At 47.1% G+C, this 106,644-nt stretch overlaps 2 protein-coding genes across 3 annotated transcripts; one reads left to right on the top strand and one right to left on the bottom strand.

Moving 5' to 3' along the window:
* Positions 1-35,416: 35,416 nt before the first annotated feature.
* Positions 35,417-65,824, top strand: LOC139046927 (uncharacterized). Of its 2 annotated transcripts, XM_070520858.1 has the most exons (6): positions 35,417-35,709; positions 43,953-44,087; positions 56,741-56,846; positions 57,789-57,922; positions 60,860-60,971; positions 65,038-65,824. In XM_070520858.1, exons 2-6 carry the CDS (start codon positions 44,006-44,008, stop codon positions 65,246-65,248), a joined length of 645 nt encoding a protein of 214 aa, XP_070376959.1. In that variant the 5' UTR covers positions 35,417-35,709; positions 43,953-44,005; the 3' UTR covers positions 65,249-65,824. The 2 variants fall into 2 exon arrangements, with proteins under 2 accessions (XP_070376959.1, XP_070376958.1); XM_070520857.1 differs by lacking the exons at positions 35,417-35,709; positions 43,953-44,087 and adding an exon at positions 46,346-46,497.
* Positions 65,825-81,631: 15,807 nt separating this feature from the next.
* LOC139061227 (uncharacterized) lies at positions 81,632-106,430 on the bottom strand. The gene is made up of 5 exons (XM_070540914.1): positions 106,040-106,430; positions 97,975-98,107; positions 88,131-88,264; positions 86,696-86,813; positions 81,632-83,725 (listed from the first exon to the last, which is right to left on the bottom strand). The coding sequence occupies exons 1-5, from the start codon at positions 106,146-106,148 to the stop codon at positions 83,503-83,505; spliced, it is 717 nt and encodes a 238-aa protein (XP_070397015.1). The 5' UTR covers positions 106,149-106,430; the 3' UTR covers positions 81,632-83,502.
* Between the last annotated feature and the right edge of the window lie 214 nt (positions 106,431-106,644).

Genomic DNA, 106,644 nt, shown 5'->3' with positions numbered 1-106,644 from the left:
GGCATGCCGTAGGGGAGGGCTCCGGAAATTTTGACCACCTGGGGTTCTTTAGCGTGCACCTAAATCTAAGTACACGGGTGTTTTCGCATTTCGCCCCCATCGAAATCCCGTTATATTTATACCTGCAGAAGTAGAAGAGTAGAGGACAGAGTTGCATTGAAGTAAATCTAGGCAGGTAGGCATAATATATATTCTAATCGCACACATGCCCTTTTGAGATAGACTAAATTAACAGTAATATTCAAACACTGCGATATTTTCAGTATTGTATAGTGCTTTCACATCTATCCTATAGTGACAGTGCCCATTTTTTCCAGCAGTCCGAAGGACCCCTAATTTTCTTGCGGAAGCAGTTACAGTGTCAAAGCTGAATTTGCCACATCCATCCATCTCGACCAGAATTAGAGGCGCCGTGATCTCCACCATCACTTAAAATGGTTTCCTTTCAAACAATCCCGTTATCACGGCCTGTACAAATAAAATACTGGAACCCAGCAAAACAATATGTTGCTCTTTTTGTCTAGCTCCACACTTACGTGCAAGGAACACATTAGGAGCTCCAGAAGAAAGCGTGATACACATTACACAGTAGTTATTATTATCATGTTCCATTTTTAAACATGCGCTTTCTCCGAACGCACATATTAAGTACTTGTTATTTAAGCTTCTTCTTGTGTATTATAAGCTATAAGTTGTGCGTTGTTACGACGGGTGGACACTCCTTCCTCGCGGCTTGCCTTCCGGCGTTACCAAATGGTAGGTGTCCGAGCTTGACATGCCAATGGCATTAGGAGACCAGCCTACCGGGCAGAAATGACGACGCAGCGTTTCAAAACTTGAACGATTTAGTTAGAAGATGGTGAAGGATTAAAATGAGAAGAGAGAGTAAAGTACACAGCGGGACCGCTTAAGTAGCCCTTGGTTCCCTAGCGGGAATGGGAGAGGGCAATGGCGTAGCTAGGTCGTCTGGCACTCGGGGCCCATAGGTCTTCTGTCACCCCCCCCCCCTTACTAGCCCCTTGCACCCGGGGCCCACGGCCCCCCGGGCCCCCTGTTGCTACGCCACTAGGGGAGGGGAGTCATGACCCAAAGTCAAGTGACAGAACGGGTGACTTTCTAATGTGACACGTGACAGACGATCTGTCTTTCGCAAGTCGCGGTGCATGGTATTCTCGACAAGGTAATAATTTACATGTCATATATGTGTTTTTCTTTCTTTTTTTTTGACAAAAGCCGATGTCGCCGCTTTGGTGACCTGCAGCATTTTATCATTCTCATTTCCGCATATGCGGTTTCCTTTGTAATATGGTTTTTGCCGTAATGACTTGTCACGCCACGCAAGACTATGCGGTTAAGTTTGCACATCCATTGGTGATACCGCCAAATTGCTCACTTCTGTGCAACAACAAGGATGAAGAGTGCTCTGCAGTGAAGTCATAAGGCTAAAATGGAGATGTTCAAATTGAACGAAATTTCCTTTCTTATATTGTTTGTTTGTTTGTTTGTTTGTTTGTTTGTTTGCTTGCTTGCTTGTTTGTTTGTTTGTTTGTTTGTTTGTTCGTTTGTTCGTTTGTTTGTTCGTTCGTTCGTTCGTTCGTTCGTTCGTTCGTTCGTTCGTTCGTTCGTTCGTTCGTTCGTTCGTTCGTTCGTTCGTTCGTTTGTTTGTTTGTTTGTTTGTTTGTTTGTTTGTTTGTTTGTTTGTTTGTTTGTTTGTTTGTTTGTTTGTCACATATAACACAGACAACCAAATAATGGCTTTACAGTGTGTATGTGTGCTTGGGAGGAGGAGAAATGAGGAAGTTTGACAAAACGTACAAATCAAAGTTATGAACAAAATTCAATAAAACAATGACATCAGTACACAGTAGCAAATAAATACATTGCAGCATTTCCAATTCATTTGCAACACAGGCGAGAAAAATATATACATTTTGAAAAATAAGAACATGCGAAAGTCCCAGAAATGTGTGCCAGCTGTCGTTCCGATAGCACTTTCGCATTCTAGTTTTCATTCATGCTCCCCTCGTTTTCTTTCATGACATTCATCATTTGCATAGTTTTTCAGTTTTTCGTTCACTTTGACATAAACTTGTACTCCACGCCACCCACAGCCTCTGTTTTGCGCGTGGCCCTTAAAGGCCAACTCCAAAAAAATTTTCGTTCTGGCTAATTTTCTTATAGGTTTGTCACATACACCACTAAAGGCGAACTTGGCAAAGCGTCAGAGCTGGTAATTGCGTAGTTTTCTTGCTAGCATGCACCTAAGTGGACGACGCGCGCGCCTGGTTGCTGTCGCTATGACGCAAATCACAGCAGGCCACCTCCGAGACTTTGCGCGCCGCGGGCGCCGCCTGATCTCGGAGGCCATGCCGAAGAGCCGTGCGCTCTAGGTCATGCGTCACTTGCGGCGAGCGGTTGGATGGATGGATGGATGCGAAACTTTAATAAGGTCCTGAGGTACGCGACTCAGCGCGCTGCGGGCCGCTTCCACGTTGGGACAGTCAGGCCTTGCCCGACCGCCGCATCGTGGGCCCTCTGGACAGCCCATAGTTGCACCCCGGCATCAGGGCTCTTGATAGCGGAGAGCCACTTGTCTTCATTGATTTCTTCTGTGCCTCGTAACGAGGGGCAACGCCAGAGCATATGATCTAGGCTAGCGATGTCATTGCAATGCCTGCAAGAACTAGTGGCATAGGTGTCGGGATAAATTTTGTGGAATAAAGCCGGGCTGGGATATGAGCCTGTTTGCAGTAATCTGAGGGTCAATGCCTGCGCTCTATTTAACTTCTTGTGTGGAAGGGGGAACTCTCTCCTGCCGAAATAAAAGTGCTGCGCAATTTCGTTATATGTGGTCGGTTGATATCTATTCTCCACCGCTGCGGGCCGTCGTTGGAGTTCTCCATGGTCGCGGAAAGTGAGACCTCGCGCCTTGGAGTGGGCCAGCTCGTTGAGGTTTGTGGGGCCTCCCGTGATGGATCCCATGTGAGCGGGGAACCACGTGAGAGTGTGGGTGGTGATGCTTTTGCCGTCGAGGATGCGGCGAGCGGTACTTTTTTTTTTTTTTAGCGTCGGTATTCGTTCTTTTCCCGCTATCGCACTGTGCGCATCCAAAATTACCAACTAGCCCGGTCCGACACTTTGTTTCGGTATCAAAAACCACCATCCGTGCGCGACATTTTCGTGACGCTTCCACTAGAGTTTCAAACGTCAAATTTTGCATGAAGATACCGTTATATCTGCCCTATCATAAACTAGCCTTTCTCATGTGGTCCGAACTTCCATTACAATTGGTCTTTAAGAGGAAGCTTTAGCATCTGATGCCGCCTTTTTGACTACAGGTAAAACGCAGAAATACTTTATTGAGAGAACCGCAGGACTGAGTTGAGTTAAGCTTAATGTATTCGAGAGATAAAGCTAAATTATATATTGACAAAGGGAAACAATGCTTTATTTAGGGGATCAAATGTTTTACGAAATTTCCCGAAAATTGGTATGTTCCCGAAAAATTTAAGCAGGAAGGTTACAAATGCGTAACTCTGCATTATAAATAGATGTAGTTCTGGGAACAGAAACTGTTAGACAGATAGAGCGGCCAAGTTTGCTATGATAATTTAAACAGGGTGTCTACCAAGTTGACATTTCCAAATTCCCTGAGTTTTCCAGGTTTTCCCTTGAGTGATGAAGAAATATGTTTTATGTCAAGACGGGCTGAAAACATGTCGCCTGATGCTGTCACTCCCTAGTAGGCACATGAAAAAAAATTAAAAAAGCGACTTAATCCAATTTTAATACTAACGAGTAGTGTTTATGTTATTCAAAAAGAAAATGGAAGGCAGTGGTTAGTAAAATGCACAGCAAATAAAGTGTCTTCGAAAAACATTGCAATGGAGTCAGACATTCTCAAATAGGAATAAAAAGGAGATGCATATAGAAGCAAATATTTTCGAATATGAGCTATTTCTATCAACTGATCGCAAGCTCAGTGGTATGAGGCCCGAACTTTGTCACAATTGAGATTCTCTCTCAAAAGCTCGTAAGTCAACCTCACCTGTTCTGACATACTCTCAACCCGCGCACGACGCCCGAGTGTTGTGTTTCACTGCTTTAAAGAGTTTATTTTGGTTTGGATGACGGACACCTGCATCTCGGCATCAGCCAAAACTTTATTTTTTGAGCTCAAGCTCCTTCAAAACGGCGGCAGCAAGCTTCCTTTCCCGTTTATTCCTCAATGCGTAGTTCATTTCTGTTCTTGTCCTTCTTGCGCCACTCGTTCGCCCCAAGGACCATTGAAGCATCTTGGTCAGTTGCACAGTCCCTAGGGGCCGCGAAAACATCCGAAAAATTGGCCAGTTGCAAAAAAATAAATGCGTATCATTTACTGCCCTTAGGGACTCAAACCGCCACAGGCACGTTCGAAAACGCTCTGAAGGCTTGTCGCTACACATATTAGACATATCGGTGCTCGTAATGTGACAGGAAATACCGGCTGCACGCGTGTATAATTAAGGAATACATACTGTGTTCCGTGGCAATAGCCCCTTCCCACACTTGTTATGCTTCACTGCAATACTTTTGTGTGCGCTTCACCAAGTAACATTTCTTAACAGAGGCGAAGCTGACTTCCAGGAACCGGCATTTTCTATGTCATCGCGAGGATCACAAAGGCGGAGTCTATGCCATTGCTGACAGCAGCTAATTCTTTCAATAAAAAACTCGGCACCCAACGGCAAGAAGTTTCATAGCGAACGTCGAAGCAGCTAGGCCTAGCGTCGCCGCAGTGGTGGCAACGGCTGCCAGCGGATCTGCGTTCGAGAGCGCCGGTTCGAGGTGGCGAAGTAATCAAAACGGCAGCCGTGGTGCCTTTGATTATTGCCGTTTCGGACCTGCCATCACGGGAAAACGTCCGGAAAATCGGACGGCGAAGAGTTCTTGCGTCGGAACATTCACACGTTCTGATACGTTGACTTTATGGGGTACGTGACGGTGCCGCGAAGCCGTCCAAATTATCGGGAATCCGGAAAGTCGCTCCTTGACTGTACACTGGCAACTCCTCCTGCCAACGACAGGGCGTCAAAGACGATTCATTACGATTTCTGTCTGTTACTCGAGCCAGCATTACTGCGAATTCCGACCCTTTCAGTAAAATTGCCGCCAATTTTCCCTGATAGAGGCCCAAATTCCCTGAGTTTTCCCTGACTTTTTCCAGACTACTAAAAATCCCTGAGAATTCCCGGTTTTCCCGGTTGGTAGATACCCTGTTAAAGCTTACGTTAAATTGTTACAATGTTTATGAGGGTATTGCAAAATTCCTGCTCAAGCATTCGTGCTATATTCCCGCGTCGCGCATAACACATCAATCTTTGCTCACTTTAGAAGTAAGTGTTACTGCAGATGCAGCTTACAGAATTGTGATATCGTTTTTCATTGCCTACTTAAGGAGTTGGAAAATTTCTAGATTTCTAGAAATTTTGCAATTTCTAACAATTTCTTAAGAAAGCTGAAGGTCTAAATGAACAATCCGCTTCTGACAGTCGGTAGATGTTAAGCTTTTCTTTCTTCAAATACAACATATCTCATCAAAGTAGCTACCGTGGTTGCCGAGGGAACGGCTTCTCCTTTGCTATTTATTTATATAGGAGCTCCCGAGCTAAACCTTCCTTTTAATAAGGACGACACATTTCGCTTCACGAAGCTCACCACAGCGTCAAGCGGAAACCATTCAATAGAATGGTGACTGGCGTCAGCGGTAACATATGAAAGCGAAGCTTACTTTGCCGCTTCCCCGATGTTTGGCGTTCCTCACCACCTCCTCGCCTAGTAAACGGTAACATTAGGTACATATTATGGGCCTCTAGGCACGTCCCACTGGGTGCGCACCCGAATAGACAACTTTGTGACCAATCCCTCCTAAAGAGCATGTGACAGTGCGGCGTAACGGTTCTATAATGCTTATGCAGGGTGTCCCAGCTACCTTTAGCCAGGGTTGGAAAATGTGCGAATGTCATGTAGCTTGACAGAACCAAGTGTCCCATTGCTTGGAGATACGCATCTTTTTTCGTTCCGCCTAATTGCATAATTAGTCCTAATTAATTAATCAACATCTCATATATTATAGCTAGATGAAAAGTGGCAACGAGAAAATTCTATAGAAACAAAACCTCCTGTTACAGCTTTCTGTTGCTCAATACGTGCTACATAAATGTGTTTCTCTGAGCGTGAAAGAAGCCCGTGAAGGCACGCAAAGTGCCTCGGGCGGCCGGTCGCGCGGCAATCTTGCGTGCAAGCAGCTATACAGGCGTCGAGGCCGTGCTCGCGTCAACCGCTACTGCGGCTGCCAGGCCAACTCAAACGAGCGCCACGTCATCCGACATTGCGTTGGTCCTGCGGTTTTCGCTGAAGTCACCTTTCGGCCTAGCTCGACTGACAACGCTCGAACTTCCGTCACGGAATCTCCGGGAGCGCAGCCACAAATCAAACGAACGCCTCCCCCGACGGTTGAAGTCAGCGCAACTGTTCCCGTGTTTCGTAAATAAATTAAAAAAAAAGACGGAAGGGTGTGCGTTTCTCGGCGGTCTTTATCTAAAGCGTCGGAGAGCGGTTCCGCAAAGTTGGGCCGTGCGACTAACGCCGACGCACACAGCACGGCGCCTGCTACTCAGTTTCTCTTCTCCTCCTCTTCCTCTCAAACAACCTTCCCTCGCAGCTCCTCAGCCGAGTCGAGTCACAACTGCCAGGACGAACCGTGGTGCCAGGCAACCGCCAGGCAGTGGTACGATGGCTAGGGAGACTTTTCTCCTTGCTCGCATTCGCCACCACAATGTGGTTCGTCACATGTGAAAGGTATACAAGCCCATGAAAGAAAGGTATAGGGAGAGAGAAAAAATAAGCAAGAGGTAAATGGCGGAGAGGTTATGCAGATTAAGTGTCCGGTTGGCTACTCTGCACAGGGGAACGGGGCAAGGGCAGAAAAGATGAGAAAGCGAGAGAACATAAAAATGAAGAACGCATCAGTTCGCACGGATTATTGTTTTTCGAACAGACCCGTTTTTTTTAAAAAGCACGCTAGGCCCGCTGTTTTATAGCGATGCCTTATGCCTTATTCCATGCTATTCTTATCATCCACCACACACGGCCGCCTGATCCCGTTGATAATGTGGGCAGACCGTCGCTCTGACCACTGGCCAAGCGTGAAAAGGCTCAAAAAGCATATATATATATAGAATCAGAAAAGTCATCGCTACCAAATACCGGCGTAGCTCTTTTAGAGCAGTTCGGGCCGACGTCGGCTGGGGCCAGGGTCCAAAAACTCTGGCTTCCGTGAGAGGACGGTTGTCAGCCTTGTCGAGCGTGGTGCTGAGCACTTTTCTTTGTGCACTGAAACGACGACAAGCACGCGAAACGCCCGCTATCGTCTCTTTGCGCCCGCAGACTTCACATTTTAGACTTTGTGGCCATTACGACGAGTTAGGCACACGCATTAGTAGAGGCTACACCAAGCCGTAGACGACACATGGGAGTTACCTGCCGTCGTGGATGGTCACGTGGAAGGCGGAGCTTCAGATCAGGATCCAGGGATCAAAGGCTCAAAGGATCAAAGTTTTTATAGAAGTCTGCCAAATTCTATTGGGCCAATGTAAGCTGGCGACCAAGCGCACAGCGCTTTCTCGCTGCGTCTGTTAGTGACAGCGGGATAGCCACGCAAGTCGCATCTGTCATGTGAAGATCAAGCGGCTGCGTCTGCTTGCTCGTTTCCAAGGATACCACAATGACTTGGCAACCATTTGAATACGATGTCATGTCCTTTCTCAAATGTCTGATGGTAAATTTCCCGTGTGTTCGCGACAATTTAGTCGTTGGTGAGGTCCACGGCGTAATGCAGAGAGCACAATTCTAGAAGGCAGCCTTGGAATCGCAGAAGATGGACCATTTCTGTGGCGTTTCCCGATTGATCACTCGAGTTGCTGCACGCAGAGCTGCAAGTTCAACTGCCATCTTTGATGTCAAGTGCGATGTTCTGAATTTTATCATTGTAAATTTATCTGGGACAAATACTGCAGCTGTTGAACTGGAGTGCATGACCGACCCATCGGTGTAAACATATGGGCGGCCACCGTGGACTTCATATAGTAGCAACAACGCTGTCTGCTTCAATGCTGCTGACGGCCTTTGCGCGTTCTTTTTGACGCCTGTAATGGTAAAGCATATTTAAGGTATGTGTTCATTTAGGTAAACTCCTGATAAATATCTGAATAATTTTAGTTGTGAGTACGAATCGGGAATGGCACTAATCTGATTAGTTATATCATCATCATCCCCGTGAGCCCATTTTATGTCCACTGCAGGACGAAGGCCTCTCCCTGCGATCTCCAATTACCCCTGTCCTGCGCCAACCGATTCCAACTAGCACCCGCGAATTTCCTCATTTCATCGCCCCACCTAGTCTTCTGCCTTCCTCTACTGCACTTCCCTTCTCTTAGTACCCGTTCTCCAGCCCTAATGGTCCAACGGATATCTAACCTGCGCATTACATGACGTGCCCAGCGCGATTTTTTCCTCTTAATTTCACTTAGAATATCGGCTATACCCGTTTGCTCTCTGATCCAAACCACTCTCTTTCCGTCCCGCAAGGTTATCGCTAACATTCTTCGTTCCATCGCTCTTTTTGAGGTCCTTAACTAGTTCTCAAGCTTCTTTGTCAGTCTCCAAGTCTCTGCCCCATATGTCAGCACCGGTAAAATGCACTGGTTATACATTTTCCTTTTTAATGTAAATGGTAAGCTTCCAGTTAGGGGCTGACAATGTCTGCTGTATGCGATCCAACCCATGTTTGTTCTTCTATGAATTTCCTTCTCATGATAGGGGTGCCCTGTAATTAGTTGACCTAGGTAAGCGTACTCCTTCACAGAGCCCAGAAACTGACTAGCGATCTTGAACTCTTGTTCCCTTGCCCGGCTATTCACCATTATCGTTGTGTTCTGCATATTAATCTTCAACCCCACTTTTACACTCTCTCTGTTAAGGTCCTCAATCATTTGTTGTGAGTCGTCTGCATTTTCGCTGAATAGAACAATGTCATCAGCAAACCGAAGGTTGCTGAGATATTAGCTGTCGATCCTTACTCCTAAGCCTTCCCAGTTTAATAGCTTGAATAATTCTTCTGAGCACGCAGTGAATAGCATTGGAAAGATGGCGCCTCCTTGTCTGACCCTTTTCTTTATAGGTATCTTTCTACTTGTGGAGAACTAAGGTAGCTGCGGAATCTCTATGGATATTTTCCGGGATATTTATGCAAGCTGTCTGTACTACTTGATTGCATAATGCCTCTATGACTGCTGGTATCTCCACTGAATCAAATGCCTTTTCTTAATCTATGAAAGCCATATATAGAGGCTGATTATACTCTGCGGATTTCGCGATTACCTGATTGTTGGCAAGGATGTGATCCATAGTAGAGTATCCCTTCCTGAAACCTGCCTGTTCCTTTGGTTGACTAAAGTCCAGTGTTGCCCTTACTCTATTGGGGATTATCTTGGTGAATATTTTATATAATACTGGGAGTAAGCTAATGGGCCTATAGTTTTTTCAATTCTTTAACGTCTTCCTTTTTTTGTGGATTAGTATAATGTTTGCATTCTTCCAGTTTTCTGGGACCCTTGCAGTCGATAGACACTTCGCATAGAGAGTGGTCAGTTTTCTAAGCATTATGTCTCCTCCATCTTTGATTAAATTGACTGTTATTCCATCTTCTCCTGCCGCTCTTCCTCGTTTCATGTCTTGCAAGGCCCTTCTGGCCTCATCGCTAGTTGTTGGAGGGGTTTCTGTATCCTGTTCATTACTGTTTCGAATGAAGTTGTCCTGAGTCTTCTGGGCACTGTACAGGTCAGTACAAAATTTTTCCGCTGCTTTTACTATACCTTCGAGGTTGCTGATGATATTACCCTGCTTATCTTTCAGTGCCGACATCTTAGTTTGTCCTGTGCCAAGTTTCCTTCCCACTGATTTCAGGCTGCATCCATTTCTTTCGACTTCTTCAGTCTTTCTCACGTTATAATTTCAACTATCACTTATTTTCGCCTTGTTTATTGGTCTTACCGCTCCGCGAATTCCATCGTATCTCTTGAGTTGGAAACTTTCATTCTTTGTCGTTTCTTTATTAGGTCCTTTGTTACTTGGGAGAGCTTGCCTACTGGTTGCCTTGATGCCTTGCCTCCCACTTCAATTGCTGCCTCAGCTTCAATTGCTGCCTCAGATTATTTATATATGTACTCCGTTATCATGGGTTCGAATTTCTTTTTGAATTAAGGATGTACGGACTGCATGCGTTATATACTTCATCACTTTGTGTACGGAGCTCCTATAAACAACTTATTTTCCGCTGGCACTGTTTCTTTTGATTGACTTTGTACTTTCGTCAATTTGATCCTTAGGGATAATATATTTTAAAGGTGTACGTTGTTTCCCCTGCAGATGCGATGTTTCTGTTTCACTGGAACTAATAACTATACTTCCCACTTGCACTCAATTGCGTTATTACTTTTTTTTATCTTGACCAATTTCCTGATGTGCCACTTGCTTTATCCAAGAGAGGGAGAGGACAGTGAACCTCTCTCTGCAGCATTTCTTTTTCTTCCATTTCGTCGATGATGGGGATAGAGTAAGCATTCTGCATGCGTCATGTTCTTCGATGAAACACTGAGTTATGTAATTCGATCCCGCAAAACACAGCGTAATGATTGCATGTAAATCGTCACAGATCTGAACCCGTTTACTGTACCGAATGAGCGGAGCGCCACACAGCGGCCACAACGCGCAGCTTGCGCTCGCGACCAAAATGCAGTACGTTGCGCACTGGAAGCACAACTGTGCACAAGTAATACTTGATTCAAAGTAACCTCACGTCCCCAAGTGGTGGTTGCAATATATGAAACAGTTACTTCTTACAAGGCGTCGCAGATACAAAAGCAACTGCATTGCGAAAGGCGCGGAGTGATACCGTTATGCTCGCACTACTTGCGCAGCTTCGGCGGCGTTACCTGCTTTGTGTGACGCGGTGTTCAGCTTACCCTTTATTGTCTGCCAGCCTGGCTCGCGCAGAGTGTCCCAAACAAAAAAAAAATTCTGCCACCATAAAGCGAGTTTCTTGAAAGGTGATGTGGCCCTATATATGGGAAGGCTGGGACAGGGATTGTTCGACTTCTTATATTAAAGCGTCTTAACCTGGAATATACTAGTGTTGGCGCAAATACCGCTTTCTTGGATGCACGTCGTCATAACATGTCCCTACTATCCCGTAATTATCTTGCGTTTTATGTTTATCCCGTTTATAGCGTGACACGCATCTAAGCAAAGACGGCGAAAAATTATTGAACCCGGGGTGCAATGAAAGCGCGTCTCCTAACCTTAATTCCCTCCAAATTTTAACAACCGCCGGCTGTATACTGTTCGATGTACCTGAGCATTCGATGTACCTGAACCAGAAGTTGTAGCTTTTAACAACGCAGTATTATGGAGTAAAACGGTTAATGACGTCATTTCACAGCCCGTCCCATACTACAGGGCGAACCATTTCGAGAGGGGAGACACTGGTCGCATTTGCACGCCATGCAGAAAATTCAGACTTCTTGCTTCTGCGCGCAGCTCGGCCTCCGAACCTGTAGGGCGTAGGCGCGTGCATTCACACGCGCTATAAGTTGGTGTCCGCAAGATGGTGACCGTCAACATCCTTTAAACCAACGGCACGAAATTGAGAGTGCAGTACATCACCATGAGTACTAAAAGAGGCAAAGCCCGTAGCCAATCCCCCTCTGACCATGGTGCTGCTATGGCTAGAGGTGGATTGGGCTGCAAAGAGCAGTTCTGGGCTATACCCACGGGTGCAGACACAACGCACCCACCCCTCTTGTTTTGACCTCACTTTTTGCATCCACAGCAAGAATGTCAATTACAGTCATCCTGGTGTTAACAGCGCAAAACGTAGACGGGACACGGGTTAACATTTATTTATAAGTTACGGGTTAACATTTATTTATAAGTTTATTTGTTTTCCCGGTTAACACCGGGAAAACAAATAAACGTTTTTGAAAGTCAGCGCTTGTGGTGTCGTCTTCGCGTCTCGTGTCCCGCCTACGTTTTGCGCTGTTAACACCAGGATGGAAAACCAACAAGCCCAAGCTGCTATTCTAGTGAAATACAAGTCTAGTCAAAACTTTATTTTTTTTCAACCGCAGACGTCGGGCTCCCACAGGCGAAAAGCGGTCATAGACCCCATGATACTGCCTGGGGGTCCAAAGAGAGAGGCAGAAGCTACGTCAAATTACATGTTTGCAGCTCACTAACGCAGCTGAACACCGCGACAGAGGCTAAACTGACATAAAATGCTGACACCCTACATTAAAAAGCTATGCTATAACAAACAAAGGGAGACAAAGTAGTATACTGATGACAAAATAGCATGGTGGTAACAAAATACAAGACTAAACTCTTTGACCACAACAGATGTGGGCTGATTAAACAAGTAAATAACTATTAAACAGCAAAAAAAGGAGAACTGAAAAGGGTGCTGTACTGTTAACAGGGAAGACGTGAGAAAGTGAAGCATTGTTTCTAGTTGAGGATGTTGGTCGGACATATGAGTACGCCTTAAACAAGAAAGAATGGGCACCTGTTATGTTTAGAAATATCCAGTGTTACGGTTGCTCACGACAGTACATCGCCTTGAGCACTAAAAGAGGCAAAGCCCGTAGCCAATCCCCCTCTGACCATGGCGCTGCTATGGCTAGAGGTGGATTGGGCTGCAAAGAGCTTGAGAAGCTCATAAAAAACACTCGAGTATTTCAATTATCACGAGACTCTTTAGCGAATCCCCCATCTCTGGTATACGCCACTGCAAATCGAATCAAATCTAGCGAAAACATGAGGGAGCGAATCGCTGAGACCACAGCAGATTTGGTCTTGCCCTGCGCCGCCTAAATGCGAGTGCCGAAATACCGTAACCGTAAGGCACTTGTGTGTGGGGAAGAAGAAAGGAAGGCTGGAATTAAGGAGCGAAGCAAAGATTTTAGGAAGGAAATTATAAAGCAAGGAAGAAATGAATGAAGGAATAAATTAGAAATGGATTAACGAAGAAACAAGTAAATTAATCAAGAAATCAATGAAATATGGGATAAATGAAATAACGAAGTAAGGAAGTACCAAACAAATGGATCAACTAAGGAAGGAAGTAGCGAATCGGTGTCATAATAACTACTGCTTCGTAAACTATTCCTACCGGTATCGTTTTGGTAAGGCGCGACAGTATAATGTGTGTGTGTGTACATATATATATATATATATATATATATATATATATATATATATATATATATATATATATATATTTCAGTGCTATTTGGCATGAGACAGCTGCTCGCGTCCTTGAGGAACGAGCAGTCGCCGGGAAAAGCCAAGCGGGGGAAGGGAACCGCCCCGCCTTTGCACAACGAGACTCGCAAGCGCGCGCTGTGAAAGCAAACACGGGCAGAAGCGCATACGCAAAGGCTCCGCTGGCCGCTTCACCACAGACGAACGGGCGGTAGGCGCTTCAGAGGAGCATCCACTGCCGACGGATAGCTTAAAGGAGGCACGAAAACAGCTCCTGCCTTCCATCTTGTCAAGGTTACCCCAAAAATACGCAACGAACCTGCCCCTACGAAGAGGGCGCCGAACGCTCGGCAGCGGGGTATGCGTCACGTGCTCAAACACGGCACGTCACCCAATACTGACGTAACACTATCGACTTTTCGTTTTCTTGCGCTAAATTTAAGGTACTGGACTTTTAAACCCTAGAAGAAGAAAGAAACACAGGCAAGCTCCAGAACGCTCTAAACGAAGCTTTTCTACAACCAGTCTTGGTTTCGTTCTCCGGGAGGTTTATGTTTTGTGACGTCATGGCGCAGAAGGATGGTGCTATCGTGAAAGAAGGACGTACTACGTCGCAACGTTTTGCCCACTCACAACGTTTTGCCCACCCCATGATCGGTGACAATTCCCTATGCGCACTGTTAGCATAATGCGGAAAGTAACGCAAATTAACGAGGTCGATCCATTGTCCCAGCATCTCCTTCGTGAGCGCAGGAAAACATTTGTGTGATCTGTTCGAAATATTTGATATTTAAGTGATCGATAACAAACGTCGGCGTTGGTTTTATCACTGGTGTTGTCATAGTAGGGCAGCTAACGCCGCATTGCGAACGCTCGGTATCAGCACGATGATGCTTACAAAATTCAACCTATTCTGCGGTCAAAGGTATGTTCAGGTGTCACTGGAGGAATTTTACGCTCTATCTTCAAGTCACCCTCACCAAGGCGCCGTTAAAAGACCAATTTTATGTATCGCAATCTTGGCGTCTGCAGTGGGACTTGCGCTTGCAGCAAGAAAATAAATGCTGCTGGCGAGAGCGCGCGGCACGCATAGTCCTTGTATTTATTGTGGAATAAACCGTGGATAAAGACGCAGTGCTCTGAGCTTCATTCCTGTGTAATGACCTTCACTTTTCATTCTATTCTATTCATCCATTCCATTAAGAGGCACGTGTGCTTTAAGAGATAGCTATAAGACAAGAATATACGGAAAGGTCCAGTGCCGTGATGTATTGCCTTTTTTTTAAGGCTGAGTAGAGGTGCTCCTCTGGCACTACTTCGTAGGTCAGTACAGTGCCCGACCCACGATAGCAAGACTCATAGGACGAATCACAAAGAAAGGGAGAGGCCTATACGAAAACGAAACGATACGACTCGTTCAAGCTTTTGTCATCAGCCGGATAACATATGCAGTGGCGTAGCCAGAAATTCTGTTCGGGGGGGGCTACGCCACTGGCCCCATGTATATATATACGTATATATATATATATATATATATATATATATATATATATATATATATATATATATATATATATATATATATATATATATACGGGGCCAGTGGCGTAGCCAGAAATTTTGTTCGGGGAAGCTTTAGCTCGGTTGCTCCTATTTAAATACATGTAGAAGGGGAATTCGTGTTTCTCTGCAACCACGTCACCGAATTTGAGGAGGTTTGTTGCATTTAAAAGAAAAAGTTTAATTCTAGTGACTACTGGTTTCGAATTTTTCATTTAGGTGGTCAATTATATATTAAAAATTGGCCAAATCGAAAATTTTCAGAAAACGAAACTATAAAGTTTAAAACTCCGTGACTCAACAATGAAAAATGATATCACAATTGTGTGAATTGCATCTAATAGTAAATCTACAGTGGACAAAATGGATATGTTACATATGAGTATAAAAAAAATTTAGTATTGTGGAAATACGGCTTGTGCAGAACCCTTGTACACAACGTAACCAATTCACGTAAGCTACAAACTGACATAGCAAACTTGTCCGCTTTGACTGTTATAATAGATGCCGTTTACAGAACCACAATGTATGTTCTTCATGCATAGCTATTAGTTTGTAAACGTTGTGCTTCTATTTTTTCAAACTTCCGAATTTTTCAAAATATTTTAAACAAAATTCAGGCCCTAAATCGAAGTTGTGTTTCCAACAGAACTAGGATTTAACTTTCTCTCTCAAATACAACGAATTTCAACAAAAGCGATTAGCAGGATTATCTAAGAAAAGCGTTTCTGCATTTTACAAGTATTTGAATAGGCCGCGTCGGATTGGGCCCGAGCTAAAGCTTCCTTTTAAACAATTTGTCAAGGGATCAAATCCATGAATAATAACTGCATTGTCATTGCCAAAGATGCCGCAAACGAATTCTTGAACGCTACGCACAGTCAAAACAATAAATTATGTATTTTTCATAAAAGAATATACTCGTATGTGCCAAAAATTTTGCCCAAAATAACTGGTATCAATGCTTCCATATTTTTGTCTATTTAAGTAAAGAAAATATCACACGAACTTTAGAACTATATCAGTTCGAAACCAGGATAGCAGTGCATGCCACTGATATGAAAAATTAAAAGGCAATGAACTGAACAAGTTGAGGACAAATATGTTAACGAAACTTTGTCATTCAAGAACCGTGCTTACATTCTTGTATATATGCAATGGCCAGTGAAAAATCTCAATGACGCTGTAATTTGTTTTAATGTATTACGCAGGAGCAGCTGCCACCGGTAGTGCATCGTGAGTAATTGCACCGAAATCATAGTCGCAACAGAGGGCACGTATAAAAAGCAGGAATTCTGCAAGATATACGAGGGCAAGTCGAATGAATGTGAGCCAACAACGGGGTACTTTTTTTAAAGTAGTCTTCATGAGAATTTAGACATTTGTCCCATTGACTAACGAGTCGCGTGATTCCCGTCTTATAAAACTCCTTGGGTTGCGGCTTCAAAAAGTCTGTATCTGGTTCCCTTGAGCTGTTTTTTCGGTTGCTCCAAAATGTAGAAGTCGCAAGGTCAAAGGTCTGACCTGTATGGCGCATGCTGCAGCGTTTCCCACTTGAATTTTGCCAGTTTTGTATTAACCACATAAGCGACGTGGGGACAGGCATTGTCGTGGAGCAAGATGACCCCATTCGTCAATTTTCCACGTTGTTCGTTCTGGATTGCGACACACTGCCGTTCTGGCGTTTCACAATGTCGGAAAAATATTGATAGCCTCTCAAGATTTAGCAAATTATATCAGTAATGGACCCTGACGACCGAAAAAAAAGTCAACAACACCTTCCCAGCGGAAATGATGGCCCGTATCCAGCTTTTCTGGACACAAGGGTTTAGTTCGCGTGAATGCCACCACGTGGCGTACTCACCTTAAACTTTTCAAACTTCCCGCGGTGACGCGTGATGACGTCAACCAAACAAAAATAAAAAAAAGTAAAAGCTATCCCTGCGCATTGAACTTCGCCACAATGCTTGTCCCGCCAGCGTTATCAGTGTTCTTGATCAAGCCTATTCGCTCGTCGCCTGGAAATTGCTCGTCATCCAGCGTTTACTCGCGACGAGCAATCGTTGATTCTGGGCTTTTGATTCGGTTCCTTTTTTTTTCTTCTCTTTTCCTTTTCTTTTTCTTTTTTTTTCATTCTACGGAGTGAAGAAGCTAGCCTAACCGTCAGAAGCACTTCGGGGCAGCCTTTCTTCAATCGGCATACATTGTTAACGTCCGAACATCGCACCGCGTCTACTAGAGACGCCGTCGTGGATGGATTTTGATTTTCCCTTATCGAATTTGTTAAGGTGCACACAATTATTTCACTAGCGACTTTGCAATGCGCACTCATGGGCTATCGCCGAAGCTGCAAATCTAGATGTGCTTAAGTATTAAGACATATACATGGATATGTTGGTTTTTCACCTTGATACAAAAGTCACGAAACAAGAGTTGAGCAAACTGTCCCTGTGTCGTCACAGGGTGTGAGAGGGGGCTAGTTGGTATTCCATGCTAAAGTGACTAGCGCAAGAGTGGACACGGGACACTAAAGAGGCGACAAGGATAAGCGCAAACTTCCAACTGGGCGCTTGTCCTTGTAGCGTCTTTAGTGTCTCCTGTCCACTCTTGCGCTAGTCACTTCATGTCGTCATCCGTTAGCATGCTATGGCCGAAGCTGCTCGCAATATTACGTCACATTTACTGGCCACCAGGCCAGGTACACCCTTGGGTACGACATATACAGTACTTGCAGTTAGCTTCCAAAGTAGTCTCCTATGGCGGTTATCCACGTGCGTGAAGCAAGAACGCTATTTAAAATTATTGTGCAGTAATATATGCAGGATTTGTATGTTCTCCACATTCGCTACCATGTTGCCGTTCCGCCTTTATTATATAACTGCAATGTAGACTAGCAGCTATCGAACGCCATAAAGGCTATCCACATATTCAACCCTTAATGACCATTGGTTATCTTCCCTCCTCATTACATGTCCAGCCCATGCCAATTTCTTTTTCGTGATTTCAACTAAGATGTAATTAACTCGCGTTTGGTCCCTCACCCAATCTGCTCTTTTCTTATCCTTTAACGTTACACCCATCATTCTTCTTTCAATAGCTCGTTGCCTCGTCCATAATTTAAGTAGAATCCTTTTCGTAAGCCTCCAAGTTTCTACCCGTAGGTGAGTACTGGTAAGACACAGCTATTATACATGGACTGGATTCCAAGGGAAGGGAAGCGTAGCAGGGGGCGGCAGAAAGTTAGGTGGGCGGATGAGATTAAGAAGTTTGCAGGGACGACAGGGCCACAATTAGTAGATGACCGGGGTTGTTGGAGAAGTATGGGATAGGTCTTTGCCCTGCAGTGGGCGTAACCAGGCTGATGATGATGATGATGATGATGATGATGATGATGATGATGATGATGATGACGACATTTCCAAAGAGCTCGCGCGCAACTCCTGACACTTAATTGTATTCAAGAGTTGTGCGACTGCCCAGGACATCCTTAACGAATGTTACATAACGCATTATGAGGATTTACTTGCCAAAACCCCGATTTCATTATGAGGCACGCCGTAGTGGACGATTCGGGAATAATTTAGACCACTTGGGATTTTTAACGTGCGCCTAACCCTAGGTATGCGGGTTTTCGCATTTCACACCCATTGAAATACGGCTGCCGTGGTTGGGATTCGATCCTGAGACTTCGTGATTATAGCAGCCGAACCCAATAAAAGCTAAGCAACTACGGAGGGAAAGGAATGTTGGCAGTAGGAGGAAGGTGACAGCCGGCGCGTGATACAATTTGTTCCCATCCTCATTGCAAAAGAATGGGTACCATCTGTTCAAGAATGCACTGTATTCAATGTGATGGAGTCTGCGTCCAATATTTCAGACCCGAATCATACTGTAATTACTGACGACCAGGCATCTCGCTAATACGTGCAGTCGTTTGACAGCTGCCGAGCGCTGGCGTCGGCCACAGGACCTACTTGACCTTTCTTCAACACTTGCCGACATTCTCGCCTTATTTCGCACCATTGCGTTTCAGCTGAACTGCTTCAACAGCCGATTTATTTGTGCCAGAATTTGGCCGCCCTGTCAACGTTATGGTTTCTTATTTTTAAGTCGTATTTTATATTTAGGCTAAGGCTGTCGTGAAATTTCCAGCGGTTTCACCGTTCCCAAAATTCGCGCATTTTTGTCGACCTCTGTTAATATTTTGGAGGATTTTTAATAGACGTGGAAACCATTGCATGGCCCCCTGACCAAGCTGCTCAAAAAGTCATTTTATATCCCTGAGGTCTTGTGCAAGCTTCCGCCTTCTTGCCGTTCATCAACCTCCTGATTTCCCTGTCACCTGTATTCAATTTTGACGACTCCATTCCCAAGAAAGTTGGCGACGATATGTCCATGGGATTAAAGCCATTTAGATCAATTCTACTGTGGATACGACAGCCGCTTTTGCTCACTGTGGATGGAAATGTTGGGCTAATGAGCGCCATTCTGAAGCCTTTAAATTGATAGTCACAAAATTATGCGTATCCTACTTATGTGCGAATCTATGTAAGCAAAGCTTTCTCTGTTTGTTGTCATTGTTAAACGTAATCTCCACAGAGTAGTCAGGCACCCTCTAATGAAATGCTGTCAATGTTTGCCTGATTATGCCCGCCATTGTGATGCAAATAAACGTAACTCCAACTCATTTTCTCAGAAATAAACGCTGAATGAAACGCTGACGTCATCCTGAACAAGATCAACAAGCGCCCTAGTGCTCGATCTTACGATGCCCCTATTTGTAAGCATATATTCGTGATTTAGTTATTTAGTTAAATGGGGGGGGGGGGCGAAGGCGATCTGTTCTTATACCGTAGAAACATCCCCCGGATATCTTTGATGTGCTCGTTTTTATTCTCAAGTACCCAATGAAAACTTTCATCGCTGCAACTTCATGGTGTTCTGGTGGCAGGCCACCATGGAATGTCGCGCAAGTATGACCACGCTGATTCATTTGGATTGGCATATACTATTTGGTGCGTCATACTTCTCCACATTCATTTTTCAAGCCATACCAGAGCTTGAAAAGGGCGGCCAACTCACTACGTCCCTTTCCTCTGTTTACTTCCGCAAAGATTGTGTCTATCGCTGTGGTTACCGAATACGCCCAGCGGTATGGTACCACTCAAGCCTTTCTGTCGGCTGAGCCACTGAAGTCGCAGGCTTTCTTCAACACGGCGTCGACGTTCAATATGGCTATCCTCAATTACTTTTCGCGGACTTCGCTCACCGCCTTCTCTCCAATGTCATCTCCTATACTACTCGCTCCTGCAAGACACAACACAAACACGCAACGACCTTAATGAAGTATCAATAGCACGCTAGTTGAAATGCTGTCGATGTATATTTCCGCTGAGCACCGGGATTGGAGCATGGTCCTGTCTATGGTGACATTATCGGTCTACAGCGTCGCTCAACAGCACCGCTCGTTACTCATCACTTTTTTTTTGCCGACAAGAATATAGCGTATCTCCTCTGAATGTACTTTCGGCTTTAAGTGGGACCTTGCACGCCCGCTTATTCTGGTACGTTGACGGCGACCGTTGTCGTCAGGCTGCCGCCTAATTCTGAGCGTCGCAGTCACCAGAGTGCACAGAAAGCTGTCGTCCCAAACAAACCACCGGGATTCGAGCCCATCTCCCAAATGCAGCATCTTGCGTTTGGATGCAGAACGGATGCAGAAACGAGAAGAAAAGTAAAGATTGCTTGAGCCGCCAGTGACGCATGACTTTAACTTAGGCAGGTTACCCTCATTGGAGCGCATGTAGGCTTTCGGCTTCGTGCAGATGGCGGGTCGCCTTAGCTTTATTGTAAATTTGCTTTCACCAACTCTTTTCAGCTAGAACTGAAACGCCGGACAAAAATGAGACCTACCGTTGAATATTTTTCTTGTTTTCTAGGTTTAAATCAAAAACGCTCATTAACACAAATAGTGATTTTTTAAGAAATAGCATAAGGATACTATATTTCAAGGTCATGTTTTGCCAATACCGCCCGGCACCACGTATCGACGAAAGGGCATCACAGTGCCGATGCACGCGGCAGGTTACTGAGTGAAGAAAACAGGAAACGACTGTTTTTCAGTTCTCGCAACATATTGTACACAGAACACAAGGCACCCACCACCATGACATTCTTTTTTTTTTACAACAGCGATACACAATGCCGGACTGATATACTTCCTAAAGGGGTCTCATTTCATTTTTCATCGCAGAATCGCAAGCACAGTTGCGTCGCGCGTGCTTGCAGCCACGTACTGTCACCGTGCTCCTTTTCCTCTAACAATATGGCCGCCGGCGGCTTCAAGCGCTCCCGTAGTTGGCGGATTGGACTGTCACTCCAGAAGTTTAAATACATAACCTCTTTGCATAGAAGCGACGGCATGATTGTTAACGTCATTGCTCTCCAGCCTGATCTTGATGAGCCAACTCATTGGTGCGGTAGGGCAGATGGTAATTAACGCAGACACAACTATACATCTGAAGTTTCCTTCCGCTGCTAAGGCGATTCCTAATGCCCACACATTTAATAATACTATCATTGAAACTTCAGCGTCGGTAAAATACCGCGGTGTAAATTTTAGCTCGTATTTATCCTGGAGCACTCATATTGAACTGATTACTACCAAACACCTAAAAAACTTGGTCTTCTTAGACGCCGACTACACCAAGCCAACCAGGACACAAAACTACACGCATTCAACATGCTAATCAGGCTTGTGATAGAATACGCATCCGTGATCTGAAACCGTCATTATACCTATCTTGTTAACATGTTGAAATCTATACAAAACAAGGCTGCTCGATTCATCCGTTTCCGTTACTCTCGGTATCAAACTGTAACAATACTGAAAATATCACTCCGTCTCCCGCCTCTGGTCATGCGCAGAAAACACAGCCTTTTATCTTTTTTCCATACTCTCTACCACAGCAACACACCATCCGCAAGTTCGCATCTTCTCCCGTTGCCGCACGCACCGGCTTGTGTAGATCACATGAAGACTAACCCATTTTCGCTCGGACAGAACGATACAAATACTCACTTTTGGTCCTGGCTATTGAAGAGTGGAATTCGCTTCCTTCTAGCATTGCGGCTATCGCTGGAACATCATCATTTCAAACAGCTCTTTGGTCATGCTTAGAAAATTCCACTATAGAATGATACGCGGTTTTTTTCGTTTTTTTTTTCATTGTGTGCGTGTGGGCCGTAACGTTTCGTGGAATATTAGATGACATGTTTTGTAACTTCTGAAGGTGCGATTTTTGTTTTGTTTTGTGGGCTTTGCTACATGTGCATTATTTCAGTACCTGTTCCTAGCCATTCTTTCCCCTGTCAACTTGTACCTGGCTTATTAACTTGTTTATTCCTGTCTTCAGCCGTTCATATTCTGTGTTGTATATTGTTAAGTTTTCTTTGATGAATCCCCCCCTACGTAACGCCCGCATTGGGCCTTTAGGTTATTGAAATAAAATAAATATTGTTGGCTTGGATTTGTTTGGCACGAGGCCCAAGTCGGTACCCTGTCTTCTAACGCGTTCTTTTGTTTTCGTCTCTGTCTTGAAGGGACGCGCACCGTAACATACTTCAATGGTGCTTGCGTTGAGCGTATGTAAGGTGAGAAACGGGGTTCTAAAATGTCTGTTCACTAACTTGTGCAGTAAACCCATGTTTATAGTATTCGCGCAATAGTAAGAGTCATGAGCATGGCAACCGTAACCGCAAGCGTCACGTTATAGCCGTAACTTGTCGCGACAGCGTAGTTGAAATCCACTGACCCTAGCTGCCACTAAGAAATACGTGGCGAGGTATGGCTGATGAATAATTAATTGCGAAGATTGGTTTTCAGTAAACGTTTGTTACCAAGAACGGCGGGTGCTTATACTACCGTAAATGACGGATGCTTGGCGGTGACTCCAATCATTTACTCGCCACATCACAGATCTACACTAGAATTCAACTGGTTTCGCCAACTCTTGCTTATATTCTCTCGCCCCTAAACTGCGACCTTGCCTGCCACCCGACCTCCAGCTTTTCCTCTTTGTCCTCCGCTTCTTTGCCAATTTGCTGAGACGTGCTTCCACTGATGCTTGCTCTTCTTTTTTCTCAATAAATGAAGGCATTCATTCATGCATTCCTATGTTACTGCAGAAAATAGCGTGTCTTTATCTACATAACCACCTTCTCTCTCACCTGGACACTCCAATCGCAAAACAAAGTTGCGGTGTTGCAAATGGCAGGGCGTCACATATACAATTTTCTACGAATGGCCAGTAGCACGGCAGGCAATTTTCGGTGGGTGAGGAGACAGTATATAGAACACCTCTGCAATATCCACACTCAGTGCTCTGCTTCGTGAGCTACTATTAGCCGCTACTACGAAGTACGAAATGAAAGAAACCTAGCTGGGCTGGTCACGGACAGCTCTTTTTCGATTCGTGATGCGTCGATATAAGATATATATGTTTCTTATATAAGCCTAAATGACAGCGATATAAGCGAGGTGAGTTACGCTAGTTCGTTGGTTTTGACTAACGACGCTCTTCACGCAGCACTTTCGTCTTATGCGTGTTTGCGAACGGGAATGAAAGACAGGAGGGTAACAGGCCTTCCTGAAATTAAACATTCGGAATAACTCTTTGTTTGACGGTTAGACATATGTTGAGGGCCCCCGATACGAACCACCTGCAAGTCTGTATCAGCTTGCAAAGAGGAACTCAGATTAAACGTTGTCAAGAGGATAGGCTTTTAATTATCATAAAGATATCTTTATTGAAATTCCTTACCATGAGGTGAAAGCCGACTAATAAGCATTTATATTTTCTGTGTTATTAAACCGTCCTGTTAATAAAAGGTTGCTGTGCTTTACAGTCTCCTAAATTAGGTTATAAAAAATAAATTGATCCGGTAAGTGTGTAAACGCAGACGCAAGAAAAGGCCTAGTCCGTTTCCAAGTATTCACTCAATGAAGATGGAGCGCCTCTATACTCTCACATTGTAGGGATGTCAAGAACAAAACACTTCCAAAGAGTGAGTCACGAATATATCTCCTTATAAGGTGAGCTTGCGCTGCAAAAGAAAACGCTCAAAGCGCAACGATGGCTGCGCGCAAAGTGCTTCCTCTGATTCCGATCTACGGATCAAGGCATCAGTTCGTCAGACTGAAGTGCTCCTACATTGCAGCGCAATCTCGGGTCCTCAAATGTGACGGCGAATGTAGGCCAGTATTCGCTTCTCGCGCGCAATCTGATAAGATAACGCTCTTTCGCTATTGAATCCGTGACAACATACTGGATATTAGAAACACATGCTGGCGCATCTTGAGCTAACTGATAACTTTGGAACTGTGGTTAGACGCTAAAAAAGAAAAAGCTCCCCCCCCCCCGCCCTAAAAAAGGAATACGGTTGCTTTCAATATTAGCTGAAAAATAGCGCTTGTCGTTTAAAAAGGGCCTCCAACACTGCACAGCGGCGCCGACATACAGGAAATTCAAGCGCGAACTATCAAACCAGCGTATCGTGGTTCAATGTATCCCAATAGTCCAGGGGCCAGTTCCACCACAGCTACTGTGTCGGAGCTCATATTTCATGTCAGCATTATTTGTCACAAAATCACAGTATTTTTTCTTTAGATCTTATCATTAGACAGCTAAAATACATCCAGCGAAAGCCTCATCTTAATATTTCAGTACTTTTCGTTCTAACGTGCACATCCGTGCTGATCCATATGTTACAAAGTACTGAAAATGTACCAAATGCTTTCCTCCAGGCAGCAGTTTTTATTCCTTATGATGCCAGGAAACCGAGCCTGATGCTACCAACGCTCAGGCACTTAATCGGGAGCGCACACAATGTTCTCGCACACCTTGTGGGATCTACCGTAGCGCTGAGGTGCTTCTTGTATAATATATAAGAATCGGTTGTAAAGGCAGTCGTGCAAGGTTGGGCACGTGTGCTTAAGCTCATGAAGTTGATTTGTGCCAAGATAACCTGTCCAAGCTTTCACACTTACTTTATAAGAAGTCTACAACACCATCAATATGCCGGCTGCTTTTAACTGCACGAAACAAAACTATTGAAATGATACAAACAATGTTAACATCATTTTATCATTCGAGTGTTCAGATTGGTAATCTCTAGATGCAGAGTAAGTTGAGAAGTTGTTTGCGTAATTAACAAAGCTGCGTTAATTAAATTTCCAGTAATGGTTCTTACGTGGCTAAAGAAAATGAGAAGTTTGGAGCCCGTCCTCGAGATTATGCAGCCAATCGAAAAACTTCCGACCGAACATGCTTCTGTAAGAGCCATGCAAACAAAAATTTTCCAAGTAAACACTCTTGGAAGGCGTAACTGACGCAGAAAAGGAACATCTGTAAAGCCACAGAAAGAACAGCAGTTCACGACGGGACACAAAGGAGGAACCACACACAAACTGCGCTAACAACTTCAAGCGCTGTTTATGTGATAATGAAGCAGCTAGACCGTCAGTCATTCCTTCCAAACCTGTAAAGCCAACCTGACCACATCTAGCCTTTCGGGATGCTGTCATCAATAGCATGGCCCCGCGAACATATTCCACGTGGCCTTATAGTCGCCTTCCAATTTTATTCATGCTGTTTTCTCGAAAGCAAGCAGTTTAAAGTTTTGGTGTCAATGCGACAGTGTACGTGTGCCGCCGAAAGCTTGCTTGGTCGCAGAAGCGATGCATGACGGAATGATGGTGCAGATTTAGCGCGCCGCTGGCATCAAGACAATGTGCGGCCGCCGAGGGAAGGAAGATAACGAAAGTGAACAGCTTGGTAGCTGCTCACGGAGCCGTGCCGATGGGGACGGTGCCGTCATGACGAAATCTGAGCCGGCGATATTGATGGATGCAGCGTTTTTGTTTTCTTTTATTCTTTTTTTTACAGCGATGTCGTTAAGAGGAAGCTTTAACACAGGCCCTACTCCGACTCGGCCTATTGAAATAGATGTAAAACGCCGAAACGCTTTTCTTAGATAACCCCTGGACCGATTTTAATGATATTTGTTGGATTCGGGAGAGAAAGGTAAATTCTAGTGACTATTGGAAGCGGAATTTCTATTTAGGGCCTGAATTTTGGTAAAAGATATTCAACAATTCGAGAGTGCGAAGAGTACACAAGCAAGAAGTTTCCAAATTATTAACTCCAGATCAAGAACTGATATCGCGGTTCTGTAAACAGCATCCATTAGACGATTCCAATATGCCGATTTATATCTTACGTGAAGTCGTTACGTTGTGAACAAGGGTTGTGGAAAAGCTGTATTTCCATATTACTAAATTTTCTAAGATTCATGCGTAATATATCAATTTTGTGTACTTTAGATGTTCTGTTAGATGCAATGTACATAATATTGATATCAGTTTTCTTTGCCGAAAGAGAGTTGTAAACTTGATTGTTTCGTTTTCTTAAAATTTGCCATTTTGGACAATTTTGAATAAACAAATGATGACCTAATTCAAGAATTCGAAACCAACAGACACTAGATTTTAAGTTCTTGTTTTAAATGTAACAAACCTTGTCAAATTAGATGAAGTGGCTGTCGAGAAAAACGAATTCTCCTTTTACATTTATTTAGATAGGACCACCAGAGCTAAAGCTTCCTCTTAAGGGCTACTTTCTCCACTATCGCGTCCGCGTGTAGAGCCAAATCCTGAAGGTAGCGTAATACCGGCCCGACCCGCAGCGGTGGTGAAGCATGCGTTCAGCGCTCCCCATATGTGGGCTGATCCCGAATGTAACGCCATGCCAGGGAGACCCGCGGTGGAGGTGAAGCAGGCGTTAAGCACTCCCCATACGTGAGCCGATCCCGAAGACAGTGCAATGCGGGGCCGACATACGGTGGAGGTGCAGTTCACCATTAAGGGACCCACATACACAGCTTTGCAGGTCATGTTTCTTAACAAAGTGGAAGGGCCCTGAGATTTTTTAGTTACCCGCGTTTATCCTGCATGCGTCTGCGACGAAAACAAGAAGCAGGTATGCCTGGAAAATCTAAGGTGCTGGAAGCAGGTGGTAGCGGAGAGGTTAGCATACTCAGCCCCTGCACGTACTTATATCTGCATTGACATGGGTTCGTGGTAGTGATAGCGACCAAAGCTCTACTTTTTCTGCGTACTCTAGTCATTGTGAAACTAAGGATGTGCTTAGCATGCCCAGTCACTGAATGCTAATTGCAGCAGTTACGACTGGTGGAATCCCGCTGGGGCTGATTGTGAAGAAAGCTACCTTTCTCTGTCCACTCTCGCGATGGTGAAGCTAAAAATGAGGAGGAGGCCTGACGGACACAATGTTGATCGTCACCATAACAGAATGGATGGACGACCTGCGGAAAGGACAAGGCACACCAAGTTTTCAGCACTTAATTTGTCCTACAGTAAAGCGCTACAATGGCTAGTATGCCCTCATGGGAATGGTAGACCGAACTGCTTCTCACTGCTAACACTGGACTGGTACTAAGAAAATACTCCGTCCGCAGGCACCACGCTACACTGAAATTAGCAAAACAATGTCAGTTTATAAACTGATGTTGCCAATTATCTGGTGTCCTTCTTGTGTGTGTGGAGGGCATAAAGGTCCTGGCAATGAAATGGTAGTATTTTCGTTTTCGCTGCAGTTGCACACAAACAAAATTCTTTGAAGTAATGCGACAGCGATCTGCCGGCGGAGAAGACCAATCCACATATTAAAAGTAATTGCTGGTTTCAGATCTTCCAATTTACTTTGCGCTTAGCTACCATCTGTTATATTTTTCTTTTTGTGCTCTTATAAAGAAGAAAACTCCACATTACTACAATATAAACAACCGTACACAAAATAGACTGGCTTCGAAGCTGTGACCACGCACCGCACTTTTCTACATTTAGCACATGTAGTATTGGGCAACACGTTTGAGCAATGTGATTAGGTTTTCGGTCAAAGCACTGTGACAGTCGGGAAAAACTCGTTGTCATGCCCGGTCGAAACAATACCATCTGAAATCTTATTTACTTATATTCATTTTTGAAAAATCACTATAACCGTTTATACATTTGCTTCGTATGAGTTATATACTAGATTTCCTCGTCAATCTCAAAAATCTATTCTCTTTTCGGGAGACGGCCTTCGTGAAAAACGACGCAACATGACAGTAAAACATCCAGCAAGGCTCTATCCAATGATTGGCGAAATAGTGCGCTGAGAGCGTGTCGACTAGCGTGCGAGTGAAAGTTGAATTATGATAGTTGTCAGTTTGTGTTGCCTCTAGCACGAGCGAGTAGTGTTAGCAATGACATTGGTGTGAAAATGGTCAGCTCAGTCTGCGATTTGTTCATGTGATCTCCGCATTGAACGTCGCAGTTGTCACGATGAGAGTACTTCTGTGACATTATCAGCCCAGTGGGCTGGGAAGGCTCGAGTGGTAGCTCACCTTGAGGAGTATTAGGTAACAATTATTAATATACATACTTTGCGAAGATGAAAAAGATGCAGAAACACCACTGGTGTTGTCTAACTATTCGTAAACAGGCCCCCCAAATTTCAATTGGCCGACCCCAAACATTAGATAGGCCCACCCCCAAATTTCAAGTTGGCACACCCTCAAATTAAAATTGGCCCACCCCCCAATTTTAAGTCCGCCACGCCCGATTTTTTTTTCACCCGGCCTTAAACTTGGAGTTGGCCCATCCCCAATTTCAATTGGGCCACCCCTAATTTTCAAGTTGGTCCACCCACGAATTTCCATAAATCGTCCCCCAAAATTCCAGTCGACGCACCCCAAAATTTAGCTTGGCCCACCCCCATATCACCCCCAAGTTCAGATTGACCGACCCCGAGATTGCCCCCACATTTAGGTAGGACCAACCCCATATCATCCCCAAATACAGATTGGCCCGCCTCCACAACACCGCCAAATATATATTGGCCCACTCCAACACCACCTGCAAATCGAGGTTGACCCACCCCCATATCAGCCCCAAACTAATGCTGGCCCACCCCTCGATCACCTCAAATTTAGGATGCCCCACCGCAAATCATACCCCAATATAGGTTAGTCCACCCATCACCTCCCCCCCCCCCCCCCAATTCAGCTTGGCCCAGCCAAACATCACCCCCATGGTTAGGTTAGCGCGTCCCCATTTTACCTTCAAATTTAGGTTCGCCAACCCCCATATCATCCTCAAATCCAGGTTGGCCCACCCCCCTATCAGCCACAAACTTAGCCTGGCCCACCCGTCTATCACCTCAAATTTAGGATGGCCCACCGCAAATCACTCCCAAATTTAGGTTAGCCCCCCTACCCCCCCCCTCCATTCAGCTTGGCCCAGCCCCATATCACGCCCATGGTTAGGGTGGCCCACACCCCATATCACCCCCAAATTTAGGTTCTCCCACCCCCATATCATTCCCAAATCCAGGCTGACCCACCTCCATATTCCCCCAAACTTAGGCTTACCCACCCCTATATCACCTCAAACTTAGGTTGGGCCACCCCCATATCAGCCCCAAATTCAGCTTGGCTTATTACCATTTCACCCCAAATTTAGGTAGGGCCACTCCGATATCACTGCTAAATTCACCTTGGCCCAAATTTATGCTGATGCCACTTCCAATTTCAAGTTGGTCACCCCAACACTTTTTATGAAGACCTATATATTTATATGGGAAATGCGTCAAGCTTTTGGCGTTACAGGCACGATATTGCACGATTTTGCTACCAAATTGCAGGGGTACTCGACAAAGAATGCTGCCCATTAAAAGCAAATGCACCGAACGAAGGACATTTACTCAAATGGTTTTTTACGGCCACACCTACGGATTGATACCACTTGGCTGTAGGGAACACATTGACAGTAGCTACTAATCCAGACGCTGCACATCTCCTAGTTGGCGCATTTCTTATTTGGATGAATATTTAGAAATAATTAACGTTCGGGCAGCGACTCAGCCTAGCAGACCCTTTGTTCCACACGAATGTTGCATAGGAATGGCACTGGCGACCAGGTAACATTGTGGCACAGCTGGACGTCATTCGCTCGGAGTGTGTGCCATTAAGGACAGCCGAAAGTCGAAGAAAACGGACCTTCCAGAAGAACGCAATAAGAATAGCCATCTTGTTCTTGCAGGTTCCACGCTACAAAGCACGAAAGTTTTTTTTTTCGTAACACAAAGCCATGCGCAAGCTTCTAGTTATGTTGACCAATGAATAAAACCTTCATAAAAGCGATGACTTAACAAATGAACACGATACTGCTACGTTTTATGAAGGAAAAACAGAAAGCATAATATTTCAAGAGCACCACTGGAAAACCAGAACCGAAAGCAATTCTTGAGTTTTGTGTTTATGCCATTTGGTAGGAGACTATAAGCCCTATGCGGCTTTCAAAAAATGCGCTGCTGAGAAACCAAAACCGAAAGCAAATCTTGGGTTTTGTGATTCTGCCATCTAGTGAGAGACTACAAAACTAGGTCCTATGCTGCTTAAAAAAAAAAACCGCTGTGAAGGGGGAATCGAACCGCGGCCGCCGTGATGCGGGACGAAAGGTGCTCGGTATTCTACCACTCGGCCACGGCTACCGAGGCTTCGCCGAGGGGTACGCTCATGTTGTTATAGATACCACGGCAATTTTCACGACAGTGTTGCAAAAATCGCTTTCGGGAACAGTCTTACGCCATATGTGGAGAGTCGAGAGAGGCATCAATCGAAAGCTGAGTCTCCGGACTACTTACGCTCCTCTGCGTTTTACGATAGACTGGATAGTTTTATTACAGTCATCATTCTTGCCTCAAAAATCGAGCACAAATTTTCGTCGTTTCCATAGGCTTCCATTGCTAAAACTTTAACTGCTGTGGGAACAAAATTTTTACGTGCCATAGAGTGATCACTGCATTTGGCTCGTGTGGACTGTCTTCCAGACCACGTTTGTCACCTGCGTTTTTCAATAATCGGCCTGCAGCTTTTGTTATTCGCGAAAAACCCGCTCGTTCCATTGAAAACGCGCTAGCTTCGTGCCGGGCCCGCTTGGGGCGCTAGTTGGTACGTGTCCAGAAAAGCTGGATATGCTTTGCGTTCTTTGGGCGTGGTAAATTCGAATGTTTCCACTGTAAGCTTTGCCGTCATGTTTCAGGCTCGTAGTAGTGGCATCAAGGTTCGTCCCCGATCACAAATGCAAACAAGAAGTCGTCATCCTCATTGTGATACCCGATCAGATGAGTCAAGGCAGCGCGAAACTTCTCCGTCTTCTCGCGATGGATCAAAATCTTGGGGATCCATTGCGCACCAAAGAGCCGATAACCGAGAAACTCATGAATTATGGCGTGAACCGAACCATGACTGATGTTCAGACGGTCTGCCAGGACATCGATGCTTATGCTCCCTTCTTGTTTCATCAGCTCATAAATCTTTGAAATTGTGTGGGGGGTGATTGCACGATGGTTTTGTCCCGGTCTTGGAATGTCTTTACAACGTCCTTTAAACCGTTTGCTCCAACGCTTCACAGTGGTCAATGAAATGCCGTGTTCAACGTAAACGGCAGCCATACGGCGATTAATTTCTGTTTTGGAAACACCTTTAGCTGTCAAAAACTTCGCGACACCGAGCTGTTCAACTTTTGAAGTGTCCATTATACGACGCAACCATATTCAACCCAGTGTATGAAAGCATTAAAGAACAGTTATCTTCACACCTGCGTGTCACTTTTGTAAATGAGACATGCCGTTCTCCTACGCGCATGCCTCGCAGATAATGAACCGAACTATTATTGCGCGGTTAGGGTAGGCGCACTTTCATTTGACTCGCCCTCGTACATTAAAAATGCAAAGATACAATGGGATATACAAATTTATTTTAGCAAATTCGAAAATACGGCTTGATAAAAGACAAAAAGTGTCACTGGAAACAAAGTTCACTGCATGTATACACAAAACCTCGCAACAAGATATTTAAGTATACGTATAAGTCTCCAATGAGTCTATGTATGTAAGAAAAAGTAACTGTATGTAATGTGTCAAACAAGGCAAATAAACATGTTGCACATCATAGATTCACAGAATCCTAGATTCCGCCCCCATTCCATCCACTCCCCCCGATGTATTGCGCGCGACGGAATGCGGCGCGTTTGCTCCCCGCTTTTCTCCTCTGCGCACACAAGACTGAGCCACCATCGTCGGCTCACCCATTCCACCTCCCCTCCTACGCTTTCACTCGCACATACAGCATGCAGCGCGTGGTCACGATTTTATCACCCTTGGACTTTATACGAAACATGAGGGCGACGGCAGGAATGCGCCTGGAGTGTCCATATAATTGCTTTCGCAATAATATAATAAACGTATCCGGCAACTGAAGCGTCCCGTCGCCCATTACTTTCCGCAAAAGAAGTATCAAAATCGAACTTTCACCATGCGACAATTCGCTGCGCCGCAACAACGTATTTTTTTCTGTGGGGCGGAGGCACCGAAATGAAAAAATGAAATCATAGGAAAGTATGTTGGCCAGAATTGAATGCCTACATCGGGCACCTAATGGGGCTACGGAATTAATACCGAAGAAAACATGAGACGATTGGCCCACTGAGAACCATACGCATACTTCTCAGTATCCTACACCGGCGAAACAAGACTTTCCGGAAAGGTTCCGCTCAAGGAACGCGGTGCAATCCTTCGAGTCCCCGCAGTGATGGCGGCGAGCGACCATTGTTTTTTTTTTCTCGTCTGCTAGCCAGAAATCTTCCAAAACTCTGTCAGGTGGAAATCCACTCGGCCAGAGCAAACCGAACGCCTACTGAAGTGTACCGCGCGGCAGTCGGGGCCATACGAGAAAAACATATGCGCTCTGGCTCGCTCTGGCAGCCCGCAGGTAGGGTAGCGAGAACAAAAAAATATTGAAGAGGCTCAATGTGTCCTCGGCGAATAAAAGTCAAAGTAGAAAAAATAATTAAGAACGTAGTTACTTTGGCTGGCTTTAGTGTCTTGACATGGGTGTTCTGGCGTAGGTTAAAAAAAATGTTGATATTTTTTATGTGACATGACGGCACAAATGAACCACCCCAACGCATCGTCTCATTGGACCTCGCTGCGTCCTTTGTCAACTGGTCTGCTAGTGTGTTGATTTGGCTTGCCTCGTTGTATGTTCCGATGTAAGACTTTAGAAAAGTCAGTGGACCTTTGGAGTCAAATATTTATAACAACATTAAACCCACAAAGTTCCGCAATTGAAAATTTAAAGCACAACTTTGGAAATGTCAATGCACGTTTCACATCAAGAGCTTATGAGATTTATACCCATAAAGTTTCGCAATTGATATCCATGCGCTCCATAGATTCCGTGGCCTCAGTGAGATGCCGCGGCGAGCCCGCTCACCATCAAGCGCCCTTGAAACTTTGTGCTCGGATGGGACTGCTTGGCGTTATATGACTGCCGGTGTATGGGCGTTGCCACGAAATCCAGCCCGAGTTCGCAATCTTCACGGTTAAATGTCTTTTCGAGAGTCAAAATGATGTTCTAGACGACATCCAGAGTGATTTCCGGCGCCGGGGGTCGCTTTGGTCGGTGGTGCATGGACACCACGAAAAAATTTCGGGGGGGGCTGAAGCCCCATAAGCCCCCCCCCCCCCCCCCTGGCTACGCCCCTGAACATATGCTCTTCCCTATCAGAACTTAAATCGCACAGAAATCAAGATGGTGGACCAGATCATACGGTGCGCGTACAAGGTGGCGCTAGGATTACCGGTGAACACCGCAAATGAAAGACTACATGACACAGGAGTTTACAACACCTTTGAAGAGCTCAAGGCAGCGGTTATGATAAATCAGACAGAGCGCCTGTGTCTCACACAAGCCGGACAACAACTACTGACTGAACTAAGATATTCGGTGAAACCGCAATATTGCAGTGACCAAATCCATCAGATACCAGGCCCCATCAGGAAGCAAATACAAGCCACACCGATACCAAAGAACATGAATCCCGAATACCACAAAGGCCGAAGACAAGCCAGAGCCAAGCAACTCATCAAAAGCTTTGGGAATAATCAAGAAGTGCAATACACGGACGCCGCTCGGACTGCTAGAGGACACGTCATTGTAGCAGTTCGCAACACCCAGCGGAAAAGAGCCGAAATAACGGCCTCAATAAATACAACATGCCCAGCCACTGCTGAAGCTTCAGCAATCGCGATGGCAATCAAACACAGCGACAGCACCGGGCACTCGGCACTGGTTATCTCCGACTCTCAAGCAGCATGCAGAATGTACGTGCAAGGCAGATTGCCACGAATCGCGCTGAGGATTTTAGGCGACGCGCTCCAAGAAGAGCATTCAATCATATGGTGTCCAGGACACGAGGGCATCCCAGGCAATGAGAGGGCACACTCCCTAGCTCGAGAACTCACAAACCGAGCGGGGAACCACAGCCCTTTCCAAGACTGTACACTTACAGCCCGAGACATCCTCGAACACCAACGTCGCACGAGAGAGCGCCTTGCCCCCCCGCATCGGCAACTGGGGGTACAAGAAGCCCGCGCATACAGACGAATACAGACGCACACCTATCCCCACTTGGGAAGAGCACACCACATAAATCCCACACTACATGCCAGCGCTTGTCCATGGTGCGGTGCGTGGCCGTCGCTGCCACATGTGACGTGGGAATGTACAGAAAGACCACGAGAAGCGAACTCGCCTGAGATGCTTGCCTACAATAGGGAGCCGTGGGAGATCCTCCTCGCCCGGCCGGGGCTGGGGGCCCAAAGGGGCCTCTTGGACCAGGCGGAGAGAGTAGCCAGGATCACTGGTGTCCTGGAATAGGGACCCACCCAACCGCTTCCCTCCCACCCTACCCTTTTCCTTACTCCCCTCTTCCCTCTCAATAATTAATGAAGTTTTTCCACCACCACCACCACCAAGAACGTAACAGATCGATCCCACTAATACTTCCTACATGAATATTGCGGTACAAATTGAACAGTTCGCAATGACTGTGAATTTCCGCATAAACCTGTTGCGTTCGTGCCTTTAGAAAAAAAATTAATCGAGATTGCTCGAAAATTTTGAACGACGAAGCGCAGTAAATAACACGACAGCGTCCGAAATCCCGAGGGAGAATACAAGCCCAAATTCACGCACTACCCAACACGTTACAATTATTACCTTTCTATTACTTGACGATCACATCGCGATACGATTCCCTCTAGTAAATTATTTTTTAGGCAACTCTGTGGCCGAAACCGAACTGTGCCGTGCCCTCTTCTCATGTGCACCGATTCTCAAGGTCGCGTGGTGGGAGGGAGTTCCGGAACGAGGTACACGCGCGTGCAAGTTGCAGCAGCAGTTGCAGCGCATGCGCTCTCTCTTTTCCTTTCTCTCTCTCTCTCTCTTTCTCTCTCTGCGCAGTGCAACAGTTGCGGAGGAGAGAGAGCGCGCGCGGCTACAGGGGTTGCAGGAAGAGTGTCTGGGATCGATACCACCCGTACGAGAGGGTGGGGTAGTTGCGCGCGCTTTTTACGAGCGCGCCGAGTCGGCGTCGAGGGCTCAGTTGACGTCGAACACGTGTCCGCCCGGTGCTCAGCTGAGACAGCGCGGGGCTGCCGTTGGGGTGCTCGCAGGCGCTGCTCTTTTCGCCTCGGTCGTCGTGAAGAGTTTCCTTTTTCCGCCCGAATTGACGTGGCAGAGAGCGTCGAAAGCGAAGAAATTTTGCGCCGCAGCGTGGGCGTGTGTGAGTGCGTACTGGACAGCGAAAGGACAACGTAAGGGGTAAGTCAGCTGGACAACTTTCGGCTTTCGTGACGCCGGAGAAATGGGCCAGTAGGGCACCGTTCACGGCAAAATAGCTGTGCTGGCGTAAAAAGGAAGAAAGAAAAAGAAAAATTTGCATTAACTCTCAGCTAAACAAATTCCTGATGTTACAGGGATGAGTGCGTGTGATTATTAAACGTAGGCATCTTGGCGACAAAATTAAGTTTGCTCGATGAGATTTTTGCGATATTTATTTATTGATTTACTTGTGTACCCTCAATGTCACGTGCGGGCATAGCGCCCTTTCGGCTTCTATCGAGATATTGCAGATAACCATGTTGAGTAATCACATTTATTTGATAAATTGAGGGAGCATACATTGCAATGATGTCTTTTTGTGATATATGACCAGCATAGTTCTAACTTCTACTATACATATTTGCCACATGCTGGAGGCCACATGTTGGTAGCAGAATTGAAGTCAGCTAGTACGTAGAGCAACGCAATTTACTATATACGCTCCGTCGAGCACTTGTTTAGACATATGAGTCAATGTGCCAGATAAAATGCTCTCTTGCTCTAGTTAACAATTTCCTACTTTGTAAAAAAATGCCGTACGGAAAATTGTTAGCTCGGACGATAATGCATCTTATTGTGCAACTTGAGTCCGTATTTCCCAGATTAAGGACGCACTACTTACCAATGATTGTGCTTCGCGTACTGGCTGACTTCAATAATGCAAGTACAACATCCACTTTAATGTTATTTCCTTTAGAAGTTTATTATAAAACTTAGTTTGTTATGACTGCACATGCGATAGTAGCATCAGTTCTGATGCGAATCACATAAATCCGGGCCAGCAAAAATTATCATTTCACGTAGACTCGCCTCGCCTCAATAATCAGAGAGAGTCTTCGCTGAAAAGCCTTGTATAAGAAATAACAACGCTGAAGTTTCAAGCAAGAACATTAGTAGCGCAATTGGACATCAAGCTAATGCTTATTTTGTTCCCAGTGCCAAGAATTACATCTTTACTACAAAAATCTTAATTGAAAATCTGTGTTTTTTTTAATCTTGTCGTCGCTTGTAAGAGTTATCCCGTTCATGAGGGGCCAATTCTCTAGTACATAGTTCTTTTTTTCTTTTGCTGCATTTCGAGCCACCCATTGGTATATATTAAGACTGATTTGTAGCTACTGCTGCACTACTGCGTCTAAAACATATAGACTTGAAAAAGAATGCACGATAACTATGAACGAGCCGTTTCTAAACCCCGCGACGCAAAATGAGTGCACTGGGCTAGCGGCGTGGTCGCCCAGAAAATGTGACGTTGAGCGATTTCACTGAAGAAACAACGGACACAATTTTAATCGTGTACTCTCCCATAGGCTGTAGCTCAGCTCTCAATTTGATTAAGTTAATGGTAACTCAGTGACTGGGAACGCAATAACAAAAGAAAAACTATACAACTATGTGGGTTAGGGAACATATTGATACGGTAGAGTATACTGCAGCCTTTTGATTGGCTGTTTACTCCTTAATTGTTGGTTACCGCCACGCACGTGCGCACATTCTGCGACTTTCCGCGCGCGTTCAGTGAAATTAACGCTGTACATTCTGCTGGAGAATTTCGGGAGCTCTAGAGCGCTTTATGCGGAGCGGTTTGCATTGGGCTGGTCAAAACAGAGTTCTCGGAACACGCGTTCACCTGACTCACTCAGAGCACCACGATCCAGTTCAGAGCGCTTGTATAGGCGCTCTCACTGTGTGAAGTCTCTCGAGGAAGTCATTCCGCAAGCCGACTACTGATAGATCTTATACCTAGTCGCTCTATTGTGCCTATGTAAGTACTCTTCTTTACCACATCATTTTTGCAATCTCCTCCCCTAGTTGAAGCTACGTTCACTCTTTACCTTTAAAGCGAAATTTTCTTTGCCTCTTCCCTCCACTTTTCCACATCTGCCGCCGCCACTGAGAACTTGTATAATGTACGTGGTAGGGACGCGTAAGAGTCATTTGTGAGCCCTGTCCAGCGAGAACTTCGAATCCTCTCGCGCTTTCTGGTCATTGCCACAATGCCGTCTAGGACTTCCTGGCAATCGACACTATGTCCTGTGGACGGCTATAATGACGCGTTATCATCCCGCAAAAGCAGTGCAGGAGCTGCAGCGCTTGCTTTTGTACTCGCGTGCGACATCCCAGAGGAGAGAGAGCATGGTAGAAAGAGGAGACCAGAGAATGCGTAAAGCCAGCGCACTGACGAAATGGGTCAATAATAACCACTCTTGGCTCATGGCAGCTTGCATACATGGGATGATCGCGGGAGAAGGGAAATGCGCAGTCAGATAGCGTGCTTCGTTTCGGGTCTTCAGTTTAAAAAAAAACCTATTCTACTAGAGCTGGCAACACCTTGCAGACAAGCTGCGAAAAAGTTTAATTCAACGTTTTTATATGGCATGTTTCTGCTATTTCTAAAAAAATAAATACTGCGCAAGTTTGTACATGCTGGCAACTGCAGCAGGGCGTGCCGACGCAGAGCCGCACAATATAAAGCACCGCAGCGCCATGACGACAACGCGTAAGCAGCTGTCCAGCAAACCAACACTGCAGTCACGATGCGATGCGCCAGTGGGAGGGAATGACAATGCTAACTTTCGCGCGGCCTACGACCATTTGCGCACAACAACGCCTCGAGCAAACACGTCTCGCTGTGTGTTCTGTATACTACGTAGGTAAACACGAGGGGCATGCACGCAAAGTAACGTTTCACATAATCACGACTGTCGTAGGCCACCAACATCACTGCTGTTGAAAGTCGCAAGCGAGCACCATACATTGTTGCACCCGTGGTTGGGGGACCGACGACACAAGAGAGAGAGGGGGCCACCGAACGGGCGAGGGGCGCCCCACTGCACCACGTACCGGCCGGTGCATTACTGACAAGCTGATCCGTGCCACCGGCTTTTCGGCGAACCGCCTACTCAGTACGAGGCGCGGGCGCCCCCGACAAGGACGAAGGCCTCGGTGCGGCCAAAAGTTAACGTGCACTTTGTGTAACTTCTCTCTTTCCCTTCTCCTTTCTTCGATCTATCTTTTGTAAATAAACTAGTCTCGAAACGGATCCCAACGAGTGAAGTTCCTTCCTTCGAGGCTCCTGCGTGCACGGCCGACGCCGTCCACCTTAGTTAACACGCAGCAAAAGTTAGCGGAGTCGTCCATGAGCGACAGCGATTAGAGTCAGCCCAAAGGCGCGAGCATTCATTTACAACTGCCAAATATCGTCAATGAACACAAACAGCACAGGAAGCTGCCCATATACATCGATTCACACAGTGCGTGGGCTCTGCATGATTCTTTCCTTCCTTTTTTTTTCTTTTTGCTTTGGGGACACAAGTCGAAATTCAGTAAGCGCAATCACAAGACGTTTTGCTTCTCCCGTGGTCGAAGTTCAATAGCATAAGTACGTGTTTTTACAGTGAAGCTGTCTATGGCTAGGATCTCGGAAAGGAAATGTGTCCGAGATGGTGGCAAAAACAAATAATAATCTGGGCTAATCCTGGTGATAGTGCATAAAGGGTCCAAGCTCAATGGCACATACCCATGTGTGCTCACCGCACATAATGCCCGGGTGGCATGAGCCCGGGCTGGTAGCCTCGCAGGTCCTTTTCTCATTAAAGTTTTTTTCCGCCCGTCCGGGCACTTCAACTACCCTTGCCACACGTGGGACCCAAAAAGGTCCCTGGCGCAAGGGTAAGGACAGATAATTTTGAAAAAAAAAAATTACCGACGATTACGTTACTTCCTAATGCGAAATTTGAGCGCAGCAAATGCGAGCCTTTGTTTGCGTTTGGCCTCGGCCTCGGCCGCGCGAACGGTAGAGTCTTCTCTGCGACGGCGATGAGCTTCTGCTTCAGCCTCGTTGCTCTCGACGGCGGCGATGAGCCTCCGCTTCGGCGGCGCGAACGGCAGGGTCTTCTCGGCGGCCGCGCTTAGCCTCTGCTTCGGCGACGCGTACTCCTGGATCATCTCGACGGCGGCGACGGTAAGCTTCTGCTTCGGCGGCACGCACCTCTGGATTCTGACGGCGACGGCGCTGGGCCTCTGCTCTGGCAGCTCGTTTAGCAGCAGCAGCAGCAGCAGCAGCAGCAGCAGACGGAGGACTTCCATCGGTCGTCTCGCTCATGGCTCAGAAAGAACTGGCAGATAATTTCGCAGTGGCGAACGGCAGCGGCAATTTCGGCTCGGGCGGTGCACATATACAGATCCGCCGCCACCGATCTGGCTCTCTGATTGCCACCGCACAGGGCGAACGGCAGCGGCAATTTCGGCTCGGGCGGTGCACATATACAGATCCGCCGCCACCGATCTGGCTCTCTGATTGCCACCGCACAGGGGTTGCATTGGAGGAGGAGCGAAGAAAGGAATTAAGTTCGAGCCGGCGCTTTGACAACCGGAGACTCGCAGGAAGAGGGGGGAGGGGGGCGGCGTGTACACCCAGCGGCAAACGATGGGGGCAGAAGCGCGCGCAGCAAGCGGACAACACGATAAAGGGAGGAGGCAAGAGATAGCAGCGACTGACTGATGCCGCTGACGCCGATAGTGAGTCAACCCCAGCTGCGGAGTTGGTTTCAGGGACAACGCCGCCGATGCCGACACAAACAATATGATACCCTCGCTTCCGCAGCGCTAAGAACCAGGTCTAGCCGTGGGAAGGTGGTCACGTATTCGTCGACGTGCCGGGGCCTACGTGCCGGCGCGTTGGCAACTGAAGAGCACCCTATCCGCCACACAAGAACAGGGGGGGGGGGACCCTTTTCTCCTCTTTCTGCATGGCGGCGACGGTGTTCTCACGTTATCTTGACTCTCTAGCGGCGTCAGCGGCATCCAGCGGTATCAGTCGGTCGCTGCTAGCGCTGGGGGGATGAAAGGGGGGCGGAGCTGGTTACGAGGCCGACGACAACGCCGACGACGACGCGAAACCCAGGAACGGACGCCAAAGAGCTGCGCTCTAAAAAGTGTTTGTACAACTTTTTCAAACCCGCCGTGTTTGCTTAGTGGCTATGGCGTTGGGCTGCTAAGCACGAGGTCGCGGGATCGAATCCCGGCCACGGCGGCCGCATCTCGATGGGGGCGAAATGCGAAAACACCCGTGTACTTAGTTTTAGGTGCACGTTAAAGAACCCCAGGGGGTCCAGATTTCCGGAGTCCCCAACTACGGCGTGCCTCATAATCAGAAAGTGGCTTTGGCACGTAAAACCCCATAATTGAATTTTGTTTAACTTTTTGAAAAATGACAAAAAAAATCGTGAACCTTTCCCCTACGGGAATATGGGGGTAAGCGAAGCTTGTTCTGCGTACACTTGACCTTCGTCGCGGTTTCCACAGGTAGCGGTGCCGGATCGCTTCTGGCTCCCGCTGACTCAGCTCGGGATCTTCTCGTTGCTGTCGGATTGTCTCGGCTAGGGCGGCTCTAACGGCTGGATCGGCGCGCCGACGGCGAGTCCTTTCACGAGCGAGTTCTCGCCGACACTCGTCGAACGCTGCCCTTTCCACGGGAGAGCGAACGACGCGTGGCCGTCCCATCCGTTTTCCGAGACTGAACTGAACCAGGGCTGTGGCAATACGCAAATCCAGAATTTCCCTACAGGACGGCTGAAATTTCTCTACATCTATCGAAATTTCCCTCGCTTCCTAAATAATTATATAATACTAAATATTCATTTTTTGTTAATCGCTTCCATTTTTACTATGAGAGATATTATTACATAGTCTTTACACCTCGCGTAGATTTCGCAAAAGTTAGTTCTGCGGGCGAAAAACCGTGGCGAAAGCAAATTCCCGAGGTGAAGTGTTACCGCAATATTGAAACTGATAAATACAACCCCATCTTTGGCGTAGCTGTAATGCATCTCATCAGAACATAGTACATTTTTCATAATTTCATTTTGCAAACTTTTGCACAAAAAAGTTCCTCGAGTGCTCCAGTGTTGCCAGATGATCGCACAACAAACGGCCGCTTCTAGTATTGTGCGATGCCGCTGTATTTTTAGAAGTATTAGACAGTTTTAGTACTGCGTCATGACGATACGTACGCAGCACGCAAGGGCTTTGCGGAACGTAGGAGCGCGTCTCGCGTTGGGGCTTTTAGTACTGCGAAATGCCTACGTACGTAAGAGGGCGACGCCGGGCGCGTCGGAGCGCATTGGCCGTGTCCACCAGTACGTCGAACCGTCGGCCAAACTAGACGCTGTTGATCTGACTAACTAGATGTAACGTGTGGGCGCGTTCCCGCTTCGTCGAACTATATTTAGGCCTTTAAGAGACTCTACTTTTAATGCGGATGAAATGCACGAATCACATAGAGAAAAATAAAGACCAAACACTTGCTTTCTGGGGCTGGCACGGTCATTTCCGATCAACTGCGCCAAGAGTAGGTCGAGCCTTTCGCGCAAACAGCGCACGCTGAAGACTTTCGTAAAAGCAAAATTCATATTTTTGGTTAAACATTCCCACTTTGCAGGATCCTGGAAAAGGTTCTGCGCGTTTACTTCGCGCAGCAAAGCCAAGTCGTACGCCACGGAAAAGAACAGCCTTCCGCTGGTCGCCTTCGACACCGCCATTTTTCGAAACTCTTGACTCGCGCTCTCCCGAACGAACGAGAACCACGAGAGCAGCACGCAAGGCTCCCTACGTACGCACGCAAGAATCGGATGCGTGCGTACGCAGCGGCCGCGTACGCATCTCGTAGCGTTTGTTTTGCGTTCTGCACATGCGCAGTTTGCAGAACGCAGCGATCTTACGTACGCAACGCCGTTGCGTACGCTACGTACGCAGTACTAAAACTGTCTATTATCTAAAAAGACATAAATTTCATATGAAATTCCAGCTATATACGGAGCCCAATATTTCCCTCATATTAGCAAGATTTCCCTTATTCCCACATAGACCTGCCATTTACCTTAATGTGGGAAACTTCCCTAGAGTTGGCAGCCTTGGACTCAACGGAAACGAAGCCGGCGCAGTGCGCACGAAACCCTTTCCTGCCCTTTCCCTCCCCGACAGAATCGAAACGGCTCCACTTGGTTGCGCGTGTGGCGTGAGCGCGCGCCTATGCAGCTGGAATCCTTGCTAATGACTCACGTTCCGGCGCCGGCGCAGCTGTAAACTCATCAAACCGCCCTTTCCAGCAGCTGCTCTGCTCTGGGAGCAACTGTTTTTTTTTTTGCGTGACCACGACAACGCCACTTGTGAGCCAATACGAATTTCGCTTGAAAAATTATTAACGTCCCTAATTATAATTAATTAGAGACGTTAATTAATTAATTAACGTCCCTAAGATTTTTCTTTTTCACTTCAACTAATGCAAGCTATATCGCACTCCTTAGGTGAAGCACTTCTATACTGGTTATATGACATTTACGCTCACGATTGTATCGTGAACATTGTGACTGGCTAGGCGTGTTCCAATTGCGAGCGAATTTGCTGTCGGCCAGGCGTTCAGTGGTCGCGCTATTTTTCTCGTGTTTCTTCTTTTTAGCCAAATGTCAGAACTAAAGCATGGTTCACACTATCATTCATGGTTTGTTGGACTGCTAAGCACGAGGTCGCGGGATCGAATCCCGGCCACGGCGGCCGCATTCCAATGGGGGCGAAATGCGGAAACACCCGTGCACTTAGATTTAAGTGCGCGTCAAGGAATCCCAGGAGGTCGAAATTAATTCGGAGTCTCCCACTGCGACGTGCCTCATAGGATCAGATCGTCAGACTTGTCTTCGCCACGCCGAGAATTCTTTCTCTGCGCTGAGGCTTTTCTCGTTCCTCCGCTGTTGATGCATACGTCAATGTACCAAGAATCAATCGATTTTTATTACGAATTAAACAAATAGTGATACATACGCGTATGGAGGTCCCGAGGTTACAAACCGCACGAGCGCCCTCGTGGATCAACAGAGGATGTGAAATCTCGCGTGCACTCAGCGTTTTTTTTTGTTTCTTGCTTTTCTTTTCTTTTTTTTCCTGTACTTATGTTGAACACACTGTTAGGATCGGCTACATACAAACAGGGTATTTCGCTCGTTCTTTAAGGCTGTTCAGTAGCTTTTCTCGTATCGTGCACAACGCGCTGGAACACCCCTATCTATGTTTCTTTAATTTTTTTTTTAGTTTAGGGACCTGTGACTTTGCAATACTGATTTTTAAAACACAGATTGGTCAACCCCCCACACTGATTTCTTACGCTGATTCAATCTTCCTGATGGCAGGAACCTGAAGAGTGGCTTGCCTCAACTCGGCTGGGGCTACTGCAGAAAAGGACATGTCGACACGCCAGTTCTCAACCGCGGTGGTTCTGGGGGCATTCCTGCTCGGCTCCTTGCACCTAGTTTCATCCCAGCAACGTGAGTGGGCCTGAGAGCCAACTGTGCAGGATGCTTTGATTTGCAGGATTGCTTTGCAGGATTCTGCGAACTATATGCTATACATGCACACACAAGCGCACACACGCACATATATATATATATATATATATATATATATATATATATATATATATATATATATATATATATATATATATATATATATATATATATATATATATATATCCACTCTCTGGAAGCTAGAGAAACTTGCCGAACTTACCAACTTGCTGACATCTCGAAGACAGCGCGAAACACAATTTTCAAGCATACTCGAACTTGAGCCATAGATAACCCAGCAGGTTTCTTCCGCTCTCAATATCTTTTCTTTTTTTCTTCCTCTGAGCTCGCCTATTGAACTTCACCAGCAGTACTTGAGCCCTCACGCGTACTTTGGGAATAAGTTTCAGCGAAAAAAAAAGTCATTTCTCTGTATTAACTCATAGAGAGTTACACGAGAGAGCGATAGAAAACCTTGTCATAACTACAGTCATAGAGAGCCTTGCAATGAGCGTCAAATATATATATATATATATATATATATATATATATATATATATATATATATATATATATATATATATATATATATATATATATATATATATATATATATATATATATATATATATATATAGGCTAGGTTTATTTGGGAATGAAGGCTAGGAGTTGGAAGTACGTCGATCCCGTTACTTCATTTCCTAATTTCACTAAGGGCTAAGAGGCCATACGAATGATGTAAATTACTTTAAAGATTTACTGATCAGCGAAGACGTTTGTAGTCCTGACCTTGTTCGAAAGTTTAGTGTCGCTGAGGCATCGACGACTGAAAGGCCGTTTTCCTTATTAAAAAAACACATTCTGTTTTATGTCTACAAGTCGCCTTCCGACATTTAGATGAAAATTATTTGCCCTTTTGCGTTGTTCACGGAACACATAAGGGGTGTTGCAGAGCTCTCCTGCACAAGCGCGCGACAATTAACGATCGGTGTTTGAACCGCTGCGAATGCTCATTAGCTCTAGCGTTCTGCTGCTGGACTCCTGGTCGCGGGTGCGACTCCCGCCTGTGGTGGCCGCATTATGACGGAGGCGGGGTGCAAAAAGGCGCGTGCCCAGCGCTCGCTTATATGGGACGCACATTAAAGAACGCTGGGTAGTCTAAAATTTTTATTTATTGATTCAGCATTGATTTAGACACAGTGAAGGTCTTGGATGGCAAGGCTAAAGGCAGTACGTTGTCTGCCTGACTAAGGCCCTCTCACCCATACATTGCTCAACAGTGCGGTAGCATATAACGTACAGATAGTATACACACATATCAATAGCATGGATTAGACGTACATAGCATACATTGCAAACATATGTGCATTAATTACAACAATCACTGTACAACTTTCTAAGTAGAAGCAGTTTAGGATCAACAGAGTAATATGAACACGAAAAAAAACTTTATATATATATATATATATATATATATATATATATATATATATATATATATATATATATATATATATATATATATATACACAAGCACAAAATGAAACGCACTTAAAATAATTGTACATAAAACACACAAAAAACCAATTCGCACAATGTCAATCCGAAAGGGAAAGCAAATATTTTTTCATGGCACTTTTAAAGCAGTTTAATGATCTGAAGTTTTGCGCGATAGTGATCGTGTTAGGATGTGCATTTATGAAGGATGGGACTAAGTATGCTAGTTGTTTTTTACCGTAGTTCGTCCTTCACTGTGTCTAAATCAATGCTGAATAAATAAATAAATAAATAAAAATAATACAGGAGCCCTACAACACGGTGTCCCTCATAACCACTGCGCTCATTTGTTTTTGCTTTGTTTCTTTGCAACAAGAAACGTTACAGGGAAGTTTCGCAATACTGAACGCCATAATTTGAAGCCCAGGCGGTTCGAAGCGAACGCGTCTCTCCCGCCTCCACCCGTACTTACCACTTCGGCATCTTATAACCAGAGACTGTGGTCATTGGGCGCAAAACAACAATTCGCGCCTAAGTGTACCCGCGTTTGATCGGAAGTGCCCGATAAACGCACGTCGCGGTGGGCATGGCAACGCACGAACGAAGCCGCGGAGAACCTCCGCCATAGGCGGGCCGCACCCCTCGCGATGCTGCGCAGTTTCCGAGCCTACGTAACGTCCAGATAAGCTATCAACGATAACGTCCTCCTGCGGCGCGCGTTAATTATCAGTCGCGCTTGCTAATTTGACGAGGTGCTTCGTGCCCAACCGAGCGGCGGCGACGGAACGTGCGGCTGTGCGAATGCGAAGTGCAATGGCGCTGTTTCTTCGTCGCCTAGCGCTGCTCCTCGTCCTCATCTTGCTCCTGGAAGACGCCTCGGCGTCGGGTGAAGGTGCGTTCGCTTCGATCCCGTCGCTCCTTGTCGCGCTTTCGCTTCGCGTCGGCGACTCTCGACGGTCTTGTCCCCCGCCCGCCTGCGCTGCCGAGAAACACCGATTTCCCGCCGTCGGCTTCGGTATTTCTCGAACTGCGCTCGACATTTCATGCGCTTCCGGCAGCTCGAGCTTCGACGCGATGCGAAGGCAGTGGGGGCTGTTACTTGTCAGCTTAACGGGACTCGACTCGTATAGCGTGTGTAGTGTTCCTACTGTGTGCGCAACGTTACGCGTCCCGGTGTTCCTTCCTCTCTGCTCGTTCTCGTTTTGATTCTCTACGCGGGTGGGCGGATTTTCCCTTAGAGATTTGCTTACATGCTTCTCTTTGTTTTTGTGTATACTTTGGTTTTATATATATGCTTTGGTTTTATATATATTTGGTTTCACATCAGTTTTTCATAAAGTGTCCCCTGTTTGTAACCCTTTGCTTGCGGTTCGGAATTTCCCACCTATGGATCCCATGGTAATAGATTGGGATGGTGTAACCAATCTAATTAACGGCTTAAAAATATCTTCATCTGCAGGACCCGATGAAATCACGTCGAAAATTCTAAAATGTATACTGCCGTGTATTCATCTATTATTCTCTCCAAAATTTTTGAACGGTCCTTACAGTGCTCAATTCTACCCGACGATTGGAAAGATGGGAAGCTGGTTCCTGTTCACAAGTCAGGTACTACGCATTCACCCAAGAACTATCGCCCTATCTCGTTAACCAGCATTCCTTGCAAAATTCTAGAACATGTCATATATTCACACCTAGTTAATTTCCTGGAAACCAATTCATTTTTTAACCCTTGTCGGCACGGCTTTAGGAAGCACTTTTCATGTGAATTTGACCTATTATCATTTACCAATGACCTGTTCTTCTTTAATGCTGGCCTAGGTTTTGATACTGACTGCATTTTCCTCGATTTTGCCAAGGCATTTCATACGGTCCCACATAATTTACTAATCCTTAAGCTCAGCAAACTTAACATTTATCCTAACGTCTTATCTTGGATTATAGACTTCTGACTAACAGAACACAGTATGTAACAGCTAATGATTGCTCTTCTCCTTCCTCTGCTGTAACATGGGGAGTGCCGCAAGGATCGGTGCTGGATCCATTGATTTTGCTCGTTTATATAAACGACCTCCCTGACTGTATTACTTCTTCCTCTATGAAGCCCTTCGCTGACGACTGTGTACTTTACCACAAAATTACTAATCCAGCAGATGCAAGCAAACATCAAAACGATTTGAATAATGTGTCACTCTGGTGCAGTAAATGGCTAATGGCTAACGTAATGGCTAACGTAACCAAATGTAAAGCTATGCAAATTTCCCGCCGTTCAAAATGCAGTGACACGCGCCTATAATTTCTTAGTAGTAATCAGCTAACACCTGTTGCCTCATCTCGGTCTTCATATCACAAATAACCTCTCATGGCACACTCACATTGAGCACGTCTGTAATAATGCTAACCGCATGCGTGGATACCTGCGTCGTAATTTTTCATCTGCGCCTTCATCTCTTAAAGTAATTCTTTACCGAACATTGGTACGGTCAAAGCTCGAATACGCATGCGCCATATGGGATCCCGCTGAAGCCACTCTAACACTTGCCCTCAAATCAATCCAAAACCGCGCAGCTAGATTCATTTTATCAAATTACTCGCGTCATTCCAGCGTTACAGCAATGAAAAATGCCCTAAACTTACCCAATCTTTCATCCCGCAGAAAATGCGCTCGCCTTTCGCTACTTCATACAATTTTCCGCTTTAACCCTGCATTAAAAGAGCAGCTTCTCACATAGCCGTTTTATGTTTCATCTCGATCAGACCATTGCTTTAAGGTAGGTGTGCCGTCATGTAAGACTAAAGTTTACAGTGATTATTTCATTCCTCGAACAAGCACGGAATGGAACCATCTTCCCCCTGCCATTGCCGCCATCACAAACACTACTAAATTCAAGAACGCCATTCAACGTTCCTTTGCTTAAATCCAATGTTCTTTGCAGAAATTGTTTGTTATGTTTACCCCACCCTTTCTACATGTATACTATAGTGCCACCGGACCCTGAAAGTAAATAAATAAATAAATAAATAAATAAATAAATAAATAAATAAATATATGTTTATGTATGAATAATGGTAATAATAATAATAACAGTAATAATTATGCAGAAATCATTCACGATGATTCTCAGTGCAATCGACTAACATCAGACTGCGAGCAATCAATTGTCCACGATAAGTCCGACACGACACTTAATTGCGCTGTTTCTCGATGAAAAAAAAAAGCCTGCTTGCGCTTATTTAAGTGTGCATATATACTACGCTGTCTCAAAAGTCAGTGGGAAAACGGAAAGAACGGAAACATCGCTGTCGCTCGTTCAACTTTTCTGGCGTACGATAGCTCCGTATTCATCATATATACATAGTTTAGTGGATCTTCAAAAAGCGTGACACCTCAGCCTAGTCCCCCATCTTGTCTACGGGCGTTCCTCTAGCGCGTTACGTAATTTCACCCGAAACTCTCCGCTTTATTACTTTTGGGGGGGGGGGCAAGGGGGGGAAGGGGGGGCACCCACGCGACAAAAAAAAAGCGTTGGCTCAGTGTTCGTTTGAAGTATTAAGAGGTGCCTCTTACGTTTACTTTTTATCGATATGTCCTTGCCCGTTAACCGAAACGAGGGTTTCGACGGTTTCAAATCGCGCTTCGACGGCCGGTTATACACCCACCCTGGTTTCTTAGTGGCCTTGGTGTTGCGCTGCTAAGCACGAGGTCGCGGGATCGAATCGCGGGATCTAATCGCGGGATCGGCTACATTTAGATGGGGGCGAGATGCACAGCTCACTGCTGTGCTTGGTAGATTTAGGTGCGCGTTAAAGAACCCCGGGTGGTCGAAATTAATCAGGAATACCCCCCCGTCACTACGGCGTGCCTTATAATCAGATTCTTGTTTTGGCACGTAAAACCCCACAATTTTTACGGTCGGCCATGAACAATGGCTAGGCGCCAAACCCGCCCCCTTTATTTTTGCGGTGCTGCTTGCGTGCATGCGTCGTATGTTATCAGCTTATCCGCACACTCAGGACCCATCGGAGAGAGCGAGTTATCACTGTACAGCCGGTAAAAGTCCGGCTCCCTGAGCGACGTTTGCCTCCTCCACTACGCATGTTCTCGTGTTTTATGCCCATGTACTATGCGCGCGGATGTGTAATTTATTGTACTTTGGCCCAGATTTTATGTTTCATTGCGCACATTCGACGTTTTGAATCGTTCGGAAAATATTCGGAAGAAATTTGTATTTACGAATATAGAATATTCGATTCGAAGATCGCGTCGAACAGGGCACTACTCGATTCGTTATTCTTATTCGAAAGTTCTGTATATTGGGACACTCCCACTTCCTGTGCGCGCGTCTTTTTTTCTTTTCCTTCTTTTTCTTCTTTCTTTTTGTTCTTCCGCTAATTCCTCTTGTCAGCCGAAAAAAGTTCGTGTAAAGGCGGCCTCGGAGAGCTCTGTCATCCTGGCTTCTAACTAACCTTGCATCTTTCAGGAGGTCGCCTTCGTGGGATTCGTGTTTCTATAAATTACGCAGGTCCAACCCAAGTGTTGATATATCCATGTAAAGCGAAGCTTTCGAAAACCGGTTAATAAACGCTATAAGCGAAAACAAAAAGCGATTGCGACCTAATGGCTAGGGCATTGGAGCTGCTGTACTGGGAGCCCATTACACGCCCATCATAGGGCGCGTAATTCTTTCTTTAATAATATGAACCATACAACAATACAGTGGCAGCAGCCAGGGTAAGGACACTCGGCGAGGGCTCACGAAGAAAGCGTCGTTGTAAAATAACGTTTAGGGCGCGAGCTTGTGACAGACGCCGCGTTGATAACTAGGGACACTGTGAAATTCAACAGGCCACAGTTGCTCCATGTCTGACCACGGTCGGATCTCCCGACCACAGTCGGAAACGATGCCGTGTTGCTTGACAATCCTTTTGACGAGTGCTTTACGCGAAACGCACAGTCTTGGTAACTACAACAGTCGCATTCCGTTTATTCGACCCTTGCGGGACCACCAGTTTTTGTCGAATTATCCGATAGGTCGATTTAACAAGCGGTGGCAACATGGACTGATTCAAATAATTTTTTTATTGCTTGAAGTGGACTGACCTCATCCCCACACTACCTAAGAAGGGTAATACAATAAATACATGTCATCGTCAGCCACTGGCCGACTGACCTCAACACTGTCGCTGGCCCTGGCAAAATCCTCAAGAGAGACATAACTCAGGACCCGGTGCCAGTCGTCATTATCGCTTCAAAACAGTTTGGTGTCGTTACTGTCTTCAATTAGCGAAGTGGTGGCGCTGTATGCTGAAGGTCTTATATTTTCCCGTTTTCTTTTCGTTTTTTTTTTTTTTTGTAACCACGGCGTACATGAGTTGGTGAGGGTCGGGGTCGTTGGGGGTAGAATTAACGGAAGCGGCATGCTCTCGAGCAAGAACTAAAGGAGTTTTCCTTCCGTAGCGCTGTTTCGTTTCTCTGCGGTAGTTTCCTATGTTTTTGAATCAAGCGAGAAGTCGAATTAACCAATATCAAATTAACGGGCGTCGACCGCATATGGAATCAACAGACAATGAATTCAAGGAAAGCATGAAGAAATTTAAGTATTTATTTTTAAGGCGAATTGGTTTCTTTGACTCTTTCGGCCGTTTTCGTGGTTGGTTGGATATTGGCGGTAGGTCGCTGTTTGGACTAGGCAAGAAAAACGTTCGTTCTCTCGCTCACTCGTTCGTTCAAGCTATTCGCTTACATCACAGCGATAGAACTATCTAAAACAGCGAAAGTTGCAATCAAATGTAAAGTATTGTAACTTAGAGGGTGGTGCACTACTGTTGGAATCCATATTGATACAAGATCGATTGCTATGTTTAGAACTTCTTGGGCAAGAGACACCGCCTAGCTAGCCCCTCAAAGCTTTTGTCTGGCGCCAATTTCTCGAATCTAACATGAAATTCGCATTCTTCTTTGAATGTGTTTTATCGTCATATGTCTTTTTTCTGAGAGCCCACTGAGTGTGCGACATTGCTTGTAACCAGGGGCGTAGCCGGGGGGGGGGGGGGGCTTATGGGGCTTCAGCCCCCCCCCCCCCCCGAAATTTTTTTGTGCTGTCCATGCACCGCCGACCAAAGCAAACCCCGGCGCCGGAAATCATTCTGGATTTTGTCTAGAATGTCTTTTTCACGCTTGAAATGCCATTTTACCGGAAAAATTGCGAACTCCGGCTGGATTTCGCAGCAACGCCCATGCACCGGGAGCCACATAGCGCAAGCAGCCCCATCCGAGCACAAAGTTTCAAGGACGTTTTGATGGCGAACGGGCTCGCCGGGGCATCTCGCAGAGGCCGCGGAATCTACACTCTATCATGGAATCTACGGAGCGCGTGGATGTAAATTCCGAAACTTTATGGGTATAAAGTTCTCATAAGCTTTTGATGTGGAAGGTGCATTGACATTTCCAAACGTGTTCTTTAGATTTTGAATTGAGGAACTTTGTAAGTTTAATGTTCCCATAAATATTTGAAGCCAAAGGTTCATTAACTTTTCCAAAGTCGTACATCGGGCCATACAACGAGACAAGCCAAATCAACACACTATCAGACAAGTTGACAAAGCCCGCAGCGAGGCCCGATGAGACGAAGCGTTGTGGTGGTTCATTCGTGCCGTCATGTCACATAAAAAAATATTAACATTTTTTTCCACCAGCGCCAAAACATCCAGTGAAGACACTAAAGCCAGCCAAGGTAACCACGTTCTCATTCATTTTTTCTACTTTGATTTTTAATCGCGAGGACACATTGAGCCTCTTCAATTTTTTTCTTCTCGGTCCCCTACCCGCGGGCTGCCAGAGCCAGCCAGAGCGCATGCGTTTTTCTCGTGTTGCCCCGACCACCGCGCGGCGCACTTCGGTGCGCGTTCGGTTTTCTCTGGCCGCGTGCATTCTCGCCTGGCAGAATTTCGGACGCTTTCTAGCTAGCAGACGAGAAAAAGAAACAATGGTCGCTCGCCGCCATCACTGTGGGCACTCGATGGATTGCACCGCTTTCGCCTGAGTGCAACCTCTCGAGAAAGTCTTGTCTAGCCTGTGTAGGATACCGAGCAGTATGCGTATGGTTCTCGGTGGACCAAACGTCTCACGATTTCTTCGATATTCTTTCGGTAGCCAAATTAGGTGTCCAAAGTAGGCATTCGATTGTGGAGATACTTTCCTTTGCCTTTTTGCATGTCGGTGCCCCCGCCCCACAAAAGAAAAAAAAAGGACATTGTTGTGGCCCAGCAAATTGTCGCATGGTGAAAGTTCGATTTTTTTGCTTCTTGTTTTGCGGAAAGTAATGGGCCATGGGACGCTTCAGCTGCCGGATACTCTTATTATATTATTGCGATAGCAATTATATGGACACTCTAGGCCCATTCCTGCCGTCGCCGTCGCCCTCATGTTCCGCATAAAGTCCAAGGGCGATAACATCATAACCGCGCACCGCATGCTGTATGTGCGATTCACGTAGGGAGGGGGATGGGGGGCTGGAATGGGTGAGACGACGATGGTGGCTCAGTCTTGTGTGCGCAAGGGAGAAAAGTGAGGAGCAAGCGCGCCGCTTTCCGTCGCGCGCGATACATCAGGGGGAGTGGATGGAATGGGGGAGGGATCTAGGATTCTGTGAATCTGTGATTGCGCAACATGCTTATTTGCCTTGTTTGACCCATTATATTACCGTTACTTTTTCTTAGGTACGTAGATTTATTCGAGACTTATACGTACGTTTAGATATCTTGTTGCAATGTTTTATGCATTCGTGCAGTGAACTTTGTTTCCAGTGGCACTTTTTTGCCCTTTATCAAGCTGTATCTTGGAATTTGTATATTCCATTGTATCTTCGCGTTTCTAATGCACGAAGGCGAGTGAAATGAAAGTGAGCCCACCCATCCTGCGCAATTATGGTTCTGTTAATTATCTGCAAGGCCTGCGCGTCACACAGGCATCTCTCATTTACAAAAGTGACAAGCAGGTGTGAGGATAAATGTTCTTTAATGTACACATACACTAGGTTGAACATGGTTGCGAGACGTAATGGACGCTCCAGAAGTTCAGCAGCGTGATGCCGTGAGGTTTTTTACAGCTGAAGATGTTTCCCAAAAAGAAATTAGTGACCGTATGGCTGCAGTGTACATTGCAAGCAAGCAAGCAAGTAAGTAAAGTAAGTAAGTAAAGTAAGTATGTAAAGTAAGTAAGTAAAGAAAGTAAGTAAGTTAGTGCTTTATTTCCCATACACAATATGCATTTAAATATGAACAGGTCATGAGGAAAAAAGCTGCGTCAGCAGCTTGACTAAATCCTATTGAACATTGAACATTGCGTTTCAGTGGCCACTGTCAAGCGTAAGAACAAACGGTTCAAAGAAGGACGTGAAAGTTGCAAAGACGATCCCAGACCGCACCAAAGCCATCGTGCAATCACTCCTAACAAAATTGCAAAGGTTGATGAGCTGATGACACAAGAACGGAGGATAAGCATCGATGAACTGGCAGAGCGTGTGAACATCAGTCACGGTTCAGTTCACCGTCACCGTTCACACCATAATTCATGAACATCTCGGTTATCAGCTCTTGTGTGCGCTATGGATGTCCAAGATTTTGAACCACCGCCAGAGTACGGAGAAGTTCGGCGCTGCCTTTACTCTCTGATCCGGTATCACAATAAGGGTGACAATTTCTTGTCTGCAATTGTAATCGGAAACAAACCATCAGGCCACTACTATGTATACGAGTCTGAAACACGACGGCAAAGCTTACAATGGAAACATTCGAATTCACCACCCCCAGAGAAAGCAAAGGACGTCATTTCCGCTGCAAAGATGTTGCTGACTTTTATTTTTCGATTGTCAGGGGCCATTACTGATAGAATTTGCTAAATCTTGAGAGACTATCAATTGTTTCCGATATTGTGAAACGCCGGATCGGCTGCATGTTGCAATCAAGAACAAACTACGTGAAAAATTGACGAATGGGGTCATCTTGTTCTATGACAATGCCTGTCCACACGTCGCTGATGTGGTTAATACGAAACTGGCAAAGTTCAGCGGGAAGCGCTGCAACATCCGCCATACAGCTCAGGCCTGTCGCCTTGCGACTTCCACATTTTGGGGCACTCAAAAAAGCAGCTCAAGGGAACCAGATTCCTCTCGGACGATGACGTGAAAGTCAGTTGCAGACGTTTTGAAGCAACAACCCAAGGAGCTTTATGAGACGGGAATTACGCGACTTGTTAGTCAATGGGACAAATGTCTAAATGCTCATGGAGACTACTTTTAAATAAATTACCCCTTCTGTCGTATATTCGCATTGCTCACTTTCATTTGACTTGCCCTCGTATATTCTGCAGAACTCCTGCTTTTTATACGTGCTCTCTGTTGCGACGATAATTTAGGTGCAATTACTCACGATACATGACCGGTGACAGCTGGTTCTGCGTAATACATTGGGTCAGATGACAGCGTCATTGAGATTTTTCACTGGCCCTTGCATATGTACAAGAATGTAAACAAGGATCTTGAATGACAAAGTTTCATTAACATATTTGTCCTCAACTTGTTCATTTCATGGCCTTTACATTTTTCATATCAGCGGCATGCACTGCTTTGCTGGTTTCGAACTGATGTAGTTCTAAAGTTCGTGTGATATTTTCTTTACTTATTAAATAGACAAATACATGGAAGCATTGACATCAGTTATGTTGGGCACAATTATAGGCACACATGAGTATAATATTCTATGAAAAAAATACATATTTTGCTTGTATTGACAGTGCGTAGCATTCAAGAATTCGTTTGCAGCATCTTTGGTAATCACAATACAGTTATTATTCATGTATTTGACCCTAGGCAAATTCTTTAAGAGGAAGCTTTAGCTCGGGCCCAACTCCGACGCGGCCTATTCACATACATGTAAAACGCAGAAACGCTTTTCTGAAATAACTCTTCAATCGCTTTTAATGAAATTTGTTGCATTTGAGAGATTAAGTTACATTCTAGTGTCTGTTGGAAGCGGAATTTCGATTTAGGGCCTGAACTTTGTTTAAAATATTTTGAAAAATTCGAAACTCCGAGAAAAAGTAGGAGCATGAAGTTTACAACTTAATAGCTCTTCATCAAGAACAGATATCGTGGTTCTGTAAATGGCATCCATTACACCATTCAAAGCGGACAAATTCGATATGTCTATTTGAATTCGTTATGTTATGTAGAAGGGTTCTGCAAAAGCTTTATTTTCAAAATACTTAATTTTTTTAGACTCATGTGTAACATCAATTTTGTCCGCTGTAGATGTACTATTACGTGCAATTTACAGAATTGTGATATCAATTTTCATTGCTGATTTAGAGAGTTGTAAACGTCATTCTTTCGTTTTTTTGAAAATTTTCGATGTTTGCCACTTTTTAATAAAATATTGACGACCTAGATCGAAAATAAGAAACAAGCAATCACTAGAATTTAAGTTTTTCTTTTAAATGCAACAAACCTCATCAAATTTGGTTAAGTGGTTGCCGAGAAAAACGAATTTTCCTTCTACATGTATTTAGATAGGAGCATCCGACCTAATGTTTCCTCTTAGGAGGTGGCCGAGCTGCATTCTGAGCCCTCCCGGAACGAAATTTCTGGCTACGCCACTGCTTGTAACCTACTTGCACGCAGCTTGTCTTCTATGAGAAATGTGCAGAAAGAATAATTGCCGCATGTGACTGCAAGGATAAAAGTACATGCAGAAAAGACAACGGCGTCCTTAAGTTTATGGATATAGGCATCTTCAAAAGCACAAACATGCAATAATTGTTTAGTCGACATCTGCTCTCGTCCTTTCGTACAATGTGTGTCTTGGCGACAACGTGAACTTCTACAGTGCACGCGATATGACGAATTGTCGAAAATTGTCTGACGTCGCACCGATAAAAGTATATCTCGTAGGCCTGGAGTCGCAGGCCTGGAGGCAAGCCTCTTTCAACGGCGAATAGGTTTGTTTTCACAAGGAAGCCTCAGGTTTACAACACATGTTTTTGTTATACTTCGGGATACCCCGCGTTAGTCTCTTTCTTCATTCTTCTTGTTCAAAAATGTTACTCGCTTTTTTTTTATCTGCCTTTCACAACGCAGGACCGAAATCGCAAGATTGTTATCCAGACCTGATCTCTGGGTGCTACAGATATTACCATAACAGGTTGTGGGAAGATTTGAACGGAAACTACGAAAGAGCTTGCAGGTACGAACGTTCACTGGCGTTTTTTTTTTCTTAAGGGTACGAAAAGTCGCAACAGCGCTGACATCTTGCATGGTCAGGTGTGGCCAGGTGTTTTGCTGAGCGGTCGAATACACTTGTGCTCCGCTTCTAAAGTGAATCTTCCTTTGCTTCTTCGGGTAGGTTTCGTCAATAGGTGTGTCATCCGGGACATTTATTTCCCCCTGGAATAGTTCGTTGGCGTAAATAATGATCTGCAGAAATGAGATTAAACAGCGCGGATAAAAAAGGGACGCGAAGAAACACGCGCCACAGACAAGCGCTTGTCTGTGGTGGGTGTTTTTTCTTTTTTCGCGCTGTTTGGTGCGAGTCCTTGTTTATTTCGCGCTTTTAAACCTCAATTATAAATATGAACCGACTATATAGCCCTCATCGAGATGTCATAAATAATTGTCATATATAACGAAGTTAATTTAAACTGTCTCTCGCCAATACCAGCATGTAAAGAATAAATATGTACTTTTAACGAATGCTGTATATAACGGAGTTATTATCGTGTCGGTTGCAGCTTCCTTTAAATAACGAGGCTCGGCTGTATTATCTACGACATTTTGATAATTATCTTTCTAAACAATTGCTCTGGGCGGTATGCTGTAATTTAAAAATTAGCAAGCATAACCTTTGGCCGGAAAATAAGGTTCCAGCATCAGCTTCGAGAAACCGGGATTGGAAGTGTACCGTGATATGTTTCGCTCTTCCACTTAATCTTTTTCTTCTGGGCTGCATCCTTTTGCAACGCGGAAGTACACTAAGTGGAACGGCGATGCGTTTCGCCGGGGAGTCGTACGCCAGGCCTGTGGCCACGCCGAACCGCTGGGAAATGTCTTAACCGGAAAAGCCAACTGTAGCCCCGCTGACACCGCAGCCGTTCATTGAGATCTTGCCCTGTCCTTCGCTCTCCTTCAGGAACGTGACGGCTAAGTATCCGTGCCACCAGAGGTTAGCCTCATGCCCGGAGTCAGTGAGATCGAACTTCAGTCGCCAGGAGAGCGGATACGAAGCCCTTCGCGACCTTATCTGCGACCGCAACGCCTTTCAAGGTAAGAAATGCCGCGTCATCTTTTCTAACACGCACAGAGCTTTGCCCTTGGAAGTCATATGTCTCAAAGCTTTAATTTCTGCTCGGTCTCCGTACGGTAACACTCTTTTTAGATCGTTCGTGAGATCCATACCGCAACTTACCGAGCTATTCACACTGTCACCATTGTAAAAAGATATAATGCATGTTCGCAACATTAAACTGAACGTAAGTAATTTCTTTTAACCCTTATATCTCGTCCCATTCAGCGCAATAGCTGTCAGCAAAGCTGTGTACTGGAGTCGACATTAAATTACAGCAAGGCGCGATATCTCTGGACCAAACCTAAATATTTCTGAAGCGTGGCTGTGCATCTTGGAGGAATTTATATATATATATATATATATATATATATATATATATATATATATATATATATATATATATATATATATATATATATATATATATATATATATACACTTTTTTTGCAGTCTGGACTATATATACAGCCAACACTGATGTACTGTTTACTGACTGAAATCCAAAACTTGACGGCAGCCAGTATGGCACTGAAATACGTATCCACAAACGCGGAGTGAATCATCGAGTGACATGTAATTACATTGCGGATCCCCCACGGTGGCCTTGTTCATAACAATAATCAGCGAATCGCTGGTTACTTTTGTATGTTTTATCATGTGACACAAGAGGCGAGCGTACATCATCGCAGTCTTGTGGCGTGTGGTTTTTTGCGTGTGTTAGGCGAGGGCACTTGAGGTCACGTGCCCGTGTCCGAATCACTCGTACGGCATGCTCCTATTTACACTCGCCCCCATGTGGATCTATGGTGCCTTGATACATCGTTTTAGCAACAACAATCGGTCAAGGTTCCTCTGTAACGTTTCTCTTAACTAGCGGTCTACACTGCGTGCACACGTGCATTTTCAAAAGCCACGGGACTACGTTCTCAAACGAGCACCGAACTTTATTTCAACAGTTTCAAAAACGGATTAGCAATGTCTGGTTTAGGCCTGATTATTTAGGCCTAATGCGGGACATACGCGTTTCGCGCATGTACCGCATTCACCGCACGTTCTCAGGCATGGGGTTCTCGAAGTTCAAACACGCTTCTGAAACGCTTCTCAGATTTTTTTTTTTTACAGTTTATATCCTCTAAGGAAATTCCCAGCTGACGGAGTGCTTCTCGGAATGCGTAAACGGTCGAAACAGCTGAAGCCGACGCAACGGAAACACGTTTAGCATTATCGCTTATATCTTTTCAATCGTACTACCAAACTCTGGTACTACTGGCACGCGTTACTTCGCTGTTGTTGTGTAGCAGAAACGAGCCCATTACTCGATCAGTTAGGTGCCGCGTGCAGAGACATGGGGGCCAAAGTGACTGGCACGCGCGACGCAAGCGAAGCTAAGTTACTCCCGTGTTAATAAATGCATCTTAACTTGAAGCCTTTGCTCGGCTTAATTTAAATGACGCCTGTCGTGAACGCGCCCAACGAAACGGAATGCGAGCCAGAGTTTATGCCAGCGTCATATAAATCAAGTCAAGCATGGGCTTGAAGTTAACATGCATTTATGAACACGGGGGTAAGTTTCGCTTCCCGCGCGCAGTGTTCAGAGATGGGCGTCAGGATACGTGTGTCCATCCGAACAGGAATAGTCGCGTCTGCGAGGGCTCGCTACTGCTCACTATGCCATCGATAGGCATCATTTATCGGACTGAAAAGTGGTGAATTCACCAAGAGTTCTAAGGCCTACAAATGTGCAATCCGGCGCAAAATTTCTTTCGCGGGTTCCTTGTTCGCTGGTGGCAAATAAACGCGCCGTGCGCGCGCGCTCGGCGTTTCTCTCTCTCTCTCTCTCTCTCTCTCTCTCTCTCTCTCTCTCTCTCTCTCTCTCTTTGAGCTGTGTGACACGGCATCGTGGTGCATACACGTGGCCTGAGCGGAGCGCAGGGTAAACGTCAAGCTAGTCACGTGTCGGCTAATCCATTCTTTGGTCGCTGACAATTAAAACCGACGCTCTCTTTCTTCGGCCTCCTCACGTGCAAGGTGTGGTGCTCGCAGGGCCGTTGGCAATTCAAGCTGCTCAGGAGGCCCGTGTCCCGAGATGAAACCATGCTAACCGCTTTCTATGCACCCGTCTCCGGGCTAAACTGCCCCTATGTTTAAACGTTATTCAAGCTCTTGGCTGCGATAACGTCAGCCGGTACATCCAGTATCTTTCCGCAAAGTCTTATTCGTTTATGTCGCTTTTCTTGAGTTCGCGCAGCGCCGGAGGTGTAGCCAAAAGCTGCATCCACATCCCACTTGACAATGCGCTGCGCGTCCCGATCCTTTGTATACGTATGGCGGCAGTGGCACAGTTGCGACCTCTCGATGCATCGGTGTAACACGGCCGAAAGGGTGCGGCTTGCAGCGTGCATTGAAAACGGTGTCATCCACCGCGGCGCCACTAGCCGGGGACTGCCTGTCCGGGATTGGCGTAGCAAATGCGTCAGGAACGGGCTTTGAAGGTCGTCGCCCGACGCGTCCCATCCCCGGCAGCTAGCGCCGTTCAGCCCAGCCAAGCGGCCGAGAGTGTAACTACGGCTGTCACATTCGCTCCCTTTGCAGGTCACCTGACACGACAAGCCACATCTTTTTTTTTTTTTATCCAGAGGTCGTAGGTGTAAATACGGATCCCTTTATAATGACCTCTCTTGAAATGAGTGACCGTGACGCTTTTCTGTTTTCTGGTAACCAACGTCTACTTCTATCCATCACTTCTATGCCCAATCGTTGAAGCTGTCGCGCTATCAGTTACGCCAATCGTGACCTCGGACTCGAGTGACGTCAATCGGAATGCGTCTGCATTAATACAAACAGTTTTTCAGAGCCAATAACGATCAATTCCGTTTGATATATATTGATTTTACTTTCTCGTGGTCGTGCTGCAGACTTCCGCACAGCCTCCGAGTGCCGAGACATAGAAAAGTCTCGCATCTGCGAGGAACGGAACGGAGCTAATCCGGAGGGCCTTAAAAAGGATCCCGCCAACTTCGGCTGTAGGTAAGTTTTCTAACAGTCAGTGTCCTACAAAACAAAATCAGGTCTCGAATACTCACCTCTCGTTCGTGGTGTGACCACCGGTCTCTTTAATACGCCTGTAACAACTAAGCGTGCACCGTACGTCAGTTGACACCGACACCCCGTTACATCACCTGCGCCTCGCAACTGCTTACACCAGTACGTTCTATTTCAAATCAATCGTGTGTCCTCTCCGCCATTCTTATGCGGCCACGACGACGATGACGTATCCCACCTATACGCCCTAATAGACAGTTTTAGTTAAGCGTACGCAACTATAGCGTACGCTATACGCTATAATATAGCGTGCGCTAAGCAGCGCGAGTTTTCTACAATTTTAGTTGGCCGACGATATCTTCGGATCTCTGAGGCCATATGCCGTCGTTGTGGCTATTTCGCGCCAGTAGCGATAGGTGGCGCTGACATCTCGAACGTTTCTTTCGTTAGGCTTCGACTTGTTCGAAACGGGAAGCGATCTCGAAAACACCACGAAGTTATCCATAATACTCTGTCGTCGAAGCGGCCTGAGACTAAGCGAAAGCTGTTTACGCAGTCATTTGCTACGAACGAAGTGCATTTTACAAAAGCAACGCCAAATTCAGTTCGAAGCGGGCAGCCGGGACCGCCGCCATGTTTCCCGCAAACTCCGCAAACAACGCAAAAACGCTAACGCTAAATCGTTTGCGTTGCGTACGCCCGCTATAGCCGCTATTTCGTTTAGCGTTGAGCGCATGCGCAGTGACGACCCGCTATTTTTTAGCGTACGCAATGGAATAGCGTACGCTATACTAAAACTGTCTAATAGCTGGACTGTGCAGAACGGCCTTAACTGCTTTTAGTACGGATCACTATTTACTTCGACGCGGAAGCATCAAATGGCCCGTTGAGCGAAAAAGCCGGCGTCTGTAGCAGCGAAACGGCGCCTAAATTCCCATTGGCTGCGTCACGAGCGCGCCTGGACGGAGCAGAACGGGCGAATCGGAACACCGGCTGGCCGCTAGCGCGCCAGGTGTTGCGTAAGGGGAGAGGGCATCGCCGCGACGCCACGTCATGACGCCACGTCACGACGGAACAGATAGAGCGACGCGGCGACGCAGGGCGAGACAGTCACGTGACGCGCGCGTTCGGGTGCCGCCTTCTCGCTCTCGGAAGCAGGCGCACGGTCTCTCTCTCTCTCTCTCACCCCAATTAGGCTTCGTTGCTGCGTGCGCCTGCCGGCCTTGGTGGTCGCTGCTGCTACCTCGGCCCCTCGTCCGGCAAGCTATAGCTTCGATGGCATGAGGTGTCTTTAGTTTCTCACCAATATCGTCCAAATTATTCCGGTCTATGCTAACGTAGAAACTGTGCAAAAAAGTAACCCGCATCAGTTTAAACGCAAATATCGATAGCATACCCCCGCAGCAAAACTCAAGAATATTACTCGCGGCGCGAAATTCGAAGGACAGCTCAGCGACGTTAGATTGGAAGTCAATACTTTCGCATTCAAAACTCATAAGAAGTGCTTAGGCGTCCTCGGCTTTTTTTTTTATTTCCTACTTCCGGCACTTCCAGTAATTTGACTGAGAATCTAAATAAATAATTTGCCTCCCGAAGACGCGCCCGAATTGAACTTTCCCTTTTACACTCAACGAATTCCATTCAGGTTAATAGTGGCCCAACAAAAGCGTATCTGTACACCGTGCGCATTAGAAAATGCAAGGCCTGACGCGTTCTTTTAAACGGGACAGTGCAACTGTAAGCTCCAGGATACTCCACCATAACTCTTTCCAGAAAATTCTCAACAAATCTCACTCAGGTTAAGCGCCCACTTCAGGGTAGCAGTTCTCTATTTCATATATAAAGGGAGATCATTTTTAATTTTTACGTAATTTTTAAACCTCGCCTGTTCCACAAAGCATAATGCTTGTCCTTGAGTTGATTCGAAGGGGCGGACATTACTAGCACAAGAAATTGAAACGCTCATTCAACGAAATTAAACATTTATTAATTAACTTGTTAATTAAACAGTTTATGGTAAATATTGCAACTTACGAATTCTAGCCGGTGAGTTTGCAAAAGCCTATCCTATTACAAAATGACGCCAGTTTGGAGATATGTGCCATCAAACTCGCCGTAAAAATACACTTTTGTTCCACCTATTTTTTTTAGCGAAACGCTGTTTTACTCATTGAGGCACAAAAGTAACTGGAACGCCCATGTTTCTTCTCCCGCATGAAGCAACCTCTTGGAGGAGGCTGCAAACAGGAACATATCCAAACCTAAACACACTAAGCAAGATGTTTCCCACCCAGTATAGAGACATTTGCCCCTGGTGCGGCGCCAAGCCCACCTTATATCACGTTACATGGGAATGCGTGCAGAATCAGCAATATCTTCAAATAAAAGACCCGAGTGCGGAGCAGTGGGAGAGGGTGCTTTCCAGCAGCGACCCGAAAGTCCAGCATGGACTAGTAAGGCACGCTCTCCGAGTAGCCACTCTCAGTGGTGCCCTGGAATAGGGGCGTCGACCCTGCGCAGATGGGGAAGAAGACCGTGAAGATGGCCGACCACATCTGCCACCGCTAATTTCTACCCGATTAGAGCAAATAAAGTTTTTCCTCCTCCTCCTCTCCCGCACATTGGGAAATATCTCGAAACTTGGGTAACCCTGGAAATCCATTTCAAGTGGATACGTCTTTCAGACTCGCCGGCTACAATTCGCTAATAGCAATATGTGCCGTAAAGCAGTTATTTAAGAATTAATTAATTGATTAATTTGCGTTAAAACTTGAATGTGTGCTTTGGTTTCTCCTGCTAGTAATGACCGCCCCTTGGGATAACTCTGCTGAAGGACAATGGCTTACACTGTCACCGGCGATATTTAAAAATTTCGTTAAACTTAAAAATTATCACCCTGCACTCCCCCCCTCCCCCCCCCCCCAAAACGAGGAGTGTAACCGCATTCTGTTGTAAGCGTGACACTGTGAGAGAGATGCTTCACACTATTTCCTTTTTCAGGAACTTTGCGGCAAATTTCATTCTGTTATGTATAGGAGTTGTCTTGCGTGAGTGTTCTCGTGTTTCCCGCGTATTTGAAAAAGAAGAGCCTAAAGCTTTATCATTATCGTGACTGTGTACCTACAAGCACCCAGAATGCTTCGCTGTACTTTCTCGAGCAAGGTCGCAACGAATTAACTCAGGGTTTAACTCAATTTAACTCAGCGGCGTAAGAGAGTGAGCAAAGACTTTATTTGAAAACAAGGTATTGACGGGTGACCTCGTTGTTAGGCAGCCACGAGCCCCTGGGCCCCGGGCGGCTTCGTCAGCTCTCTTGACGACCTTGGCCTGCAAGTCAAGGTCGGAGCTGAGCAACACGGCCTCCCACTGCTCAGTATTGCTTATTTCGTGATTTGTGTGATTTTCCGCTGGGCGCGACCACATAATATGGAACAGATCCGCGTTTTTTTTACAACGGTTACATGTAGGTAAATGATTTCTGTATTCCACAAGTATTCCTCAATATGAGGCGCGTAGCCCTGCAGCACAAGCCTGACTCTGCACCTGTTTGCGTCAGAACGCTTCCCAATATTCTTTCCAGCAACATTGAGGAAATTCCATGCATACAGGTAAAATAGGCGCATAAGGAGAGCGTTTATGTATCCCACGCGTACAATGTAAAATAATTTACACCCTAAAAAGTTTAAAACGGTGTAAATGTGTAAACTCGCACCCATAGGGTGTCTGTTATATAGATAACACCCTAAGGGTGTGAGCTATAGACACATTTACCCTTTTTCACTTTTAGGGTGTAAATTATTTTACAGTGTACTCCAAAGCGAAGAGCATAAAGCATTGTTTTAAGCGTGTCAAAATGTTTGACCGTAATCCAGCAACCTTGCTGCAAACGTCACTCCGGTTAAGAGGTTACGAAAGAAGAGTGTTTCTGTTCTTCACGCATACATCAAAAAACAAATGCATAGACATTTTTTTTTTTATCAAGCGTAACAATGAACGTGTTTCATCGTATATTTCCGGCCTTTTATTCTTTGTATGATTGTTGCATTCGCAGGCTCACGTCGGCCACGCTTACGTGTTTCGACGAGTCATTCACGCCGGATTGCCGGATGAGCCAGAAAGCGGCCAAGGCGGCATTCGGCAAAGGTCAAGACATCCTGCTTGCCCTGGAAGGCTGCAGCTCGTCGGCGGGGTCACGCTTCATTTCGCAGTTGCTCTTGCTTGGCGTAGCCACCTTAACTCTTGCGCGTTGCCTTAGCAACTAGCGTGAGTCAAGCAGTCAGCATTGCAGGAGGCTATCCGGGTCCCTGCAGCAACAACAAACACCGCAACATATACTGCACAACAAGAGCAACGAATAATTCAGACATTTTCCCGAACACTGTGGAAGCTGCTTTGCCTTTCAGCGCTAGCACTTCACTCAGTTTTCTTTTCTTTTATTTTTTTGTGTGTGCGCGTATGTGTTTTCTCTGAGGCTCCGATACCTTCATTACACACCGACATTATTTGCGCTGTAGGTTCTCGAGTTCAGGAATTGTACCGCTGTCATTGTCGTTCCAAGTGGTCTTAAATGTCATGCGTAGCCAAGTTGACGGCGTTTTTGTTATTGCAGTGGGCACAGTGCACTGACGCCATCATTTCGCCACTCAGCGACTACTATGCGTTCTGATGTTGCCTTTCTTTTAATGACTGTGTACTGTCATTAAAAAGGGTCTTTGCTTGCGCACTGACTTAGTATATATTCGCAATTCACTGCCACACGTTGTTGCTGTTACGTCTGTCACCACTTCTGGAAAAGTTGAGGATTTCACCCGGAATAAACGAGTCGTTATTTCATCTGACCTACGCTCTGTCTGTGCAAACGGAATGAGAGAGAGAAACATTTGTCGCGATTTTTTTGTCCGCGTCGTCGTCATGTGTTTTATGTATCCATTTCCCGCTTAGTCTATAATGGAAAGTAGCGCCCTTTCAGAAGAGGGCGCTACGGGACCTGCTTCTAAAGGAATGTCGTATACGTGTATTTATTTACGCGAAAACTAACTTTGATTACGAGACTCTAATTCGGTCACGGTGCACACGTTCGAGTACAGTGGAGGCAATGAAGGATAATCGCACACGTTGAACGACGGCTGCATTGAACACCAGGGGAGGTGTTCTGCAAGGGTCCACCTAGTGGACACGTCCATTTCGTCTGCTGCTGAAGCGCTGATTGGCTGTGACGCCTGGCGGCTGCGGACGCGCAGCGCAGCCCAGCCAATCAGAACTTCAAGAGCGGACGGAATGGCCATGTCCGCTAGGTGGACCCTTGCAGAACACCTCCCCAGCACAAGCATAAGGGCGGCCCCCAAGGGTTGCCTCGTGCCACGTGAGGGGGTTTTTTGACCCTCCCTATGCATTTGCTTGGCAGTAAATGTTTTCACTGTCAAGCTCCTCTTCTCACGTGGCACCACGTGCCTTGAAACGAAGGAAACGCCCACTAATATTGTACGAGCTCAGGGACGCGTCAAAGCTGCCGCCATTTTAATAGATGCGATGGCGTGAAAACAAGCGCGAACGCATAGGCACATCTCCCTCGTTCTGCGCGCCTTCTTCAAAATGAACAGAATGCATACTATAAGCAACGCAGGTGCTTCTGGTGTATTAAATTCTACGTGTCTGCGTGTTCGTTTATTTCGCGTCGTATTGGACCTGTTGTTAATCCGTGCCAACAAGCCCTATCCACGGTGCTCTTGAAAAACGCTTAAAAAAGCGCCGACACGGAGCGCACGGACGATTCTGAGCCTTTGAGCTCTCCTTCGATCGTGGGGGACCCGCCGTGGTTGCTCATTGGCTATGGCGTTGGGCTGCTGAGCACGAGGTCGCGGGATCGAATCCCGGCCACGGCGGCCGCATTTATATGGGGGCGAAATGCGAAAACCTCCGTGTACTTAGATTGAGGTGCACGTTAAAGAACCGCAGGTGATCAAAATTTCCGGAGTCCTCCACTACGGCGTGCCTCATAATCAGAAAGCGGTTTCGGCACGTAAAGCCCCATAATTTAATTAATTTTTTCGATCGCGGGAGCTCGCGCATTGGAGGGACTGAAACGCTCATTGACATTCATGAACTCATGAACGCATCAGAACGATTCCACAGATAAATGAAACTCGTTTTCTGGATCATAACTTGCTCATAATGCTTAGGGAAAGATACAGCGAAACGTGCGCACTAAGTCAGGACATAGTCACTATACAGACCTTTCTCTACTTAAACAGTTTCGTTATAGGGTTCGGGGCCGTGTATTCACAAAAACCTCGTACGCCAGAACTGTTCACCCTGGTGCTCGACATATTACTAGTGAAAACGGACGACTAATGACAAAGAAGCCCTTATACGAAGGAAAAGCTTGACGAATCTCTAAGCCTCAGGGCGGCACCAGGTTTGACGTGTTGTGCGGTGTTTCACGACAACCCGCCATGTATCCGTCGTGAGAAAACTCTCCGCATCAACGACAAAAACCTCTACGGACCGAGTTAAGTGTATATATATCGCCGGCGAAGGTATGCGTGCATGTGTGCAGTATAGTAATGACATTCTGTGCGCTCGTGACAGCAAAACAAATGTACACTGCGGAATGACATTCATCAGTGCGCAACACCGGTACTTAACGATGGATCGACCTGACGTGCGCGTCTCGTCACCGCTGAGCAAATCGAAGTGCGTCGTGAAGGGGTGTGGGTATTCGTCCTTGGACAATATCGGCACGTACTGGGAGCTATCGAGTATCGATACAGCGCAGGCTTGTGAGTTAAAGGGTCAATATTAAGAGAAGAAGAAGGAAAAGAAACACGCTGTGCATGCGCATCGGTTTCGCGAGTTGAATGACGGGCAACGTATTTAAGTGTACGTCCAAGGGGGCGGGCTCTTATACTGTCGGGACCGGTATAGCTGGCGGTGCTTCCTTCGTGGTGCGCACGGAACGCCAGACGCGGTCGATTCGCGATTGCGTGGAACTGGCGACGTCTCTGCCTAAGAGCAGCTCTTAGCGCGGCGAATTCGCATCCGTCGCACATAACCCAACTGCACCCGAGTTCTTTCGATCCGCTGCCGATCATTAATCCCTCGAAGAGCGTATTGATCGACTCACTGCTGAGGCAGTGCATATGCGCATTAAGGTAAGGCACGAGAACCTCGAACGGGTCTACCTTCGGCGTTCTTTTCTTCTTTTCTTTTGTTTATTTTTTATTTCTTATTTATTATTGCGACTGCAGTTGTTGTTTTTTCGTACCGCGAGCTTCAGCAACATTAGGAACAGCAACCTTATAAGTATAAAAGTGTCGCAAAACACCGATGATGTCGCCAGGAGCAAATCGAACCAACGCAACGAATGGACGAATGACGACAACTGAATGCAACTCAGAACCAGAGGTTTAAAAAAACATAGACCTCCTTGCTCAGATCGCCGCGATCCGTGTCACGTTTCCGCCACTACCTGAATATGAATTCACGATGACAAAATTTCATTGACGCTCTGCGGAGGCGGGCGGGTTATAGGGCGTTCCAGTGCTGAGAACGAAGTCGCCGGTTCGATGCCCCGCCACGGCGGCAGCGTTTCGATGGGGACGAGACTTACAAATGCAGCGTCTGCGTTGAATGACGCTGGCGGTCAGAATTGAGCCCTCTACTATCACTACATCGTCCCTCGGATCCACAATGTTGCCACTGTAAGGAAGAGGCAAGACACGCAGAGCAAAACTCTTGCTTGGGCTAGTCGGTTCATGCTTGAATGTAAAGAGCAAGGCGCAATAGACCAGGACAGAAGAAGCGCCGGTCCTGTCGTTTCTGTTCTTCTTCTGTACTGGTCTATTGCGCCTTGCTCTTTACATACAGGCAGAGCGCCGGTCCCCTTTTAGCTGCTCTTTTCCAGTTCCGCTTCCTCGTATTCCCTTCCATCGCACGCCTTGCGAGCCCGAGGTCAAGTATACACTTCGTCTTCACTCTCGGTTACGCTGGAAACTTCCGGCACGCCTTGCAGCCACGCAACTTAACATGGAGGCAACGTGTCCAGGGAACGGAGTCGTCGTTGGCGAACCGCCCAGCATGCAACCAGCGTCTCTTGCGGGCGGCACCGGCTGTTGCGCGCTGGTCGCGGTTCTCGCCAACAGTTATCCGGTCGCAGATATGCACATACTCACCACGTACCAGTACTCACGCATGGGGCAGAAACCTGGAGGCTTACGAAAAGGGTTCTACTTGAATTGAGGATGACGCAACGAGCTATGGAAAGAAGAATGATGGGTGTAACGTTAAGGGATAAGAAGAGAGCAGATTGGGTGAGGGAACAAACGCGAGGTAATGACATCTTAGTGGAAATCAAGAAAAAGAAATGGGCATGGGCAGGACATGTAATGAGGAGGGAAGATTACCGATGGTCATTAAGGGTTACTGGATTCCAAGGGAAGGGCAGCGCAGCAGGGGGCGGCAGAAAGTTAGGTGGGCGGATGAGATTAAGAATTTTGCAGGGACAACATGGCCAACAATTAGTACATGACCGGGGTAGTTGGAGAAGTATGGGAGAGGCCTTTGCCCTGCAGTGGGCGTAGCCAGGCTGATGATGATGATGAGATAGGCACGTACGGCTCAAGATTTCATACAATGAACAGCTGCTCTGCTCAGCTGTCGAGTGCATCTTTTCGGTGTTGCCGCTGAATGATCAAGTCTCGCCGATGTGCTAGAATGCGCTGAAGCCGACGAAATACCGGCTGCTGCCGAGTCGTCCATGTCCGAAGGTGGGACAACGGCCGCCCGCTCTGAAGCTGATGGCGACTTGCGCACCTGATTCCTTGCGCGTTTCTTGCGGCCTCTTGCGGTAGTCTCTTGAGCGTCTTGAGACCTGTTGCGTGTTTTGCGCGTCTTTCGCGTACGGCCAGGCCTTCGATGATGACGCCCTCAGCCGCGTTACTGCCTTCGTTTCCTTCAGCGAGGCCTCACTCAGTGCGTGGCGAACAGCCACGCATTCGGCCAAAGACTGCGCCTAAATACTAGCATCTAGCGGGCAAGGACGCACCTGCCTGCTAAGATCTATGGACATATCGGGTCCCTGGAGCGCTGGCGCCTTAAGTATTAAAGAAGCCAGCGCCTCCATGTGCCCCGGTGCTAAATTTGGGAGCCGCTTTGTCGACTGCCGGGAATGGAAAGTGGACATAGTCTCTGGAAGCGATAGTGTGTTCCATGTCGACGCCACAGTGGCCACAGTGCTCACTCCAGTCAGACCCATGGCTAAGGGAGCGTGAAGGGCATCCATTGAGCTAGGGGCATGCAGTGGTGGCCGCGGAGCTCACTGCAGCCGGAAGCGTGACCAGAAGCGCGCGGACGGCATCCCTTGGTGGCTGAGAAGTCGATGACGTCGTATGCATGGCAAGGGACGGCCTTCCCTGACCACAGGAGACACCCAGGATGGCGTGGTTCCACGAGGACTGTCCTTGGGGCTGGGATGCCTTAGGCGGCGCTTTCGTAGATTGCGCCATTGTGCGAAAGAGACAACACAGGCAGAGCACCGGTCCCTATTGCTGCTGTTGTTTTCACCTTCATCTTGTGGCAGGTACCCACGAGAGGTGTATGCATGGTTCGCAATGCATGCATAATATTAACTCCTTGCTTCCTTTAACTTATTGGTCAGTACTACCTATATTTAAAAACTAATTTTAAATTATTTTTCTCGTGTTTAGCAGGGCAACGCCAGATAACCACTCAGCCACCACGGCGAGTACATAGCCCAGGCGTGTGCACGATGTAAACATAGAGCATGTCGCCTAATCGAACGTTCGGCATAGTTTCGGGTCGTTTTTTCCAGCCGTCTAGCTATGATGAAATGATTAGTATACTGCTCTCTGAAGACGAAGAGCTTCTCACCAAGTGCCGCCTATGGGCAGCTTCTGGCAGCAAATTGGCGAACTCACGTACTCGGACAAATACAACGAAGCAGATTGCCGTGATAGCCATAACGCGAGTGAAAAATTTTGCCCAGCTCGTTGCGCACCTCAATTTGAGCATGGTTCCTGATGTCACGCTGTTTACGAAAACGACAGGTTGTTTTAGACCTGCCATGATGGCGCAGTACGGTGCATCAAGGAGTTTCATACGATTACTAGAAGGAACTGTGGCGCTAGTATCTACGGTAGCTGCATGGTGTGGAGTTCAGCCACCATCAAAATGATGGGTAGTACATGGATTTGCCTAAAACACTGTCCTTCAGGCTTTAAATGGTTTCGTCACTTTGCAAAGTCATCATTTTTGAGAAAGTACTGCGTTATAAATAATCCAATAAATATTATTAAAATAGTCCGACGGCAGGATGCTACCCCAGGATCTCTAGTACAGAAGCACTATATTGAAACCATTGCGCCACGGAGGCGTGGACAAGCGGAACCACTGCAATTAGCAGCGATTATGCGTGCTTGCACAGTCTTATTACCCCCTGCAATAAAAAAGAAAGTATAACTTGCTTTGAAATCCAGGCCAATTTGTAGGCCCAGGTAAAGCGCAAGAAACGAAGCCACAAGAACGTCTGAAACCCCAAGCACGAAAATCAGACAAATTCATGTTCTACCAAGCATCTCCACGGTGGCTGAGCGATCGCAGCGCCAGACTTCACCCTAGTAGTTATTGTAAGAAACTATGTGGCGCATGATGGCTTTGGCATTGCGCTACACTCTTAGGCAAAGTTACACCCTTTGGCTTGCCCCTTCTGCCACACAACGATAATCGTTATCTGCCTTGATGCGTGTCCTTTCTTTATCGCTGCGAGCCCGGTATTTTCCAGTAACGAACGGCACGCGCGTTATCAGCATAGAACAGTTTACACCCTTTGGAGTGCCCCTTCTGATAACGCGCGTGCCGTTCGTTAGTGGAAAGTTCCGCGCTCCCAGCGATAAAGAAAGGAAACGCATCTAGGCAGATAACGATTATCGTTGTGTGGCAGAAGGGGCAAGCCAAAGGGTGTAACTTTGCCTAAGAGTGTACACAGCGCGAGGGCGAGGAATTATATCGCGGCTACGGCGGCCGCATTTCGATAGGGGCGAAATGCAAAAACGCCCGTGTATTTTGCATTGGTGGCACATTAAAGAACCCCAGGTGGTCGAAATTAATCTTCAGTCCCCCACCACGGCGTGCCTCATAATCAGATCGGGGTTTCGGCACGTGACACCCCAGAACTTTTTATATTTAACATGTGCGCAATTGGATCTGCTTAACTTATTTTTTCTGTTTTGAGACTACTCGGGGAAGCGCTGATAACCGCCGACAGGTGCGGCGAGCGGGAAAAGTCAGCGCCTCTTATGTTGAATTCCAATGGCGGAGTCGGAGCAGCCGACGCACTCCGCGAGCGAGCACTCTACTCTGGCGCAGATCAACGCTTCCAGATCCGCGAGTGGAACACAACCTGCGCCGCCGGAGCAAGGCGGAAGCGGAAGTTCTATCACCGAGTCACCCAGGATACCTTGCGTGTTGTCATCTCCTTCCGCCGTTAGCTTCCAGCACCGCCGCACCGGTTACTTGTCTCTTCAGCGCCGTTCACCTGTTGTTTTTTAAAAGTGCGGAATGGATATCTCGCCAAGCGTGCAGCAGCTTTTGCTTCCTCGCGAGTCGTGACCGGTGGCGCCTCCCAGCAGACAAACGCAAGGCCGGTGTACTTCGATTCGTGACGTCATGCTACCTGTCACCCGACTGCCATAGAATCGAATGGGGACGCCCCGAGTAAGCCACGGTAATTCTGACGTCACCGCTTTCGTCGAGCCGGGCTTGGCAACGGAAATTTCGGCGCAAGTAGCATGACGTCATGAAGCAGGCTGCGCAGGCCTGCTATCTAATGGTATCTTCGACTCGTCGCCTGTATTCCCCGAAGCAGAGTCGGGTAGATCGGGCGTTTCCCGAGCTCAAAGGTAGAGGTCAAACGCGCAAACCGAACGTGCGACTCGCTCTCGGAGGAGGAAATTGCCGATGCGAAACCACATGACTACTGCCTACGTCCTATGATTCGCCTATCCAAAGTTACCGGGGCTACCCGCCGTGGTTGCTAAGTGGCTATGGTGTTGGGCTGCTGAGCACGAGGTCGCGGGATCGAATCCCGGCCGCGGCGGCCGCATTTCGATGGGGGCGAAATGCGAAAACACCCGTGTACTTAGATTTAGGTGCACGTTAAAGAACCCCAGGTGGTCAAAATTTCCGGAGTCCTCCACTACGGCGTGCCTCATAATCAGAAAGTGGTTTTGGCACGTAAAACCCCAAATATTATTATTATTAAAGTTACCGGTGCTGCCGGAAAAACCGGCGGACGTGCCGGCGGGACGAGCGTTCGTCGAGACGCCAGCATGCAGTGGCCTAGGTTGCAAAGGTTACGGTGGGCCGTCGCCAACAGCAGCGACGCGGCGCTGCGATGACGTTTCACTCTCGATGACTGCTCCGACCACAGCGCTCGGAGCGCCTCAGAGCGCTCCAAGGTGGAGGAGAGCAATCGAGAAGAACCAGCCGAACGCAGGGCGCGCACCCTCTTTCAACCAGCCAAAGACAACGCCGCTCGCGAGAGCGCTCCAGAACGCCCAGAAACGACCAGCCGAAGATAGCATAAGAGGCGTCGGAAAAGTCGATCGACATACGAGTCACCGCGTGGAGGGCTCCCGTCTGTTGCGGACAGCCCAGCATCTGCATGAGCCACTTCCTGACAAAGATTGCAACGTCGTGAGGAGAGGAAGCGTCACGTCACCGAATCCGGATGCCAGGTCGGTGCAGCTCTTATCGGCAGCGGAGGCGGCAGCGAGCGAAGCGCTTCGCGACCGGAGTCCCGCGAGCTGTCTGCCCTCCTGTCGCAGAAGCCCAAGGTCGATCTCCGGATGAGCAGCGAAGCGCTGACGCGCGCTCTGCGGGACCTTTAATAAAGTTTATCCAATCCTCGGGCGAAAAGCGGTTCAGAAGCAATCGTCACTGACATCTGCAGGGGCAGCTAAGGGAGCTGCGATCGAAGCGCCACTATGTGAGGCGATAACGAACATTGGCAAAGAAAAAAAAGACGTTATTTAATTAGAAAACAAGACACAGCTTGGTTCGATTCAACGAAAACAAAATTGATAATCAGGTTTATATACATGTTGCAAGGAAAAGGAAATACAACTCTCCTTCCCTTTATCGTTAACCATCATACCACTTTTTCTGCACCCGCAAAAGAAAGGGGACTATCACGCCTCTATCACTAGCAGTACAATGCAGCTCTTGTTGTGTACACTCGTATACAGAAAGGCGCGCTCGTAAAGTTCAACTCCAATACTATACGGCCCCCCTCACACGCTGTGTTGTTTGCTTGTCAACGTTCGCCTGAATTCGGGTGGCGTTGTGCTTATACACTAGGTGTGCTTCATTGTGGGTCACGGTGTTCAATCAAAAGTAGCGAGTTACGACCGCCACTTAATAGTTCGCTTAGATGCCCTCATGCAGCTGCGCAGGTGGACGGGCATGGCGTCCAACGACGCGACCGGAACTCAACGCCCGGAGCTTTCTTCGGCCCGCAAAAAAAACAATTATTTGCGCGTGGGTGCGATTCCGACGCCCGTACCGCTGGCCTTTCACTGCATAGCTTTCGGCGCTAAATGCTCGAAACGCCCATGAAGAGAGAGAGAGCAAATGATAAAGGAAAGGTAGGGAGGTTAACCAGGACTGAGCCCGGTTGGCTACCCTACACTGGGGAAAGGGAAAAGGGGACTGAAAGATTAAAAGAAGAAGAGAAAGTCCACTGGGGATATCGTTCGGTCACTCAGTCCGGGTCACAGACGCTGACTCAGTCCAGTAGCCATCAAATATCGCAGCAGAGCTTTTGTGGCCTTTCGCAGCTGCGATATGCGAGGCCATGGTCCCAAGATCTTCTTCAAGGTGAACGGTGTGCTGTCTAGCTGATTGAGAGCTGTGCAGAGGTCATGTCTTTCGTTTTGAAAAGATGGGCAGTAGCACAGTAGATGTTCTATAGTTTCCTCGGCACCGCAGGCATTACAGTCGGCGCTATCAGTCATTCCAATCAAAAACGTATACGCATTGGTGAATGCGACGCCCAAGCGTAAGCGGCACAGCATTGTTGCCTCATTTCGCTGAAGTCCTGGTAACAGCCGCAGTTGCATAGAGGGGTCGAGGGAATGCAATCGTTCTTGGGTGAATTCAGGTGTATGCCACTTCTCTAATGTCATACGGTGTGCTACCTTGCTTAGGTGTTGGGCTGCGTCGGTCCGCGATAAAGGTACAGAAACAAGGGTTGCTCCTTCGTGGGCTTTCCTAGCAGCTTCGTCAGCGAGGTCGTTGCCGGAGATACCACAATGGCCGGGCAGCCACTGAAACACGACGTCGTGTCCTTTCGCTATCATACAATGGTGCATTTCTCGTATCTCCGACACTAGTTGTTCACACGACCCGCGACGAAGAGATGACAGAAGACATTGTAAGGCCGCCTTCGAATCGCAGAATATTGCCCACCGATTAGCGGGTTGGTTGTTAATGTAATCAACGGCACCTCGGAGGGCAACAAGCTCCGATCCGGTCGATGTTGTCATGTGAGAAATCTTGTATTGGATGCTAATTGATCGTGATGGTATAACCACTGCGCCGGTGGAGCTGGTCTGAGTGGAAGAGCCATCCGTATATATGTGGACTCGGTCAAAATAGAAAGTGTTCAAACAATCCAGAGCTGCTTGCTTCAGGGCCAAGGTAGGCAGGTCGGTCTTCTTTCTTATTCCTGGTACCGTGAGACGCACTTGAGGTTGTTCTAAACACCACAAAGCTGAGGTTGAACGTGCTGAGGGTGTGAAGCCCGATGGTAGACAGGCATGATGGATGCTGACCTCGTTGGAGAAGGACGCCTGCGGTCGTCGTTCTGGCAGGCAGCCAAGAGAGCTTGATTGTATGCGTGAAACATGACGAACATGGGCCCTAAGCGTGTCGATGCTAATGTAAGTCGTGATCGGATGGTCTCGAGCCAATATAATGGTTCCTGCTGTTGAGGCGCTCCGCGGAAGTCCTAGGCAAACACGTAGTGCCTGGGCTTGCACGCTCTGTAGTTCTCGAAGATTTGACTTGCATGTTTTAGCAAGCACGGGAGAACTGTAACGTAGCAATCCGATAAAAAGTGCTCGATATAACTGTAGCATGGAGCCCACTGACGATCCCCATGTTTTCCTGGCGATAAACTTGAAGACATGAACAATAGATGTGAGCTTCTTCTTCAAATGGGCAACGTGAGGGCTCCAAGAGAGGTCCCGGTCCACAATGACAGCCAAAAACCGATGATTTCTCTGGTAGGAGATAGGCTGGCCATTAATGCATACTGGATAACGAGACATTGGTTTTCGTGTAAAAGCGACTAACGCACATTTTTCTGTTGAGATGGTAAGGCCTTGTGTGTGAAGATAGTGAGATGCCTGTGTTGCTGCTTTCTGCAGCCTTGCGCGAACCTGCAGACGAGTGACCGCTGATGACCAGATGCAGATGTCGTCGGCGTAGATTGAGACGCTCACTGTTTCCGGTAGGGATTCGGCCAGCCCGAGAAGCGCGAGGTTGAAAAGAATAGGGCTTAGAACCCTACCTTGGGGAACTCCTCGGCATATGTAGTGGTCGGTAGTTGGACCATCTTCCGTACGTACGAACAAGGACCTTTGTGTCAAGTAGTTTCTGATCCATCGATATACTCGCCCTCCTAGTTCAATCGTCAAAAGAGCGTCTAGAATGGGTTGATGGGAAACGTTGTCGTAAGCGCCTTTCACGTCCAGAAAGAGCGCTACTGATAATCGTTTCCATGATTTTTGCTGTTCTACAGATGACACTAAATCGATGACACTGTCAATCGATGAACGGCCTCGTCGAAATCCCGCCATAGAATCAGGGTAAATCTTGTGGTGTTCTAGGTACCATTCGAGACGCATGAGGATCATGCGTTCCATGAGTTTCCCGACGCAGCTAGCAAGTGCTATAGGCCGATACGATGCCAGTTCGAGGGGCGACTTTCCTGCTTTTAGTAGCGGTACCAGGCGGCTGCGTTTCCACTCCTGTGGGACGACACCATCTTGCCATGAACTATTAAAAAGGCAGAGGAGTTCTCTTCGTGCTTCTCGGCCTAGGTGACGCAAAGCAGTATATGTTATGCCATCGGGCCCTGGTGAAGACGAACACCTACAGAGCGCCATAGCAGCTTCTAACTCTTCCATAGAGAAGGGAGCCTCCATACTGGTATCTCGTGGACCGGGGATGTCGCTTAAAGCCATCGCAGGGACTAAAACTGTGCCGCCGGTGATTTGCGCGCAAAATTCCTCTGCGACGTCTATCTCACGGCGGTTTTGATAGAGAGCAAGGGCGTTAAAAGGGTGTCGTTGCTGGGGTCTTGAGCAAAGACCCCGTAAGGTACGCCACACACGGGACAATGGCTTGCGGAGGTCTAGTGACTCGCAAAAGCATTTCCATCTTTGATCCGCTAGCGTATCCATTCGGCGTCTTATCTTCTTTTGCATTCGCCGAGCTTCTCTGAGGTCAAGAATTGACTTTGTGCGCCTGTATCTCCTTTCAGCACGGCGACGTATTGTACGAAGCCTTTCCAATTCAATGTCATTCTCTGTACGCTTTTTCGAATGTGTGAAGCAACGCGTGCAATCTTGCATTGCGTCTGCAATTATATCTTCTAAGCTGCGTGCGATATGTTTCTTGCAAATGTCTTCTACTCGATCTTGAAAGATTGACCAATCGATTTGGCGAGATACATCCGGTAATGCGGCGTCTAGACCATTGATTCTCACATAGGTCGGAATGTGATCACTTCCATGGGCTTCAATATCAGTGAACCACTGCACGCTCGAAGTCAGGCAACGTGACACCAAAGTCAAGTCAAGGCAGCTACTATACGTTGTTCCCCGCAGAAATGTCGGACTTCCGTCATTTAGAAGACACAGGTTGTGGCCTGATGCAAAGGATATTAGTGACCTGCCCCTCGAATTTATCCTGGAGCTTCCCCATATATGGTGGTGAGCGTTGAAGTCCCCAGTTATTATCCAAGGACCGGGAGTAGTAGCCATAATATCTTCTAGTCTTTTGCTGTCAAACTGACTTGTTGGGGATAGGTAGACGCCAATAATAGTAAAAGACAGTCTCTTCTTTTTCACACTAACACAGACGTATTGGTTACTGTCATGTGGCGCTACGGGTTGCGAAAAATGCGTTAGGTCCTTGCGAATGTAAACCAGAACCTTACTACTACGGACACACGTTGTTGAAACAAAAGGTTCATACCCTGATAGTCTTATGGAAGCTGATAAGTTCGGTTCACAGATCACCAGTATAGGAAAGTGGTAGTCAAACACGAACTGTCGAAAATCCGAAATACGTGACCTTAGGCCTCTCGCATTCCATTGGAATATGGAGGCACTTCTGACATCATCCCGGAACGATCGCTGTTGCTGTCGATGAGCCATGGTTCTGCTGTAGAAGTTCTCAAGCACTGGACTTCTGAAGGCTCGCTAGCACCGGATTGATGGCATGCAGCACTTGCAACGCACTTCGAGCTGTTGGTGTCTGTATCTTGTCCAGAAGAACACGAATGGCAATCACCAGAGAGCTGATCATGCCAACAATTTGTTGATCTTGGTCCGTCAGTTTATCAGGAACAGTCGAAGTGTCCCTTGCCGTAGAAGTTTGATTTCGCTCAGTAGCAGCATGTAGCCTCGGGAGTGAAGATGCTTCTCTAAAGGCAGGGCACCAAAAACGAATTTCGCGCCTTTGACAACAAGAATGACGTCACGTCCTCCTTTCTTAGCCGATATGACGGCGCCTTTCTTTTTTGTTCCCCCAAGAGTGTTCCCTCGTCACACAGATGGCGATAAGTCGCATGAACCGCGAATGAATCGGCATGTTTTGAACCTTTGGGCTTCTACATGACAGCTTCGCAACCAAGGTACCAGATACCTCGGGAAGCCATCAAGAAGCGTCAAAGAAAGAGTTTTTAGAAAAAAATGAACGGGCAATGTGATCGTTAGTAATGCTCACGATCGAAACACTCAAAGAAACGAAAAGACGAAAGAACGCGCGGCTCCGCCCTCTAGCTCGCAGAAATTATTTTTTTGATTAACTGATCGAGTGCAACGTCCCAAATCAAATCCTGGGACTACAGAGACGCCGTAGTGGTGGACTCCGAATTAATTTTGACCACCTGCGGGCATGGTTATTCAACATGCAGCTAAATAGATATGCTTTTCTTTCGCGCTTTTTTTTCTAAAGAAAACTTGGCGCCATCTGGAGCCGCGGCCGCGAAGCCTGCGGTGGCGTCCGAAATGCATGGCTCACCGGCGCGTGCGAATGCTGAGAAATGCGTCACGCGCCAACGCGGCTCCTCTCGCGCTTCTTACAGGACACGCTGCGCCATCTATTGGTGCCGCTGAGAAGTCCGCGCGTGGCCTCCAAGACCAGAAACGTGGCACGCCGGTGCCAGCGAACGCCCAGAATTGTTCCCTCGCTTGGCCGCACACTCTGCGGAACATACTCGAGGGAGCCAAATTTGGCGAGAGGTTCACTGAAGAGCTGCACATACCCAGTGCATTCATGACGCAGCTTGCTAAAGCGCTAGCGTGAAATGCGTTCCTTAAAAAGCTGAACATACACAGTGCATTCGTGGCGCAGCGTGCTAATGCGTCGGGTTGCTGTCTTTGAACCTCTCGCAAATTTAGGCCATTGAATATATATGCCATTGAGTGTGCAGCAAGCGAGGCAGCAATTGTCAGCATTTGCAGGCATCGACGAGCCACACTTCTCGTCTCGGAGGCCAGGCGCGGAGTTGTCGGCAGTGCAACTAGATGGCGCAGCGTGTGCAGAAAGGAGCGCGAGAGGAGCTCGGTTGCCGCATGGCGCGTTTTCCAGCGTTCGCACGCGCCGGCAAATCATGCATTTCGGAGGCCATGCACAGCCTTCGCGGCGCAGACGCCGCTAGATTGCGCCGAGTGCTCTCATGGAAGCGCGATACGGCAGTCCAGCTGCAGCACATGTTTTGTATGTTACTCATTTTGACAGTGGCAGCACATAGTGTCGCTATATTGATTCAATGCTAACGCACTACCGTCGACAGTCATCGCGAGATGGGTTCTACCGCAATTTTTACTTTGCGAATTGTGCTTTAATCGCCTCTTAAGTAGAGAGAGAGAAAATGATAAATGAAAGGTAGGGAGGTTAACCAGGACTGAGCCCGGTTGGCTACCCTACACTGGGGAAAGGGAAACGAGGACGGAAAGATTAAAGAAAGAAGAGAAAGTCCACCGGGGATATCGTTCAGTCACTCAGTCCGGATTACAGACGCTGACTCAGTCCTGTATCTTTCAAATATCGCAGCAGCGCTTTTGTGGCCTTCTGTAGCTGCGATATACGAGGCCATGGTCCCAAGATCTTGTTCAAGGTGAACGGTTTTCTGTCTAACTGGTTGAGAGCTGTGCAGAGATCTTGTCTTTCATTTTCAAATGATGAGTTCATCTTCACCATTCATCTTCACCTTCATCTTCATCTTCATTCACCTTCATTCATTCATTCACCTTCTTCATTCACCTTCATCTTCAGTTCAAAAATGAGTTCATCTTCACCAGGGCCCGATGGGATAACATATAGTGCTTTGCGCCACCTAGGTCAAGAAGCACGAAGACAACTCCTCAGCCTTTTTAACAGCTCATGGCGAGATGGTGTCGCCTCTTAAGTAAACTTTCGTAAATGAAGGGACGCAGTCAGAAATGAGTAAACTTTTTATTCGCAAGAGGAGGCTTTCCGCATGGCTACAAGCAGGGACAGTTTCTTTGCACACCTGTCCATTAGCGAACAATGGGGCTCTGTAGAACGCGTGTTGCTCGCGGCAGCAGCAACACCCGACAGCAACACCCCGATCTGCTGCCTGCAAAACGTGCAGATCGCGCTCCTTGCGGTTGACTGAACAAGAGCAACCACAGTGCGGCAAAAAAATATCACACGCAGAGACTTATTTGTGATAAGAATAATTACGTACGCTTAGCTTGCAAGCACAGACTTAGCTTTGGCGCACCTAAGAAGAGAAATAAGATGATCAGAAAACTGGGGACGGGTCAGACACGCGCCACGTACACTGCACTTCGTGAATGAGGAAAATAAATTAGAAGAGAGCATTATGTCACGCAGAGCCAGCCTTGGCAGGCTAACTCTCAGTGAAGCCATAGCCTTCGTTTTTTCCCTTGCAGTGTCGGGCCAACACGTGACCTCTGAGACCCGGCGTACTGGCCGAGAATCTCTGGTTTCCGGTAATAATCTATGTGCCCTTGCTAGGCTGCCCTGCCGAAGCTCCGCCTGTACAGCAGGAGCACCGAAGCCTAACGCCTGCTCTGAAATTACGATCATGCGTTGAGCCAACTCGTTTAGCTTCAGTCGTATTGCGCAATGCTCACTCCTTGTTGCTTCCTTCCTTCATGCTGCACACAAATGGGAGAGGGAAAAAGAAAAAGGGACTAGCAATATCAAATATTTTATGCATGCCTATGTCGATCAACTCGTGCGATCGAATTATTGTCCGCTCCTTCACCCTTCACTACGGCCTCTTGCATAGCCACTGCATGTTGTGGGGGAGGGAGGGAGGTGAGAGGAAGTGAAGTACACCGTTGGTTCCTGCTCATTTTTATTGATTGGTGTAAACTTCGGTAGGCCTCATATTACATAAGGCCTTAAATGGGCCTCTTCTGGGGCGAATTACCATAACAACAGCCCGGTAACAAAGTAACAAATCCGAGTTTAGACATATGCACATTCGTAACAATTACCTTGTGAAGGATGTATAAGAAATAAGGCACATTTTCGCGTATATGTACATATTATGCAGAGCGTTCTATATAAGGCGAAGCTTTCTGTAAAGCAAACAGTGTCGTTTTGAGCAAGTTAGGAGGCTGCCATGACTCAATCTCCCACTGCAGCATAATGCAATTTCCTAAGAGCCAGTGTTCTGTAGTACTTTGTATGCGTCAGTAGAAGGCACACGTAGTTTACCAAAAGCAAAAAGAAGAACACACCTGAGCCATTGCGTTTTGTTGTTGTTGCTGTTGTAGCTCAAACTATTAGAGGTGTGTGAGTATTCGAAATTTTGAATACGCATCCACCAGCCCTTGTTATTCCATTCGTACTCAATTATTCATTTTTAGGAATTGTCGATTATTTGTTTTGTTTGAGTATAAGGGATAACAGCACTTTTGTAGTCTCGAGGGAGAGAGAGCGTTGCAAATTAGGACTGTTCCAAATGGTTCACCTGCAGGAGAGCTGATAACAAAAAACAGTTGTTTCCCGCTTACGAGCTCCTTAACCCTTAATTGACTTCGAAAGTTGAGTATTTCTCATTACTTGACGTCGAAGATATAAATAAGCTTATAGTGGTTAGGTATTACTCAGACTGTACCCGCATTCATTCGAACAAGTATTATTGGTAAAGAAAATCGACCAATTTCTGCTATTTAATTGCACGTTCCAACCGCGGCTCCGATGACGTCAGTGAGAGGAGGGACTGTTAGGTAGATTCCGCATTAGCCGCCGCAGACCAGTGCACAATGACACGTGGTTACTGCAAACTCGTTCTATTTTGAAATATTCATGCGGATCTTACAGTGAAGTTCTTGTTCATGGCTGCTCGGCGCATGTGTGGCACGCACTCCTAGAAATTTTGTTGCATTCCTTTACCATCACGTTTGTTTTCGTGCAGGTATACAGCTTACAAAAGTTACACAGGCTGAGTCTTTTTCGTTCCTAAGGCGCTGTTATCCTTATTTGTTCATAAACAAACAAATTAGCCCTTAGCAGGCGTAAGAATCTTACGACGTCGTGGTTTGTGGCAACTTAAATGTGACGTCAACACCAGTCTTCCGTTTTGTTTCGTCCTGTCTATAGCGCATCTTCGATCACATCACGATGAGACTCTGGTATCCCAGAACTGCGATTCGCCAATCAAGATTAACTTTCTCTATAGTCTCCCTCTAAAGAAGCTCCAAAGAGAAAGTCAACTTCAGCTACACTTGTAAATTACGTTTCCAACAATACAAAAAAGCCTCTTACCACGAGAGAAGCCATAAAAGACGCAAGAACCAAATGTGGGTGTCGAGTAAGCCACTTTAAAGGTCTCGCACCACAGAGCTATGACGTCATGACTGTTGACAGTGTCTTGCTGCTCGGCTCTACAGCAATCTTTTTAAGCACTGACTACATGGTATTACAAAAAAAAAAGACCGAGACTGAACTTGGCAAGTTTAGACAACTGCTAGTGCGCCCCAACGGTCCAAATACGAGATGATACGTTGAAATTTGTGACGTCACACTGACGTATGCCGACAACGACGTTTCGGCACGAAACGCGAAAAATGGCAGTGTGGCATTAATTCGCCTTATATTAATCAATCTCTAACCACGACGTTTACGATAATTCGAAAGAAAGCTTGCTCGGTGCAAGCTGATTTAGAGTTTCTCACTAGCGTCCCTTTTAAAGTGGCACATCTCAAGACACGTTCCGGCGAACAAAAGCCAGGGCGGCCATCGCGAGCAGAAGTCCTTGAGGAGCCGAGGACAACCGTGCCGACGCGTTCGGTTCCTCGCAGCCGAGAAGCTGGAGGAGCGCCTCCTGGGTCCTCACGAAAGCTGGCTTGGCCGATTCCAGAGAGACGGGGCACGACGAGGCCACGAATGTCTCATCGTAGCAGTCCAACGAGCCTCGGAGGCGCCTGTATAGAAACACGACACGGAATTCGTTTCAACGCGCAATACATTGAAGGCAAACTTACGACGAAGTACATTGAACCGCACAAAAAGCTATAGTTTCATCATCTCTGCAAAATTTTACGTATTGAGTGCGAGCGTATGCGCCACGAAAAAGCTTGAAAAAAAAATGGCCAGGCTTAGCTTGGTTAAGCCAAGAATGCGTTGCATATTGCGCGAGTTGGGGCCCAGCTTTTCCTCCGGCTGTCGTGACGTCACGTCACGTGGTTGCGCTAAAGGTCAATGGTGGCTGCCCGGCCGCGCCCAAGGGCTGAACTGAGTGATTGCAATATGCAACGCATAAAAATAGAAGCAACTTAATAACAAACATTGCAAACTTAAAAGAGAATAGGCCCACATATGAGACGCGCAGCAATGAACAATGGCTCATACCCTCAATGGTGGCTGCCCGGCCGCGCCCAAGGGCTGAACTGAGTGATTGCAATATGCAACGCATAAAAGATGTACTTTTTTTTCATACCGAAATGAAATGAGAGTCGCCATTTCGCTTGGAATACGAAGCACTGATAGCGATAGCAATGTATTTAGACAATTAAACGAATTAATCGTTCGTAGTTTTACTGGCCACATAAATTGCAGTAATTACTCGCTCACTGACTAAACAAACGCGGTGTCACGTGTGCATGGGCAAACAAACAGACATCACTCGATGAACACGAGCGCTCGCTGTCACAACGCTTGCATGAGAAAGAGCGCCGACGCAGGAGGCAGCGCGTCTGTTTTCTTAAGGCGACCGCTTTGTGCTACCACTGGCTTCACCACTTCAGCCGTGGCGCATCTTCGACACTCAAATCACGCGACCTACAGGCGTGCGGGAAGACAGCGCGCACGACGCCACCAGGCAATTAAATCGGCTCGCTATTAGCCATTGGTTACCTCCCGTTGCAGACGAGCTTGCGGGCCGCGCAATGAGTATTGAGCATGCGCTCAGCAGCGCGGCCAGCAACGGCCGGGCTAGAAGAGGAGACGCGCGCTCTCCTGCCCCAGCGCGAACTCGATCAGCTGACCTCCAACACTGAGCGAGCGGGAAGCAGGCGCGCATGAGGCCACCACCCTTCTGGGCTCGCCCTCGTAAGCGCTTGCCCTTGCACGCTGCAGCATGTATGCCGCGCGTGCCGCTAATTCTCCTCGCAGTTTGACTTTATTGGGAACATTACGGCGACGGCGACGACAAAAATTCGCCTGGCGCGTCCGTATAATTGCTATCAGTATAAAAATATATACATAACAGCAAACGCAGCCATTATTGGACGGCGGAGAAGGACGTAGAATCTGGAACGTTGAAACGGAAAGCAGCGCTTGGACATGACCTCCGAGAACGGGAGGCGAACGCGGCGCGCACTCGTAGACCACGTGCCCGCGTCGTCTGCTATAGGTGCTGCATAATGGATGTTAATGCAAAAATAAAAAAACAACGAGTCCGCTTGTCAAAATCGTTTCTTATACATAGAGTTCAGCGTTCGCCGAGTTCATTTTTCCCTGCAGATAACGGAGTTTCTCGCACCCTGTTCTTAAGGCACATTATCTAGTGATTCGGCCCCTTCGACAGATACGTACCCGTAAATCAAAAACTGCCTTGATTGCAAAAAGAGAACGGCAGTGTATACAGCCACGAGAAACTACTCATTTCCAGCGAGCATTTCCAATGGCAGAGGTGTTTTTCGCCGCTGCAACTTACTGTGATACGTACGTGCATGGTTTAAGAATCGGTTATTTCGGCACGCACCACCCGATTTGTGGAAAGGAACATCACGAACGCCCTTTCAACGTTCGCTGTGGATACAGTATAGTTCCACAGCACCGTGTGAAAGGAGGGACAAGTCTCAGGCATATACATATTCGAGAAACCTATATGGACTTTGCGGTCTCTTGAACACCGTACGCCCGATATTCTGAGCGTTCTCTTTCACAGCAGTAGCGTCATGCGAAAGAGAGAGAGAGTGCGATTGTGAAGAGGAAGAGGCGCTATTTTCTGCATCCCATTAGGGAGCACCACTCAGCGCCATGGAGAACACTGTAAAATAATTTACACCCTTAAAAATGAAAAAGGGTGTAAATGTGTCTATAACTCACACCCTTAGAGTGCCAGTTATATAAATCACACCCGAAGGGTGTGAGTTATAGACACATTTACACCCTTTTTTACTTTAAAGGTGTAAATTACTTTACAGTGAAGGGGAGTAAAACAGCAGAAGAACAACGGCTCGTTGAACGCTGCGGGCACTTGCGCCTTCATGATTCGATTCCTGACCTCAGCGTGCCATCAGAATGGCCCGCTTGCGATAGCGCAACAGAAGCGCAGTGCTCTCGGAGGCTGTTAATGGCTTCCCGTCTACAATGCTAAGCATGCACTACACGTACGCACCAAAGGGTGTCGCATGTTCCTGATTCAGTCAACATAGAAGCGTCTGAAGGTGCACAGAGCAAAGAAACACTACACGTCACAAAAATACAAAACGGTAGACTTAGCTTCTATATAGCTCCTTCCATTGAGCGCGTTTCGTTCGAAGTTTTCCTTTCGGAAAGTCATCTGGGTGGCCAGTTTGTGTGAAGAGTTGCAAGCGCTTTTACGTAGCTTGCCCATGCACGTGGTCTTGTATTCCCCTATTTTCTTTCTACGTGTTTTCCGCTGTATGGGTGGACTGCCAAGACGTACGGCGCTAACGCCGCATGTCTCAGACGGGCACACGCCGAACGCCACGTGACCAGACGACACCAATGCGGTTGACGGCACGAACGAAGAACCGTTCAATTTCTTTTTTTTTCTTAGTCGCTCATTCTTTCATTGCTATGAATCAGCGAATTCGTTTATTTCTTCGTTCGGCTGGCGCATTCTGCTTCCGCCAGCGCTGTTTCGGTCAGGGCTATAGCGTTCTATGACCTGTTGCATTCCCCTAGCTCCTTGCCACACTCACCTGCACAGGCGAACGTTTTCGTCGCGGGGAGGATCGTCGTCGTGATGCTGGAAGCCCCATTCCACCAGGCAGTCGATCAGCTTCTTCTCGTCCTCACAGCTGCCGGCAACGTAGGAATCTGCGCAAGGTAGCCGCCGTGTCAAGGAGGAGGCGCCGAGGATTGCACGTTCACCCCCGAATCCTGCTATAGCAGCGGCGGCAGCAACGTGGTCGGTCGCGAGATCTTCCGTTAGTCCTAGACTGCCGTTCCTCTTGTTCGTCTAGCATCCTCGGTCCCAACAAAGTCGCAGTGACACACCTTTTAAGCTCAGTTCTAATTGCCGATCGGTCTCTTTAAAACCTGAACTACTGCTTAAACAGGTGACAAGAGTACATTGGGGACAAATTAAGAATACATTCTTCCAGTTTAGCGGGTTAAAATACTCTATCCCCCCTTCCCTCGGCACACAGATACACGTTCGACACCACAAGGCAAGTTGTCTCCTTCACTTTTCAGGGCTCATTTCATTCTGAATTACCACGCCATCTGGTGGCATTCCAAATGATGACGCAGCACTACATCTAACACAAAGTATCAGTGATAGTGATAGTAGTGAAAACTACTACGCCCTTGACATATTGCGAAGCCCGCAGCCTACACGTTTTAATGCAAATTGCATTCTGTGTCTACTTCAGCAGTTTTGAGCCTATCTATCTATCTATCTATCTATCTATCTATCTATCTATCTATCTATCTATCTATCTATCTATCTATCTATCTATCTATCTATCTTCCCATCGATATATCTATACATCTATCTATCCATCTATCTATCCATCTATCTATCTATCTATCCACCTATCTATCCATCTATCTATCTATCTATCTATCTATATATATATCCATCTATCTATCCATCTATCTATCCATCTATCTATCTATCCTCTTACGCCGACCCAATGATCCAAGTTGTCTACCTGGTTGGGCCACTAGTTATGTGCTCCTGGTCGTGATGCCGTTGTGAAAGTTCCATTGTCAGCATTGCATCTTGGGGATATCTTACTCTCGTCATGACGTTGTCGTCACGCCTTCTGCGCCGACCTAGTGGGCCAAGCTTATGGTCACTACATACGAGATCGTGGTGAAGATGCCGCCGAGGTGATGGCAACGCCCCGATGCTTTTGCTGTTTGGACGCGCCGGAACCAATTGCAGAGTCCTAAATTACGTACGTCATAGCCACCACGTTATGGAAACCACCTATGAAGCTACCGCGGCTTGAGAGTCGCAGTGCATCACCCAGTTGCCGGCCGTACGCGCGGAATTCGACGAAATTTAGCGCGGATTTCTCGTCACGCGTGGTCCACGATTTCCTGCCCCCTACCGCCCGCGACAAGCACAGCGCCGAGACAAGCGAGCCCCTACAGTCGTGCCGAAGCGTCAAAGCCATGCCGCACCTTTCAATGCCTCCGTATCGCAGATGATGTCCCTCACAGCCTGGTAACCACTCTCCTGGAGCGTCATATTCGACCTTGACATCTCAGGACACAGGGCGATCTCTTTGTGGCACGGCAACTTCTCCTTGATGCGCCTGCGACCAGAGGGAAGGAAATGTTTATATTATTATTATTATTATTATTATTATTATTATTATTATTATTATTATTATTATTGTGTACTTTGGCATGAGCTCCTCATTACAAAGCTTAAGGAAATGGGCATACCTTCTTCAATCTCTGCCCTATCTAATTACCTAATCAATAAATCGTGCTTCGCTGGCATAAATGGACAGAGTTCTGGGGGCTACGAGGTCACTAGCGGAATTCCTCAACGATCTGTTCTTGGCCCTCTTATAGTCCTACTGTTCATGAATGATATTTCTTCAGCAATCCAACACTCTTCATTCCTTCCATATGCTGGCGACCTAAAGCTATTTAAGACTGCTAACAATTTTCACGGCCGCAACTACCTCTAAAAAGACATTTTAGAGCGCAGCTCGTAGGCGCCCGTTCCTGCGGCGAGCGTCGGTGTCGTACCTCGTAGCCGAGCGAACGAGCACAGCGAAGAATGAGAGAGAACGCGGAGCGCATCGGGAGATGAAAGACGGCGATGGTGAACGCAGCGCGAGGAGGAAAGCGGAGGAGGAGGGCGCAGCGGACAATGAGGCGTATTAGCCCCGAGAATTAGGAGTGGCGCCCTCTCGCGAGTGACGTCACGGCCAGGACGCCGCTCGCTCCGGCTCGCTCGGCTGCCGCGCGCGCTCGTTCCCTTCGTGTATGCTTGGGGTATGGATGGCTCGAGCCGTACGTATTGAAGAATACGTCGGCTTCTTTCAGCTGCCATACCTTAACCACAGTTTCTTCTTCAAAAGCGTGTGAGTCAAGAAACTTTGCGGCTTGGATATCGCAAGCTAAGTAGCGTTAAAGGGGTCTAATAGGTTTTGCAATGCATATATGCGCCGTGTCTATTGGTAAATTTTGACTAAAAAAAGAATATCTGCAAATTCAACGCGCGAAGTTGTGTATGATGCTTCGCTAAACATTTAACATTCCTTTAGTATTTAGCTATGAGAGGCATTGCATCTTACGTGGAAGAAAAATTTGGTAATTGGCGTCAACATGTTATCTGATTTTAGAAAGACACTGCCCAGCAAAGCTCTCATCATGATTCCTATTACTCTGGTGTGTTGTTCTATTCAAATATGGCCATTCATTAATGCATCAAAAAATAGTTAGGCGCGCATTTCTTATGAAAAAGTTTGCTGCTACTTTCATCCCCCTCTGAAACAGGCCTCCTAAAAACGAATTGCTCATGGCTGCTAACACGACGGCGCGTCATGTAGAGTATTTACATAGTTAATTCACAAACACCATAGTAGCAATCACCTGAGAGAAAATTTTCGCTGTTAAGATCGAGAGCCACTCAATTGAAAGTGATGAAATGTTTCATAGTGGCCCTCAGTAGCCTTTATCGACAATATGGCACACCCCTGACCACGTAACGGTAGCAATCGATGTCCGTATGGCGAGGCACGCTATGTTCGCGAAACCCATCAGTTCACTGCAACTTCGAATTAAAACCATAAAGCATGTTTTTTACAGCGCCAACTGGAATGGCTAAAGTATTCTCGAGCTACTACACCGCAGCTTAGATTTCCTGTATACAAAAGGAAAATTCAAGCACCTTCTGTCTCACCATGTCTCGATCCAGCGTTATTCAATTATACAAACGGATAACTATTCGCTTCGTCGGTACATAAAAGAGAACCTTGCAGGCAAATTAAGTTTGCTCCAATCCAATCGCAAACATTCATAAAGAAAGCACCACAAGCCTTGCATATACTTTTACTTGATTTCTGACCCTCCACCGGGGGAATTTCGATATCTTCAATATGTCCCATACTACTAATCATTTACGCTTCGACTTCTTTCTGGCTGCAGCTATGCGGTCCAGCAGGCATACTTCACTAAAAAAATTGGGCCGAGCAGCCTGTGTCAGTTCGCTAAACAGATTCGTCATGTATATTCCTCAAGCAGCAAGCGCCAGTAAATTTCTCAAGTGAGTTTGATTTGATTTATTAATTTCCATTTACACACACACATGTACAGAGGAGTGGTAAGTGGAGGTGGATGAGGGAAAAAAGTCGCACAGACGCGGCTTGAGGTAACCTCACCCCCTTAGGTACAATATGGCTGCATGGGGTAACACATCAAGCGCCATATAAATTACATTTATATAGTGGCCATAAAACATTGCAGTTATACAATATATGAAAGAACAGTGAAATATTTCCACAATAACAATGCAAAACACACTGCGGCATTGAAATAAATAAATAATATACACTTGGTAATATAGACAAAAAAAGAAGAACATAACTTACATTATTAATCATTAACAAATGCGCCCTAAAGAGGTGAGTTGAACGTGTAACACGGAAAAGGAAATATATATTGGTACATTCCTATTTGTACTCTGTAAATAGCTGTAAGCCTTCATTAACTTTACTTCAAATTTCCGCCGCTTAAAAAAAATAAACACGTGAAGAACCGCCTAATGTTGACAAGCAGTTAAAGAAGCAAGTGAGGCGTGTAGAATCTAAGCTCCAGTATTAGTTAAGTCCCCGTGCTACTGCCGAGCGTTTCTCTGGGGAAATGCAAAAATTCGATATTATACCATGAACTACTCGTCGTGAGCAAACCTATTTAGCGGAATAAAATCAACGTAACTGCTGTAGAAATGATATATAGCCAGCTTTGTGACATACTTGTTGCACCGCGGCAGGTATGGTATCATAACTGGATTCCTATAGGCTATGCTTTTGCGATTGTCTATCCGCGCATGGAAAACCCGCAATGGGTTGGTCTGCGTCGCTTCGGCTGGCACTGTAGCGTTGCCTTCGAGAGCTGCATTGTTGTCTAAGAAATTAGCTCTTTGAATAAATGTTCGCAAAGGAAGACGTCGTAAAAATATATTTGAGACGACCACCATAAGTATACAAGCAGAGAGAACGAGGGCGAACAAACGAAAACACCGCAGAAAGCGCCCGGACAACGCCCGAACTGTAGCAGACGACAGGCGCGAGTCCGTGCCCTGACGTCACGCGAGCGGCGCTCGCAGCGCCGCTCGTGTTCGTTCTCGGGGCTAATAGCGGAGGAGGGTATGGCGAAAGCGTGAGAAGAAAAGCGTAGTGCCGCGCAAGACGGACTCTGCGGCGACGATGGCTACGAGATGGCGCCAGAGTAGAGCGCGCCGTCTGTATGTATGTCTGTCTGTCTGTCTGTCTGTATGCATGTATGCATGTATGCATGTATGTATGTGGGAACAGCCGTCGCCATAGCGACCTCGCGCTTAGCAGCCCAACACCAAAGCCACTAAGCAACCACGGCGGGTCAGGTGAATGTCAAATTAGTACAAGCGTGTTAACTGATAATACCGAAACAAATATTCCTTCCGTAAACATGTGTGGCTGCGTTTGTCTATTCGATATTTGGTTCGATACTTATACTATTCGTGTCCGAAGGAGTCGATATTCGCCCGCCTCAAATATTTACGTAACGGATTATGGCAGCTTCATTACCGGCCACGGTTGCTTATTAGCTGGTGTTGGGCTGCTAAGCACGAGGTAGCGAGATCGAATCCCGGCCATGGCGACCGCATTTCGATGGGGGCGAAATGCGAAAACACCCGTGTACTTAGACTTAGGTGCACGTTAAAGAACCCCAGGTGGTCGAAATTTTTTACCCTTGATCTACCTATAAACCGTCGTGAAGTACTGATTGGTCAGAAAGCCGTAAGAAACGTGAGCGGCTTGTTCAGTCGCGCGTGAACGAGCTCAGCCGTTCCGACATGTACGCCCTCTTTAACGCAGTCGACATGTCTCATTCACCTGCTGTTTTCTAAACCTTAACGTGAAATTCATTCCACTTGGTTTTGGTAAATTAGCTTACTGACACGCCTGCGCATGTCCACCAATCGAAAGCACTCAGTAACACCGTTGAACCCGCAGCGTTTAACTGCATTCAAATAGGTTTTGTAAGTATTAAAGAAACATCCATTTTGTGACCATAATGTCAAGGCTGTAATTATCATTGTGCTGTGAAGCACAATCACAATGTGAAGACTACCAATGGGAAGGCAACCGTAGCTTCATCACAGTCACGGACCTTAAGCGTCATACAGCGAGTTTCGGCGGCTTACATGTAGCTTCTCAATAATACACTGCATTTTAGAAGGTCGTTTTCGAACCAACCTTTCTAACTCCTAAATCGTTAAACTAGCGCCCATTGTTCACTAAAGAAAGTCGCTGATTGCTAAATAGAAAACTTTGTCATGAACAGACAAGGACGTCACTATGGCACTAGCGACAAAATTGCTAAAATAGCAACACTGACTAAGTGCCGGTATATTATAAAAAGCAAGTCTGATTGCGTTTTCGAACGTGGTTAGCTTATACGGCGCCAACAAACACGGAATGATGCAAGGAATGGTAAAGTAAACTTGTTTTGGACTACCCGCCGTGGTTGCTCAGTGGCTATGGTGTTAGACTGCTGAGCACGAGGTCGCGGGATCGAATCCCGGCCACGGCGGCCGCATTTCGATGGGGGCGAAATGCGTAAACACCCGTGTACTTAGATTTAGGTGCACGTTAAAGAACCCCAGGTGGTCAAAATTTCCGGAGTCCCCCACTACGGCGTGCCTCATAATCAGAAAGTGGTTTTGGCACGTAAAACCCCATATATTAAAAAAATTATTGTTTTGGACTGCCCATTTTGCAAGGCGCGTCCCACAGGCGACTCGCACAGCGAAGTACCGTAACCTTTAACTGCTTAGTGCAGCCGACCGAGCGTCACCTGCTACAGCACGTGGCGGCGAGGCCCGAAAGACAATCCCAGCTACCCAAGCAGGAGATACGTTATAAGAAAAAAATCGCATTCATGTATATTAGTGGTGTGTGTGTGTACGGAGAGGGGTGCAAGAGGCCTTCTTGGCCCTTTCACATGTTTCGACTGTACGGGGGAAGGGGCATGCTCCCCCGCCCTCCGGTATTGGCCTCGAGCTCCACCACTGGAAAAGCTGGCGCCACCGTCGGCGTGACGTGCTAGGAGGGATCACGTGGACATAGCGGCCGCGTTGGCTGCTTCGGGCGCGCCGAAGCAAGCTGAAAACGAGTTTAAATTCCCTCGTACGCTGCGGTCCTCATTTAGTGGCGAAATTTTCCCGCTTGGAGTGTCTCCTTTACAACGCTTGAAAGCACTACAATAGGTAGTGGCTGCCTTTGAAGGTGCGCAGCATGGTAGGCTACTGCTCGGTGCCGCAGGGCCGGACGCACGTAACGGAGGCCGGTGTCAGCCTTATTCACACGTAGCCGCAGGACAAGAAGCTGCGTGAAGCTTGGCTCGCGAAAAATAAAACCGGCAAACAGTCATCGGCTACAACTCGGGTATGCAGCAAGCACAGACGCGAGGAAGGTTTCTGCTACGGCGCCGGGTCTGCGATGTTCTGAAAACGCGCACTGAGACGCTCGCTCGAGTCCGCTGCCCGACTAATGTCATGACGGTTTGGTCTATGAACTTGTCGATGCTATAGATACTGGCAAGTTCAGTGGAGTGGAAAGGCAGCGGTAAGAAGCACATTAAAAAAAGGCATGGAATATGGTCATGTTTGTGTTATGAATTAATGCACTGGAATACTAAAAAGGAGCAGCGGGAAATTGCACGCTGTGAACACCGATAAACATACAGCGCGACGCAATTCGAGAAATAGTATTGAAAGGTCGAAGAATTTAGAAGAAAAAAAAAAGATTGAATCGTCGTGACGGCACATCACAGTCCCCGTCGAAGTCTTTACAATGAAATTATTTTTGAACAACTGTGATAGCGCCCACGCAACAATGGTTGCTTGTATACTGTCAAATGCTCATATTTTGCGCATGCGGCCTAAAGCTCATGGCACGGTGCGAAAACGCGCGCGCGGTGAAAGCGACACAGTGCGCGGACAAGCATGCAGACGCGCAGTCGGTCGCTGCATTGAGGCTTCGTTCTGTTCCGTATACATTCCACGTAGTTATACACACTATAAGAACATATTTCACATAGTTTGCTCCCAGCGTTTACCTACCTTTCACGCAAGAAGCCGATTCGGGAGACTCCATCGCGGCGACCGCGCGCTGTGGCGTTCGCTGTACGTATTCGGTAAAGAGATAGCGTCTGTAAACGATTGTGTGCTTTCAGTTTTGCCCAAGATTATTATTTAGGTAGTAAGAAACTTCTCTAGTTTCGAAAGTACTTACAGAAATGTCCGGGAGAGCTCGCGCGTGCTGTTTTCAGTGAGCGCTGACAGCAAAACCTATGAGGAGCGCGCCACGTGATCCCTCATACTACGCCAGCGAGGCGCTTCCGATAGATGGCGACTCCGTAACTCCTCGCCGCCAATATGCGCCTATGACCAGGATGAAAGGGGGTTAACCGAGGGGCCCGATTTTTATTAGGCATATCATAAGACGCCAACAAACACTGACAACAAGGACAACATAGGGGAAATTGCTCGTGCTCAATAAATGAAATAAAGAAACGATAAATTAATGAAAATTAAAGTAGATGAAAAAAACAACTTGCCGCCGGTGCGAACCGAACCCCTTTCTTATTACATAACGAGGGTCTCGAATCCGGCTACATTGATGCCTTCAGGTAGCATATGTGGGTTTATTGACCAGTTGCCTTCACCCGAAAAAGATCACGTTCTCGTGACGCCTGCGGCAAAAAGGACGTTCCACGACCGCCGCCAAGGTCTGTGAGTGGTGGCGCTGGCTAACACTCCCAGGCTTCTACTATAGGACACATAAATACCCAAGGAAGTGGATGGGGAAACAGCGCCGCGGTAGCTCAATTGGTAGAGCATCACACGCGAAATGCCAAGGTTGTGGGTTCGGCTCCCACATGCGGCAAGTTGTTTTTTCATCTACTTTAATTTCCATTAATTTATCGTTTCTTTATTTCATTTATTGAGCACAAGTAATTTCCCCTATGTTGTCCTTGGTGTCAGTGTTTGTTGGCTTCTTATAATATGACCAGGATGGTGTCACGAGCACTCGCTGCCACAACGCTGGAGTGATGGAGGGCGCCAGAGGCGAGAAGCGAACGCTTCGTGATCCCTCTCGTTTTTCTCGAGAAAGCCTTTTACGGCCAAATAAATACAAGCAGTCTTGATATCACTGGGAACCTCAGTTGCTCTATTGAGGTTCCGAGTACGACAGACCAAGTGGCCCCAATCTGTTCCGTGATCAAGTCTTGAGAGATTACTGCAGACATGTATAGGTGGCGAAGTTTATCAGCTGGAACCGAGTAGGCTATGTGTGTTATATACAGGGTGTTTCACGTAACTTGAACCAAAGATTTAATAATAATAATAATAATAATTGGGGTTTTACGTGCCAAAACCACTTTCTGATTATGAGGCACGCCGTAGTGGAGGACTCCGGAAATTTTGACCACCTGGGGTTCTTTAACGTGCACCTAAATCTAAGCACACGGGTGTTTTCGCATTTCGCCCCCATCGAAATGCGGCCGCCGTGGCCGGGATTCGATCCCGCGACCTCGTGCTCAGCAGCCCAACACCATAGCCACTGAGCAACCACGGCGGGTAACCAAAGATTTGAAGAAGTGGTTAATCGCAGCTGAATGAAACCAACGGCATTTGCTTCGGCGTCATGTGGCGCGCCTTAGAGTATTCTTATATTCCAAGTAATTAATTAACAAATATCATTACGAAAAACATTTATTACTCGATCACTTTAAGGCCAAGGGCATCTCGTTGCGCTGCTCAAATAAACCTCAACTCACGCCTGTAAAATCAAGATATATTAAATCAGATTTTCTGTTCAATACATTGCCCAAAGCTTCTTGATCATGTACAATTTTCCGTGCCGGAACAGTATACCAGAGCAGAATTTTGCGTTTTCTGCGCGGCCACGTTACATTAGAGACTGTCCTATGGCTCGACTCAAAAAAAAAAAGACACGTAATAAGTATTCTGCCTGCATTGACATATTTCAATTTATTTCCTGTGTTTTCTATATTTGTAGATTATCCTATTGTATGATTAACTCCCTTTTACGCCCACCTTCTCGCTTTTTGCTTCCCCGTTATTGCGATAGCATTTATATGGACACTCAAGGTGGATTTTTGCCGTCGCCGCCGGCTTCGCCGTGATGTTCCGTATAAAGTCCAAGGGCGACAACATCGCCGCCACGCGCCGTCTGCTGACTGTGCGAGTGAAAGCACGCGAGGGGCGCCGACGATCACGGCTCGATTGAGCGCGCGCGAGGGAGAGTGGAAGGCGGAGAACAAACGCACCGTCTTCCGTCGCGGGAAAGGCCTTGGTGGGGAGGGAAAGAGGGAGACGGCGTTGGGCTCCGGCAGCAACTGCGTATTTCGCGAGCGGGCGCAAAGGGAACTCACGATCGCGGCTCAATTATCCCGCGTAAGACCGAGGAAAGTGGGGACGCAGCGCGGGAGGAAGGGGGAGGGAACGGCTTTTATTAGCGCGGGCTGGCTTCATTAGGCTTCTATTCTCTTGAGAGCGATCTGCAAACGGCTTATACCTTTGCGCGTGCTGTTATCTCGCCGCTGTTTACGTTGAAGCTATAGACAGCAAGACGGTCACTTCGCTCGCTGCTGCTGCCGCACTTGCCTACGCCAGCATTTTGACAGCGAGTGTCGGCGGTCATCGAGTGTGATGTGTTGGCGTTTGCTTGTGCGCGCTGACACCATGCTAGTTAATTCAGTTACATTTATTTATTTATTATGCGAAGCATATTACGAGAGCTCAACCCAGCTCCTCAGGCGCGGCGGTGTCGCCTTGAAACCACGTGACACCGTGACGTCACGACAGAGGAGAAGTGGCTTTGGCTCAACTCTTGCAAGACGGGCTGGGTGGGAATCGAACCAGGGTCTCCGGAGTGTGGGACGGAGACGCTACCACTGAGCCACGAGTACGATGCTTCAAAGCGGTACAAAGGCGCCTCTAGTGAATGCGGTGTTGCCTTAGAAACGAGCTGTTTCTAAGGCGTGCGTCTCTTGCTCAGGCGCACATATCGTTGCCGCGCCGAACGCTGCTTTGCTCGACGCTCACCGCGTCCAATGCGGGGCGCGTAGTCGCTGCCCTGTAGCCCATTGTCTTACACCCCTTGGCGGGTCGACGGGAACGCTGTCGCGTTCCACTCTTGAAGGCGAAGCAGTAATGCATGAGTTGTTTCTTCCTCTAGCCGAACCAAATATAGCCAAGCAACAGCAGTTCACCAGGCTAAACAGTGGTTCAACAACTACAATAAAGGCTAGTATGCTTCGCATCCTGGGCTTAACCTTACCTAAGCCACAGCCATTTTTTTATTTATTTATTTAGCTCTTGAATGTTTTCGCTGCGTTATCTGCGAGCGAACTCGATTTGTGGCTATACGGCAGTCACGTTGCGACGGGTGCGGGATACAAATACGTTCCTGTACAGTGCTTTGTGCGCCGGCTTAGAAGCCCAGGTGACCAAACTTATTCCGAAGCCCTCCACTATGGCATCCCTCATAACCCGCTGTACAATTCCGGTTCGTTAAACCACACCACTAAATTGCAAATGTTTTTTGTACGAGTGTTTTAAGTTTTCGATTTAACGAAATGGCTGTCAGGTCTTGTCCACCTGGTGAAATCTAGACATATCCAGACAACATAAATCTAGACAAAGGTCTGTCAGTCAGTAGCCCGGTCGTATCAGTGACTTCACAGCGTTCATATTCACGTCTAGCTTACGTACCTGCACTTGTCGTCAAGCTCCTTCTGGTATATGCCTTTGCCGGCGAGGGCCCGAGCTCCCTTGAACTCCAACCGGTACATGTCGTAGCACATAAACGCCGCTTCCTGAGTGCAATTAGTGGGCTCCGACGGGCCTGGAAAATGAAACGCATATCACAAAGACGTCACAGACGCCGATTTTTGCACATTATCTTACAGGTCTGCTTCATGCGCACTTTAGGCAGCAGGTGTGCAGATCTTTTTTTTTCTTTTTCGATTTATGTTCTGCTTCTTTTTAGGTGTTGTGTGTGATAGATAACAAAACAAATAAGGGGAGATTAGCCAGATTGGGTTCGCTACACTGCACACTGAAATCCGGAGAGACAGAATTCCCTAACGCAAAATTTGAGCGCAGCACTATACGTGTTTTCATTTCGCGTGTTACCCGCCGTGGTTGCTCAGTGGCTCTGGTGTTAGGCTGCTGAGCACGAGGTCGCGGGATCGAATCCCGGCCAGGCCGGTCGCATTTCGATGGGGGCGAAATGCGAAAACACCCGCGAACTTAGATTTAGGTGCACGTTAAAGAACCCCAGGTGGTCGAAATCTCCGGAGTCCTCCACTACGGCGTGCCTCATAATCAGAAAGTCGTTTTGGCACGTAAAACCCCATATGTTATTTTTTTAATTTCGCGTGTCAATATTTTGTATTATGATTATTAGGCACACGGTTTGTATTCTGAAGAGAACGCTGTGAGTAGCGTAGCTGGCGCCGACAATGTCTCGTGCGGCACACTGTGTGGCGCAACTGCCTCGCTAATCGGGAGATCGCGAGAGGCAGCGCGTGGGTGACGCGTGCGCCCGATTCACAGCAGCCACCATGCAGTTCATGCAGCGCTTTGTTTCCATACAAACGATGCGCGCTACTTTGGCGCCACATCGTAGCTATCATTGTTGCACTGTCCGTTTTGAGCGGCAATACACTTTTCATCGCACGCTTCCGCTCCATCAGCGATGAGAACGGCCCCTCATCATGGGAAAATCGCGCTACCAGTGTCGGCGACGACTACACCGAAGGAAGAGTCACTTAGTCGTACCTGCTCGCAATCGCCCCTTGCAGCAGCGGTGATCCCCGTCACATATACGCTGGTACCATGGACTGACCTCAGCAGCTGACGTCGCAGATGGGCGTGGCCCTCCCCAACAGAACCCATATGCTTCCCACCTCACGCCACCCTGTCTCCCCCCTCGGAAGCGCAGATGAGGTCGCCCACGCGGCTGAGGTGGCCGTGGCCTCGCCGGCCACTCAGCACATGCGCAGGATGTCTCCCCTCCGCTCCCACTCCACTTTCCTCCTCGCGCAATCTTCTTTCATCTGCCACTACGCTCCGCGTTCGCCCTGTTACGAGGTAAACGCCGAGGCCCGCCGCCGCTCAACGCAGGAACGGGCGCTTAAGAGCTGCGCTCTAAAAAAATCAAGAGAAAAAATAAGTCATGCGCTCAGTACTATAAAAAATAGCCCGTTGACACGTGGTTTCTAAGATTTATGAGCAGTCTTTGTACTGTAGCGGTGATAGCATATCGTTGATAGTGCGTGGACATATGAAAGCAGCCCCTACCAAAGGAGGAGGAGGAGGAGTGCAAGCAAAGGTAGGGAGTGTAACGAAACACGCGTCCGGTTTACCATCCTACGCAAGGGTAAGGAGGCTAAGAGAAGAGAAGACAGGAAAAAAGTTAAGAAGGAACTAGCAGTGCGAACACGCGAAGCTGGCCACGACACCTACTATCAGTCATTGAAGCCAGGTTATCCCATGAACTGTAGTAATGCCCAATTTCCTTTGCATGCCTGCAACGGGTGGCGACATGGCTCAAGATTCTCTGCCTTGGAAAATGGCATGTACCATTTAGCCTCTTGAACAAGGTCCGGACGCCTTGTTCAACGTCATTGCGATGGCAAAACCGCAATGCAAGCTTGATTGTCTCTTTACAGTTGCACGAGTCACACGTGTGTGCGTTTACCTGTCCCATAAAAAAAAATAAGTAGGCTTTCGTAAAAGCCAGTGAGGGCAGAGTAAACTGCGTCACAGCGAGACAGATGCGATAGTATTTGTTGCATCAAAGAAACGTCGAGCATGCGGAGACGAGTTAGATAGACTCTGGATGGTGGAAGAAGTTTGCGTCTTGGCGTGAGCAAGCAAAAGAAGACTCATCCCAGCGCCTGTTCTCGACAATGGTACAGAAACTTTCCGTGTCCCTTTGTGAGCTTACCGGGCAGCATCATCCGCAAGGTCGTTACCGACGGTGCCGCAATGGCACCGCAGCCGTTGGACGATCTCATGTCCACTAGGAAGGGTTTGACGGAGAGCTCTTATGACAGATACCAATCGGTCATCATTCTTCAGTCGTAAGGAAGACTGCTAAGTATGAATTACCAATCGGTCATCATTCTTTAGTCGTAAGGAAGACTGCTAAGTATGAATAGCTGCCTTGGAGTAACAAAGCTACTAATTTATATATATATATATACATGTATATATATGAAGTAAACCGTACTTTTTCAGGTTGATCTCCCTGCCTTTGCTCTTTCACTCTCTCTCTCTCTCAAGAAAGGCAGGGAGATTAACCTGAAGAAAGTACGGTTTCTTTCGCTGCACGGGGGAAAGGGAAAGGGGACTTAAAGAGATAGGAAGGCGAGTACCGAAACAGAAATCGGCGCGATAAATTGCAGCGGCATACGTCACTATCGCAGCCTATCACGCAGGCCAGAAGACGGCGGCCTTTAGCGCACACGTCCGTTATTGCGGCGACTGCCCGAGTATATCTTGCTCTAACGGTGGCCGTATCCCCAGTGCGTCTCTAACGCGGTGCACAGGACCTGCCTCTCCGCATACTGAAACGTGGCCAGCTGCGTCGAAGATGCGAGCTTGTTCCTTCACAGCCATTCACATTACGGATATAGGGCTGTCGGCACATATATAGAAAATGTGAAAGGGTACGACTTGGTAAACGCTACGCTGAGTCACTGCCGGTACAACAGAGCTTCTCCGCAGTTTGGAAGCTCATGCTGTATGCGGATCTTCAAGGCAGGAGTCAGTGGACGTAGGCGACTGCTTCGCTAAACTCATTGAGTTCCACGAGGCCAATGTACGATCACGTGCCATGGAACGAAGTGCAGCCGCCGCGTCTGCTGTCGCGAGTGGAATTGAAACGCACCTGCATCTGTCGTGCGCAGAATGAGCAGATCATTAGCGCGAGTGTTTCCAATGGCACTGATAAAGTATATCGTGTCCCTATTCTGTTGCTCGATGATCGTGTAAATGACTTATCTCAAGTCGTTCATTGGATCCGCTGCGCTTTCCACTTTGAGAATCTTTGAGGGCTGCCTGCCGTGTCGCAAAAAAAAAAATTGTCCAGCGAAGAAGTGGCTCTTGCAGAATAAATTCCGAGTGCTACTCGAACAAAGTTCCACTTCCATAGTCCTTATCATGTTTACTGGATGTCTTGAGCTCGATTTCGACAGACTTCGTTCGAATGACAACTGCGCCTGCCGAACTATAGTACATTTCACAGAACCGTCAGTACATAAACATGACGTAGGGTGTTGTGCACTCCGTACATAAATCGTAGCGTTACTTGTTTTTGGGAGTGCCAACAGCACTCTTAACTTCGTTCTTGGAAAATCGGATCGCAAATGCTATGCGAGATGCCTGGTGCGCATTTCAGCAAGTGCCTAAAAATATACGGAGTTGGACGCGTAACTAGAGCGGTATCGAGCCGTCCACGGGAGGGCATAACAAATATAGGCGTACCACTAGATCAGTCCATCGAAGGGAGACCAGGCGCACCCATATATATATTCAGCTACTTATTGACACCGTTCAGCCTCGTTCCTAGAAATCATTCTGCGAATCGATGGATCCACGTAAGCGTGCTTCACAGCGGCGCTGCCAATTCACGTCCTTCTTTCCTCTTCATCGGGGACGTCACAAGATTAACGTAGCTAAAGATTTCTGCATAAGGGTAGCAGCAGGCCGCAGCATCATCCAAAGTCATTTAATAAAAAATATTGACGCGCGTAAGCTTGTTCACCTTTACCACAAAGCGTGGCAAGAAATGTAAGTACCTGTACAATGACAGTCAAGACTTTCACATATATGTTTACACAAACAAATACACACACGCACGAGCGCGCGCGCACACATACACATTTACACTGATGGATCGGTCCGCGCCTCCAGATGCTTCGTTGTCTTTCCGGCCTTATATTAGTCGCAATCACGTTTAAAAAGTGAAGACGTTTACGGCAACCGAATTGGCTGGCGTGCGTGGTGCTTTTATTCACACCCTGTAAGCACAACGAAACCCCCCCCCCTCCCCCCCCCCAAAAAAAAATTATGGGGCTTTACATGCTAAAACCACTTTCTGATTATGAAGCACGCCGTAGTGGAGGACTCCGGAAATTTCGACCACCTGGGGTTCTTTAACGTGCACCTAAATCTAAGTACACGAGTGCTTTCGCATTTCGCCCCGATCGAAAACAACGAAACCAAACCTTTCTTGTTAAAGCATTTATGCTGACGTACTTGTATTTTCCCCTCTCTATCTTGCGTGCTTACATGCGTAAACAAACGCATGCAGACGTGCTCAATTACATCGATTATACACGAAAATACATGCGTATATACACACGTAAACGCACTCACCCACAGCAAGGTGCTGTTGCGGAATTTTTGTCGACAAAAAATAAAACCTTATCATGACCACAGGTTATTTCTAAACCATGGTGGGAGGACGCACGGCGTTGCGAACTTCTTATTCGGGCACTGCATATATCTGACTCATCAGCGCGCTCTCGTTTTACTCATGACCGGTACTACGTCCCGTCACGTGAACACACATTTATACGCGTATGAAAATATATTCACACGTGAGACTTTTACAGCAAGGCGACAAGCTGAATTCGAGACAGTGATTGGAAAATTGTCACAATACTGAAATAAACGGCACAACTTGCTCGAAAATCACCGTAATTAAAGAGAAGCTCTAAGGTTTTCAAGAAAAAATGAGTGAGGAGCTGTATGTCATGATCTTCAACCCTCCGAATTCGTATATCGCATCGAAATTGAGCGAAACAAAGCGCAAACATACTTTAATTCGACGAAAAGTGAAGCAGCGGACTCGGCGCAGCTCGCACGCCTCGTTTCCGCCTGTGATTGGTCGGGCGCCTCGTGACGTCAACAATGGTGTTCGGACCAACCGCTGCCGCTACAAATGAAGCACGGTGCAAGGTAGTTTCGTGCTGTTTTGCTGAGACGGTAATGGAAAATTTCGAGAGCTTACGTTTCTCTGAGGAGTTTGGCGTTAAGTATAAACCTCATGAGAGCGATTTTGCGTGCGACGGCTTCGAGCGACAAAACAGGTCGTCGCTTGAACAGATCGCTCGGTGTTGCCGCTCGATCGCTCGTTTCTTGAAACCTAGAACTCGTCCCTCGTCGCCCGGAAGTGCTATGAGCGACTAGCCAATAGTGCGAAGCCGGAACTGGATGTACATAACTCAAATACCACTGATTGTCGCAGAGAACGAGCAAATTATTAAATTTTACGTGGGCAAGAATAAGAACCTAGTGCAAAACATTCAGAAATATTTTATGCCCCTTTTTACAGTAAAATACATCAACTTAAATTAATAAAGCACACGTCACGCTAGTTTCAGCGCGTATATTGCTGCACTCATACCGGAAAGTCGTCGCTCAAAGTCGTCGCTCAAAGCCGTCGCTCGCGTGGAGTTCGGCTTATAGGCGACGAGTGAACGCGACAGCCATCGCCTCGCTTGTGCCAAATCACTTGTATGGGGTTTGTCTATACTTTACTCCCTACATGTACGAGTCGACTGCGAAGAGCCGGCCTCTCCAAGAAGCAAAAAATGCTGGTGCAAGCAGTGCTTTCCACGCGAACGAAGGCGAAGTGTTAGCATCTCCTTATGTTGGAAATGTTCTTTGGCGAGTATGTTTTTTGCTAAGCTGCACTCAGCGATCCAGTGAGTTCGTTTCCGGGCAAACAACTGCAGTGTCACGTTCCTGCATGCCTCCTCGTAGAACGTAAGCGGTGATGCGATCTTCGGCATTTGTGCGCTGCCCCAAAGCTGTCGGCAATCTACGGAAACGGCTTAAACGCAGGAAAAGTTTACCGGCTGTTGTAGCACGCGTAGTGTAGAACCTTCATCAGCGCGCCATCCGCACGCTACTCGTAACCGGCGAATTGCGTCGGCTACGTGAGATGGTCGGTTTCTCTATGTGTGCAAGAGAAGGGGGAGCGCAGCGTCCTGGCCTCAGCCGGCTTTTCAACACATGCAAACTTTACGCTTGCACTGCGTTATGGTAGTTGCAGGCAGGCTGCTTCACAACACACGTGCGAATAGAAAATTCGCGGCGCTTGGCGACGAAACCTGCGTCAAGGGTGGGAGATAAACATGCACTTTCCGTTCAGCGTGCTAAAACGAAGGAGAACCCAAAGCACACATTATTGATAAACTCTGGTAGTAATCGTCGTCACGGAAGTGGTTAAAGCACAGCAATGTTGTTCTTGAGCGCTCGAAATTCTTTCGCTTCACAGCAGCCTCCCACTTAGCTGAAAGCTTCTTGTCTTGCGGGAAGTAATGGAAGACAACATCGTCGCGGCCGCTGGTGCTCGTGCAACCGTAGGCTGCACAGAACACCGGCATTGTCGGCCCACCATTTCAATTGATGGCGCGCACGTTAAGCTACCACTCTACATAGACAAACAAAAGAATACAGGGTCCAGCGAAGCAAGTTGTGACGGCACGCATGCAGAAACATGCACAGTCAGGCACGGTCGCGGAGACTGCGAAGGAACGGAACACATGTGTTGACGTCACTACGCCGCAGTTTCTGGTCTCCGCTCCCATCGTCGGCGTCAGCAGCAGCGCGCGGCGCTCGACGGGGGGCGGAGCGTCAGCGAAATTTCAACCGACGATTACGTGGCTTCTAAGTGAAAAATACCCCCCAAAATTTTACCTGCGGGGTTTATAAGGTTCCCGCATCCGTATATGAGCGTCTTATTGAATTCGACAGACTCCCCAGCTTCCCTTTAAAGAAGCCGGACATTTCATTGATTGCGTATTTACAAATTGTCTTCATGAAATCCGCCTTGTCCGAACTAAGCGACAGCCTTTGTGGCGCATATATGTTTGCGAACTGTTTGGCAGATGCTCGAGTCCTTGGACACCTCGAGGATCCTGTAACGCCCGAAAGTAAGCAGAAAACGCGTATTCAATAAACGTGTGCAAAGTCCGTAATTAACCCATTAAATGGAAACTTTAGCTGCGCATCGCGCGAACACAGCCCTGCCGCTGAAATGTGAAGTCGGTTCGAAAAGGACACCCGGTCAGCTGGAAGCATTGCGTGTGTACGTAACGTTCTCGAACGTTACGTTTACTCTCCCCTGCGCCCATTTGCGAACCTTCCGATTAACCTCCATCATGCTCGGTGACATGTCTATAGTTCTTCGTGATACCGGGTAATTAAACATACGCGAATCTTATAAAGCTGCTAAAAGTGGAGAAAACAAGTATTTTACAGTTTGCAAAACATGTGACCCATAACATCACCCATAAACACGTCCCGCCCCCCCTCCTTTTTTTTTGCAATTATACGCCAACACATTATCTTGTCCCAGGAAGCAGCAGGGAAACTTCTTACGCGTTGCATATAACACAACTAATGAGTCAGAGTGTTTAGTGATCTTTGTTTAGCGCTCCTAATAACCCCCACACTTGAATATTTGTGCCGCTCATCACCCTTAACGTTCCCCACACACCCTCCAAATTTAAGCTCGGTGCATCATTTAATTTGCAAAGAGCACCAAGAACAACACGCTTATGTACGTACGTTTCCAAGCGCTGCTAGTCGCGGCCTCGCTGTGACAGATGCCGCAGCGAGCTATTTATAAGACAGCCGTGTCTCGGTGCTGCTTTAATCCGCTTATGACAAGTACAAAGTTGTCACCCCGACTACTAAACAGGAATCAGTAGGCAAAAACACTTTTGAAAGAAAAGTTGAAAGACGAATATACCTTGTCCGTAGGCCAGAAGAAAGAAGACGCACAGAAATCCAACACTCAAAGCGAGCTGTCGACCGCAGAAAAACGTCGCCATGCTACAGCGAAGTCGTACGACGCCCATGGACAATGCTCACGTCTGATCGCGCTGACTAAACACAGAAAATCCTTCACGTGGGGACAGGTTTGCGTTGTCTTTTTCCGGCGTTTCACCACGGGCGATTGAAAAAAAAAACAAAAAGAAGCCGCGCAGTATCGCGGAGAACCCACAGATTCGGCGCAGCACCAGCTTGTGTCACGTGCTGTCAGCAGGTAGTGCAGGGACAGATTCGCGCAGTTATTTCTTCGCGAATGATAAAGCGCGAGAAAATCCCAACTTGGGCTTCTTTGGAACTTTCCCCGTTGATACTCTGGCGCAGGTCCATAAACGGCAGCGTGACGAGTTTGCAGCAGACTACGGCTCCGTGGCTCCATCTCGTGAGTGAGTAACCAGTAAGAACATTGGTGCAGCGCGCACCCTTGTAAAGAGGGCAGCACTTGGCAGAAACCACGCACGCCTCTTTGCCATTGGTACAGTGGCTAGAATATTCTAGCCACTGTACCATTGGTCGAACACGTCC

The sequence above is a fragment of the Dermacentor albipictus genome, chromosome 6, assembly GCF_038994185.2.
Source record: "Dermacentor albipictus isolate Rhodes 1998 colony chromosome 6, USDA_Dalb.pri_finalv2, whole genome shotgun sequence".
Lineage (NCBI taxonomy): Eukaryota > Metazoa > Arthropoda > Arachnida > Ixodida > Ixodidae > Dermacentor > Dermacentor albipictus.
Note: the sequence above shows the minus strand (reverse complement) of the source record. Positions and strands in the feature narration are given on the sequence as shown.

Bases quoted from the DNA above. Each gene is read 5' to 3' on its own strand.
- LOC139046927 (XM_070520857.1), top strand. From the start codon at position 46,407: ATGCGAAGTGCAATGGCGCTGTTTCTTCGTCGCCTAGCGCTGCTCCTC. The intron at 46,498-56,740 runs GTGCGTTCGCTT...TTCACAACGCAG, and splicing joins CGCCTCGGCGTCGGGTGAAG to GACCGAAATCGCAAGATTGT. The intron at 57,923-60,859 runs GTAAGAAATGCC...GTCGTGCTGCAG, and splicing joins CGACCGCAACGCCTTTCAAG to ACTTCCGCACAGCCTCCGAG.
- LOC139061227 (XM_070540914.1), bottom strand. From the start codon at position 106,148: ATGGGCGTCGTACGACTTCGCTGTAGCATGGCGACGTTTTTCTGCGGT. The intron at 98,108-106,039 runs GTATATTCGTCT...TTCATTTTCCAG, and splicing joins TCTTCTGGCCTACGGACAAG to GCCCGTCGGAGCCCACTAAT. The intron at 86,814-88,130 runs GTGCGGCATGGC...TACCTTGCGCAG, and splicing joins CGATACGGAGGCATTGAAAG to ATTCCTACGTTGCCGGCAGC.